At 41.2% G+C, this 129536-nt stretch overlaps 2 protein-coding genes and 1 long non-coding RNA gene across 6 annotated transcripts; 2 read left to right on the top strand and 1 right to left on the bottom strand.

The window, feature by feature from the left end:
* The first annotated feature begins 10737 nt into the window (after window positions 1-10737).
* On the top strand, window positions 10738-27670 carry CELF3 (CUGBP Elav-like family member 3). Of its 4 annotated transcripts, none has more exons than XM_031967539.1 (13): window positions 10738-10785; window positions 11599-11704; window positions 18568-18616; window positions 19017-19142; window positions 19318-19397; window positions 20485-20628; window positions 20878-21019; window positions 21378-21527; window positions 21615-21680; window positions 22017-22133; window positions 22820-22963; window positions 24837-24974; window positions 26683-27670. In XM_031967539.1, exons 3-12 carry the CDS (start codon window positions 18568-18570, stop codon window positions 24962-24964), a joined length of 1146 nt encoding a protein of 381 aa, XP_031823399.1. In that variant the 5' UTR covers window positions 10738-10785; window positions 11599-11704; the 3' UTR covers window positions 24965-24974; window positions 26683-27670. The 4 variants fall into 4 exon arrangements, with proteins under 4 accessions (XP_031823399.1, XP_012405139.1, XP_012405138.1 ...); XM_012549685.2 differs by lacking the exon at window positions 10738-10785 and adding an exon at window positions 12993-13075 and having other exon boundaries at window positions 10881-11704; window positions 26683-27669; XM_012549684.2 differs by lacking the exon at window positions 10738-10785 and adding an exon at window positions 12993-13075 and having other exon boundaries at window positions 10881-11704; window positions 19014-19142; window positions 22020-22133; window positions 26683-27669.
* A 10385-nt stretch (window positions 27671-38055) lies between these two features.
* On the bottom strand, window positions 38056-108246 carry SNX27 (sorting nexin 27). Its single transcript, XM_031967538.1, has 12 exons — window positions 107933-108246; window positions 83738-83969; window positions 60907-61099; window positions 59273-59337; window positions 55424-55528; window positions 54329-54407; window positions 50589-50752; window positions 45562-45651; window positions 42572-42721; window positions 42145-42273; window positions 41983-42042; window positions 38056-41380 (listed from the first exon to the last, which is right to left on the bottom strand). The coding sequence occupies exons 1-12, from the start codon at window positions 108229-108231 to the stop codon at window positions 41333-41335; spliced, it is 1614 nt and encodes a 537-aa protein (XP_031823398.1). The 5' UTR covers window positions 108232-108246; the 3' UTR covers window positions 38056-41332.
* Window positions 107062-108982, top strand: LOC116423433. The gene is made up of 2 exons (XR_004234047.1): window positions 107062-107149; window positions 108638-108982. It is a non-coding gene; the product is annotated as an uncharacterized LOC116423433 (long non-coding RNA).
* Window positions 108983-129536: the final 20554 nt, after the last annotated feature.

Here is a 129536-nt window from a genome sequence, read left to right as displayed (position 1 = left end):
GAGAGGTTTATAGCCAGACTGTGAAGGACTTTAAAAACTAAGCAGAAGCATTTCTGTGGGATATCCTAGAGGCAACTAGAAAGTGGTGATGGTGGCTTTTAGGGATAGGGACAGTGACCTTTATGACTTGGTCAGATTTGCATTTAAGGAAAACCACTTTGGCAGCCGAATCATAGGGATGGAGTAGTGAATTAAAGCAGAAAAACCAATCCAAAAGCCAATCTAAGCAAGCAGTGATGTGGGAGCCTGAGCTAACAGGCGGGAGAAGGTCAGAAGCAAGAGATAATAGAGATTGAAAAGACAAGATTTGGAGGTTGACTGGCTGTGTTTCATTTTGCTGTAAGATTGAAGTGGCCTAGACTACTGGGCCATGGACCTCTGAGCCTCTGTTAAAAGAGGGGGCTAACAATTCCAATAGGCTTGTGATGGAAAGAGCCATTTGCCTCCAGAGAGAGAACTTGAGATATTTGCATCCAGAAAGAGGACTATGGGAACTGAATGTATAATCACAACATGGCATTTTCAACCTTTTTTGTTGTTTGCTTGCTTTTTGTTTTCTTTCTCACTTTTTCCCTTTTTGATCTGATTTTTCTTGGCAGCATGATAAATGTGGAAATAGGTTTAGAAGAATTGCACATGTTTAACCTCTATTAGATTGCTTGCTGTCTAGGGAAGGAGGAAGAGAGGGAGAAAAATTTGGAACACTGAGTTTTGCAAGGGTGAATGTTGAAAGCAATCTTTGCATATATTTTGAAAATAAAAAAGTTATTTAAAAAAGAAAGAGGGGGCTAAGCACTGCCCCATTTCCTACCAGCTACACTCTTCAGTTTCTTTTGTATATTATCTTTCCCCATTCGATTGCAAGCTTCTCTAGAGCGTGAACTTCCCTTGTTTTTATTTATATTTGTATCCCCAGTGCCTAATATACAGTAGATGCCTAATAAATGTTTATCTAACTGACTAATATGTGGAGTAAGGGAGAATGAAGAGTTAATGCTGTGGTTATAAAACCGAGAAAGTAGAAAGATGGTGGTTTTTTGACAGAAATAAGTGAAGTTTGAAAGGTTTGCCAATTCCCTTTTTGGGGTCTGGTGAGAACTGTTGTCCATTGGAATCTTTGAGGGCTTAGAATTGGTCAGCTACTTGATACAAAAGCCTCAGGACATGAATGAGTTTCTTCAGTCAATCCAAAAACATCTCCTGTGTATCATAATTCATTTTATCCAGTGACTTTCCAAGGACTTCAACTTCTTCCAAATTATTTGTGTGAACAAAATTAACTTCAGCATATAAATCAGAACAATTCTTCCAGCCTTTCCAAATCCTTATTAGGATTTTCTCATTCATGTTTCTCCTTATGTGGTCATACTGTTCAAATCATTATTCTCATTCTCTCTTTTTTTTTGTTTTTGCATTCTTTCATAAAGATCTTTCCACACTTATTTGTATCTTCCTTCCTTATTATTCCTAATTTTATTATAGCATTTCATTATGTAAATATATCACAACTTATTTTACCATCCCCCTATTCTTGGACATCTAGGTTCTTTCCAGTTTTTGTAGTGTATAATGATGTCATGAAAATCTTTGAATATATAGTTTTTTCATGTTTTTGATAAGACTTTCATAGCATAGCATCAGTAATGAAATGATTGGGTTAAAGTGTTGGTTAGGGAAGAGGCGGTGTGTAATTTTTACTGTGTGTTACTCGATTTCTCTCCAGAAAAATTCTGTAAGTTTGCCATTCAGCCTCCAGATTGCCACAAGCCCAGGACTCTCCCATCTCCCATTCCTGTGCCCCATACCTGGAATGCATCTCAATTCTGCCTATAAAAGTTTAATTTTTAACTTCCACTCCTTTCTACATGAAGCCTTTCTTGAACCCTCCCTCCCAAACCTTTTTGTTATTTTGGTTTTTCAGTGGTGTCCCATATCCCCATTTGTGTTTGTGTTTTGTTTTGTTTTGTTTTGGGTTGAGATACTGCAGTAGTTTGCCATTTCCTTCTTCCATTCATTTTATAGATGAAGAACTAAGACATACAGGGTTTAGTGACTTGCCCAGGGTGACACAGCTATGGAGTCTTCCTGATTCCAGGCCAGATGCTCTATCTGCTGTATATACCTAACTGCCCTCTTCCAAAACTACCTTGTATTTTTGTGTATGTCTTCTGTATATCCTTCTATAAGGACATCTCTGATAGAATGTAAATTCCTTGAATGCTTTGATTTTTTTTTCCTTTTTAAAAGGGTGAGTGTAGATTAAGTCAATCAAATCATTTCATTCCACTTAAAGTACCATATACTATTCCCTGATACCTTACGGTATTGAGAACATTAAATCAATCAATCCTAGCCTTAAAATAAGTTCAATAAAATCCTTGATTAATTTAGAAGTCCTTAAAAGCTATTTGATAAACTGGCTGAGGAGTGCTTAAAATGCCAAACTAGAGACTTTATATTTGATCCTAAAAGCAATAAGGAAACACTGTAGTTTATTGCTCAGACCTGTGCTTTAGGAAATACTTTGTCAGCTTGTGAAGAATGAATTGGAGTGGGATGAATTTCAGAGCAAAAAAAAAAAAAAAAACTGTTGTAATTGTCTAGGAAAGAGAGGATAAGGACCTAAACTAAGTTGGTAACTGTGTGAGTAAAGAGAAGGGGATGTTTGTAAAAGATGTTGTGGAAGGAGAATGTCCTGGTTTATCAACTGAATGAAAAAGGGGACAAGGGAGAATGAAGAACCGAGGATAATAAATACCATGGGTGACTGGAAAGATGTATCACCCTTAATGGGGATAAGGAAGTTTGTTGGAAATGGGGAGAAAGCAAATCAGTTCTGTTTGAAATGTTGACTTTGAGCTGCCAATGGCACATTCAGCTTGAATAGTCCACTGGGTAGTTGGAGTACATAAATTGAGTAAAGCAGAGAGTCTAGAATGGGTATCTAGATCTAAGAGTCATATGCATAGAGATGATCATTGAAGCTTGATGAAGATCATGGGAGCTTATAAGGTCTTAGAGCATTATAAGGTCGAATGAGAGTGTAGAGAGAGAAGAGAAAGTGACCCATGGGCAGAGCTTTGGGGATACCCATGTTTAGGGGAGAGGAGATAGGTAATGAAGCCATAAAACAGACACCGATTGGAAGGTAGCCATCTGTGAGCAGTATCAGAAAGTGGAAGCAACAAGCATAGAGACAACAGAGGGTATAAGCAGGATCAAGTTAATGTTCTTTAAGGAGAGCGAGAAATGGAAGACTAGAAGGAAAAAGATAATCGTAGGGGCAATACACTTGAAAAGAGGATGAGATAGAATTAAGAGGACATAGAGAAGGTATGAGAAGCAACATCTTTTCATCAGAGAATGAGGAAAAGGAGAAAATGGAGAATGATGTCAAAGATTTTGAGATGTAGAAAGGAAGAGAAGAAGAACTCACAGTAAAATTGTTTCTATTTTCTCAGCTTAGATAGTGGGGGAGGCTTGAATGGAAGACTTAAAGAGAAGGTTTGGAACAGCATCTGGAGGAAGTGGACTAGAGAATCACTTTTAAGGAGGAACAAGGGATGAGATTAGCTAACAAATTAGTAATGGACCACTCTGCTTGGTTGCATGATTTCCTCCAGTTCTGTTTAACAGCACAAGTAAGCAAAGGAGACATGATTAGAGTAATCCTGGATTTTTGTTCTTGTTATTCAGTCTAAGCCTTTGTTACCCCATGGACCATAAGACGCCAGCCTCCCTTCTATCCTTTATTCTCTCTCAAAATCTGTTCATGTTCATTATTTCTATGACACTATCCATTTCATCATCTACTGTCCTCCTTGCCTTCAAATTCTTTCACAACATCAGGTTCTTTTTTCCAATGAGTCCCACCTTCTTATTATATAGCCAAATTATTTGAGCTTCCAGTGAATAGCCTGAATTAATTTCTTTAAGTACCAGCTGACTTGATCTCCTTGCTATCCAAGGAACTCTCAAGTCTTCTCCAGCACCACAATTCAAAATTGACAGTTCTGTGGCACTCAGCTTTCCTTATAGTCCAACTTTCACAACCATACATTGTTATTGGAAAAACCATAATTTTGATTACATGGACTTTTTCAGCAAGGTAATATCTCTGCTTTTTGGTATGCTCTTCAGTTTTGACATGGCTTTCCTTCCAAGGGAAAAAAATGTCTTCTAATTTCATAGATGCAGTTTCCATATGCAGTAATTTTTGAGCCCAAGAATATAAAATCTGAAACTGTTTCCATTTCTTCTCACTCTGTTTGCTAGGAAGTGATGGAATCAATTGCCAAGATCTTGGGTTTGGTTTTTTGGTTTTTTTTTTTTTTTTTTTTATGTTAAGCTTCAAGCAGCTTTTACACTCTCCTCTTTCACTCTTATCAAAAGGCTTCTTAATTCCTTTTCACTTTTTGCCATCAGAGTAGTATCATCTACATATCTGAAAATGTTGATATTTTTCCTGGCAATCTTTAATTCCACCTTTTGATTCATCCAATCTGGCTTTTTGCACAATGTACTTTGAAAATAAGTTAAATAAATAAGGTGACAGAATACAGCCTTGTTGTGCTCCTTTTCCAATCTTCAACCAATAATACATTGTTCCATTTTTTATTCTAACTTGCTTTTTGAGCTACATTCAGGTTCTTCAGGAGACAAGTAAGATGGTCTGGTACTCCCTTCTCTTTGAGGACTCGACACATTTTATTGTGATCCACACAATTAATGGCTTTAGTGCAGTCAGTGAAGCAGAAATAAATGTTTTTCTGGAACTCCCTTGTTTTCTCCATAATCCATCAAATAATGGCAATTTGGTCTCTAGTTCCTCTGCCTCTTCAAAAACCAGTCTGCTATTCTGGTAGTTTTCAGTTCACATATTGCTGAAAGGTAGCTTGCAGAAGATAGTAATGTAAAGATCTTTCTTATATAGTTCTTCTGTGTATTTTTGCCACCCCTTCTTAATTTCACTCTCCTTTTTTGAAAAGCAATTGGAGTTAAGTTGACTTGTTCAGGGTCATACTAGTAAATGTTAAATGTGTGAGTTCAGATTTGAACTCAGATCTTCCTGACTCCTAGGCTGGGGCTCTATTCACTGCACCCATCTAGCTGCCCCAACCTATTCTTAATCTCTGAGAAAATGTGATCCACTGGGGAAGGAAGAGACAAACCAGTCCAATATCTTCCATGGAAACCCCATGGCGATACTAAAATGATAAAAGAAACAACATCAGAAGATGAGTCCCTCAGGTCAGAACAAGTCGAGTACACTACTGGGGGAAAATAAGGACAAATACTAGTAGCTCTAGTACTAATTGAAACAGCTGTGACAAAACTGAAAGGAAGCTTAGTTGAGGATATATCTCATGATGAAAGGGAAGTGCAATCAGTATTGCATAGGAAAGATCTGTGAACCAAAGTAAGCTGGATATGGTCAAACAGAAGATGGAAATATGAAACATTGACATCCCCAGTGTCAGTGAACTTAAGTGGATGAATTTAATTCAGGTGATCACTACATATACCACTATAGGCAAGGATCCTTTAGAAGAAATAGAGCAGCTTTCATAGTCACTAAACAAATAAGAAAAGCAGTACTAGTATCATCTGAAAAAAAAAAGACAGAATGATAATCTGTTTTAATCCAAGATTGGAGTTTGGTAAAAACAGAAGAGAACAATTCGAAAAGAGAATTGAATTCATTAACCATAGGATAGAGATTAGGAAGGTGATAGCTCAGAAAAATCTTAAAGAATGAAGGAATTGGAAGTCCAAGGAAAAATGAATAAGTTTAGAAGTTTTAAGGCATAAAAAGAGGTAGAATTATAGGAACTTATGACTTGATAAAGGAATTTTAGAGTTTGGGGATCGTGAAAGTGAAACACTTATAGTTGTTTATGGCACAAAGACGTGACTATCCCTATACTTGGCTGAAGTTGTGGAGGAATAGGTCATGAGTGTTAAGTAGTAGAATTAGGTTAGAATATTTAAACACATTAGTGTGTGTAAGTCCTTAGTATAAGGGCAAAAGTTGGTATGGAGAGGAAAAAGGTGAAGCAGGAGCCAGAACTTTATGAGAAAAGAGAGATAATGACCTAGAGGCTGGTAAGACAGTTAACACTAGGATCTGACCAAAGTCAGCTGGGATAGCTAACATAGTAGATAATAAGGATCCACAAAGATTTTCACTGACTTGAGCATTGACATGAGTTTAATGAGATGAAATTCTCAAGTGGACAAATGTAAAATCTTTGGGGTTCAAAAAATCAGCTTTACCATCCTAGGTTGAGAGCACTTTGCTTGAAAAAAGATAATGGAAGTTTACTTAATGTACTGAAAGCTCAATATAATGTATCTGGCCACCAGAAAAGCTAATTGCATTAAGAGAGATATCCGGAGCTGATAGTTCTATGCTCTGCCATGGTCAAAAGATACCCAGAGCATTGTAGTCTATTCTGGGAACTATAAGAGATTACTGAAAAGCTGGAAAGTGTCCAGAGAAGATTTGGTGAAGGTTCTTGAGGACTTCTCACATGAAGAGCATTTAAAGGAATTAGGCAGGTTGGGTCTGGAGAAAAGAACACTCCAGGGGAACATGATCTCCAGTATAGAGGCATTGCACATTTTCTGTCTGAACCCAGAAGGCAGAGGAATAGGAGTTAAAGAGAAAATGGAAAATGTAGGCTTGGTGCCAGGAACAACTCCTCTCTTAGCTACAAAAGTTGAACAGACTTCTTCCTCTCAGGCGTCTTCCAGTAGAGACTGAATGAATGGACTGGTTGACTGATTCAATTCTAAATTTCAGTGAGTCTGTGAATCTGTGCTTCCTGACAATCTTCTAGGTTCCTTAGAGGAAAGACTCCTTAACCTGAGGGGCCATGAACAGATATCACTGGGGCCATGAACTTGGATGAGAAAGTTTACATATTTATTCTACCTAATTTCTAGCTAGAATCTTAGCATTCCTTCAGTTATTAATTTTAAAAAAATTATTCTGAGGTATCCAAAGGCTTCACCAGCCTGTTGCCAAGGTGCCTATGAAACAAAAAAGATTAAGAACTCCAAGGAGTACTTCCTGTTCAAGTCCCTCCCTCCAAGGCCTAATATATATGTCAGCTATCTCTTCCTGGAATCTTTCCCTGATTTCCTAACCATACCTAGCACTGCCCCCCCCCCAGTCTCCCCATAAAAATTATCTTTCCTTCCTCAGATTTCCCATAGTATTTTGTTTGGTAGATGTAGCCCACGTGAAAATCCAAAAGTGTGAGATTTGTCTGGAGCTTTTCCCTAGTCTGCCTTGCAAAGAAACCTTTCACGGAATAGTTTGGAAATGGCATGGATGTTTTAGTCAAGAGTTCACAAAAGAGGGAGAAGGAGAAGAGCCGGGGAATTCCTCAAACCTTATCCAGTAAATAAGGACAATCCTGAATTAAATCCAAGCTACCTTGGGCTCCTAACTTTTCTCTCCTAAAACCTTCCCCACAGAGTGAAACATCTAGTGATTCTTTGATTCTTTGGTTAATTTCAGGACTAGAGATTAGGGGCATTTGCTGTCTAGAGCTGCTTTCCCTATCCTGACAAATAGAGCAGGGTTCATCATCATTCATTTTTTGGTGAAATATTAAATGTTTTATTTAAGATAATCAGCACAAGACCTGAGTAAGAAGCAGGACAGCAGTTTTGCTGACAAGACATGGAATAATGGGCTCAGTAGAGTTATGGGGTCTTCCCTGGCCCTGTCCGCAGGGATGTGTGTGTGTGTGTGTGTGTGTGTGTGTGTGTCTATGCCAGATCTTTTTGCTGCCTCCATAAATAAGGAGGTCAGATTAGAAGGCCAGAGGTAGCAGTAGGGGTAGGGGTGAGAAAAGGAAAGTTCCCTTACCCTATTTGCACTTTCCATCTGCCTCTTCCTGTCTTTGTGCCCCTCGCCCTCTGTCTAGTCATGGTGCCTTGAGTCACCAGCTCTGGCACAGAGGGCTTGGCAGAGACATCTCTCTGGTGATGAATCTTAGCAGAACGAAGCAATTAGATTATAACACTTCCCCATATACACACCCATTCCAAATACCAAGTTGTGATTCCAGTCCACAGAACACATGTTCCTAGGAGTGGATGTCAGAAAAAATGGAAAGAGCACGGTTTCTCATTCTGCAGCATGGGTGAAGGTTCCTGAGGGGCCCCATGAGCCTTGTTTGAAATGGCATGTCAGTGAAAGCTGAGGCTACTAGAATTAAAGAGTGGGGTGGGCAGTCAAAGAGAAAGGGAAAGAGAAAGGCATCACTTCTCTTAGAGTAGAAAGAAGGGGGCAGGATGGAGATGTAGAACAAAAGCCAAGAGGGTCGACAAGACTCTTGATAGAAGCCACTACTGAGGAGGACTCCTGATCGTGGGGTAATCCTGGGGAGGAGAAGCTAGGAACTCTTTCAGGAAAGGACAAGGGACCCCTGTGCCAATCACCCTCCTCCTGCAGATGGTGATATCACCTATGTCTGATCCCTCTGCAGAAGGCAGAGACTTGGTCTTCTCTAAACTGCCTCTCACATCATGTGACACAATGTTCTTGAAATGCATTGTCTGCTTAATTAAGGTTTCATGTAATTGAATAATTCACAGAAGGAGAGGTAGGATGCCCTAAGAGCTAGAAAACTAGCCTGACAGACCCAAGTGCCAATCCTCTCTGTGCCCAAAAGAAGCCATGGGGCTCTGGATAAGGTGCTCTCTTCAGAGAAGTTATTGGCTTGCAATGGCAGAAGAAACTTCCTCACCTGGAAGTTTCCTAAACCAGTGAAACCAGGGATCCAGCACCCTATCCTGACTCACATATGCTTAGTATTTTCCTCATAATTCTGTGATATAAATAGTGCAAATATTCTCCCTATTTTATAAAGAAACTGGGCTTAAAAGAATTAAATGATTTATTCAAGGTTATAGTGACAGGAAGTATTAGAAAATAGGTCTTTCCACTCTAGGTCTTTGAAGGCCAAGGACCATTTTTTGCCTTTTTTTTTTTTAATTTCCAGCTCTCAGCACAATGCCTGGCACTTAGTAGGTGCTTTTTGTTTGGTCCAACTCTTTGTGACCCATGGACTTGTTCATGGGATTTTCTTGGCAAAGATACTGGAGTCGTTTGCCATTTCCTTCTCTATGGTATCCCCATTTTAAAGATGAGAAACTGAGGTGAATTAAGGCAAACTAAGGTAAGTTAAGTGCTATGGTCATACACCCAGTATATATGAGGCTCAATTTGAACTCATCTTCCCAAATCTAGGCCCAGTCCTCTATCCACTACACCACATAATTTAATAAATTAACTACTTCATAAATGCTTCTTAAATGCGGACTTTTCTGCTACAGCTAAGCTACCTCTCAGAATGAAGTCTTGAAATATTGCAAGTGATATAAATCAGAGTGTTTGTTGGAGAGGCGAGTAATCCAATATCTGCCTCCCACATACACTTTTGTATCTGGAAGAGAAGAGCACATTCAAAGAGGCTTAGCTTGAGTCAAGAGAGCTGGATTCTGTTTCTGGCTCTGATATCCAGTAGCTGTGTGACCTCAGGGAAATCATAATCCCCATGAACCTTAGTTTTCTTATCTGTATGGAAAATTCATTTTTGCACCATCTATTTCATAATTTTGTTGTGAGGAAAGTACTTTAAAAGCTTAGAATGTGAACTATTATTATTTCATTCAATGTAGGAGTCTTACTAGAAACTTTTAAAAGGATTATCAATCAATCAATAAACTTGTATTTAAGCACCACCTCTGTGCCAGACACTATGCTAAGTGCTGGGGATACAAAGAAAGGTTAAAAAAACAAAACAAAACAAAAACAAAAACAAAAACAAAAACAAAAAAAAAACAAAGGGAAGAATGGAGCCAGCCGATCAGCAGCCTCCTGAAGGCATTCAGAATTATCATTCCCCTACCATCCCAGGAACCCTTTACCCAGTTGCTTCTCCCCCGATCATTCAATCAGTCCACAGATGGAGGAGAGTATATTAGGCACTGTGCTAGGCCCTATGGGAAATACAAAGATGAATGAAATAAGCCGTCCTTTAAGGAGCTTACAAGAATGACAGTTATATCCCAAACAACTTTGGTTCTTCTGTCTCTTTTGCTAGTACAATGCAATGCTCTTCCAGCTTTCTCTGATCTCCGCCTGATTGTTCCTTCTCCTTTTTCCCTAGATTTTCCTTTAACCTGATTTTCTTCCCATTTTTCTTCCCTAGTCCTTCTACTCCACGCTCTTGTCCCCTCCCCCCTTACTCCCCTTTGGCTTTCAGCCTACTCTACTGCTTCCCGGACCTTTTTCCTCGCCCAGATTTCCCTTCCTGGCCATCTCTCTGCTTCCTTTCTCTCCTGTTCCCTAGACTCCATGCTCCCCACTGCCCCTCTCCCCAGCTCCCCTCTCCAGGGCCTTCCCTTCCAGCACCAGGGACAGCTCCAGCCCCGGAACAATGGACCCTATGTTAGGGTTCCTCTGCAAACTCTCTTTCTTAGTTACACATATTACTACTGCTGGGGGGGGGGGGGGAAGGAGGGGGTAATTGTCGATAGGGCCAGCTGCTCTGCTGGGGGTAGTTGGAAATGAGAGAGACTTGAGATGGAGGGAGGGTGTGGCTCATGCCTGATTATTCGTTCCTCTCCAGGGTAGAGAGTTTGTAGTCTACCCCTGAGGCTGACATCACTGATGTCAGGGGAAGGGAGGTGGGAGTGGGGGGTGTGGAGGGGGAGGTTTTTGTTGAGGAGAGAGCAGCCGGGGAGCAGAGCTCCAGGACCCAGGTGACTGGGAAAGCGGGCAACCCCAGCGGCTGGAGCAGCCGGGAGCCCGCCTAGGCCCGGGGACCGGGGGTGGGGGTGGGTGGGGGGTAGGGGCAGGACTGGGGGGAGGGACAGGGCAAAGTGACGCCCTGGAGTCTTGCCGCCATCAAAGATCAAGAATTGGGCTTCAGGAATCATCGGACCCACCAGAAGGATCAGCCCACAGGGGAGCTGTCCGCCAGGGGGGAAGCTAAGGAAGGACCTGCCTATCCCAAATCAGGAATCTGGGGGTCTCCCCCACTGACACTCCAGGCAACCCAACAAGGCCTCCAGCTCTTTGAGCCCGAGGTCCCCCCTCCCCTCAGGCCCTCCTCCCCACGGCCAGCTCTTAGTCTCAGTCTCCAATTTCTAGCCCTCAAGCCCAAGCACTCAGTCTCAGCATTCTGCTGTCCAGTCTCAGTTCCCAGGTTCTGATCCACAAACACCACTACAACTACCAATCCTGGGACATTTGCCAAAATCTCTAGGAGGGAGAGCAATCCCTTGGGCTATGCCCCCGGGCACAGGAGTGTGAGCCCAGACCCCTGACCCCTGGGCTCACCGGATTCCCAGCCCCTTCAACCTCCTTTGTGTGAAGAGCACCCCCCCTCCCAGGCAGTGTGGTTGGGGGCCAAAGGGGAAGCCAGCCCCGGCTGTGCCCCCGGCCCCCACCACCTCCCTCCTCACCGGGAAGCACCCCTGGCCTTTGGGCCTCTCTCCCTGGCCCCCCTCGGCCCCTCCTCCTGGGCCGCCCCGATGAAGGAGCCAGATGCCATCAAGCTGTTTGTGGGGCAGATCCCAAGGCACCTGGAGGAGAAGGACCTGAAGCCAATTTTCGAGCAGTTTGGCCGCATCTTCGAGTTGACCGTCATCAAGGACAAGTACACCGGGCTGCACAAGGGTGAGGGGCTAAGGGTCAAGCCTCGAGGGGAGGCATTAGCTAGGGAGTATGTGGGGGATGATCTGGAACCGCTCTGGGGGATGGGTCAAGGAAGAAGGAAGGTGGGAGAGCAGCGCCAAGCTGAGAATATTGAAGGACCAAAAAGGTGGGGATGGGGATGGGGGGCCTGAGGGCTCGAGACTGTAGACAGTAGTACTGAATAGCCCAGAAAAGCTCAGCTCTGGTCAGGGGTCCAGAGAGAGAGGCTGGAGGGTTCCAGAGAATTAGGATCAGAGCTAGGGAGGGGGTAGAGTACAAGAGCCATGATGCTAGGGAAGAGGATAAAGAGCAACAGGGATGAGACTGGTCTGGGGGAGGGAGAAAGAGTAAAGGAGAAAGAGAGAACAGAAGCAGTGTGAGAGTCTAGGAAACCCCAGAGAAGTGGGGAGCAGGGACATAAGAGTCAGAGCTAAAGAACTGAGGTAAAGAGAAGGAGCTAGAACGGGGGCCAGAAAGTAAGAATTGGGTGTGTATCCAGGAAGTGTGGGGGGTCTTAGAGAGTTAGGGGAGTGGGGTGAGAGCAGAATGGTCTCCAGAACCAGAAAAAGAATCAGGAGCTGAGGGAAAGTTTGGAGGGCCAGGGATAGAAGCTTGGGGTCAGACCATGGTGAGCATCCGGGACCAGGGCCCCCAGGTCTGCCCTAAGAAGGGGGTCATCCAGGCAACGGCTTTTACTCTTTCCTGCTCCTCTGGCCTACTCTCCATCCACTGTATATTTTTTTTTTTTTTTTTTGCATGGGAGAGACAAAGAGGGAGCTGGAGTTGGAAAGTAATTAGGAAATGAGGCAAATCCGAAGACAGTAGGATAGTGGTGATGAGAGAAACAGAAGAGAGCTGGAGGAGACGAAGAAGAAAGGGAAAGCTAAGGGAGGGGGAAAGTGCCATTCACTTGTCTGGAAACTCCTTGCCCCTTCTCCCAGATCCAGGGCCTCATCTCCCCCTTCTTACAATTTTCCTTCCATCCCCACCTCCTTCCCTTCAGGGTCTCAGCTCTCTTCTCCACCTAGATCTACAACATCCATCTCTCACGACTCCCTGGAAACTGAATGTCCCCCTCAGTCACTTCCCATCCTACCACCCCACCCCCCAGCTAGCTAAAAGATGCCAAGAAGCAAAGGGAGAGACTTGCCCGGCTGAGAGAAGGCCTCCTGCCCTCAGGCCCCCACACTGAGAAGCACTTGGGGAGGGGAGGGAGGAGAGGTCGGCTGACTCACCCCCCCCAATATCTTTTTGCCAACACCCCCCCCAGGATGTGCCTTCCTGACATATTGTGCCCGCGATTCAGCCCTGAAGGCGCAGAGCGCCCTGCACGAGCAGAAGACGCTTCCAGGGGTGAGTCCCAGCCTTGGCAGGGTCAGTAGTACTTGGTAGTCGGGGACCTCCCATCTCCTTTGCCAGCACTCAGGAGCCAGCCTGGGTACCCAATATCAGTCTTGGCCATCCCAGTTATCAGGAAGTCCTTCCCCTATCAGGCTTCCATCCTTCCTAACATTCCCTCTCCTGCTCAGCTTAGTTTTAGGGAAACAGGTTCATCCTTTGGTAAAGAGTGCACCTACCCTCCATTTCCTATTTCCCAATTTACTCAAAGGTTACCTTCCCCCAGAGGCTTAGGTGACTCCAGACTGGAGGAAGGGACCGGTCAATTTGCTGGGATTTGCTCTCTTGGTTTGGGCAGCAGGCCCCCACGGGCACAGTATCCATGGCAGAGAAAGAAGCAGGAGCTAGAGTGGTGTGAGGAGAGGGGTGGGCGATCTCTATGGTGGCCAGAGAAATAGGGAGTGTCTGGCAGAGTGTCATCTTGGGGACCATTTTGGAATTCAGACTGGCCCCATTTGTGCCCCATAACAGGCCGAGGGAGATGGGTCAGGATATGGAAAGAGATGAACTGGGGAGGAACCTTAGGTGGGAGGGGCAGACTGGTCACACACTAGTTCCTCTGCTGTTCTGGGGAACTGGGCCCAGTTTGAGCAGCAAAGACAGTTCACAAAGGTGAAATCCTGCTCCCCACTAAAGGACAATTCTTTGTTCCTGCTCTCAATCAGTCTGGTGGGTGGTTGGCAACTGAGGCTCAAAGGCCAGAAGCCTGGGTTCATTAGGCCAGCCAAGTCCCACCCAGCCCTAGTCATCCCATCTCCCCCATTGCCCCTTCACTCCTGCCACCCAGACAAGTGATCTCTACCAAAGGAAGGAGATGCTCCAGTCCCTCTTGCTTTATATACAATCCCCTTGTCTTCAACCTAGGGCTGCCAGACCGACTTTCTTGAGACTTCACTTCTCTTCCATCTGCTTGAACCTCTGCCCCTTCTCTTTCTGGAGATGGAAAGTGGATCTTAATCTTTTTCCTAGAGAGAGTGACACCCAGTGATGGTAGGGAAAGAGAGCCAAGAAGGTAGAGTTGGGGGAACAAGGCCATTCTAGCAGCTCCCAACAAGGGCCCCTTCACAAATGCTTAACTTGCTACTGCTACATCCTTTTAATCTCATTAGCTCTGCCAAAAAGAGAGGAGGAGCTCAGGAAGGAAGCAACCCCTCCTACTTTCCTCATACTCCCATCCCCACCTCACAGAGCCTTAGAAGGGTTATGACTCCATGAAGTTAATGGACACGGGTACACGGGGGATCTGGGCTTGAGGGTCTATATGCATGTATAACCATATATAGTATATGCATCTGCATGTGTAAACACCCCTTTGTAGTAGTGTGTTTTAGAGAGTCCATGGATATGGAGAACTTCCCTTCTGTTCCTTCCATTCTTCCTTTCGTTCTTTTCTCTGTGGCTCGAAGGTCTGGTCTATATATGAGCAGCCTCCATTACTGTTCCTGCCTCTCTGTGTTTTCTGTGTATCTCTTTTGTCTCTATTTCAGAAGTCAGAGTTTTTGGGGGGAGAGGAGAGGAAACTGAGGGAGGGAGTAAATCCAGAGTAGGCACAAGAGTCTGGGTTCGGTGCAGACCAGCTTAGGGGGAATGGTGGCCATCTGTCCTGGATCTCTTCCTGAGTCTCAGACTGCTCAGGCAAGAAGGAAAGATTGGGAAAGGAGAGACATTATCCCTCTTTCTTGAGCAAATAAAGTGGGGGATGGTTGTCCTGGGGGACAAGTTAATGATTACCCAGTGGAGGCCCTAAAGCACCTAGCTGAAGTGCAATTCTCCACATTAGCCTTCGTGCTGGGGAACATAGTCCAGGGCTTCCAAAGACTTGGGGGGCAGGGAATGAGTAGGCACCTCCTGGCCTTAGCCTGGAAAAGAAATCCCCCCCCCGGCCAGGGCATTTGGGGGAGTAGGACAAGGTACTGACGGGTTGGGGGAGCAGATGTCTGCGCCCAAGGCCCCGCCTGGCCCTTTGTGCCTCTCCTCTCCCCCTCCCTCAGGTCTTTTCTCCCACCACCTGCCTTCCTTCCGAGCTTCATTGTTTCCCTACAGACAGCCTTTGTGTGTGTGTATGTGTGTGTGTGTGTGTGTGTGTGTGTGTGTGTGTGCTCACACACAAGGAATTCTGCTGGAAAGTTCTTCCTAATGTCTCCCCACTCTTCCCTCCTCTGACAGGCCTCCTTTTAGGGTGCCTTTGGTCCTCTTTCTCTCCTTTCCTTGTCTCCTCATCCGAGAATCTGACAGGAACCAACCTGAGGGGAAGGGGTCGCTCCCCAGGGGTGGCCTTGGCCTGCCCCCGGGGCCTCTGGATGTGTCCTGGGCAGTGGGATGTGGTGAGGATGGGGCATCCTCACCCCCTTTTTGGTCTAACCTGAGACTGGACAGCTGGAAAGCAGTTGCAGCCACTTAGTTCACAGGGGATTTACCCATGACCGTTGTGTATTCACCACAAGGGCCTGGGTTTTGGCTAGCACCCTTAGGCAGCGCTGGGCAAGCTTTTCACCTTCTGATGAGGAGTCTTAGGAACATCTTGGTGGAGGGGAGCCCTAAGTACAGCCTAAGCACAGGGAGGATTAAAAGCTTATGTTTTCATGCAGAGACCTAAGCTGGACCTGCCTGAGGTATAAATAAATAGCCCCTTCTTCTTTTGGAAGCCCTGTAGAAGGCCTGTCACCTGGCTGGGGTAGCTAGGGAACGGGCCCCAGTGGGTGCCTGGTTGCCAGGTAAACAGGGCACATCTGGACTCCGGGGAGGGGGGCAGGTGTGCCCAAGCTGAGCTAACAAAGCCAGAGCCTCCCACAGGAAGGATTGGGGCAAAGGAGGGGAGAGGCTGGAAATGGGGGATTTAGGGGCACGGAAGGGAGTTGTTTGTGGGGAGAATGAGAACAGCCTTTCAAATGTCGATACTTTGGATCAGGGTGTCTGGAAGCCCGTATTTGTACACTTGTGTGTGCGGACTTCTTTGTACTATGCATTTATCGTCACCAGTAGGTATTCACTGTGTCTGCAAGGCATGTGTGTATTTATGTTTTGTCTACCCTGTGAGGAGAGGGAAAAGTATCCTCATTTCCCATTTTCAGGGGTCCTCTGGATGCCTGGAGTTCCCTTCTCATTCCCTCCTGCTCTGGCCTCTTCCTGAAGGCCTCAGTTTCCCTATCAACCATAAGAAGAGTCTGCAGTACCTCCAGTGATGGGGGCTTCAAGCCAGGAACAGGAATTCCCCCGACTCCTCTTTTTAATCCTATATCTCTCTTGGGGATGAATGGAAAGCCTGCAGACTGGCAGGTCAGGAGGGGATCTCCTGCTTGTTGTTACTTAAGTTCAAGTGAAAAGGAGGGGAGAATAGTGGAGAAACTCTGTCTGCTACCCATGGAGAACCCTCTCCAGCCATTCCACACCCAGTAAAGTCCACGCATAGACACACACACTCCACCCTCACCTCCCTAAGCCGCTTTACATTGGATGGGATAATCCTGGATTGGCAGAGGCCAGAGATTGCTTGGGAGGGAACAGGGAGAAAGGATTTGGATGGTTTTTTTCCTCTCCCCCTCCACCTCCACCAGCTGCCCTCTGATCTGATGATCCCTGAGGGGGCTGGCTCCCCAGGCCTCTAGTTTAGGGATAAAACCACGGCAAGATTTGGGTATTATTAGGAGACCTTAGTGATGTGTGAGAGAATGGGGAAGAGACCCAAGTGGAGGCTGACTAACCAGGTGGGGTTTCCCCCCAGCCTAAACCTGATCAAACAGTAGGAACCCTGAGGAAATACCACCAAAGAAAGGGCCAGAGGAGGGGTAGGAGGCATGAGCAGGTACAGCTCGCCCCTCCCTAGCAAGTTAACGCTTGAGAATCCAGGACGATGGGGCCAGGGAGATCTCAGAGGCCGTCTACCCCTCCCTCCCCATTTTACCAGTGAAGAAACAGGCCCAGAGAGGCAATGACCTCAGTGACCCAGCATCCCCCTGGCTGGTTTGTGACAAAGCCGAGACTGGAACCCGGGGCATCCTCCTGGGGCACTTCTCACCTTCCCATGCTGTCTTCTCCTTCTGTGTCTATCTCCTCCACCCCTTCTCCCTTCACTCCATCCTGAAGGAGCTCCCAGGAGATGTGAAATGACATGCAACTGAATGTCGTTTCTCTTTGAGTCAACTCTTGAGGCATTATTTATAACAAAATAGCCACGGTGCTAAGGGAATGGCAGAGGGGAGAGGGGGGCTCCGAGGGGGAGGCGGGGAGGCAGCCAGGACTGCAGGGGGGCAGTCCCTAGGGAGCAGAGCCCTCTCCAGGGACAGCCATTTCAGCTCCTCAGTTCTCTGCCTCCCCACTGGCCACCGAGGGGCTCACTCCCTGTTTCGGAAAGTGTCCTGCGAAGCGCAGAGAGAAGGGACTCAGGTGAGAGAGGAGAGAGGGGTGAGGGGGCTTCCATTTCCACTGAGGATTGAACAAAGAGAGAGGCCACCACGTGAGGTTGGGAGGTTAGCGATCAGGAGGACTTACTAATAGGTGGGAGTCGCGGGGAGGGCTGCCAGGGAGGCTGGGCGATCTTCAAAGATCGCTCCATTTGGAAGAGAGAACTGGGTGTTTGGACTGGAGGAGGGGAGGCAGAAGAATGGGTGGATTGACCCCCAAAAAGGACCTTTGCTTCTCTTTTCCCTCTGGAAAAAGGAAGATTTCCTGGCCCCCTCCCCTGTGCCCACTGCCCAGCCCCCACTAAATTTTTCGCCCCCAGCATCCCCCATTCTCCCCACCCCTTCTCTGGGTGTGCTGAGCGCCAGAAGTGATGACGTCACTGGTCGCCGGGGCGACAGGGACGGATAAATCAGGCTGAGTGGGCGGTTGCCATGGCGTGCATTCTCCCGTTGCCACGGTGACTGGGCATCTGCTCCCTTTGTGCTGCCCAAGATCCTTCCCCCTGGGGTCAAGGGGTGTAGGGGGATGGAGAGGAGGCAAAGAGACCCCCAGGGGCAAGGAGGAAGCCAAGGCATCTGGGGGGGGTTCCCTTGCTCTGGAGCCCTCTAGAGGGTCTCATCAGTCCAAGACTTCAGTGTAGGATCCTCTCTGGGATTTCTCAGTCTGGATAATTTATGGGATGCCTCTGTAGCCCCTGCATTTTCAAATTGGCCATGGTTGAAAACCATTTGGTTGGCTCTGTCCTCCTATACCGGCATCACCCCTGCTTCTGCTTTCCAAATCTTGATGCCGTGCCCCCCAGAAGAATCTCTTCTTCCCATATCCTTTCCCTCTGTGGCTCTCTAATCTCCCCAGGTCCTAATCTCAAGGGAAGAATACAATTCATTCCTCCTTTCTCCCTGGCCCCAGGCCAACTTCCTGAGATTTGTGGAGGTGGGAGAATGCCCTGGACTGAGGGGTCTGCATCTTTTCCCCCTCTCCAAAGGCCCAGCCTCCGGCCGACTGGAGAAGGGTCTCCGGCAGCTCCATTATTTTCTCTCCTTCAGATGAACCGGCCTATCCAGGTGAAACCAGCAGACAGCGAGAACAGAGGAGGTAGGCTCTCTCCTTAACTATGACCTCTCCCTCACTCCTCACCCCCCCCCCCCCCCCCCGTTGTCCCGGTTATCAGGTCACCCAGAACCTAAAGGAGTGGCTTGTAAGGAGTCCCTTAGGAAGGAAAACTGGGATTTCCAAAAGGTTCCTGGACCGAGATGGAAGGGTGGTGGTTGTCCCATTGTGCGATTGGGGAAACTGAGGTCCTTGCCGAGTTGAGATGAGCATCTTGTAGCCCAGTTTTCTTCTACTTTACGTCCCTGTGAAATGGGAGTTGGGGGCGCACAGGATGGGTTGGAAATAGCGTGCCTCCCTCCCCTTGCTTCTGATCTGGGGGAGGGCAAGGAAGGAACCTCTGAAGGCATTTTTTCTCTCCCCCACCCCGCCCTACTCCCAGAAGACAGGAAGCTCTTTGTGGGGATGCTAGGGAAGCAACAGACGGATGAAGACGTCAGGAAGATGTTTGAGCCATTTGGGACTATTGATGAGTGCACCGTGCTCCGGGGACCGGATGGGACCAGCAAAGGTAACCTGCTTTTGTTCTCTCGGGCCCCAGACGCAGAGGTGCAGGCTGGCCCCCTCTGTGTGTCCCAGCTAGCCCTTGTGGTCTCCAGCAAGGCGAGGGGGGATGCAGGGGAGTCAGTGGGAGGGGAAAGGGAGGCAGTCACCCTTCAGGGTCTCCTTTTCTTCCCCTCTCTCAGGCTGCGCCTTTGTCAAGTTTCAGACCCATGCAGAGGCCCAGGCTGCCATCAACACCCTGCACAGCAGCCGGACCCTCCCGGTGAGAACCTCCCGCTTGCGTGGGACCCCCTTTCTGAGATCCCTGCCTAAGGCCGGCCTCTCCCTGGCCATCTGTGCCGCCACCTCCACAGCCGCGGGTCCCCCCTTAGTCTCCACAGCCGCAGGTCCCCCCTTAGTCGCCTGGCTGATGGGAGGCCCCTGGGCCCCCGGGTCTGCCCCAGCCTGCAGCGTGGGGGCAGGGCTGGCATAACAAACCTGTGCCCAGATGCCCCACAAATCAGATCATCTGGATGATGGGTGAACTTCAATGACACTTTTACTTTTCTAGTGATTTCAGGTTGGTTCCTTCCTTTATCTTCCTTTGGACAGAAGGAAGGAGGGAGGGCGGGGAAGGAAAGCTGGTGCCTCGGGAGACAGGTGAACTGGCAGGCTTGTGTCAGGGCCAGTTTTGGAAGATGAAATCTAATAGGGACAGAGGTCAGGTTTTCCCATTGGGTTCCACTTTACAAGTACGAGATGGGGGAGGCCCAGTCAGCCGGCACATCACCTGCCGAGGGTCTGAGGGTCAGGGGACGGTGCCCTCCAGGTGAACTAGCAGGACGGTATTCCCGAAACCGTGAGGGGCCAGAAGTCCGGTGCTCGGGTCGGCACCCGGCGGGAGGGCAGGGCTCAGCCTAACCAGGGCTGTAATGAGTGGACCAGGCAGCAAGGGAGCCCAGGCAGAGAAAGGACAGGTGCAGTGGGCAAAAGCGGGGGAAGGACGTGGTGGGCCAAGGGCTTGAAAAGAGACCCCCGAGGCAGGCCTGAGCAGCTTCCAACAGAGGAGCGTTCCCCCTGCTCTGGAAGTGTGGGTGGGCTGCCCGCCCTGAGGGATGGCAGCTGAGGTCTCCTCCAGCTCTGGGATTCTGGGGTTCAGAGACAGTCTCCCCTGTTTGGGGCCTCTCAGGGTCGTGAAGAATTTGCTTGTTGGTTGGTTGGTTCCAAGAGCCGTGGAACAAATTGCTAGTGGAACGTCGCCTGAGCCTGGGGCGTCCTTACTGCCGAGTAAGGGGGTCAGGATGCGGGTCCGGCGGGAGGCCCGCCTGGCAGGGGAGGAAGGCCCTGACCCCTGACCTCTGGCCCCCCAGGGTGCCTCATCCAGCCTTGTGGTGAAGTTTGCTGACACAGAGAAGGAACGAGGCCTTAGACGCATGCAGCAGGTGGCCACCCAACTGGGCATGTTCAGCCCCATTGCCCTCCAGTTCGGAGCCTACAGCGCCTACACCCAAGCTGTGAGCACCAGCCTCTGCCCCCCTCCTCCCTACTCCTCCTTCTGACCCCCCTCATCTGCAGCCTCCTCTCCGCCCCGGCCCTTCCCGCCACCCCGCCCCTCCTCCACTCTTTTCCCCCCCCCCCCCCCCCCAACCCCCCCCCCCCCCCCAGAGAAGACCAAATGCAGCCTGGCGAGGGCTGGGGGCACAAAGGGTGCCAGGGGCCACAGAGGAACTCGGCCCCACTCACGCCCTCTCCCCACCCCCCAGCTGATGCAGCAGCAGGCGGCCCTGGTAGCAGCTCACAGTGCCTACCTCAACCCCATGGCCACCATGGCGGCTGTGCAGATGCAGCACATGGCTGCCATCAATGCCAACGGGCTGATCGCCACTCCCATCACCCCTTCCTCAGGTAGGGACGGGCTGGGGGGCGGGAGAGCCTCAGGGAGTCAAGGAGGACCGGGAATGGTGAGGGGGCTGCGCTGGGCCTGAGCAGGGGGTGGCCGGGTAGCCGGCAGCAGAACCGGGGAGTGGGCTGTGGCCAGACCCTCCAGGAGCCGGGGTGGATGGGGAGATTGTGGCCTTCCGAATGCTGGAAAGGACCAGGGGTCCCCTGGCTCCGTGAACAGAGGGAGGGGCATTTGCCTCCTCACCTTGGTGACCCCACCAGATTCCTCCTAAGATTCTCCATCTGTCTCTCCTTGTGTGCGTGTGCTTCTGCCTCTACTTCTCTGTCTCTGTCTCTGTGTCTGTCCCTTTCTCCTCCTTAGGAACCAGCACCCCTCCTGCCATCGCTGCCACGCCTGTCTCTGCCATCCCCGCCGCCCTGGGTGTCAACGGCTACAGCCCTGTGCCCCCCCAGCCCGCCGGGCAGCCGGCCCCCGACACCCTTTATCCCAATGGTGTCCACCCCTATCCAGGTGGGCTTCAGAGAGATGCCTGGTTGGGCTCTGCCTCTGGGTCTCCCAAGTCCAGGCCCTAATGGCCCCTTCTGCTGCTCTCCCCAGCCCAGAGCCCGGCTGCTCCCGTGGACCCCCTCCAGCAGGCCTATGCAGGAATGCAGCACTACACAGGTGAGCCCCCCACGGGGCCTTGGCTCCCTGGGGGAAAGGGAACTGGTAAAAGCGGCTTCTCGTGTGCTGGGAGTGGGGGACCTTATTATCCATTTCCATTGCAAAGCTGAGATCCCAGCAGGAGGAAATGAGACTGGATGGGGATCCATGAGACTGCAGGGGGGGAGCTGAAGCAGGGGGACTGAAGGCTGGCCTCTCACTACAAGCACTTCTGGAGAGACCTCTAATGGGCTGGGCTGGAGGTGGGGGGGATACAAAAGGGGGAGCAAGGCTGGCCATGGGTCAGGGAGAGCCCTATTGGCTCTCTCTCCCCTTCCCTTCCCCCTCTCCCCCTAGCAGCCTACCCAGCAGCCTACAGCCTGGTTACGCCCGCCTTCCCTCAGCCTCCAGCCCTGGTCACCCAGCAGCCCCCTCCGCCCCCCCAGCAGCAGCAGCAACAGCAGCAGCGAGAAGGTATCTTTGGGTGTGGGTATTTGGGAGACAGGAATGTTTCCTGGGGGGCAAAGGGGGCTGGACAGTGAGGGCTTCAGGTGTAGGCTCTGACTGCTGGGAGTGTGGGGCCCGGATTCTGGAAAGGAAGCAGGAGTGGGAAGAAGTGGTTCGGAGACCCTGTCCTGCTTAAGGCGGGAGGGGTTACTTCTAGACTCTGGCCTGCTTCAGCCATCTCTGTCATTTTTCTCTGCCTCTCATTTCTCTGTTTCTCTCCCTTTCCCCCTCTTTCTCTATCTCTGTCTCTGTTTCTATCTCTCTGTCTCTCTTTGCCTATCTCTCTGTCTTTGTCTCTGTCTCTCTCTCTCTCTCTCTCTCTCTCTCTCTCTTCTCTCTCTCTCTCTCTCTCTCTCTCTCTCTCTCTCTCTCTCTCTCTCTCTCTCCCTCTCTTTCCTCTCTCCTCTCTCTCTCTCTCTCTCTCTCTCTCTCCTTTCTTTCTGTCTGTCTCTCTCTCTCTCTCTCTCCTCTCTCTCTCTGTTTCTCTCTCTCTCTCTGTTTCTCTCTCTCTCTCTGTCTCTGTCTGTCTCTATTTCTCTGTGTCTCTCTCTGTCTCTCTCTGTCTCTATCTCTGTTTCTCTGTCTCTGTCTCTGTCGCTGTCACTGTCCCTCTCCATTGCTCTGTCACTGTCTCCCTCTCTCCAACTCCCCAGGCCCTGATGGCTGCAACATCTTCATCTATCACCTGCCCCAGGAATTCACTGACTCTGAGATCCTACAGATGTTTGTTCCCTTTGGCCATGTCATATCTGCCAAGGTCTTTGTCGACCGGGCCACTAATCAGAGTAAATGTTTTGGTAAGGACCACTCTCCCTCAAGCCCGCCCACCCCAGAGACCCTCCTGGCTCCGTGTCCTCCCTCCCACATTGGCCCTAGGGCCTAAGCAGTCCTGTGCAGTCGGGGCACAGAAATTGTGTTCTAGGAGGAAGACTTGAAAGAGCTGCCTGTGTTGAGCCTGAAGGAAAGACAAGGAGGGGCGGGAGAGCTGTTTTCAAATACTCAGTACACCTCCCACAATCCACTGCACTGTTGGGTGCAATGAATTGAGTGCAAGGGCTGCCCCCAGAGAAAGGTTCTTTCTTTCTGGGTCTTGTGGAGGAAGGCACAGTTTGGGTATAGAATGAGAAACCCATTTCTAATAGCAGCAGAGTAGGGTAGAAACGGTGGTGGATTGGGAGCCGGGAGAGCTCGGTTCCAACGCCGGCTCTGACGTTCTGTGCGGGCGCAGATCCCGTCTCCCTGGGCACACTAGGAAGAATAACGGGATGTGGTCACCGCATCCCTCACCAGGTGGTCATGTGGAAAGTACTCGGCAGATCTTGGAAAGCGTCCGATCAGTGGAATTTGGTTTTACAAATTATAGAAAACAGTGGAACAGGCCACTTGGAGACTGTGCACTCTGTCATCGCAGGTGTTGGCCCAGGCTGAATGATCTGATGGGGTTACCGGAGAGGGGACTGACCCATATCGTGTCTGTGTAAGACACATAAGTGGGTCTAGAGCAAGTCCATGCTCCCTTTCAGATGGGGGAGCAGGGTTGATGGTCTTTTTCTTCCCTCTGAAATCTAAGAGGACTCCCTGGAGGAGACAGCAGCATGGCCTCCTTCCCTTTGGGCTCCAGCCTCTTCCTTTCTCAGATTTTCTCAGAGCACTTAGGTTTCTCTTCTGTTGTTATATTCTTTCTCCTCCGGCGCCTCCTCGTGCTTGTGGCCATAGGGTCCCACCAGTTAGGACAGGCTTCCAAGAGGCCTCAGGTCTGAGGTCACTAGCCAAGTGCTGGTCATTCAGTCAGTCAGCGGGTGTGTATTAAGTGACCACAAGGGGATGCTCACTGTGCAGGGGCACCGGGATCTCTTCCCTGCCCTGGGTCTACATCCTATCAGAAGAGGCAACATGTAGACAAGGGAGTACGCACCACATTGTGATTCAGAGGAAACCCAGAATGAACGAGGGAGGGTCTGGCGAGAGTAATGAGGAGGTGGGGAGAGAGCCGGGCGGGAAGGCAGCTGGGAGTCCCAGGCCAGCATGCGTGGGGCACCAGGCCCGAGGGGATGCAGCAAAGACAAATGGGAGAGGCCCATGGGAAGCCGCCTGAGAGGGCTCGGGTGCCAAACGCGGAGTCCATATTTCATCCTGGTGATAACCGGCAGCCGTGGGAGTAAGTCGAGGAGGCAGGCTGGGCCGCCCGGGCTCTGGGAACATCCCTCTGGCCGGGATGTGAGGAGGATGGAGTGGGGAGGGCAGCGACTGCCCGGAGGACGAGTTAGGAAGCTGTGGGGGCGCCCGGCCTGGCAGGACGGCAGGCTCACACTCAGCCGGGCCCCTGCTTAGCCCCTTCCGTGACCAGGAGCCGCTGCCTTTGTTTCCCCGGGTTGACCCAGTCTTTTGGTCCAAGCCTGTGACTTCCTTGGAGGGAAATTTCTGACCAGGAAACTCTGTGGACCAAGAAATGAACAATGGCTGTGACAGCTCTAGGCTTGGCAAGGTGCCTGGGAAGGACACAGCCAGGATGGTCAGAAGCCAGACTTGTAACCAAGTCTTCAATAACCGAGGCCGTCTTTCTGTCCGCAGCTCTTTCCACATGCACGTAGTAGGTGCTTAATAAGCATTTGTTGAGGTGGATTGTTGGCCAGGCTCTAAACAGCCTCAATCGTCCCATCCTCCCTTCAGGCTTTGTGAGTTTCGACAATCCAGCCAGCGCGCAGGCGGCCATTCAAGCCATGAATGGTTTCCAGATCGGCATGAAGCGCCTCAAAGTCCAGCTCAAGCGGCCCAAGGACGCCAACCGACCCTACTGAGGGGCAGCAGGTGGGTGCTCCTCCCTCCTCCATCCTTCAGGTGGGTGCTCCTCCCTCCTCCATCATCCTCCTCTTCATTCCGCCCTCCCGCTCCAGGACCACTCCCCACCGTGGCCCATCCGCCATTTGTCCCCTTCCCCATTTATTCTCTGCACCCCCCACCCCAGACTCCTAGGAGGGCAGCTCCCCCTCATCTCCTTGTCTTCCTCCCATCCCACCTGGCCCAGTGTGGCCCGGCACACACCCTTCTTCCCCCCCACACAAATAAACATGCGGCGGGGGCCTCGGCCTCCCCAGCTCGATCTGTCCTTGTCTGTGTCCTCCCTTGGCCCACCTGGTGTCTGGTGTCTGTGTGTCGGTCTGTGCGTCTGTGTCTGTGGGTTGCCTCTCTCCTGGGGCTCCTTTGGACTGAGGAGGAGGAGGGGCGTCGGGGTTAGATGGGATGAGGGCCCTCCCTGGCTCCATGAATCCCCCAAAGCCCTCCCACAGCCTTCTGCAGGAGCCTTAGGGGTAAAGGGGTCCGGGGAGAGGGCAGGAGAGGCCCCCCGAATGGCTTCCCGGGAGCAGTTCTGTTCCCAGCGAGGAGGCTTGTGGTCCAGACCACCTCTCCCAGAGCCCCCCTCGTCCCCCACCTCGGGCTCCCAGGGACGTTGGTTCATCTCCCTTGGACAAAGTTCCCTGAAACCAAACAAGCCAATCCCACACTTTCTGTTTTCCCCCCACTCCCGGCGGCTTAACCTCCCCCCACCCCGGGGGCCCCCAGCCCAGGGCCCGTGGCCAAAGCGACGCCCCCATCCCGGACCCCTGTAAGTTGCATGGAACGAGCGTGTTGTCTTTGGAGCAGAATGTTTGTTCTTTTGGGGCGGGGCCACGGAAGGGGGGGAGGAAGTCCCCCAACCCCGTGCAAGGGCTGGGGGGCAGCACGCGGGCCGTGCTCGTGCTCTGTGTTCTGTCCCTTTCTCTCGCTCTGTGACTCACTTTGGAAAACCGAGGAAACGGGCCGGGGAGCTGCCCCCTCCCGGGGCTCAGGAACCCCGGCCCGGTCGCCTCCAGCAGGACCCGCTCCCCCCTCCCCAGGCTTCCTGGGTGCTTCCAGCCCCAACCCCAGGCGTGGTCCAGGCCCTCCTGCCTCTCTGTGTCGGTCCAGCTTCCCCCCCGTCCCGACTCTGTTTCTGTCCATCCCGGCTCTGGACTCTCAGCACCCCCGTTTGCTGTGGAATGTTCTCCTTAAGTCTGGTGCTTTCTGGAAGCTTCTTTTCCTTCATCTGCCCTCCCCTCCCCCTAAGTTTAGACCCCTTTAGACTGAGACTTGCTTTTTCCCTTCACTACCATGTGCTTATGTCCTCCTCCTCCTCCTCTCCCTCTCTCCTTCCCTCTCCCCCTTCCCTTTTCCCTTCTCTTCGCTTCCTCCCCTTCCCCTTTGGCCCCCTCCCTTTCACTTTCTCCTCTTCCTTCTCTCCCTCTTCCCTCCTTTCCCTTCTCCCCCTCCCCTTCCCCTTACTTTTCCTCTCCCCCTCCGCTCCTTTTTCCTGTCTCTCTCTCCCCTCCTCCTTTCCCTCCTCTTTCCTTCCCCCTCTCACCTTCCCTTCCCCTTCTTACTTCCTCCCTCCCCACTTCTTCCTCCCCATCCCCTCTCCCCCTCTTTTTCCCTCTCCCTCCCCTCTTCCCCCTCCTCCTTCCTTCTCCCCACCCCTCATGGCTGTTTCCTTCATTCACAGGTCTGGAGATGCCAGAGAAGGGGGGGTCCCCTCCCTTCCCCCCACACTGACCGCCCCCCAGCCCTCTCTGCACATCTGCTGTGGCCTTGGCGGGGCCCCCCGGGGACAGCTGCTGCCTGAGTCCTGGGGAAGCAGGACAGACCCCTCCACTTATCCTCGCCCTCCTCCCAAAATAACTCTCTCATCCCCCCGGCGTTCACCAGAGTCTGGAGGGGGAAGGTCCAGAGCCCCTGGGGTTCACGTGGTCCCCCCATCTCCCCGGGCAGAGGCTGCAGAGTGGGAATGGGGGCACAGCCCCTATTGTCCCAGGGCATCTTCTCCCCCGCTTCTCCCCACTGGAGGACAACTTCTCTCTCTCGAACTGTGCAGACCCTGGAAGGGAACGAGGGGCTCTGATCCCCCCATTCCCAGCCTCTCCTCCCCTCGAGGGGTTTCCCAGCAGCCCCCTGCCCCCAGCCCCTGGAACCCTACTAGAGCTAGGACATTCCCGTACTCGGGCCACCAGGCCCACAGCTCACTGCCTCCCCAGTCCCCTCTGGGGCTGCCCATCTCTTCGGTCCCAGAGACCCTTCCCAAGCGACAAGAGCTCCCCTCCCCCAAATAATGTTTACAGTCTCTGCTGATCCCTTTCCTGTAAATACCACACTGGTGCGGTAGCCAGCCAGGCCCGGACGCTGCCATCTCTCTTTCTGGGAGTTTAGACAATGTTCCCCATGGAGTTTTTTGTTTCTTAATTTTTTCTCTTTGGTTTAAAGCTTAGGGGTGGGAAGGGGTACGGGTGGGGAAAGAGGGAGGGCTGGAGGGGTTTATTACCTGGTCATTTTCTTTAGGTAGGGGAGGGGAGGGAGGTGGGGAGGGAATGGGAGGGGAGCCTGGGGAGTCTAAATTTCAAACAGTTCTCGATGCTTAACTTATTTATTTATTGCGTTTTACTTTTAATAAGTTGATTTTTTTTCTGTCTAAATAAAGAAAAACGTTCAAAGTGTCCCAGAAGAACAGTGCTTGGCAGGTCAGCTGCGGGGGATACAAGGGAGGAGAGGGCGGTCAGGGACCCCCACCTCCAGGAGCTGTTAGGCCCACTCCGGCTCCCTCTCGGCAGGGCTTGAGGCCGGAGCGCTCCTGTTAGCCGTGGGATCTCGGGCAACCTCCTTTAGCCGTGAGCCTGAGTTTTCCCGGGACTGGCAGACCCTGGGGTGCTTCGGGCAGAATCTCGGGCCTGGGCCCCTCCGGCCCTGCGCCTGCCGCTGCCGGCTTGGGTCATTCTGAGGGTGCTGCCGGAGAGGCGGCAGCCGTTCCCCGCTCTCCAGGGGCCCGGGGGGCGGCCGAGGCCGCGCTCGGGAGGACTAGGCCCTAGGGCCCACCCTCCTGCCCTCCCCCCGTGGTCTCCTCCGCGGGGCCGTTTCTCCCGCGTGGCCTCCGCATGACCTCGCCCTGCATATTGGATCCTTTGGATTTGGATTTTTTTAAAGTATTTCTCTCCCTTACGTCTCCGCTCACCACGCTGACAGAATCCTTCCCCCCCAGACTCCAAAATGAGGGAAGGGCTTTTGTTTTTGGGAGGATCAGCGTCCGGCCGGGATGAGGAGGGGAAAATGGAGACCCCCAAAGCGCTGCCGCCCTTGGAGTCTCGGAACCCCCGATGGGTGCCAGACCCCCTGGATTTGTGCGGTGGGTGACGTGGGCAAGTACCCGAAGGGCTGCAGTGCCGGCAGCGTGGTCCGGGAGCCGGTGCCCATGGACAGGGGCTAGGGCCCTAGAGAGGGACCGGGAATTAACACGGGCCGTCATTACATTAGACTTGAACTGAAAGTGGGAATGAGAAACATGGAGACGTAATTGCCGTAGCTATGGACTTCATCACTTGCCGGAGTCAGCATTGAAGTGTCCGTAAGAAGTTTCGGAGACAGCAGCCTCAGTACCACCAGCAGACAGGTTCCATGGGTGGACAGCATAGCTAGGAAACGCAGATATTTTCTTTTTCCCTTTAAATAGTATTTTATTTTTCCAATTGAACATAAAGCTATTTTTCAACATTCATTTTTCTAAGATTTGGGGTTCCAAATTTTTTCTTCCCCCTCTCTTCCCTCCCCCCTCCAAGACAGCAAACAATATAATACAATCATTTTATTAGTGTACAATCATTAGTCATGCTGTCAAAAAAAAATGACAAAAGGGAAAACTCAGAAAAAGCAAATTAAAAAAAAAAAAAGTTAAAATACTAGGCTTTTGATCAGTCTCCATAGTTCCCTCTCTGGATGTGGATGGCTCTTCCCATCACAAGTCCACTGGAATTGTCTTGGATCGCTGTATTGCTGGGAACTAGTCCATCCCAGTTGATCATCACACAATCTTGCAGTTACTGTGTACAATGTTCACCTGGTTCTGTTCATTTTCCTTAGCATTAGTTCCCAGCAGGCTTTTCTGAAATTAGCCTGTTCATCATTTCTTCCACAATCTTTCATCACATTCACATTCTATAGCTTATTCCACCATTCCCCAACTGATGGGCATCCACTCACTTCCCAATTCCTCACCACCATAAAAAGAGCTGCTACATTTTTGCACACATGGATCCTCTTCTGTCTTTTATGATCTCTTAGGGATACACTGTATTCACAAGACACTGTGGAGCAAAGGCTATACACAGTTTCATAACCCGCTGGGCATAGTTCCAAATCGCTCTCCAGAATGGTTGGATTTGTACATAGTTCCACTAACAATATATCAATGTCCCAATTTTTCCAGTTCCCTCCAACATCTTATCTTTTCCTGTCATCTTATCCAATCTGACAGGTACTCAGAGTTGTCCTCGTATTTCTCTGATCAACAGTGATTTAGAACACCTTTTCATATGATATAGTAAGAATTATAAGGGAAAAAGAAACTTTGGTGATACCAGAATGAGGAAGTCAGTCATTATCACAGAAACCAGAGCAGAAATAACAAGAGCTAACATTTATGTAGAACTTACTCCATGCCTGGTACTGTGCCAAGTGCTTTACAATTATTATCTCATTTGATCCTTCCAACCACCCTGGGAGGTGCTATTACTACCCTCGTTTTACAGATGAGGAATCTGAGGCAGAGTTTAAGTGACTGTTGCAAAATTACACTACAAAGTCAGATTTGGACTTAGGTGTTCCTAACTCCAGCTGGGGCTCTAGTCACTGGACTAGAGAGAGAGAGAAATGAAGCACAGAGTGGAGCAGGTTCAGAACCTAAGGGGTTGTGCTGGAAGAGGAGGGGGACTTGAAGATGGAGAAGACTCAGGACCTTGAATTGGAGTTTGCAGATCAGGAAAGCATCCCTGAGCAACATGAAGCCTTGACTGGAGAGCTCTGAGGCTCTTAAGGCAACCACAGTGTTTAGAGGGCCGGACTTCAAGACCCGAGTTCAAATGTGACCCTCCTCTCTTGCTGCTTGGATAAGAAGCAGACACTCCTTTCCAACATTTGGTCCTCACTACCAGATAAACTGAAATTACTATTGTCTCCAAACCAGTGGATCTTGTGGCCAAAGGGAGAATTTACCCAAGGAAAGAATGGCTTAGAGGAGAGACTCATTATTTATTCAACAAATTTGTGTAAAGTGGGATCATCCCTCTAAATATCTGCCTCACACTTTTGGGCATCAAATAGAGGAAGACTTCAAAGAGCTGTATCAAAATATCACCGTTGTTGCTTTTTAATGAGTTATTTTTGGAGCACTTACTTTGGAGCACTCCCTGCTAGGCTCAAAGGATGCCGAGATACAGTTCTTATTCCGAGTGGGCGATAGCATGGTAGAGGAATGGGGCAATTTGCCAGGGGAAAAAACCTGGCCTTGGAGTCAGTCGATCCCTAAACAAGCATTAAGCACCAGCTATGGGTCAGAAAATGCCAAGCACTAGAGAGTCAAAGAGAAAGATCAATTCAGTCCCCGCCCACATTCTAAGAGTGGAGACAACACGTAAAGAAACTTGTACAAATAAGCCACAAGCAGATAAACTGGACATAACCCACAGAAGAAAGGTCCTCGAATTATGGAGGATTGGGACAGATTGCCCATGAAAAGTGGAATTTTAGCTAAAAACTTGAAGAAAATCAGAGCAGCAGGAGACCAAGAGGAGAAGGGGGAACGTTTTAGGTACAGGAGAGAGCCGGACAATAGTTCTGGAGCTGGCATATAGACTGGCCAGACCACCAGTGTCACAAATAAAAGATGCAAGAAAAAATGCAGGGGTCCAGGCAGGAGGGGATGAGGGGATGCACGAAAGGGATGGCAGTGTCGGAGGAGAGGAGGGGACATCCAGAGAGGTGATCCCCCTTTAGTCTCCTCAGGTCCTATGATTTATGATCCTGCTGGGCCTGGCTGGAGAAGGGAAGCTCAATAGGAAGGGATTAAAGCATCTTTCTACTCCATTTACTAAAAAAAAATAACTAGCATTTACACGGCACTTACATAGTCCAGTGACTACAGCCCCAGCTGGAGTCAGGAACACCCAAGTCCAAATCTGTCTGTAAAGTCAGTATATATATAGCACTTTTTGTCTCGATTCATCCTCACAACAACTTCTTTAGAAAACTGAGGCAGAAAGAAATTATTAATCTTCCTGATTCCAGGTCCAGTACTCTGTGCATTATGGTGCCACCTAGCGGCCATTACCTTACTTTAAACATTTTGGGGTGGGTCTGGAGTCAGGAAAATAACCTGCCTTAAAAATTTTTTTTTTTTATTTTTTAAAAAACATTTTTAAAAATTGAGTTCTAAATTCTGACCCTCCCTCTTCCCACCTATTAAGAAGGAAAGCATCATGATATCAATTATATATGTGAAGTTATACAAAACATTTCCATATTAGCCATGTTGCCAAAAAATAAAAACAAAACAAGAAACAAAGTGAAAAAAACTGCTTCAATCTGTACTCGGAGTCAATCATTTCTCTCTCTGAAAGTGGGCAGCATTTTTCCATCATGCTAACCTAAATTTAGAAAAAAGTATTCATTTTGAACTTGAATACAAAAAGACAAAGAACAAGATATTTCCATGCACACAGCGCAACATAAAAGGATTCATTATAAAAACATGAATTTCCATTTCATTGTTTACTTTTTGAAAAAAAAAATACTATGTAATAAATGCAACATATTTTCAAAGCAACCCGAAAAAATCTCGACAGCTTTAGGCACTCAGCTGAATCCAGGAAATATAATAGGAATAAATGTAAAATCTTACTCTTGGGTTCAAAAGAAAAAAGTTCTTTTTGTTTGCTATGCACTTTTTTTCCTCCTCTCTCCCTCCCGTGCCCTAGAATAGGCTACGATTAAACTCAAATGTGTGTGTGTGTGTATACATATATATATATATATATATGTATATATGTAAAACCATACTATACATTCTCAATGTATAATTGAACATTACTGAGTATAATTGATAATTACTTCAGTTTTCTCTCTGAAAGTTTATAGTATCTTTCTTTATAGATCCTTAATAGTTGATGTGAGTATTCATTCTTCAATTTGTTTTAATAGCATTTTATTTTTCCAAATACATGCAAAGATAGTTTTCAACCCTTTGCAAAACCTTGTATTCCAGATTTGTCTCTTTCTCTCTCTCCTTTCCAAGGCAGCAAACAATTCAATATAGGTTAAGTATGTACAATTCTTCTAAACATATTTCCATATTCATCATGCTATGAAAAGAAAAATCAGATCAAAAGGGAAAAAAATAAGAAAAAGAACAAGCAAACATGATTTGAGTATTTAAAATACTCAAAATGATTTAGTTGCTCAAAGTTGTTCTTAGAATAATATTGCTGTTATTAGCCTAAATTTCTCTTTTAGTAGCTTTTGATGTTTTCAAAATACATACAAAAAGGTGAATGTTGAAAACCGTCTTTGCATGTGTTCTGAAAATAAAAAAGCTACTTTTAATACATGCAAAGATAGTTTTCAACATTCACCCTTGTAAAATCTTGTGTTCCATATTTTTCTCCCTCCTTCCCCATCTCTCTCCTGCTGTAGACAGCAAGTAATCCAATACAGATTAAATATATGCAATTCTAAACATATTTCCATATTTATCATGCTGCACAAGAAAAATTAGATAAAAAAATGAGGAAAAAAGCAAGAAAATAACAAAGGTGAAAATATTAAGTTGCGATCCACATTTGATCCCCATAATCCTTTCTCTGGATACAGATGGCTCTCTCCATCACAAATCTATTGGAATCCTAGCTTAAATTTCTTAATAATTGTACTGGAGCAACTAGGTGGCGCAGTGGATAAAGCACCCTGAAATCAGGAAGACCCGAGTTCAAATTTGACCACACACACTTAACACCGCCTAGCTGTGTGACCCTGGGCAAGTCACTTAACCCCAACTGCCTCAGTAAAATAAATAAATAAAAGAATTATACTGCCTACCTTCTGGGATTTTTAGTGGAGAGTACTTTGCCCAATTTAAATGGCTACATAAATTGATAATCAAACATTTGTGTAATTTGAGATAATATAATATGAATATTATATTTATGTATCTGTATTTGTGTGGAGGGGGAGGAGACAGAGACAGAGAGACAAAGACAGATGTTAGATATCACAATGGACAGAGAGCACTGGGCCTGGAGTCGGGAAGACTCCTCTTCCTGTGTTCAAATCTGGCCTCAGACACTAACTGCGAGATTCTGGGCAAGTCACTTAATCCTGTTTGCCTCAGTTTCCTCATCTGTAAAATGAGCTGAAGAAGGAAATGGCAAACCACTGCAGTATCTCTGCCAAGAAACCCCAAAGAAGGTCACAGAGTCAGACATAACTGAAAACAACTAAACAGCAACAATTATATACACATACATATATGTACATATCTACCCATACATACATATACATGTGACCAATACTGCAAATGGATCATTATAAAGGAGGAAAGAGGTAGATTATTTTGAGAAACTGTAAAGTTCCTTTGATGACCCCAAACTTCTCACAGAAATAAAATCCCATAGTTTTAATATCAATAATCCACCCGTGTTGCTGTGTGTCTGACAGTAGGCACTGAAAAGGTACATGATGGAAAGATTAAAATAAATAATAAAGAAATATTATTTGAAAAGATGAGATGGCAAGAACAAGGGATCCCCCGTGGACAGCCTATGTGCTATACCGGTATCTGTAATATTTGAAGAAATTGAGGAAAATCACCAAGTTTTTACTGCAATTACTGAGAAGGGTAAGGCAGTATGGATGGATCCTAAGTAGATTTGTAATTCGATAAATTAATGGTATAAACATTTTTATTTCATTGCTACAGCCTAGCCATGGTCTCTGAATATGTCTCCAATTATTTAAGCTGCTCTTTGCAGATGTATCTTGAGTGTCTCTCAGTAAAGTAATTCCTAAGTGTTTATGCATTTTGTAGTTATTTTGCTTGGGGCTTTCTATTTCCTTCTGATTATGTTATTGATTCATAAATATTCGATTGCGTTTTATAAGTTTATTTTGTATATGGCTTCTTTATGAAGCGATTTTCTTAGTTTCTTTGCTAATTTCTAAGCCAATCATCACATCGCTGGCAAATAGGAATAGTTTTGTCTCCTTTACTTCTATGTCTTTGATATTTTTCTGTTTTATCAGCATTTGTAGAACACCATTGGATAACTACAAGGGAAGGAAATATATTCTTGCTTTACTCTGAATTTATTAGGAAAGCTTCTAGTGTTTAGCACTGAATATAATACTAGTTTTTTATTCTAGATATACATTTTTGTCATATTAAAAACAGTTCCTCTAGTCTTATTCTTTGTACATTTTTGGTACAAATGAGTGTTATGCTTTGTCAAAGGCTTTTTTGGGCATCTGTTGATAAAATTATGTGGTTTCAGATGTTTTTTATATGATCATGTGTATTTGTTTTCCTAATGAATTAAAAAGGAGGTGGTACCGAATAAAACAAAGGGATGGTAGGAGAAGCTTAGTCATTTTTGATTAAGTTCAAGTCAATGTGCCTACATGAACTATATATCTTTAGGTAGCTGGAGAAAGTTGCTGCTAGGTCTCAGTGTCTGATATTTGAAAAGATTTCAGAGAATGGGAGAAGTATTTCAGATCTGGAAAAAGGAAAATGTTTCCCAGTTTAAAAAGAAATAAAGAGAACAGAGTCTGTACCTTATAGATCAATGAGCTTAGCTTTGATTCCTGGCAAGATTCTACAACAGATTATTAAACAGATTGCTAGTAAAAATCAAGAAAAGAAAGCGATGATGGCAGAGCAAGAATGACTTCTTCAAGAATAGGTCATGTAAGAGGCAGCTAGGTGGGGCAGTGGATAGAGCACTGGCTCTGGAGGTAGGAGGACCTGAGTTTAAATACTGACTTTTCAGGTACTAGCTGTGTGACTTTGGGCAAATCACCTAACCCTGCATCAAAGAAGCAGGGCGAGGGGGAACAGGTCGTGCTGGACAGACCTTATTTCCTTCCTATATCTTGCAGATATAGTTTTCCTAGATTTTAGCAAACTGCACGATAAATGTTTTACTCTTACAAGAGGAGCACTATGGACTAGCCGCAAATGGATGATTTGGAACTGGTTGAATGGTTGGACTCAGAAAATATTAATGATTTGATGTCAGTCTGGAATGAGGTCCCCATCTGTGCGTGGCTCTCTGCTGAATTATTTTTATCAGGCTTGGATAAAGACAAAAATGACATATTGATCAAATACTTGCAAAGCTGGGAGAGAGAGCTCACACACTGGGATAAATCAGGATCCGAAAAAATCTCGACAGCTTTAGGCACTCAGCTGAATCCAGGAAATATAATAGGAATAAATGTAAAATCTTACTCTTGGGTTCAAAAAATTGATTTCAGAAGTGTCCCATGGAAAAGACCTAACTTGAATAGACAAGTTAACTATGAGCCAACAATGTGGCAACAAAAGGTGTGATGGGAGGCTCAGCCTCCAGGAAGAAGCTGACAGTGCCGACATACACCGAACCTTCCTCAGATTGAGTCCTGGGGCCACAGCAAAGGCACTCTAAGCTGGACAGCCTCCAGGGGCAGAGGGAACCTGCCTGTTCCATGCCAATTCAGGCACCTGGTAGCAGAGCTGGGCACAATCAGAAGGAACTGGGGATGTTGAATCAGATGGAGAAAAGGCTCAGGGGACAGGAGAGGCAAGTACCTGAAGGGCCTTTGTGGAGGAGAAGGATTGTTCTTGCCGGGCCCTGGAGGGAGTAAACAAGAGCAAAGACTTGACGTGGGGAGTAATTCCCAAAACGTGAAGCCGCGGGTCCCTCCTTGCGGGGCATTCTCAGGTACCCGAGGGAGCCCCAAACCTGGGTCCCAGCCCTAAAATCCAGTGAGGTTTTTTTCCCCGATTTTTGTGGTTATTGAGGCAGTCAGGTTGAGATCCGCTTGGGATCAGTGTCTGAGGTGAGATTTGTACTCGGGTTGCCTTGAGCCCAAGGCCCATTGTTCTATTCACTGTGCCATCTAGCCAGAGTCTTTCCCTAGACCTCTGGGACTCCCATCACTTGCTTCTTAGACCAAGGGGCTTCCCCTGGCCTTAACAGCTCGTGGCTCTCGCTGTTATTTGCCTTGACATACCCCCCTTGTCCGTGGTCATCTTCTGACTGAAACCATCTCTGAAAGAAACCTCCTCCCTCCACTTCTCCCGAAGGACAGCGCTGCTTCCATCTCAGATAGACAACCCTGATGTCCGAGTGAATCTCTCTTCTATACAGAGCATTGGTCCTCTAAAGGCAGAAACAAAAAACCAAACCAGTATATTCCTTTTGCCATTAAATTAAGTGTCAAAAAGGAGCAGCTAGGTGGTGCAGTAGATAGAGCCCCAGCCCGAGTCAGGAGGACCCGAGTTCAAATCTGGTCTCAGACACTTAACACTGTCTAGCTGTGTGACCCTGACCTGTATGTGCCAAAATGTTTATGGCAGCCCTGTTTATAGTGGCCAGAAGCTGGAAAATGAATGGATGCCCATCAGTTGGAGAATGGTTGGGTAAATTGTGGTATATGAATGTTATGGAATATTATTGTTCTGTAAGAAATGACCAGCAGGACGATTTTAAAGAGGCTTGGAGAGACTTACATGAACTGATGCTGAATGAAATGAGCAGAACCAGGAGATCATTATATACCTCAACAACGATACTGTATGGGAATGTATTCTGACAAAAGTGGATTTCTTCAACAAAGAGAAAATCTAACTCAGTTCCAATTGATCAAGGATGGACAGAAGCAGCTACACCCAAAGAAAGAACACTGGGAAATGAGTGTAAATTGCATTCTTGTTTTTCCTCCCAGGTTATTTCTACCTTCTGAATCCAATTCTCCCTGTGCAACAAGAGAACTGTTCAGTTCTGCACACATATATTGTATCTAGGATATACTGTAACCTCTTTAACATGTATAGGACTGCTTGCCATCTGGGGGAGGGGGTGGAGGGAGGGAGGGGAAAAGTTGGAACAGAAGTGAGTACAAGGGATAATGTTGTAAAAAATTACCCTGGCATGGGTTCTGTCAATAAAAAGTTATTAAAAAAAAAAAAAAAAAAAAGCTGTGTGACCCGGGGCAAGTCACTTCACCCCAATTACCTCAGGGGAAAATTTCTTTTAAAAAATTAAGGGACAAAAGCAAGTGGAAGGGATTGGGGGAGCCCCTAGAAGACTCTTTTACTCCAGCCGCTTGGTCCAGGGATGAACTTGAGCTATCACCAAGGCTGAGCTCTGGGGCCCCTCAGAGAAAGGCTGATCAGGGTCCCCAAGGGGTTGGGAACTAGGCCACAGGGGCAGAGCCCTGGAGAACAGACATGAAATGCTAAGGAACAAATGTCCTCTGAAAGCTGTGACATAGTTAAAGATACCAGACCTCCTTTCTACTTGGATCCCCAAGGGAACCCTGCCCCCCCACGCCACTCCTAATGTTGTCTGAACAACTCAAAGGGGAGGCAGAGGGAGATGGGGATATCTGTGTCTGTGGGTGTTCAGGGAACGACAATGGGGCCACCATTGCTTCTCTGGGGACCACTCCTAGGTCCAAACTGTGTGGGACTGAAGCTAACCCTGACATTTCCCCCCACTTCATGCTCCTTCCTTCTGCCTACATCTTCGGTTATCTCAAACTAAATGTCTGGCATGATTTCCATGTAGATCCAGCCTAGAGGCAGGAACTGAGGATGGAAAAGTCCCTGGATTAGTGCTAGAAAATTCCAGTGAGGGAAACATGAATTCTCAAAAGGGAACTGCACTGGAGACGGGTCTGGGACACCCTGGCTGGTCCCGATAAAGGCACCTGAGAATCACAAAAGGTCTCCACCCGTTCCTTGAGCTCTGAGGTGGTTCTTGTCCCATATCCCAACTCAAAGAAGCAGCGGAAGGCTGAGTACTTCATCAATAAATCAATTTATTTAAAAGAATATGTTACAATTAATTACACTAAGTGACATTACCAAACAATTTTAGAGTGGTTAGCTCTAGAACAAGGAATGAAAGAAACACTGTTTGCCATTGTGTTTTCTTTTCACATTTCTTAAATCACAAATAAAAAATACAAGATACTGCAGTGAAAATACAATTAGAGTTTCTCTCAAATAAATTAAAAGAGTGCATGGCCTGGGGAGAGCTGACACCAGATCCTAAGTTCAAAAGGGGACATGATACAACGTTGGTTTCCTGGCCTTCACCGTCCCCCTCTCTCCTTTTTCCCTTTCCATAGTCCTAACCGTCTGTGTGTTCCAAAGTGTGGCTGTGGAGAACAAGCCAAAGGATCCTGCAAAGGACACGCTTGGATCCAGGGAAGGACAGTGTGCCGAGGCAGAGGAAGTGTTCAGGAAGACTGGGGTGGAGGGAAGGGGAGTTCAGTCTGTCCCCAACATCCACCACAAGGTCACAAATGTCTCCTGCCTTCATGCACCCCGTCCTGTTTTCCTCCTTCCCCAAGATAAAGTGCCACCAAACATGGAAAGCAATACCAGGAGGGCACCCCAAGGCCCTGCTCTAGGTCCTCCAAGGCTAATGATTGGGCTCCCCCACAGCCTTGGGGTGCCGGAACAGCCACAGCACAAAAGTTCCACAGTGTTGACACATCGGCCAGGACAGGGGACTCTGGGGGAAACGCCACCCGGGAAGCAGGTTCCAAAGCCGGAGGATTCGGGGTACGGGGCACAAAGAGAAAGCCTGGCCTTATGCTCCAGATGGAATTGGGCCTACAGGGGACAAGATGAGCCATGAGGGGCCTTCCAAGGACCACTGAGGTGGGCCAGGGCTGGGCTTCAGAACTCCAATTCCAAGCTCTCCATGAGCCCCCGGGTCTGTACCGTAGTTGAGCCGATTTCTTCTTGACTGAGGAATGCCGACAAGAACAGCATCAAAACGTTACAAAGTCACCGAATGCTTAGGCAATATAGAAAGTCAGAGAGGTGGGGCTTGGATCCAGTCAGAGAATGGAAGCCAAGTGGAGCCAAAGGCAGAGGGAGAAAGGGGAAGGGGCCAGGAAGATCCTGCTGGCTCTGCTGGGGGTCATTGCCAACCCCGTCATGGAAAGGAGGAGGGGCAGAAGCTGTCACCCCTGACACTGGCTCATTTCCCTGACCTCTGAGACCCTGGGACCACGCTGACCTTTGCCACCAGAATCCTGAGGTACAGTGGGATGGAGGGGAGGGTCCCCTCCTCTCAGCTGCAGATGGGATGCTTTGGTCACACTGCAGTTGCCAGCAGACCGTCATGGCCGGTCTTCCCAGCGTCTTCCCAGAGGGCTCCATTCCCTGAATGTCCAAGGGATAAATGTACAGGGCCAGCAAGGGCCCGGCAGCTGCAGGAGACTGGAGGGGAAGGGGCTAAAAAGCAAATCACAGACATGATCCGGAAGGCTCCCCGCCGCGCCGAGGGTGGACAAACCGAGTGGCCCTCTGCCAGGTTGTCCCGGCCCATCACAGGGAAGGGCAGGTTTCCATGACTTTGAAATGTGAACAAGACTGTGGCCAAAAGCTCCCAGGAGCTCGGAGGACACCGCCTTCTCTTTCCAGAGCCTTTGGCTCAGTCCTCTCCTGGTTCAAAACCCAAATGTGTGAAAGCCTTCAAGGTGGATCCCTTCCAGCACCAGAACCCTTCAGCACCTTCCTGAGTCTGCAAAGTCCGGGGCCAAGTGAGCGGGAGACGCCATTCTGGTGAATGCCAGGAGAAAAGCTCCCACAATTTTCCGCAGGGACTCCTCCTGGCCTAGAAGGCCCCTCCTGCCAATGAATATCAAACCCCTCCCAGGCTGCCCCAGGAGCAATAGTAGCCCTCTTACAAGCAGCTCCTCTGCCTCCAAGGTCTAATGAAGCAGGATGGGCTCCCTGGGGGGGAGGCTCCCTAGGTCTCTCAATGTCAGTCATCCACCATTTATGGAGCTCCCGCTTCAGATGGGAGGGAAGGCAGAGCAGACCCTCCCTGACACTGCCACTGAGGAAGTTGTTTGGGAACGACCACCCATGATGGGGCGACGGTGTCCAGCTGGGTGAAGGGCTTATATACATAGGGGCTCACTCCCCTTCTCTTCCTCCAAAACTCAGTTTTACATCCGAGACGTGGGTCTAGAGCATTCCTTATCACTGTTCCTGGCAAAAATGATTCAGAGGGGGGACAGAGGAACACATCCACCACAAGGAAAGGCTGGGTTTTCTGGAGGAAGCAGAGTACACGAGACCGTCCCCGTGACCACCCCCATCTGCGCGGTCGCTGAAGCCCAGGAAAGCTCCTCAGAGAAGCGAAGTGAAACGTGGCTGGGGAAAGGCGAGGAGCAAGAAAGTTAGGGAAGCTGGGGTGTCTTCTCCAAGCCAGGCAGCTGCCTCCATCGGGGTTCTGCCTTCAGCCCACTCTCCCTGCCAGCAACAGTTCTCTGTTGGTGTGGCTCTCCCTTTTCCTCTCCCCAGCATCCTCTTTGCCTTTGAGGCTCCAGGTCAAACCTCTAGCCAGACTCCGCACCCAACACAAATAAAGGAAGAGAAAAAAATCCAAGCAGGTTGTAAACTTTTCAAGTCCTTCATGAGGAGAGGTATTTTCCCTGTAATTTTTTTCTTTTTTTTTTTAAGTTTGTTTCAAAGGAAAAAAGAACGAGAGAGAGAGAGAGAGAGAGACAGACAAGAGTAATGAAACCCGGTGAAAGGTGTGTAAAAATGCAAGCTAAAAAAGGTACTGCCGTCAATATGAAATTTAAAAAGAAATATATATGTATATACGTGCAGCTAATTTGTGTATATATATATATATAATTTTTTTTTACATACATACATATATACGTTTGAACAGTGCAAATGGATGGAGTTCGTAGTTCCAGTTTTAAAAATATAGTCCAAGGAGAGTCTGTTGGTGTGAGGCCTGGGCGAAAGACAAAAATACCTTTGGCGGCGCGGGTGGGTGTATTTGCTTTCCGTATGACCACATGGTTGGCTTCTGGTGCTGACCGTCCTATGTTTTCTACCAGCTCAATTCCATAGACATGAAATTCACAAAGGGGATTATTAATATTCAGTTTAGGGCTTTTTAATACAATGACTTTTCTTTTCTTTTTTTTTTCCTTTTTCTCCTCTTTTGTAAGTGTTAATGGTTACTCTGACATAGGGAGTGGGGCGGGGGAGAATGTATCAAGGGAAAGGGGAGGGAAAGGTGAAGGAGGGGGTGCTAGGTGGCCATATCCCTCTGCTGTGACCTGGCCATCTGGAAAATGTTCTGAAAGGAAAAAAAAAACAAACGTCTGATTACAAGGGAGTCTTGGGAGCCCCACACATTTCTGGGAGGGAGTGTTCAGAGCATGTCTCCTCCCTATGTCACCCACATAAATGTCCGGACCCAGGGCAGGCCTGACATCACCAGATGACCTCTTGTGTTACATCACAATGCCTCCTTTCATTCCATAGGCTAAGTTGTCTTTCCTAAATCCTTTAAGTAGTTTCTGGAGAGTAAATGGCCAGGAAACCAGAGTGCTATAAAAGCAGCTTCCCAGGAGACCACCCCCAGCCTGGCCAGCCAAACTCCCGCATAGCCATCTGCTCCTGATCACTCCCCTGGCCAGAACCATCTCCCTGCAGGGCAGCCCTTCTGGGCCTGGGGTCCTCACTCAAGCCTGCCATACTGGGAAGAGACAAATCAGAAAAAGACAAGACAGTGCACTCGCTTAGCCTGACTGCTGCCCAGCACATACCAATGTCTCTTTCAGGATGCTGCCCTGGGCCGTGCGTTGTCTGCATGTGAACTCATAGGGGGCAGCGGGAAAGAAAGGAGGGAGCAAGAACAGGGAGCCAGGCCCCGGCCCCAAAGATTCTCTCAGTTACCTCTTTCCTCCACTTGAGTTCGCAGAACACCCTTTCGAAGCACTCGTGCATGTAATTGAACTGAAAAAGAAGCAGCAGCGTTCAGTCTCTGCCGGGAGCCCTCACCCTCTGGCCACCCCCCGGCCAGCTTGTCCAAAGCAGGCAGCCTGTCCGAGCACTCACATAGGGGGTGAAGATTTTCACCCATCGAGGCTTCTTCTCTCCTCGTGCATATTCAAAGCAGAAAGCCATTCCCTCTTCGTCCGTGTCCCACCGCTGCATCTCGTCCCACTCAAAAGCGATCACCTGGTTCTGAACGTCAGAGAGCAAAACCATCACAGGACGGCCAGCCGCTGCCGCCACACTGAACGTGGTCCAACAAAGAAGTCAGGGCCAGGCAGTCGGGGCAGGGCCAGGGCAGAGCAGAGAGGCAGCTGGACAAGGGTGCCAGTGGACACTGGGCCTAGCGGCGGCTCTGCAGCCCAGCCAACTCCCTGCTGCGACTCCTTTCTCTCCCAAGGAGCAGCCCTGACAGCATGGCTGGCAATCCTGGCCCTCACCAGTGAGGTGGCCCCGGGCCTGCACCCCCAGCCTTCTGCATGGCTCTCACCTCAAGCTGCCCCTCCTCCGTGCAGGCATGGAGTTTAAAGTGCGTGATGCTGATGGCCGTGATGACATGCCCCTTCCGCCTAGAGTCACAGGAACAGTGGGGGAAGATAATCTCATTGTAGCCCTCACAGGTCCTAAGCATGTTGAGGTACTGGGGAGAGGAAGGGGTAAAGCTGTATCACTAGCAAGTCCACTTCTTGTGGAGAAAAGTCCAAGAGACAAGAGAGGGCTCTGGGGGGACAGGATGCCACCGCGGCCCAGCACCCGGAATGCCCATCTCCTAAGGGAGGAGAGAGATGATCCCCCTCTTGTCAGGCCGCCAGGGAGGACAGCAGATACACTGCTGGCGACAAATCTCGGGACTCAAAGGGAATGCATCAGTCACTGATTTGTTCCTTCCTTTCACAGTGCCCAGACCAATAATGTCCCATCATTAAGGACATCCAGGAGAGAAAGTTTCACTTCTCCCCCTTTTTATTTCAGTTAGCAATCTCAATTATGTTAATGGTTGCATCTTAAGGATGCTGGTGATTAAGATCTTCCTGACAAGAATTCCTTAAAAATTCTCGAAATAGAGTTTAATGGACGTCTACAGACAGCCATGATCACTGGCATGTAGACGTCACACAGGACAAAGTCTTCTCATTTAAGCCTCATTGAGGCAAAAAGACCTGACCACGGTCACACAGCTCTCTGCCTACCACAGATTGGTCTGGGGAGGGCTCCTCAAAGCCCATGGCCCAGGACCCTGAGCACACGTGTTTTCCCCCACCAAGACCATCTCCATTTGCAGAGCAAAGTAAGAAGCACTGTATGAAAGCCCTGAAGAGAAGCCTCCAATAAACAATTCAACAGCGCCTTAATCATATCATCAAGGTGATGAGGAAAATTGGCGCTGTTGACAGAGCATCAGAGAGAAGCCCCCTGCCAACACACACCCCCACCTTGGAAAAGATCCTGTGCTTTTGTGTATTGTTTGGAAAGATCTTTCACTAGGCCAGCACCAAGGCTGGAATGCTTTGGGCAGCTGATGGTTAGAGGGAAAGGGGCAAACAGCAATGACAAAAGGTTACAACTCTTTGGAAGGGGTGGAAGAAACACAGATGCCCCCAGGAAGCAGAGCTCCCTTCCTCACTTATCATTTCCATGCAGATTTTTAAAAATGCAAGCAAGGAGGAATCCTAAAAGCAGCCTTTGAGAGCAAAAGGCTCTGGGAGGATCCCCCAGCAGGGGCTCCGGCTGCCACTGCCTTCCTTGCCTCCATCTCTCCTCTGCCTGGAATCTGGGGAGAAAGATCCAGTCTCTCAAGCACGTTCATCCAAAGTTCTCCAAGGGCTGAATAAAAAGCAGATTCAGTTGGAAAAATGTTTTGTTAAGACTCCTACACTTCTCAGAGCATTTCTGGAACCCTAATGCTGGTCCCTCTGTTCAGTAGTTACCAGAAAATAACACCATACAACAGAAACAGGGATGGCCTGAGAGGCAGGAAAGACCTGAGGCCCAAGTCCTTCTGTTCTGGCCTAGTTGTGTGGCCACAGGAGGGCCCATAACCTCTCTCAACTTCTATTTCCTCATCTGCAAAAGGGAGAAGTTCAGAGATCCTTTTACTCCCTTCCACCAGGGCTGTGATAAGGAAAATGCAGAAAGCCGAGTTATGACCAGCAACATCGCTCTGGGAAGTGACAGGGGTTGGGAGGACATCAGGCTTTGGGGAGGAGGAAGGGCAAGTCTCCGAGGCTCAGCTTAAAGCCAGTGAGCCGGCTGGCCATATGGGGGAGGCTCTATTTTAGGGGAGGAGAGGGAATGACCTGAAATGGTGCATTGTAGTTGTTCATAAAAGTTAGAGGGAAGGGAAGTGGGTTTGGTCAAAGGATAAGAGGCCATGGTTTCCATAGGACAAAAGGGGAACTTAGTTTACAGCCATATGTATGGGAGGGGCTTGGATGTACATTTATAACATAGGGCTTTCCTCTTTGCTTTGGCCTAAGGCACTAAGCCTAATATTCTTTTCATTAAGTACTATTTAACTAGCTGCCCACATCAAACCAAACAATAACAGCAACTCACAAAAGATATGTCACTTTTACAGCTTACAAAGCACTTTCCTCAAGGTGAAAAGTATCCTAAGGTCCTTTTTACAAGTGTTCAATATTCATCAAGGAAGGCAAATACAGAATTAGAGGAATTATTAAAGCAGGGACTCTGGGTTTAACAGAGCAGAACGCTCCTGGTGAGCAGGTCAAGGTCCACTTGGGAGGAATTTAGATTCCCAGAACAACCTGCCTAGGGTCAAACCAGGTATTAAAAGTGTCCACTAAGCACATTCCCCCCACCTAACTCCCAGACTTACATGGAAATCCCTTGTCTGTCAACTCAGAAAAAGAACATTGGGTTGTGGAGGACCCCAGCATACGAAGACATTAATTTAGACCTAATTTCAAACTCTAAATGCAAGTCAGGAATAAAAGTGCTAGCCTTCATTCTACCTTCAGCAGAAACAAATTCAGTTCAACTCAGTTTGACAACTGGAAGGTTAAAGGATTTAATGAATAATATAGAATGAATAAACATGGATTTAATGAAAAGGAGATGTAAAACTTAGCAAGGATGTGAGCAGTCCTGTTTATGTTTTTGGCTATTCCTTTAATGCATTAAGTTTTAGGGAAATGTCATAGAATTACACCCATGACTGGAGAGCCCCTTTTATCTGCCTAAGAAGAGGTTTTTGGAACATGAAGAATTACTTACACAAAACTGATTTTTTCTGGCAGTCTGAATATCTTTACTGGTGCAAATGGACATACCAAATACACCTAGTGACTCTTCCCCAAATCTTATAATGAATCAGCAGTAGGGCCAAGGCAAAATCCAGCTCCCAACTCCCTTTTCTGAGCTGTCTCACCAAGACTGTACTGCTTGCCTATAAGGACACTGGTGGTGGAGGACACTTGCCATTAGAGAAGTTCAATGCCAAAATTAATATAAACCTACCATAACCATCTTCCTCTGTTCACATAGCTTCTGTAACTGGTATGATTTTTCCTCTGCTTTGATGTAACCTTTTTTCACATCATCAACAGCCTAATACCCAAACATAAAACAGGAAGAGAAGAAAAAAATGATTATATTAAGTATTTAGAAAAATGGAAGAATAGATTAATTTCCAGAGTTATTTTCTATTCATTCTGACCAATGACTGTTAGGTACACTGATTCAACAATCATCAACTTTTAGATAAAAAACTCTTAACTTCTTAGCCTCATATTCAAGACCATCCCTAACCTGGCCTCAGTTCACTCCTCCAGCTCCATCTCCCGTGAGCCTCTATTACGTGGTTTAAGTTTCACATGCCCTCCTTCCTTTCCAGCCTCTTCTCCATCATCTGCATCATTCTCCAAGGCCCACTCAGATGTTTGACCTTCCCTGATCTCACCTGGAAGTGATCTCTTCATTATATGATGACCTAGAACTCTATACTGATATATTATGTGCTAATTTGCATCTTATTTATCTGTGTGTAGGAAATAATTAAATTCAGCAAACATATGTTATTAAGCACCTATTAAAATACAAGTTACTATGTTTAGTTGATGGGAATGCCAAGACACAAATGAAACACTTCCTACCTTAAAGGAATTTGTAATCTACTGATAGTAAACAACATGCCTTCAGATAACCACATATAAAATATACACAATTCTACTGTACTTTTAAAACTTTACCAAATTCCTTTTCCCAAACCTGAAAAGTAGGTGATATGTGTAGAAAGTAGGTGATACGAATTTTATTACTTTTACTTTACAAATAGAAGAAACTGCAGCTCACAGATTGTACAACTTGTCTTTGGTTTTACTATTACTAATTATTCAAGCCAGGATGCAAAGTCAGGTCTTATGATTAAGTCAAGTGCTTTGTCCGTGACACCACAGCAAACTTGTAATATATAAAGTCATTCCTATGACCATTTAAAAAAAAAAAGTTTTACCTGTCCTCTTAAATATCAACATAGGCACTTCCTCTCCAAGGCAGATCAACATCTTCCAGGTACCCTCCAGTCATAGAAAGCTGCTTGGGCACTGAGAAGTGAAGGGACTTGCCCAACTTCACAGAGCCAGGATGGCACAAAGGCCAAACCCAAATCCAGATCTCCTGACTAAGAATCTCACTGTCAACTCTGTCATGTTGCCTTTTGAAACTGCAAACTTGTTAAGTGCAGGAACTGGGGATTGCATCTCTCTCCTCACCAGTTCCCAGCTGCAAAAGACTTTGTTCTACTTCAGGAGATGGACGAGCCAGGCCTATGGTCCTGATACAAATGGCACCTCATCAAAACCAGTCTCTTCCACTTTGAGGATTTGTTACCATCATGTTTATAGTTAGAAATTTTCCACAGAGGATCAAACGCCTAAGTCTTTAATATTCTGTGGGTACAAATGGATGAGGATACTATCATTCAGAATTAGCCACATTGTTCTCTCTTACTGGCTTTTCCAGTTACATTCTGCACATAACCGTTAGGGTGGAGTGCTATAACCTTCTTACAACTATGACATCTTTTTCTCTTGCCCCTTAATCCCTTTAGATTCTTTTAGAATCATGCACAGTGTTGCATGATTCACAACCATGCAGTATCACTGAGTAAATACTGATGCTGATATGGGCTTCTACACCAGAGAAGAGCCAGGGAGTGCTGAAATGGCAAGGTTGTAGATTTCATTGAAAAAACCTGTAGTACTCTATACCCGGTCATTCATAAACAGGAGCATCTGCAATATCTCATTGTTGAGAAGGAATTCCTCTTCCTATTAAACACTGTGCAAGATAGCCCCAATAAGAGTGAAAAACACTGTGTCTCCCCGATTTAATATTGATAATTAAATGACCTTTAAATTGCATCTTATATTGTCTTAATATAATATGAAAGGCATCTTGTTGGAGAATAACCTTTAATGCTGTTATTTTAGATTTAATGAATCAAATACTTCAATTGTGAGACTGGAAACTGATCGACTGTAGAAAATTGGCTATGAAGTCCTGCTTATTCTCTTTCATATTTTCATCAAGGATATGCTCAACATGTGGAGAGACCATACTCACAAAGTTTATATGGATAAGAAAGTAGTCATATGGGTCAACAGCTGTAAATGTCTTCTCATTTAACTTTATTTTGCTATTAATATCATCTTTTCTATTATTTTCATAAATATCTTGGAAGTTGATCCCCAAGTGTCTTTAGTTCATTGACCTATTTATTATTCATTTAATCCACCTTCCCTATTCTCATTTTACTCACCAATACATTGAGAGTCTTCACCCCATGCTTTGCCTTTTGTTTTCGTAGCTAATTACCTTATCCTCACTGACCTTCCATGGGAAACGCCAACCTTATGATTTTTCTGCTAAGTCTCCAGAGCTTAGCAGGAAAAAGTTACAAAATTAAACTGATTTCACACACTGAAAAGCAATGGTGTATAAGATAGATATTTGCTGATGCACAATACTTTTATTCTTTCCTATCAACTCATCTCATTTCCCAGAGTGAAGGTCTTAGATCTTTTTTCTCTCTTGTTACAAGTAATTGCATTCCTATTTCATTGAAAAGACCCAGACAAAAATTCTCTTAGCTCTCTTCTCTCATTTCTTAAAGGTTCTTAGTATCAAAACTCATTTTCTTCTTTTCCTTCAGTCAAAAATGAAAAGCTATTTTATTGCTAGGCCTGCATATGTGAATCTGTTATCATCATCCTTCTCCAAGAATCTATTTTCAATCTCTCACATACAGGTTCAGAATGTCTTTTCTCCAACTCTTTTTTTCAATTGTCTTCACACATACTAAGGTCTCCCAAATATTTTTAAAGCCTTCTTGTGACAACCCATACAGTCTATTCTATTCCACTGCCATCGCATTTCTCCTCCCTTTCATTGCTAAACTTCTTGGAAAAGTTTCCTTTACTTTTTCTCTATCCACTTTCTCAACTCCAAGAAATCTGGTCACCACTCCTCCTCCTCCTCCTCCTCCTCCTCCTCAAATTAATGCTAGCCTCACAATCAACCAAATCAAAAACCCCTCATCAGCCTTCATTCTTCTAGACCTCTCTGTGGCTTTCAACACTGCTGACTATACCACCCTCCCTATTGGTTAATCTATACTTTTTGAGAACCAGTCATAAGATCACAGATTAACAGACCATAGGTAGGGACCATTTTAACTTATCCCCCTCATCTTACATTTGAGGCAACTGAGTCACCAGTCATCTAACTTTCACCTTTCCCTCTGAACTGTTCCTTTTTTATCTCCTCCCCCGAGTCTTCATTTCTTCTTCCCAAATATTTAACTCAGGGGCTTTCCGAGAATCTGTCGTAGCCTGCCTTCTCTTTTCATCAATAATCTTGTTTATATATATAAAATCACAACTTCATCTGTATATTGTTGAATCTTGTTCAATATACAGATAACTCAACCCTACGTATTTACCTCTAATCTCTCTTTTGTGCTCCAGATCAATTCCAGAAGGCACCTAAATGCTGACCTGCTCACTGACATCTTGAGTAAAATTCAACATGTCCAAACAGGAGCTTTATTAACCTCCCCTCACAAATCTAACTTCAACATAACTTCATTTGATGACATGTCAACAGCACTACATCTAATTTAGTCCCCATATTTGAAAACTCTTTCCTCTCCCTCATTTATGATAAACTATCATTTCACTACGTGCTACCTACTCTCTGCTTCCACTGGGACTACCTTAGTACAGGCTTTCACTGTCACTTATCTGCACTACTAGAATAGCCTTGTGACGTCTTTGAGCAGAAGACTTGTTTCCCCACCCAAATCTACCTTCTTACTGATGCCAAAATAATCTTCCTTATGAACAAATTTGGTGAAAGCCCTCCAACTCCAAGTAGACCTCAAACATTTCTGCCTGGCATTCAAGTTTAGCCCTGAACTCCTTAACACTTTTATCAAAGATTTTAATAAAGGCAAGTTTCAGTTCTTTATTACCAAATGACTATTGGATACCGCAGGCCAGACTTTCTGGACACACCCTTAAATGAGGCTTCCAAAATAAAGGTGATTGGTGGAATCTCTGCATCTGCTGTCCTGCCTGATGGAAGTGGTCTCAACTCTGCAAACAAGACCCTTCCAGAATAAGCTCTTCATCTCTAATCTCATCATTATACTGCTAACTCAAGTCTGATCAACCCTCCCTCAGCTTCTTCTCTAGTTAAAGGGCTCAAAAGGCAGAATACCAAACTCTTTCCAATGCCTTCTTTTAGAGAATTTTCGGTTCTCACTCTGTCCCTGTTGGGACTGATCTCAACTTCACAGAACAAGATGTCCTGGTCCCTCTAGTACATGCCCTTTCTTGCCTTTTGTGTACTCTCTCTCCCCATTAGATTTTAAGCTCTGTAATGGCAGGGACTACCTTACAATTTACTAAATTGTATCCCAGTGCTTAGCACAGCCCTTGGCACATAATAGTTACTTAATGTTTATTGGATTGGATTATAGACACTAAATGTCTATCAATAATCGAAAATCAGGTGGGTTTTGGAGGGTTGTTTGTTTTTTTGCAACATCACACTGCTGAGTCAATCAACTTGTAGTCAACTAAGCCTAAAGGTCTTTTTCCACATGACCTGCCATCTAGTGATGTTCCTATCCATTCTTTTCCCATACAATTGATGCTAATATTCTAACCTGCTGAGACTGACCTGAAATTTATTGTGATATGCAAAGTGTTACTCAATTAATTCACTCATCCCACGACATTTAGTAAAAACCTAAGGTGTGCAGCTATGAAAAGCACTGTTAGTCGATGGAGAAGACTTGAAATTTAAGAAGGACTTGGCTCTGACCCTCTAAGTTTAGAATCTAGTATTAGCTCTGCTCTTCAGCTTTGTCATTTGCAATTGCGATAAACAAGCTGTCACCCATATAAGAAGACTAGAATTATTATCTATCATTTGTAAATGAACAAGTCAGAGCCAGGCAAGAAGACCGTGGTACCCACCTGATGGAAGAAGTAGGTAACTGCGAGGTCGTTGTCATTCAGAAGGACCTCCTCTTCTGTAGTAAAGAGCCACTTACGGATAGTAAGACAGGTGCCTGGTACGGCCGATGTGTAGTTCTGGACATAGAGCTTGTGGGGGAATTCATTGGGAGCCAGCTTCCGTACTACAAGTTAGAGAAAAAACACAAAGCTTGCAGATCCAGGGGGGACACACATTTTCCTGATTCAGACTGCACAGGCCAAACCAGGAGTGGCAAGCTATTACCCAGATGATTAGGATGCCAGCTCAGATTCATCAAGAGGTACTTCGGGAGCACAAAGAAGTATCTGCCTCAACAAATCTGCTTCTCCTGCCCTTTCAAGTCCTCACAAACTGACTAGCATTCCTTTATCACCTGAGCAATAGGACTTAAGAACTAACATGCCAATGAAGTTCTCTCTGTTAAAATGTCTGGCTAATTAAAATGTCTTTGGTAAATTATATCCAGCTGCTGTCCACAAAACATATTTAAAGCAAGTGTCTCCCTCTTACAGCTAAGGCATTTTCAGAGTCTCAGGTTTCAATTCTCAAGTTATTTTCACTATTAATGAGTGAGAGGTTCTTTCATCAAAGTGGATCCCAAAAGGCACTTTTAAAAATTATGTTCTGAGGAACACTACTTTCCATGTCTACTAGCATATAAACAGAAACTACAAAAACTACTTTTAATTTCTACAGTTTCTAAACAAACAAACAAAAAACATAAAAACCCCTTCTCTTTATTTGCCTTCATCAAAAGATGAATAATGAAAGTAATCCATTCCATCTGACAAAATAAAAAAATGAAATTCGGAAGAGTAATATGCCTATACAACAGAGGCAAGATTGGGATTAGAATCCAAGTATCCTGTGCCCTCTTTGGGAGTCTTTTTTCCTCCCTTTCAATTCAATTTATTTTATTTTCAGTTCCAAATTCTCTCTTTCTTTCTCCTTTTCTGACTCACATTGAGAACATAACAAAAAAACAAAACCTGTTACAAATACATATTGCCATGCACAACAAATTCCCACATTAGCCATGTCCAAAAAAAAAAAAAAAAAAAACCCCAGGAGAAAAAAAGAAAAGATACTTTAATATGCACTTGGAGTCCATTAATTATCTAGAGAAAAGCATAACATTTCGAGTCCTCTGGCATTGTGTTGATCAGTTACTAAGTTTTAAAAGCCGATTATCTTTACGGCATTGTTGTTACTGTTCTGGTTCAGCTCACTTAACTTTGCATCAATTTGTAGGAGTCTTTGCAGGTTTCTTTGAGCCCATCCCTTTCATTATCTCTTACAGTACAGCAGTATTCCATCACATTCATTTATCATAACTTGTTCAGTCATTCCCCAATTGATAGACATCCCTTCAATTTTCAAATCTTTGCCAACACAAAGAGCTACTGTGTTTCTTGTATATATGGGTCCTCTTCCTCTGGTCTTTTTAGGGTCCCTCTCAGGACTTCTTCTTGCCCTGGTCCCCTGCCTTGGGCCTCTTTCAGGCCTGGGAAGCTGGAACGCTCCCCATTGCTGCTAATGCCATCAAAGCCACCGTGCCTTCCTGGCAAAACCCTTCCCCAGTGGTCAGGAACCCTTTTGTTCACCCTCAAAGCTGAACAGGCTAGATTACTGATTCTTCTAATCCAAATGCAATCTAACATATTTTTTAGATCTTTGTCAAAGAGGTGTACTTGGAGAGCTAAGAAGAAATGCTTCATCCCTGCCACTCTCCTGATGCCGCCTCTTGTGAGCCTTCCCCAAATTTCTGCCTTCCTTCCTAACAGTCAAATTACTAATCCAAGAGCTTCTGGGTTCACTGTAATCGTAGTCACACTTGTCTCCATAAGAAGTTCCATAGGTCAAACTGACCTAGGCAGAAAATAAGTTTGTTCCCTCAAGCTCTGAGACCAGACTGTGGGCCTACGAATGACCTGACGAACAGACACCATCCCTCTTCTTCCTAGCCTCATTCCTGCAACTTCAGTACTGACACAGAGCAAGACCACAGTGAGTAAGAGATTAGTGTCCCCTGACTTCTTGCCCACTGAGTTACTGATGACCCCCACTCCTACACCATCGTGCCTCATTACCCACGGAAAGAATGTTTTTGAAAACTTGAACTTCTTATGCCCCCGTGCAGAGTTCCTTAGCAGGGAGCTTAGGAATACGGACAAATGCAATAAATCAAGAGTGTTTTAAGTCAACTTTCCTCTCCACTGCTGAAAACAAAAAATTTCCCTCTTCCCAATTAAATTTTGTGGGAAACACATTTTCCTAAAAAGCCTACTACTTCTTCCTAGGACTATTCCTCTAGAGCAAAGCTTCTTACACTGAGGTTGGTGACACTATATGGGATCATGTAATAATGTGCGGATCATGAAATTATGATTTATAATCATTAAATGTTTGATTTGTGTACTTATTTTATAAACCTATATACCTAGGGGTTCCTAAAATTTTCTCAGGCAAAAAGGGATCACTAGTAGAAAAAATTTAAGAAGCCCTGCTTATCACACTGAATATAGATCAAAGCACACCGTTTTCACCTTTTGTTGCTTTGTTCTTTTCTAGTGGTTTTCCCTCTTCTATTTTTTTTTTCAACATGACTCATGGAAATATGTTAAAAATTGATTGTATATGTATCTATAACCTATATCAGTTTGCTTAACTGTCTTAGGGAGGGGAGAGGGAAGGACAAAAAATTGGAACTCAAAATTTTACAAGAATAAATGCTGAACAGTGTTACTACTGGGCTTATATCCCAAAGAGATTATAAAGAAGGGAAAAGGACCTGTATATGTGCACAAATGTTTGTGGCAGCCCTTTTTGTAGTGGCTAGAAACTGGAAACTAAATGGATGTCCATCAGTTGGAGAATGGCTGAATAAATTGTGGTATATTAATATTATGGAATATTACTGTTCTGTAAGAAATGACCAACAGGATGATTTCAGAAAGGCCTGGAGAGACTTACACGAACTGATGCTGAGTGAAATGAGCAGGACCAGGAGATCATTATATACTTCAACAACAATATTAGATGATGACCAGTTCTGATGGATCAGGGCCATCCTCAGCAACGAGACCAACCAAATCATTTCCAATGGAGCAGTAATGAACTGAATCAGCTACGCCCAGAGAAAGAACTCTGGGAGATGACTAAAAACCATTACATCGAATTCCCAATCCCTATATTTATGCACACCTGCATTTTTGATTTCCTTCACAAGCTAATTGTACAATATTTCAAAGTCTGATTCTTTTTGTACAGCAAAATAACGTTTTGGTCATGTATACTTATTGTGTATCTAATTTATATTTTAATGTATTTAACATCTACTGGTCACCCTGCCATCTAGGGGAGGGAGTGGGGGGGTAAGAGGTGAAAAATTGGAACAAGAGGTTTGGCAATTGTTAATGCTGTAAAGTTACCCATGCATATAACCTGTAAATAAAAGGCTATTAAATAAAAAAAATAAAAGAATAAATGCTGAAACTCATCTTTACTTGTAATTGGAAAAATAATATACCATTAATTTTTTTTTTAATTTAAAAAAGAAAAAATAAATCAGGCATTTGCTCTGAGATGTTGCAGAATAGAATAATCTGTATTTTGAAAGAGGAAGATAGTACCCCTTGGGTGGTTTATTTAAACCTGATATTCACTAAAAGTTTTGAATTCCTAAGTAAAATCCTTCAAACCAGTTGCTGATACTTACCAAAGGAGTGATTAATCACCTCAAACAAGGCAAAGTAATTCACGGTGGTGCTGTCCATGCCAACCTTTGCTGCAATAGCCTAAAGCACAAGTGGAAGGACAGATCAACACAAGGGAAACTCAACTTGGCAATGCTTAGAGTGGGGGTGGGGATGGGGAAAGGGGAAAGCTCCCCAGCTTCAGTACAAAGATTCCCAGCTGGAAAAAATTAATTCCTAAACACTGAGGTCGCACAGTTCAGCTCTGTGTGAATACAAGCACAAACTTTTAGCCATTTAATACAAAGGGCCTTTTGGCAACTGTAACTGTGCTACTTAAGCTGCTTTTCCAATTTTCCAGATGTCACGCAGTCCCCCAGCTCCCTCACCCCACCTGGTCTGGACAAAGTCACTGGACAGTAAGTTTCCTAAGAAATCATTTTCATCATCCTCCCCTTGTGAAAACAGTGCCATGCTACTTCTCAGCCAAAGGGGAGGCTGCTGCCTGTCACTGAGAGCCACACACCCTTCCCCATCCACTCGAACCTTCATCCACACTCTAGGGGGGGAGAAGTCTGTAACAACACTGAGCTGACACACCAGACACGTCTAGGACGCAAGTACAAATGGCAGGAGCGCTGCAGTGCCCAAGTCTAAATCTGGCTCCAGACTCTTCCCAGTTGTGTGGCCCCAAGCAAGCAAGTCCCTTCCCCTCTGTTTAGCTCTGCTTTCTCAACAGTAAAAGGGGGATAAAAACAGCACCTCCTTCCCAGGGTTGTTGTGAAGATCAAATCAGGTAAAATTTGTATAGTGCTCAGCACTAGAATTGGAACAAACTAGGTGCCTGATAAATGCATATTCCTTCCCCCACATCTCCAAGGCTGGCTCTGAGTGGGGGGGCTCCTCGCTTGAGAAACAGTGGCAGAAAGCCAAAGACAGTCTGTAAAACTGCACGTCTGTAGCCACTTCCCATCCAGGGTGGGCACAGAACCGGCGCAGTGCCCCGGACAGCCAAGGAGCTAACGCCCGGCCATCACGGAGCAGCCCCATCCTGACTTCCCCAGTTCAGAGGCTGGTGCCTGGGCACTGACCATGGCAGCGGTGCCAGCTGCACTTACCTGGTACACCTGGTCCGTGGTGCTGTTCTTTTTCACTCGAACCGTGACTGTGGTGGCGTCCGGCAAAGCCACTCTCAGCTCAACATCGGACACACCATTGTAGTTCTGGGGGAAAACAGACAAGAGAACGTGGGGCAGCAGAACTCCCTCCCAGCCCAGAGCACATCAGTTCCATAACAGCCTGAACATGAGAGAGACAGTAAATCACTGTCGTCTAACCAGAAATAAGGGAAGTTGTAAAGAGAGGAAATAAAGCCCTGCTCCACATCAGAGACCTCACAAGCCAAGAAGGCTCCTCTCAGGCAGGACGGACGCGTGCTAGGACCTCACAACCATCCTGCCCGGAGATTGTGTTTCCTTTTTTCAATCAGTTCAGAACCCAATCCTAAAGCAAGAAAGCCTCCAGAGAGTTACTTCCATCAATATTATGAAAATGCCTGGGGAAGCCAGATAGATGAGAACCTATTCATGTGACCCTGCCTGAACACTGAAAGTAAGTGGCAGTCCTTCTGAGGGACCAAGAACTGCTATTTTACATGGCAAAAAGAACAGTCACCTGGATCTCACAGACATTCTCAAAATGCTTTTGTATACCTTATCCTATTCAAGCCTCCCAACGAGCCCGTGAAGTGGACAGGCACAACAAATATTTTTATCTCACTTTGAAGAAACTAAAAAGATTAAGTGCCTCGCCATAGATATATGCAGGTCATCCTAAGTCCAAGCTGAACATTCTATCCCCTCTTTTACAATGCCTCAAAAAGAGGAATGAACACTCAGAGACCCGAGCCCTTGTCCATTTGTTCTGACCAAGTGTCCTATTTTACTCTCTAAATTAAAAATTGCTCTCTGATATCTTTTTTATGACCATCAACAAATTATTCTGCAACTGATCTTTAGTTTTTTGGTTTTTGAAAAAAAGGTATGAGTTCCTCAGTGCTTTCTGTAGCATAAATTAATGTCCCTAGGCTTGGCCAACAAGACTCACTAACCACTAACTCCTATTTGTCTACTACCATAATACCAGAGGCAGATCAGACAGAATCCCTACTGTCTCACTCTTCCCCTAAAGAAGTAACATGGGGAAGATGATACATAGCTAATGGGAGGGTAGGAAGGAGAAGGAAGTAGTGAATAAGATGGAAGATCCCTGAAAGCTGGGAGAAGGCAGGATAGAGTGGGCAGGAAATCCAAGTCTCTTCTCAAAGTATCAATAGATAACTCCTGCTCTGGGTCTCTTCCTCTAACAAAAGCAATGGGGTTGTCAGTAGAGCCAATTCTTTGAGTAGGCTCGGAAAAGCAAAAGTAGAATATGCTAAGGGCCACAAGCAAGTGGTGGAGAGCACCAGTCCTTTGGAGGAAAAAGAGAAGCCCATCTTTGAACAGCCAACAATATCTCCCAGTCCAAAGACACTAGTCAGCCCAGTAAAATGATCAGTCAATCCTTGGAAGTTGAAGGTTCACAAGACTGTAAATAAATCTGGTACATGAGGATGTCACGGCTACAATAGTGGACAGCTGGATTCGAGCAGAGGGAACAACCTGATTTACCTGCACCGTGCTACTTTTTGCTGGATCTATCCACTGGCACTTTGAACCCCATGCACCGATACTCCTTACCCTGTCCTCCCTGTGTGAATAGTATATATCAACAAGGGTTGTCCCAAATCACTATAAAAGGAAAAGGAGGTGGGGCAGAAGTGCATTAAGGAATCCACAGAGTACTTAGAATAAAAAGCAAGATGGTGTCACCTGGGGGTGAAGCTAGTGACACATCAATAACAACTCACTATGCTCATTCATTTGGAATTTCAAAATACTAACGGTAAAGATCTTCTAAACCTGCATATCTACATCACTGAAATAGCAAATTATATTTGGAAAATAACAATGATATAGGAATTGGAAAGGAACATTAGAATTTTCAGATAAGGAAAGGAAATATTAGGAAAAAGGCCAGAAAGCTCTTAAAGCTATTCCAACAAAACTAATCTATGGATAAGATTAAACTAAAACCTTTAAATTCAAAAGTTTTACTTCTGCCTTCCTTTTTTTCTTTAAAATCCCAGTTTTGTATCAGCTGAACTAAGGAAAGGACTCCTGCAAGAATGAGGAGGGTCCAGTCTTCCTAAGGTTACTACATGGCAGTGAGGAGACAAGGAGGGAAAGATGTGCGGTCCCCACACCCACTTCAGGCCACATTGTGACCCAGGACCCAAACAAGGGAAAGCTACAGAATGGCTAGCCATGCTTTCTTCTTCTTCCTTGTGTATTCCCTTTAGGGATTACTCCCAGTTAGGGGAAACCTACCTTGGTGTTCTATAACAGAGGCCCAAGTTCACACTGGTTAAGCGAGCCAGGTCACTTACTAAGGATGTGGCCCTTCAGCATGCTGGGCTTTGGTTTGTAATAAAATGATGAAAGAAAGGACCTAATCTCTCTAACACACTACTGTGAGAATCAAATGGCACAAAGCATCTTGCAACCTTACAACCGTGACACTGCTACATGAAAGGTATCGTGACCATGGGCTGCTAGCAGAAAGCACCCTGGTCTTGGAAGTGACCAAGGTTTGGATTCCAAGCCCACCCACCAGGGCACTGGACAAGCCCCTCACGCCGCAGGGTCTCTGTTCCCTCCACAGATGCCCGCCTCCCACGGGAGTGGTGAGAAGAATGCTTCAGCACCTTGAAGCACTGTATCAAATACAATCATCAAAAAGTCTGCAACATGACCAGAGCTGGAGGTCACCCCGCCCTCACCAACAAGAGCTAAGAAGATACTGCTGTAGAAATACCCAACTGGACTTTTGGGGGGCTGAGGGAGAGAGCAGCAGTGGGTGTGTGACTGTGAGGAGCCCCCTCTACCTGTGCAGATCTGCAGAGATGTGCCTGCCAGACACTGAGCGGTGACTTTCCAGGGCCTCACAGCCACAGTCAGAGACTGAACTTGAAGGCCAGATCCTCCAAGACCAGCCAGAGCTGCCTCAATAAAGTAATCAGCCAATAGAAATGGAGCATATATTCTCCACTAAAATTCTACTCTGAGGCCTCATTAAGACAAAGAGATGCTACTGGTTTCAGTGTCTTGGGGTAATGCCTATAGAGCACAAGCTTCCACAGCTTTTTCCCAGGTGCAGGCCAGGTAAGGGGCTGTGCTTTTGACATTCAAGACCAGCCCAGCAAAGTGCAGAAGAGCAGGTCACCAGAAGACTGGCCACCTGACAACTGATTTCGGGGGGGGTAGAAGGGGAGGCAACAAAAAGTCATGAAGACTGTCTATTAAGAATTCCACAGGTGAATACCCATATCAATAATATTATGTCTGCTGAAGTACCAAGATGCATGCAAGCATGGTTGATGCTAATATACAAAAGTCCTAAGCATATGGTGAAGAGCAGCTCAATATAAATGAGCTGTCTGTCCTTGAGTCTGTATTCTCCTCAAGTCTCCCAATCCCCTTCACTTCTATAGCTCCACTTCAATTATCACCTCTGTGCACATGACCTTCTAAATCTCTATTTCCAACTTTTCATCTGCCATGGAAATCGACTCCCACATTTCCAGCTCTGATTGTTCCATTTCAATTACTTCCTTCTCCTCCTATTCCCCTACTAATATAAATGAGGTCCTAAACATGTGATACAGACACAGAGAGTCATCAAGGAGATCTTCATGGGTACAAGGCTTGAGGGGAGCCTTGAAGAACAAGCAGGAGATTGATGGAAAGGAGGGAGGAGGCTGGAGTAGTTTAGGGTATTTTTATAGCAATTATTATATTCCAAAACTGTTATCATGAATATTTTTTTAAAAAAAGAACAGAGAGTCACTGTGGAGGTTGTCAACCTACCTCGTCTGACTCCGAGAGGAATTCTTGCATGATGTCACTCTCACCAATGACTCGTATCGAACACACTATAGAACACAAAGACAGACCTTGGCATGAGACCCTAAATTCAAAGGGTAAAGAAACTAAGCAGGAGCTTCAGTTTGCTTAAGATGCAGCTGAGAGGGGGGAACCCCAAACCTGGGCTGGAATGGAGCTTCCACAGGGCAGAATGTGGCCTATCCATATGACTCAGGGCTGTTCTGAACACAGAGGAATCAAAATGTAGCTAATTCTAACTTTTCTATCCTTTGCTATCAATTAGCGAGCTAAAAGAAGAGGGCTCAGAGAATGGGAAAAACTAATCCAAGACAAAATAGAAAAAAGAAGAGTGAAATTCAATTTCAGCCCTGAACAGGCTGCAGTCAGAGAACCACAAGCATTTAGAGCTGTTTTGCACAAGCTCATTGGCCAATTAAGTGTGTTGTTGAGCATATCCTTTCACCTGACTTTCTCTTCAAAGAGGAAGGAAAATCACTCCTTGATCTAAGGAAGGTAATTTCCCGACTCATTCTCATGTGGCTGGTAAATTACCCTGATGATTTTACTCCGATTCTATTAGGAAACTGAATTTGTGAGGCTTTTCTATCAATTATAAGGGAGCTCTATGCCTCATTTTAACCCTTCCATGTTTCCCTTGAGCCCAGTTTAGAAGCTTTTCCATTTCAGAAAAATAATGGTGATAGAAGAGATTCACTACCTTTTCCACAGATATTTTTTTTTTCCCCTAGGATAATAATTCAGTGTATAAGTACAAAAAGAACAAACCCAACCAGGTCAGTTAGTTCTGCAGGAATAGAAAACCCAATATTTACTAAGACTATCACTCTAACAACTCTTAACTAAAGCTTCAAAAAAAAATCCAGCCCATTGCCCAAAACTCTGCAATTCTATCTATCACAGTAGGGTGGATGGGGGGAAGCATCGAGGAACAGCAGCAGACTAGGACACAGCAGGACAGGGTGCAGGTGAGGAATAAAGGGAGAGACATGTTAAAAAAACAAACTGCTTCATAAAGAATGTTGACTGAGGGCTACTCTAACAGAAACCAACAGTGTCTCAAAGATAACCACTTTTCCCTTGTAGAATCAAACTGCGAATCTGATTGCGTGCATATGTATGTGTTTGTTGGCAAATGATATAACAAAGGCCCTTCATGCATTAAAAACAAATCATGCATTTGTGTGTTGATGTTAAGTATTTGGCAAGCTAATAAAAGCACACCATTAATCACAACACTGAGCAGACATGTCAGTCATACTTCAAAGCTCCCATCATTAAATCCAGTTGTGCTACAGCATATATAAACATTGTCAAATTTCTTACCATTTTAAAAGAAGGGAAAAAGGGGGGAGGGGGGAGAAGAGAAATTTAGAGCTCAAAATTTTGTAAAAACAAATGCTAACAATTGTTTTTACAAATTAATTGGGAGGAAAATACTATTTTTAAAAAATGTGCTACAGGTTCACTTTCACTGGAGGCCACTGACAACAGACTAAGGAGCCAGTTCTAGGAAGCTCAGCTGGGGTGTGTGAGGGCACTAAGATGACCTCAAGCTATATGGAAGTTCTGGACATTTGTCTTGAGAACCAGCTTACCTTTCTCCAGATACTCTTCCAACCCACGACGTCGAGCATCCAACTGTTGTTCTGATAATGAGAATGGCCACTTCCCTGGCAGGCGAGGAAAAGTAAAGTTGGCAAACTCTCGTTTAAGGTTCTGGTGCAGGATTGCAAATTCCCGGTACCGCTTAGAGCACAGCTGCCTTCCTGCCATGTAAACATTGTATACCTGATAAGACAGAAAAACAAATTAAAGTGCATTTATTATAAAAGCAAAACTAACCATGTCAGGGTTGGATTGTTATTGGCTACATCCAGCCTACCTACTGCTAGGATGCTAACAATCCTTCTCCTTTACATGTGGAATCAATCCCAATCACCAGAGTAAAACCTACATCAGTGGTCTTTTCTCTATCCCCATTTTCCAACATTTAACACAGATTACCTTCTTGTGGTTTTATTCTTTTTCATCTCTTGGTGACACAGAATCTTAGGGGATTGAGTCAGAATCTTCTTCAAAGATCATCTATTCCAACCTTACTTGTACTTTCTCATGGTTCTTTTCCCAGCTCTGATTGTTCCATTTCAATCACTTCCTTCTCCTCCCATTCCCTTAATAAATATGGGCAACCCACAAAGGTCTGTCCTTGGGTCTGTGTTCTCCTCAAGTCTCCTAATCCCCTTCACTTTCATATCTTTAATTATCACCTCTTTGCAAACGACCTTTTAAATCTCTATCTCCAAGATATTAAAGGAATAAGAATAGGCAACGAGGAAACCAAATTATCACTCTTTGCTGATGATATGATGGTATACTTAGAGAACCCCAGAGATTCTATTAAAAAGTTATCAGAAATAATCCACAATTTTAGCAAAGTTGCTGGTTATAAAATAAACCCACATAAGTCATCAGCATTCTTATATATCACTAACAAAATCCAACAGTCAGAGTTACAAAGAGAAATCCCATTTAAAGTAACTACTGATAATATAAAATATTTAGGAATCTATCTGCCAAGGGAAAATCAGAAACTTGATGAGCAAAACTGCAAAACACTTTCCACACAAATTAAGTCTGATCTAACTAACTGGAAAAATATTAAATGCTCTTGGATTGGGCGAACAAATATAATAAAGATGACAATACTACCTAAACTAATCTATTTATTTAGCACTATACCAATCAGATATCCCAAAAACTATTTTGATGACCTAGAAAAAATAACAACAAAGTTCATATGGAAAAACAAAAGGTCAAGAATTTCAAAGGAATTAATGAAAAAAAATCAAATGAAGGCGGCCTAGCTTTACCAGATCTAAAATTATATTATAAGGCAGTGGTTACTAAAACTATCTGGTATTGGCTAAGAAATATTCTAGTTGATCAATGGAATAGGTTAGGTTCAAAGGACAAAACAGCCAATAACTTTAATTATCTAGTGTTTGACAAACCCAAAGACCCCAGTTTTTGGGATAAGAATGCATTATTTGACAAAAATTGCTGGGAAAATTGAAAATTAGTATGGCAGAAACTCGGCATTGACCCACACTTAACACCGTACACCAAGATAAGGTCAAAAATGGGTTCATGATCTAGGCATAAAGAATGAGATCATAAATAAATTGGAAGAGCATAGGATAGTTTACCTCTCAGACCTGTGGAAGAGGAAGGAATTTATGACCAAAGAAGAAATAGAGATCACTATTGACTACAAAATTGAAAATTTTGATTATATCAAATTGAAAAGTTTTTGTACAAACAAAACTAATGCAGGCAAGATTAGAAGGGAAACAATAAACTGGGAAAACATTTTTACAGTCAAAGGTTCTGATAAAGGACTCATTTCCAAAATATATAGAGAATTTACTCTAATTTAATGTGGCCTATCACATCCTCATGTGATGAGGCTTCTTTTAGCTCCTTTGTAGACTTTGTAGAATTAAACCACTATTCTCCAGGTTACCTCCTGCCTCATTCCTTAGGACCATTAAGTTGCCATGTTCAATTAATTCTAATCCTGAAATTACTCTGACCCCTTCTTTCCAGGGGCTACCTCCTTAATCCAAACTTTTATCCTCTCTTGTCCAAGGCCTCCTACCTGGTTACCTCTACCTTCAGGCTTCTCCCCTTCACACTTCATTCTATCAGCAGTGGAATCTCCCTAAGACCCAGGTCCAGTCCAGTCCTGTCCCTTCAGTGGCTGCCCAAGAAAACATGCAAAAGCTTTGAGGCACTTAAGGCTCCCCACAATCCCACTCTGCTCTATCTTCCAGACACCTTTCACACTATGTCCTGCAGAGAATCTATACGACTACTAGCCATTTTCTAATCTAATCCTGTCCTCTCCAAATTCTCTGCATTTGTGAAGGCCAATCATTCCTTGTGCTTGGTATGGACTTATTTCCCTGGTGGAATCCTTTTTTCCCTTAAGTTTAAGTGCCAAATAAAAGGCTATTAAATTAAAAAAAAAAAAAAAAAGTTTAAGTGCCAAGTCTGAAAGTTCACTGATGTCTGCAAAAAAGAGGTGATCATTTCTTCTAATTTTTCATCCCTCTTGAACACTCTTACATGATAATAATAGATAGCAGTTGTATGGAACTTTAAGGTTTATCAAAGCATTTACAAATACTATCTCATTAATCCTCAAAACAACCCTGAGAGGTGCCATTATTATCCCCATTTTACAGATGAGGAAACTGAGGCAATAGTTAGCCAACTTGCTCAAGGTTACAGATTAGGAAGTTTTCTAAAGCAGGATTTGCTGACATCATTATCACTGCTCTACCCACTGTATCACTCAACCACCTAAGCCATATCAGAGTTATCTGTCTTTTGTATATCTCTTATCCCTCCACCATACTCTATGCAATCTGAAGGCAGGGGTTATGACATTTTTAAAACTTTGTATTCCCAAGGTCTAGCACAGTGACCTGAATATAGTAGATACTTAACAAATGTTTATTTTGTTGAATTATATAATAAAGATGGCAAATTATTTTAGGGGGCAGGAGGGATCAAGTTTGGAAGTGGTTGTTGTTGAGACTGTGTTTATCTCACTGGAAGAGCAGCAGTCTCTCACAGGTCCATTTCCCTTAGTGACAGGCATGGAAGCTTTGATCTTCTCCAGACTAAAGTGACAGTGCACTATATGGGTGCCAAACTTAGTACAGACTACTGTCTGTGGCTTAGGCCACTGCAACTCAGAACTCCCAAGCTCAAACAATCCACAAGCTTTGATCTCCACAGCAGCAAAGATTGGATGTACCACTATGTCCAGCATGCATGATTTTTTAAAAAGCAAATATATCAGAATGTATACAATCAAATGCATTTTATCTATGCACCTAGTATGCTATATAGTTATTCTAATTATTACGGTTCAAATGATGCTGTGACCTTTTTTTAATACTACTTTTTTTTTGAAACTGCCAATTGTGGAGTACCTGGAATATCTTAAGCAATAGCAAATATTCATTCTTTGGAAGTAAACCTGTTTTTCAGAAACAATCAAATTACATAAATAATGATAGGTTGCTTAAGTTTGATCATTTTGTTTTGAGTAGACTATAGTCTGATTGAAGGCATTGTTTTGTTTTTTTTCCTCAGTATCCCTAGCAGCTATCAGTCACTTCAGAGATGCATGAATGGAAATGACATAGTAAGAATTATTTTCTTGTGTGGCTTGTAAACTAGCTCTGGAGATAATTCCAAAAGTTTAAAAAGTTTTGAGTAATGGTAACATGGTTAAGTTCCCAAATGACTTACTTTGAAAGACAGAGCTCATGTGGACATTAAAATTCTGGTACATTCCTTAAAAAATGAGACCCACTACTTGATGGTCACAATTCATGTAAGGTTTTGGTTGTAGCCTTGAAGTAGTTTTCTCTTTAAAGAATCAAAATATCAATCATATAGGAATATATAGTTCTATCACTTAATTCAACTATCTAGTCAATTCTTGAAAATCTCAAAAGATTATACAAACTCCTTTGGAGAAGATTATTCCAGAATTCTATAATTCCAACTCTTCTTCTTCTCTCTCTCTCTCTTTTTTTTTCTGCTATGGCAATTGGGGTTAAGTGACTTGCCCAGAGTCACAGAGCCAGGAAGTATTGAGGCCACATTTGAATTCCTGACTTCATGACTGGTACACTACACCAATTAGCTGCTCCTAATTCCAACTCTTAACTATAAACTATTCCAATGCTGACAGATTAGTCTACAACTAATTTTGTTTGATAATCAAATCCTTATATGTGTAGTAAAATGTCATTGTTCTACAGGTGTTAATAAATGATAAAGATGGTGGTTGTTCAGTTACTGATATTCAAGAAGGCTTACATCCTAAAGTCCTCCATTCCTCAAGAGACTATTGACATATTCTGGCCAATTTCAAAGAAGCAAAGCAAGCCTACAAGTTTTGTCTGAAAGCTAAAAGGTATGTACTCAAAATCCTGGCAAAAGATTTTCGGACTAGCATCCTTCTCAGTTTAAGGATTACCAACCAAGTTACCAAAAGATGACATGATTCGTCCTCCACAAAATGGAGCACAATCTGACAGAGCTGAGGACGTATATTAGTTTTCTTCACAGTCTATTCCTTGATACAACATACACTTCATAGCCCAACTTACAAGAGTTGGTCAGGATCATCCTGACCAAAATTACCTGCTGCTTTGTATATACCTATACATGGGAAGGTTGGCTTTTCTGTAAGATCCTAGAGGAAAAGAATGTTTCACTTTTGTTTGGATCCTCAACACCTAACCCAGTACTCAGCACACAAAAAGCATTTAATAAATGCTTGTTAACTAGCATGAACCAGAAATCTCTGACTCCAAATCTAGTGCACTCTCTACTGCACGTTTTTTTTCCTTGTCTTTACTTATTTACAAAAAACAAAGATGTAAAATTGAGGCCTTTCTGTTATTAAGCAAACCATTTTTCAAAAAGGATTCTTTTGACTCATTTCTTAACTATATAGAGAACTGAGTAAAATTTATAAGACTACAAATCATTCTCCAATGGATAAATGGTTAAAGGATATGAACAGGTAATTTTCAGATGAAGAAATTAAAGCCATTTCCAGTCATATGAAAAAATGCTCTAAATCACTATTGATTAGAGAAATGCAAATTAAGACATCTCTGAAGTACCACTTCATACCAATCAGATTAGCTCAGATGACAGGAAAAGATAAAAGTGGGAATGTGAGAAAACTGGGACACTAATATATTGTTGGTGGAGTTGTGAACTGATCCAATCATTCTGGAGAACAATATGAATTATGCCCAAAAGGCTATAAAATTAGGCACACACTTTGACTCAGCAGTGTCACTACTGGGTCTGTATTCTAAAGAGATCATAAAAGATGGAAAAGGACCTACATGTGCAAAAATGTTTTTAGCATTTTTTTTTTGGTAGTGGGGCAACTTGGATTAAATGGATGTCTTATCAACTGGGAAATGACTGAATATGTTATGGTAGATGAATGTAATGGAATATTATTGTTCTATAAGAAATGATGAGCAGGCTGATTTCAGAAAAACCTGAGAAGACTTATATGAAGTGATACAAGTGAAGTGAGCAGAACCAGGAGAAAATTGTACATAGTAACAGCAAGATTAGGTGATAATTAACTGTGATGGACTTGGCTCTTTTCAACAATGAGGCGATTCAAGGCAATTTCAATTGTGATGGAAAGTGCCATCCACATCTAAAAAGAGAACTATGGAGACAGAATGTGGAGTGAAACAGTATTCTTACCTTTTTTATTGTTGTTGTTTGTTTGCTTGTTTTTTTTCCTTGTATTTTTCCCCCCTTTTGATCTGATTTTTCTTACACAGCATAACAAATGTGGAAATATATTTAAAAGAATTGCACATGTTTAACCTATATTGAATTACTTGCTGTGGGGAGAGGGTTGGGGGAATGGAGGGAGAAAAATTTGGAACACAAGGTTTCTGCAAAGTCAAATGTTGAAAACTATCTTTGCACCTATTTTTATTTATTTATTTTTTTTAAATTAAAGCTTTTTATTTACAAAACATGTGCATGGGTTATTTTTCAACAAAGACCCTTGCAAAACTTTCTGTTCCAAATTTTTCCCTCCTTCCTCCCACCCCCTCCCCTAGATGGCAGATTATACATGTTAAATATGTTAAAATATATGTTAAAAATATGTTATACATATTTATACAGTTATTTTGCTGCACAAGAAAAATCAGATTTAGGGGAAAAAAAATCCCGAGAAAAAAAAATGCAAGCAAACATCAACAGAAAGCATTTGCACGTATTTTGAAAAATAAAAAGCTATCACTATTATTTAAAAAAAAAATTATGTGATGATCAACTATGACAGAATTAATAATTCCAATAGATTTGGAATAGAAAATACCATCTGCATCCAGAGAAAAAACTATGGAGATGAATGTGAATCAAAGCATAGTATTTTCACATTTTTGTTCATTTGTTTTTTCTTTCTCGTGGTTTCTTTCCTTTTGATCTGATTTTTTTGCAAAAATAATAAATGTGGAAATATGTTTTGAAGAATTGACATGTTTAGCCTATATTAGATTATCTTGAGGAGAAGGGAGGGAACAAAGAATGGCTCAGCAGGCTATAAAACACACATACCTTTGATTTCCAGCATACCACTGAACTCCAAAGAGATCAAAGAAAAAGGAAAAGGCATGTATGTACAAAAATACTTTTACCACTTCTTTTTGTGGTGTCAAAGAATTGGAAATGTAGGAGATACCCATCACTTGGAGAATGGCTGAACAAGTCGTGGTATATGATTGTATTGAAATACTCTTGTACTATTGAGAAATGATGAGCAGAATGGTTTCAGAAAAATCTAGAAAGACTTTTATGAACCAATGCAAAGTAAAATGAGCAGAACTAGAAGAACACTGTACACAATAATAGCAACATTAGGAGGATAATCAACTATGAAAGATCTGGCTGCTCTAATCAAGAGAATAATCTATGACAATTCTTTTGTGCTACTTTTAGATTTGCTTGTTTGTTAGTTTTCTAATTTTTAAAAATCCTATTCAGTTCATTAATTCTCTCCTTTTCTACTCCATTAATATGTTTGCAGGAATATGATTGTTCCCCTGAGGGTTGCATGTATCCCAGAAATTTTGGTATGTAGTTTCATCATTATCATTTTCTGTACATAGTTATTGTTCCTATGATTTGTAATATGGCCCACTCATTACTTAAACATTTGTCTCGCTTTTTATTATTTACCTTTTCCATATTTTCTAGATAGAAATATTATTCTGATTTATAACTCCTATAATTTAGTCTCTGATTATGGAAGTCCACCAATGACCTATATTCTTTCCTGCTATCTCTTTCCCCCCATTTATCTCAAAATCTTCTACTTTGGTGAATGTCCTTCCACTCTTCCATCAGTTGCCCCCCAAAATTATCATTCTCCTCTCAAGGTAGGTAGAATGGACTTTTCAAGCACTGAATGACACTAATCACATGTAGCACAAGATTCCAATCTCCCTTCATGAATCATCTCTCTTCACCCATAGGAACATTCATCAATGAACTCCCTCCCACTAACAAAGTAGGGCCTTGCTTACCCCCACCCCTTTTCTGTACTTCTGCCTTCCTCCTCAATCTCCGCTGCAAACTCTTACTGAGCCCAAAGGGTTCAACTTCCCTAAGCTGTTATCATTTGATTTGACCTCAATACATTACACATCCCTCTCTTATCTGTTCCCCTCTCATGTTGTAACAGTCCCACACACACAAAAAAATCAATTTACCTGTGGGCAGAATGTCACCATGTTTTGTTCTTAATGCCCCAAGCCTAGTTCTTTATTGTTATCTCCACCAGACTTCTGCCCTTACCTCTCTTCCTGTGTACATTTAGAAAGAAATCTCGACTGGTCATTCTGTGGTTGTTGCTAAGTTGCATTTATTTACTCTTGCATTTCTGTTGGCTCAAGTGCTCAAGAGGCAAATAACCTCTTCTGTTCTTTGAATGTCCCTCTTTTTTTCATATATGGTAAAATTTAGGTTTGTAAGGTAGGAAACTTTCAGCTCATCCTGAGCTCTATTGCTCTTCAGATCACATTATTAATTAATACGGTTTCCAGGAGAAGCAGGATAGACTTGAATTATCTATATTTCCTTGCCTTTGTATTTGAAGGTCATTCTCTGATCACTTGCTGAACTTGTTTTTTAATTGATTTGTTAAAATTAATTACTATGTGTCAGAGTTTGCAGCTTGGGTTTTTCCCTGGAGATGATCTATTTTGGCATTTCATTTTTATGTTATCTGGGCAATTCTTCTCTAATTATTTCCCACAATGTAGTGTTAAGGCTTTTTGTCCTATTGTGTTCTTCTGAGAGACCTATGATCATTAAGCTATCTCTGTGTATCTTGTCTTCAAGATTAATATGATTTGTGGGAGGGAGGGGGAAAAAATCTGGTTTTGCAAGGGTGAATGTTGAAAACTATTTTTGCACATATTTTGAAAAATAAAAGTTATTATTGGAAAAAATTTTTTAAAATTAATATGCTTTGCTTACATAGTAAGCATAATTTCTTTTGATGGTATTCTTCTAGATTGTCCTTCATTTCTGTATTTTGCTTTCCAAATATATTGTTTTCTCTTTTCTTTGGTGACACTTGCCATCACAAATTTCAGTTTTTCTCTTCTGCCTATTATTTTTGCTACCAGCCATAAATTCTATTTCATAATAATTCTCATTCTCTTTTGAACCACTTCTCCCACCACCACTATTGCCACACAAACAATGACCACTCTAAGTTTATGGGTAAATCTATACCCTAACTTGCAAGGTCAGAACAGCAGGATCCCATTTTATGCAACTGCAAAAAAACTAGAAACAATCTAAATGCTCTAATTTATGATATAATAATGTGCCAGAAAATCATAATGTGATTAATACAAGAAAATATAAGAAATATAAAGAATTTTATGAAATAATGTAAAATAAAAAAAAAAATTAAAAGCATACAACTACAGTTACAGAAGAGGAAAAATTAATGAGAAAGAAGAAACGAGGAAAAATACAATAAGGAATTAGAAATGTCTGAAAATATTATGTTAAATGTGTGCAGTTACTAAGCAAGTATAGTTGGGTTGTTCTGATGTTCATGGGTTGTATGATTAAAAAAGAAGATGGGCTACTGATGTGGTGAGAGAAAGGAATCATCACTGGGTAGCCTGAGTCCTTCCTCAAACTACCAGGAAAACTGGAAGATCCCTGGCAAATTGGGAGGAGTTCTTATGATGAATTTATGGAAGAGTATGGACAAAAGCAATAAAAGATTGCAAATCATGAGTGTATTTGTGATCTACATCAATAGAGAAATACCATACATAAATAAAATCACACATAAATTGAAATACATGAGTACTGATATTCAGTGTTATTATTTGGGGTCCAGATCTGTGATTTCATCATTGTATCGAACTTAGTATGATATGATAACTGTCTCCTAGGACAGGATCATGTCACTTTCTCACTGGAACCAATAAACTCTAAAAGCTCCTTATCCTCTCTAGGATCAAATACAAAATCCTCTCTGTCATGCAAAGTCTTTCATAACCTACCCCCCCTTCAATAGTTCCAGGTTTCTTCCCTCTTATACCACCAAATCTGAGATCCAACCATATTGGTCTCCTCCTTGTTCCTCCACAAGTCTCCATCCCCAGCTTGGACTTCTCTCCCTCCTGGCTTCCTTACAGTTCCAGCTACAATCCCTCTTCTACAAGCTGTCTTTCCTGATACCTCTTCATTCTTAAGTGCCTTTCCTCTATTGGTGAGTTCCCATTTCTCCTAAACACATCTTGCTTTAACTTAGTGGTCTACACGTTGTCTCCCTCACAAGACTGTGAGCTCTTTGAGAGCAGGGACTTTTGTGTACCTGGCATTTAACAGAATGACTGTCCCAGAGTAGGCACTAAAATGCTAACTGACTGACAATGTGAACTACTCATGAGCCAACAGGAACTATGTGTCAAAGGGCAAGCCTCAAAACATAAATCTTGGAATCAGGAAGAATTAAATCAAGGATTGTAATTGATGAATTCAAAGCCAAAAATCTAGTTAGCTCTGGATTTGGGTCATTCCTCCTCTGGTGGGCAAATATTATTGGATAAATTACACCAGAGAGGCAAGTGAAGGGAATAGCAGAGTAGTTAGATGTGAATGAGACCAGATGAAGTTTTCTCAAAAAGTCTATGAGATGTAATGGGTCAGACCTTAGGCCTCGGCCCCTATCCCCAAAGGTCTGCAGGGCAGGAAGATCGGTTCTTGGGCCGAGGTTGGGGGTTGGCCCCAGGTTGCAGCAAGTCACATGAATTCTAGGCCTAGTGTTCTCTAGGGCAAGAAAGGTCAGAACCTAGATCTATACTTCAGGAAGTGACTGGACCCACAGGAGGCAGACAACATTGGTGACCATTGGTCAACAATGGTTACTTCCTTTTAGTCTATCCAATGAAAAGACTTTGGTCTTTTGCTATTTAACCAGCTTTACTATTCCTGACTTGTTGGGAGCTGGGATGATTCTCAGGTGTGTTTGGGCGTCTCCCTGCAGGGACGGAATAAATGCTTTCTCTTTGTACCTGAAGATGTCTCTGATTAGTTAATTTGGGGAAGGAGGTCTAGCACCGTCCCACAAAAATGCCACTAGCAGGAAATTATAAAAATTGGAAGGACATTTATTTGGTTTGCACAGTTATGAAAATCAAACTAGAGAAATGAAACAAATTTAAAAAACTGAAACCTACAAGGACATCAAAGAATAATCAAGGGTGAAGTTTATCTCCCCCAAAAGAATGTAAGCTTCTTAGGGGCAGGGACTGTACTTGTAATCAGGGGTGGTAGCCTGAGATTTGAAAAGAAACTTTTGCTCTTTGCCCTTAGCCCTCCTCTGTTACCTAGAATGGAAGCTCCTTTGGGGCAGGGACTGGCTATGTAAAGAGGGCTGGAGATTCATGTCCTTTAACTTCTGTAAGTTACGATTAATGGGGAATCAAGGAAAAGATGTATGCAGCAGGATAGGAAATAAAATGCTGCCTTTGGAGTTTTAAACCTATGTCTACCCACCTAGGCACCCATTATTGCAAGAATGTAACATAAATCTTTCTTGCATTCAAAACCAAAAACCAAGTCTTCCTTATTCTCCAAGGCCAGACTTCTGCAAGCAACACCGTTTCCCAAGATTTTTTTTTTTTTTTTGGTGAGGGGCCATCATTTAAAAAATTTGATGAAAAAAAAAAAAAAAAAAAAAAAAGAAAAAAAAAAAATTTGATGGAGAAAGCCATGGGCATCCAGAGAAAGGACTGTTGAGGACTAAAGGTAGATTACAATAAAGAATTTTCATCTTTTTTGTTGTGGTTTGCTTGCTTTTTCTTTTCTTTTTCTTTTTTTTCCTTTTAAATCTGATTTTTCTTGTGCAGCGTGATAATTGTGAAAAAATATATAGAACTGCACATGTTTAACATATACTGGATTACTTACTGTCTAGTGGCGAGGGTGGGGGGAAGAAAAATTTGAAACACAAGGTTTTGTAAGGATTAATGTTGAACACTATATGATGACCAATTCTGATGGACTTGGCCATCCTCAGCAATGAGATCAACCAAATTATTTCCAATGGAGCAGTTATGAACTGAACCAGCTACGCCCAGCAAAAGAACTCTGGGAGATGACTAAAAAACATTACATTGAATTCCCAATCCCTGTATTTTTGCCCACCTGCATTTTGGATTTCCTTCACAGGCTAATTGTACAATATTTCAGAGTCCAATTCTTTTTGTACAGCAAAATAACGGTTTGATCATGTATACTTATTGTGTATCTAATTTATATTTTAATATATTTAACATCTACTGGTCATCCTGTCATCTAGGGGAGGGGGTGGGGGGAAGGAGGGGAGAAATTGGAACAAGAGGTTTGGCAATTGTCAATGCTGTAAAGTTACCCATACATATAACCTGTAAATAAAAGGCTATTAAAAAAAAAAAAAAAGAAAGAAAGAAATGCAGTTATCAATCAACAAATTTATGGAAAAAAAAAAGGATTAATGTTGAAAACTATGTTTGCATATATTTTGAAAATAAAAATCAATTATTTTAATAAATTCCAAAATTTTTTAAAATTTTTTGAAAATTAAAAAAAAAAAAGATAAAAGAATTCCAGTTGGTTAAATTTAGGGGGTTAGGTATGGGAGGGATGAAAAGCACAGGCCAGGCACAGAATATTTCCTGGCTCTTGGCTATGATGTATTTCATTAGATATTAAATTGGATATGTTTTCACTTACTCTCTACTTTTGTCTCTTGAAATAAAGTTCTTTGGAGATGGGCAAAAAACAAAAAACAAAAACCTGCCTATGCATATCCTTTGACCGTTTATCAATTGAGGAATGAATGATTCACATTCTTAAAAACTTGACAAAGTTCTTTACACACTTGAGATACAAGACCTTTATCTTAGAAACACTCTTAAAAATTTTTTGTCTTCCTTCTAATCTTGGCTACATTGCTTTTGTTTCTCTACAAAATAGTTTTAATTTAATGTAATCAAAATTATCCATTTTACACTTCACAATGTTGTATCTTATTTATTCATAAATTGTTCTCCTATCCATATATCTGATAGGGAATATGCTCCATGTTCTAATTTTCTTACAATTATCTTCCTCTTTCTATTTAGGTCATATATCTATTTTGACACTGTAGTAGTAAATTAAGATAATGGTCTATGCCCAATTTCTGCCAGACTGCTTTCCCAACAATTTTTTACCAAATAATGTGTTTTTATCCCAAAAGCTTAAATCTTTACATTTGTCAAATACAAGATTACTATGATCACTTGCTACTGTCTATGTGACACACATACTGAGTGTATGTGCACTCAGTTCTACTGATTTAACTTTCTATTTCTTAGCCAAAACAAGTTTTGATAATTACTGCTTTATAATATAATTTAAGATCTGGTACTGGTAAACCTCCTTTAAGTTGTTTTTTTTTCCCCCCATTAATTCCCTTGATATTCTTGACTTTCTGTTCTTCCAAATGATGACGATGATGATGATGATGATAATAATTTGTTATTTTTTCAAGCTCAATAAAATAATTTTTTAGCAATTTAACTGGGATGACACTGAATAAGTAGATTGGTTTAGGAGGAATTGTCTTTATTATATTATCTCAGTCTAGTCATGAACAATTAATATTTTCCAATTATTTGGATCTGATTTAATTTGTATAAAAATGTTTTAAAATTCTATTCATATAGTGCCTGGGTTTGCTTTGGTAGGTATATTCTCAGGTATTTTATACTGTCTACAATTATTTTAAATAAGGTTTCTCTTACTATGTCTTCTTGCACGGTTTTATTGGCGATATATAGAAATGATGATGATTTGTGTGGGTTTATTTCATATCTGCTAAAATCTGCACTCAAAATTCATCAGTTTTTTCTCTGGAGATGGATGGCATTTTTTATTATGGGTCATTTGGAAGTGTCATGGATTATCTTAATCAAAGCAACCAAGTCTTTCACAGCTGATTATCCTTACAATAGTGCTATTACTGTGTACAATGTTCTTCTAGTTCTGCTCATTTCACTTTGCATTAATTCATATAAGTTTTGCTAGATTATTCTGAAACCATTCTGCTTATCATTTCTCATAGCACAAGAGTACTCAAATAAATCACATACCGCAACTTCTAATTGATAGGTATCCCCATCCATTTTCAATTCTTTGATACCACAAAAAAAAAAAAAAAAAAAAAAAATAGCTGCTAAAAGTATTTTTGCATATACAATTTTTTTCCCTTTTTTCTTTGATCTCTTTGGGATACAGACCTAGTAGTGGTATGCTGGGTATCAAAGGATATGTACAATTTTATAGCCCTTTGGGTACAGTTCCAAATTACTCTCCAGAATGATAGCATAGTCAGCAAGTTTGGTAAACACTTGTTGACTGGTGGAGTATGAAGTGCTTTAAAGCAAGGATTTCTTCACCTTGATTTATGAATTCCTAGTATGACATGCAGCAGATGGAGATGCTTAATAAATGCTTGGTCATCACCTGAATCTGAGCTTTGTATATTTATTTTTATACTGGCTTTCAGAAATTTCAGAAGTTCAATGGAACTTTCAACCAGACATATTCACTCTCTCTTATGGCCTAACACTATGTTTGTGCCCCATGTTTTTCAACCAATCCCCAGTAATGGGGAGTTACTTCATTCCCAATTCTTTACTGTCACCTGACAACACCTTAGGAGGTAGGTCCTATTTTACAGTTGAGAAAACAAAGGGCAACAGAAGTTAACTGATTTGTCTGAAGTCACACTGCTAACCAGCATCTGCAACTAGATAAGACTCCTACCCCAGCATTCTGCTCCTACACATTAGTAAATATTGGACCTTTGTTTCTCTTGTTCATCTCCTGTTGGGTTTTTTTTTTTTTTTTTTTTTTTTTTTTTGCAGTATAAACTTAGAATTAGAATTGTTAAGTCAAAAGCAACAGCTTAACCACATTTCCTACATAATTTGAATTGAAATATAGAACAGCTGAAACAATTCAGAGATCCTCTACAGGGAATTGGTAAACCTGTCTTCCCATAGGCTCTCTAACATGTGCTATTCCATGTTTTTGTAGTCATCTCTATCAATTTGTATGATATGAGATTATTGTATTTATTTTATTTTTATCTTTTGTTTTTACATCACTTAAATGTCTACTATTCTCTCTTCCTCTCCTCTTCCTCTCCTGGATCTCACAGAAAGCTGTCTCATAGAACAAAGAATATTTTTTAAAGAGGGGGAAAAAAAGAGGAAGAAAAAAAAAACAATTATCAAAACTGATCAGTACTTTGAAATAGTCTGAAAAATATATGAAATGTTCTATAGCTGCAGAACTCTCATTTACAAAGGAATGAGAAGCAGGTGTCTCCTGACTTATTTTAGTATGTATTAATATTAATGATTAGAAGCACGTTATCATATAATCATTTATAGTTTGAAAATTTTCATTTGAAAACTTTTCAGATCTTTTTACTACTTATCTATTGGTTAATGGCTCAAATGATATTTATGTGATAAATTCCTTATCTGGCTATCAAATTTTTCTCAGTGAGACTTGATAAAAAAATACTTCCCCTCCTCTTAGTTTTTCTTCTTATTCTACCTTCATTGATATTATTAGCACAAAAACTTTTTAAGTTTTATGTAGTTAGAACTTTTCATTGTGTCTTTTATGATCTTTCACATTGTAACCATAATTGTGAAAAAGATTCCTGATCTGATTCTTCTAATTTTTTACCCTATAACTTTCCTCTCAAGTGTTTAAATAAAGCATTTTTTTAAAAGTTAAGGCTAAATAGAATGATGGTTTACAGCTGCTTCTTGAAGGACCAAAAAATGAGGCAACAAAGTTGATTTCCCCAAGTGTCTAAAATAACAAGAAGCATCTTTCACAGGACTCTTGGTCATCTCACTGAAAAGTGCTAAAAATTACAATAAGCAAACAGAGCCCCAGGATGACAGTTGCAGTTTATACACCAACACATAATAAATAGATTAAAAATGGACTTTAAAAATTGAGAAATTATTAATGAACTGGTAATTTCAATGTCAATATGAATATAAAGAAATATGGCAAAAATTAATATAGTTCTGGATCATGAAATCAAAGAAGACAGAATGTACATGCTACTCAGAAGTCCCATGCCTAGTAGACTTTCATAAAGTATCTTCCTTATGCCACAGCACTGTGATGGGGGTAGGTGCCAAGAGGAAGACTGGGGGGGGGGGGGGGGGGGGGGGGGGAAGAGGGAGTTCTTCCCATCAATAAGTTTAAACTTTATAGGGGCAATATGATATATAAATAGACAGGGATAATGTAAGTCGAGTATAATAGTAGGAAAGGGGAAATAAAGATAAAATGTTTTAGGATAATTTGAAGAGGGAAAAAAGTTTAGGGCAGAATGGATAGAGGATTTGATCCAGAGATTCAAGAAGAAATGACAACAAAATTGAGCCTTAAAGATATAAATTGTAAAACTGGCAGAAATGAGAATGTATTATTTTCTAGAAATGGAGGATAGCAGAGATGGGAGAAGGCATTGAGGTAAAGTAAGTAATCTAGTCTGGCTAAAACATATTATTGGTAAAAGGAAGCAATGTAAAGGTAGGTTGTAGTCAAATTGTGGAAAGCTTTAAATGTCAGGCTAAGGAATATGATGATTATCAAGGCAGAATAGATAATTTTGATTACATGAAATTGAAAAGCTTTTGCAAAAACAAAATTAATGCAAGTAGGATTAAAAGGGGAGTAGTCAACTAGGGAAAAATCTTTATCTCAAGTGTCTCCAATAAGAAGTCTGATTTCAAAATATATATCCAACTAACAAAAATGTAGGATCAAAAGCCATTTCCCAAAAGATAAATGATCAAAGGATAGAAATATTTCTCAAATTATTAACTGCTGTATGAAAGAATGTTTCAAATCCTCAGTAAGAGAAACACAAATCAAAGCAACCTTGAGGTCTCATTTCACATGTAGTAATTAGCAAAAATGAGGGGAAAAAAAAGGAAAAGTCAATAATAGAGAGACTGTGGAAAGATGGACACAGTAATGATTTGTTGATGGAACTATAAATTATTTCACCTGTTCTGGAAAACATTGTTTACCATTATGCAAAGAAAGTGACTAAAATATCCATACCCTTTAACTCAGAAATACCACTGTTAGGCCTATTACTACCACCACCCCATCTCAAGAAGATCAATGACTCCCAAAAAGGTCCCATATGCATCAAAATATTTATAGCAATTCTTTCTGTAACAACAAAAAACTAGAAACAAAGCATATGCTCAATGAATGGGCTACAGTTAAACAAATTGCAATGCAATGGAATATTACTGTGCTGTAACAAATTACAGGCATGATGAATTGAGATTCATGGAAAGACAAGCAAAATTGGGAAAACAATATATACTGCTATAATACAAAAAATAGAAGGAATAAAAATAACAATTGAAACTGAATGCTATGAAATTATATGGACTAAGCTTGGCCTCAAGGAAAAAATAGAGAAGAAACCTATCCCTGCACCTTTAAAGAAATGGAGGGACATGGACATAGGGTGCCACATAGAATGTCAAACTTTTTTGATATGTTTAATTTTTCTTCCTTCCTATTTTCATATATCATTATAAAGAATGGCTCTCTTTACACAGGGATAAGGAGAAAAACACTGCAGAAAATATTGTTGACGAAAAAACAAAGATAGTGATAAACTTAATTTTTTAAAAAGAAATTTAAAAAGAATTCTTTAAGCAACTGTGTAATGGACTAGTTAGAGAAGAGGAGAGCCTGGTAACAGAAGAACAAGCTGGTAGTATAATCAAAGAGGAGAATACAAAGGAAAGAGATGTTATGGAGGTAGAATTGGTCTAATAAATGCTTTTTCCCAAGAGTCAGAAAGTACTAGATGTAATAAGCAACAAGATAATAAAAAATGAAAATGAGTCTATCTCAGAACACAGACACAGAAGCCATTTCAATATCAGTTGTCTATGTGCAATCTGTTCAATAACTGGCTAGAACAAAGAGCAAAGTATGCTCAAGTTGGAAGAATGAATAAATGAAGAAAAAACACCTAACATCTTTGGTTTCATTGAGATGTTGATTATAAAAATGTTTTAAATGGGAAATGGACAGAAGACAGTGACTTTCCCTGTAATTTTTCTTATTAAACTGTCACCACAATGAGGAGACAAAGAGCCTGGAAACATATTCAGCCAACAAATACGCCATGTCCTTGCCGACCAGAAATACTCGACAGCCAAGGCCATAGCAATTTAGAGTGAAAACTCTACAGTATAAGTGCAAGCTCTGCTTTGATTTGCAAAACATTTTTGAAGATTTCAAGCAATATTGCCTTTCAAAATAACCCAAACAAAGCCCTTAATACATAGATATGATTCCATCATACACCCCTCACTAATAATAGGGAGTTACGGTTTATAAAGCACTTTCCATATGTCAACTCATCTAATCCTTACAACAACTCTGTGGGGCAGAAGCTATTATTATCCTCTTTTTATAGAGGAAGAAAGTAAAACACAGAGATATGTCCAGGATCACATAGTTAATAAGTACTCTAGGCAGTATTTGAACCAGTCTTGGGATTTCAATTACTATATTCTATACCAATTAGAGACTCTCATAGCTTAGGTGGCTCAGTGAACAGAATGCAGGACCTGGAGTTAGGAAGACCAGATCCTGTTATGTAGATATATGGATTATCTAGCATAATGGCTATGTTATCCTGGAGAAAGTAATTTATACTCTATTTAGCTCAGTTTCTTTATTTGTAAAATGGGGATAATAATAATAGCACCTATCTCCCAAGCTTTCTTGTAAAGATCAAATAAAATATCTGTTAAGTGTTTAGTATAAGCACCTGGCACATAATAGATACTTAATAAATACTTATTTCATCCATCTATCCATCCATCCACTTCCCTCTAAAAAGAAAAGTGACACTCTCCGAAGATTACTAAGGGTAACTGTGAGCACTACCAATATAAAAGTTTCCTTTTATTTTTGTTCTAAATTGTAGTTCAAAGTAAAGTGTTCCATATTTTTCGGTTACATATCTGGGGGTATTATCCACTTTCATCCCTGACAAGTATTTTTTAGTGCCTTCCAAGAATGATCATGGAAAGAGTGGTGGGGTGGGGTAAGGAAACGAAATACTCTTTCATTAGGTTATTAGTCCCTCTCCTCTTTACAGGGACTCCAATCAAATCTATATCATTAGCCAGAAGAATCCTCTTTCCAAATTGTCAACCTAAGGCTACATTTTGAACATTGTTAGTAATTCAATTCTTTATCTGCTTTAAAAACCTACCATAAAAACTAACTTAACACTGTTGACAGTTTCTCATGAGAGAAAGAAAGGGAGAAATAAACTAGCTGGTAATATTCTTACTCAAAGACATATATTTAGCTTTTCAATGACCTTCAAGTAGGAAGTTTTTGATAAAACCTATTGAGTTAGAGCTTCCTCTATACTCTTCAGTTCTCCCAATTGAGGCCTCCTTGAAGTTAGATGCACAAGGATAGGATATAAGAGCACTACCTGGAGGGTAACCTAGACATCTCTCAGTGCCAACAAAACATTTCCTAAAAGAAGTAAGACCTGCAACACTGGAGACTCATAAAGCAATGTGATATACAGAAGATCCCAAATGTAAGAAGTTTGAGATAAAATAATCTCTTCATCACATTCTCATCCCTTTAGAAAATGAAATTAAGAGCAAAAGACCCAGCAGAAGTAGGGACAACTGACATCAATGTTTTATGGCAAGTGGGTTGGGCTCCCTTAAGAACCAAACAGTTTTTTAAAAATACCTAATGAGTGGCAGCTACATGGTGCAGTAGATAGAGCACTAACCCTAAAGTTAAGAAAACCTGAGTTCAAATCTGGTCTCAGACACTTAACACTCCCTAGCTGTGGGACCCTGGACAAGTCACTTAATAATCCCCACTGTCTCAGCCAAAAAAAAAAACAAAAAAAAAAACCCTAATGCTCCTTAAAATGAACTGTTCAACTTCAACAACAATACTGTATGAGGATGTATTCTGATGGAATGTAAACATCTTCAACAAAGAGAAGATCCAATTCAGTTCCAATTAAACAATGATGGACAGAATCATCTATACCTAGAGAAGAAAATGAATGTGGACTACTTGCATTTTTGTTTTTCTTCCCAGGGTTTTTTTACCTTCAGAATACAATTTTTCTTGTGCAAGAAGAGAAGTGTACGAATCTGCACACACAGATTGTATCTAAGGTATACTTTAACATATTTAACATGTATAAGATTGCCTGCCATCTAGGGGAAGGGGTAGAGGAAGGGAGGAGAAAAGTTTAAACAGAAGTGAGTGCAAGGGACAATGTTGTCAAAATTACCCATGCATATGTTCTGTCAATAAAAAGCTATAAAATAAAAAAATTTAAAAATGAACTGTTCAGTAAGAGAAGAACATATATGCATCATTGCAATGCTTATTTTCTTCTCTAGTCTTTAAAATTAATAAAGAATCAGCTAGAATTATTCCCTTAATGTTAACACACTCATCTACAAAAATGACTAAATTCACTAAGTCTCCGCTTAGAGATACTAACAACAGGCTTATGTGTCATAGTCTCCACAGGAAAATACTTCCCAGCTCTGGACAGGAAGGATGAAAATGATTTAATATGAGCTAATTCATCACTGCATACTAAGAGATCAAGAAAGGCAGGCAATACTTCTGGGACCTTCCCAGTTCAGTTCAGCCTTTGGCCTGGGAGGCTTACTAACAGAGCCAGTCAATGATCACTGCTCATCTTCCCTTTATTTGGTAAGACCATCTACCCTTTCCTACAAGAACTATCATGTTGATACAGGCTACTGCGTCAAATGTCTGAGGCTGAAAATTTTCAGCATGCTTGGTTCCCTTGGTAAGGAATACCAAGAAGAGAGATGGGTGGAGGAAAGGAAAAACTGATCTGGTCAGTAAGTCTATTTTTAAATCTTTCTTCCTGTAGTTTATAAGGCAAGAGTTTCAGTTTTCAGCTTCAAAATGATTTGTGAATTTCTCAATGTCTAAATACTGAAGGTTCATGCTGTGCCATTTCCCTTCCCCACCCCCATGACATAGTTCTAGGGGATGAAAGCCAGGAGATGGTGACTGATAACTGCTTAGAAGGCGTGCAAATCGCTGGCAGGAACAAGATCCCAGAACTATCTGTTGGGTTTCTGCATCCAATCCCAAACCTTGTCTTAAAACTTGTCTTAAAAGCTTCTATGTGGGGGACTTTTAAAATGTTTTACTCTCCCCAAAGGTCTGTAATACCCCTGGACACATTGCAGAAGACAAGCCCTTCTCAAGTCTAAGCAATCCACAAAAGGTAAAGAAATTGCTAGAAACTGGAGTTCTGTCATGGTAACAGCCTCCAAGCTTCATCTAGCACCCAAAAGAAAAAGCTGGTATGAATGATGGTTGGATGAGCTTGATGACCAGCAAACCCATTCCCAATGCCATGTGAATATAAATGCCACAAAATCGACTAAAAAGCTAAAAACTGGCCTTTCTGTTGATGCTTCTACTTCTCCAGGGTGCAACTCACAAAATGCTTGTAAGGACAACACAAGATGAGGTTATCAATTGCTTTGGGAGAAAACTCCATGAAATTAGTGCTTATCATATCTTGCTAAAAAGCTCCTTGAGAACTTAAAAGGATAAGAGAATAAGGACAAGAACATGTTCTCGAGCAACCTTAACTTAAAATGGGGAATGAATGAAACCATATTACTTCTTCTTTCTATAGGACAATGAGTCAGAATTAAGTATTACTGATTGCTCAGGCACCACTAATCAAAAATAAGTTATTTTTAGATATCAAATCCACTATCTTTTCTGGGGAGAGATTCCCCCAAATTCCAGGCATATCCTCAAAAGTTTGTTTGTCCCAGTCTCTCTGACTTAGAAACTGATTTCTTGTACTTGTCATATCACCATAAAACAAGTATGTAACAAATATCCTGATTGAACCAACTGAAATACTTGTAAAGAACAAAACTCTGGGCTTTGAACATGTGGTTCCCCCAAAGCACAGAAATATGACACTGAATCCATTGGCTAATAATATATTTCACTGAACAACAAAATTCTGTCAAGAATGAAGCAATTTTTTTGCAATTTCTCTAACTGTATTTTGAACTACTACTCCTGTCACCAGAATGAATTCACTACAAGTCTCTAGTTCACTCCCCCAAAATGGCTGACTCACAGGCTGAGATACAAATACAGCCTTCAGGCCTTCTTAAACATAGATGGCCTGATTGCCAGAAAATAATATAACCCATTGCATTTCCCACAAAGAATAATGAATATTTCTCATCAACACTACCCCTTCATTTGATCATGGGTAAATAAAGTATAATTGTAGTCAAGAGAAAAATCAAGAAGATTAGGCTATCACTGACAATGAGATTTTTAAGAGCAAACAAAGGTACCAGGAAATGCGCTGGAATACATCACCCAGGATTTGGGATGAGTTTTCTACATCTCTGGAAGAACAGCAACAGATTGGAAATGTGTAAAATAATTCATGTGTGTTACATTTACAGTGCAATCAGGACCCTGCAAAAACCCAGTGCTAAATACTAGCAGCACCATATTGCCAAAAGGAAGACAATGAAAACTTAAGATTTTTCAAACTAGAAGGATGTGAAGTAAAATGGTTAGGGCTATGGATAATCTAGGGATACCACTTTTTTTCAACTGATCATGCTTTATCCCCTTATAAACAAGAGGAAGGAAAAGACTACTTGAAGTAAACAGAAACAACAATTTTTAAATCCTATAAATATTTACAAAATACCAGAACACAAGCCAGGTAAGAGCTTTTGGGGAGGAAATAAATTAGAAGTATATTGAGAGACAGAGACAGAGACAGAGACAGAGACAGAGACAGAGACAGAGACAGAGAGAGAGAGAGAGAGAGAGAGAGAGAGAGACAGAGAAAGAGAGAGCGAGAGAGAGCGAGAGAGAGAGAGATCAAGAAAGATAGGGAGAAGTACTGAAATATTCCCAACTAGAGCAAACCTGACTACCCAAAATCTATTACTTCTGTAGGTACCGCTTTCTTAGCAGGAACAAAAGGAAACCACTATGTGTCAAAGACAGACGTTTCATATTGTTGTTCTAAGAACATTAACAACAACAAAATGGAGGGAAATGAAGTATATAGATGCTTGAAGATGAAGTCAGGCTGACACTTACCACAAACTTCTCGCCATTCTGCTCCACATGTTTATATGTGGGGACTGATATGGGCACCGCTTGCTTTTCCGTATAGTCGTAAAAGGACTGTCCCAATGAGTCATCACTGGGATCAAGGTTATCTGCCTCATGAGGAGGTACAGATAACACTGTCAAGATCAATTCCTTTTCACCAGCTCGGATCAGATCCACCACCTGCTTGTGTGTTGCCCCTTCCACATTCACGCCATTCCTGGGGGGGGTGGAAAGAGGAAAAAACAAACCCATGAGGCATAAGAGTCTATGACTCCTTCCCAGATCCCTCCCAAATCAAGGCAACAGAAAGAGAGGGAGACTCTAGACACATCTGTGTGTTCCACTATGGGCAAAATCTCTTACTCTCTATTATAATACAACCTTATTCTAGTTACTTGGAACAGATTTAAATAACTAATCCATGAAAGACTTGGGGGGGAAAAAAAAACAACTGGTTTGTGCGCAAAAAAAAAAAAAAAAAAAAAAAAAATGTCTTTACAAATCTTGATATGAAAACATATCAACGAAAAATCTACAAGAAACAGGCGAGAGGTCTGCAATCCTATATATAACAGCTATACAGTGTATGAGAAACAGAGAAAGTCAAGAGGGAAGCAAAGCTTTTTAGGCTAAAGAGTCCAATTTCCTCATCTGAACTATTTATGTACAAAGCCCAGTACAAGTGTCTCCTGCTATGTGAACAGAACGATTGTCCTTTGTAACCCCAGGGGAATTCTGTTAAATGGAATTTTTTACAAATTCATCTCTTTAGTTTTCAGAGTACAATTTAATGGATGTACTTTTTATTACTCTCTGATATGTACACATATCCTACAAACAGCCTACCCTTCTCACTGCAGTATTTAATTTCTTCTAGAGGAAATCATTTCCTTAAAAATTAAATGGAATTTCTCTTCATACCAAATCATGTTTTTCTCTGCATCGTCTATCTGATACTGAGATTGAAAAAAACTTTCTACCCATTTGCTTCATTTTCCCCATCTATTGCAATTCACCTTATCTCTTTCCTGTATGATTTCCACTCAAAGCCTGGTCTATTCAATCTGAACTGGAATATATATATATATATACACACACACCATTTTTCACTTGGATTCTACAGAAGTCTGTGTCTTTATTCTTTCCCCAATGTCAGTGTGTACACAAAACAGGCAAAAATTAAATCACAACATCCAGAAATCGAACCAAGTTCTACAAAATTTACCCAATAATCTACCTTAACAAGAGGAGGATCCAGGTAGCAAAAACTACTGGGCAAATGGCCCAAGGGGAACCTCCTATGGATATCCCACAAAACACACACATCTGTCCTCTAACCAATTTGACATCTGAGTCTATCTACCACATAAAACTGACCTCTCTTTCTGTTCTGACCAAACTATCAATTCTTCTTTCTTGAAAAGGGTGCTCAAGTTTAGTTACAAACCTTCCATACAGAAACTGTCTCTATTGGACTCTAGTAACTTAAATGCCATGTATAAACAGGGAAGGTGATCATTCAAACTGCCTACTTCATCAGTCTGAAAGCAATGAACTAGAAGTCACACTACTCTTGACACTTTATAACCAGAAATCTACTTTAGATATACAAAATCCCAAAGAGAGCCAGCAATTACATAAAGATGAAATAATTCTTGAAGAAATTAGAATAGTCCTCACAGTTCCGATTAGTTGGATGTAAATTCAGATTGGGTCAGTAATCAAAACTATAGTAAATTCTACACTCAATGATTTCTAATCTCATTTTTGTATTATCAAGGATTTCTTCTCTCACTTTATAAAATCACAGATTTAGCGCTGAAAAAATCCCAAGGTCATCTATTCAAATTCTTCCAGCTTATAGATGTTAACATTGAGGCCCATAGAGATTAAGTATTTTGTTCCTCATCACACAAATAATAAGTGCTGAAGAACAAGAATTCAAATCCAGACTCTTATGGCTCCAAAATTTGACTTTTTTTTTTTTAATTTTGAACTTCCAACCAATACCAAGTAGATATCATTCTTTCCAATATAACACATGGCTTCCACTATTCTTGCTGCCTGTGACTTTATCATATCAACACCTTCATCTGAAGGTAGAATGGTGTACTAGTTAATACCCCTAAGGAAAGATAAGACAGGAAGAAAAAGAGATAATAAATAAAAGTGAAGCAGACAAGGAATGGATTTTATACATAAAGTGTGCTCTTGGTCCCCATCAACTCAGATATTTGAAAAGCTGACTGGAAATTTGAGGAGTTTTTTGTTTTGTTTAAAGAGCTGGAAAGGAGAAAAAAATGAAGCTATTCTGTGCAATAATGAAAATTTAAATAATAATATTTCTGAACTAATACCAATAGATTTTATTAGTCATTTAAGGGAAAATTACTTTGTCTGAAATTTTTAGGAATAGACACCACGTAAATCTGTTCAACTGCCATTTTTCATTTGATTTTTCAGATTTTTTTCTTAATTAAAAAAAAAAAAAAACCCTACATCTTTTATAAATTAAAGTCTAGAGTGATTTAAGATAATGACCCCTACATATGGTCAGAGAAACCCAGGAAAACCCTGTAATCAGATAAGTGAGACCCTTTAACTTAGGCTGCAGTCTTCATGTTTGCTTTTCACATGAAGAGGACAAGTTGACCACTTGTCAATATGTCAAACAATGACAGGAAAGAGTTATCAGGGTTACATTCTAAACATATTTGCTACCATTTACTTGGTTCAACTGTGAAAGGAATGTTGTATATTTTACAGGTTAATGCAAAACTGGACATTCCTTCAGTTACAAAAGAATAAAAAACACTCCTCTCATCTAAAGAATTAAGAGGTCTCTATGGTTACAGGAATTCACACATCACCTTCATCTCTCTTAAAATGCTACAGTTAAGAGTGATATTATAAGAGGCCCTATTCCTGAGGACATTTGGGAGACAAAAGAATACTAAACAAATTCAATAATAAATGGGGCAGAAGAATGGAACTGGGCAGTATTCTGATTTCCCTGCTAGCATAACAGATTCCCTTGTTCAAAAACTGTCAATGCTTCCCTAATGAACAAAAGTCCTCAGCATGATATTCAAGGATCTCAGCAACCTGCTCCAAACTACTTTTCCAGTTTTATTTCCTTTCATACACCCCACAATCTAACCAAGTTAGATAATTCACTGTTTCCCAAACTCCATCTCCATGACTTTGCTTACAATAAGTCTCTCAATTTTACTCATTCTTCTGATTTAAATACTATCTTCTCTATCAAATTTTCCTTTCTCTACTTCCAAGTGAGAAGTGACATCTCCCTCCTTTAAGCTTGACAACACAGTTTATTTTCTAATGCAATTAATATCATGTTCTACCTTGTATCATATTTATTAATGTTCAAGGTGTTTTTGCTCTCTCCCCATTAGATCTGTCCACTCCTTGAAGATAAGAGATGCTATCTTGTTCATCTTGGTATTCATTCATCCAATAAACATTTAGTAAATACCTACTGCATATCAATAGTCTGATCATTATATGAATGGAGGGGGGAGAGACAAGTAACTAATGAAACAACGTACTAAGGGGATTCTACTGTGAACTGCAGAGTTATGAGGAATTCGCAGATCTTTAGAAGTACTTAAAGAATAATAAACAACAATTAAAAATTATGGCTACAAATATCCCATAGTATTTAACACAGTACCTTACTTACTACACTGGTAAGATACTTTGAGGAACCATATTCATTCTAAAGGGTATTATCTGATTTTCATAGAGTCCCTTCTTAGCACCAATTTCTCTCATTTTTCCTACTATCCCCTCACTTCCAGAAGTTAAAATTGAACTCATAGAAGGCAAGTGCTCACATGTTGATCAGATAAAGTGATACAAGGACACTCTCAAAGTCTCAAGAACTTTAGAACTGATTGCACAACATGGGAGACACTGACACAGGACCTCCCAGCATAAATCAGAGAAGATGTTGTGCTCTATGAGCAAAGCAGAATTGAATCAGCCTAGAAGAAATGTGAAATGCGTAATTAGGGAATGGCAGAGCGTTCTGAGCTCATATCGATCTGCTCAGCCAGTCAGATACACCTCATCTTGACTCTTAACATGGCAATGTCATTTTGGTCCTTCTTGAAAACAAAAGACAACAATCAAATCGACTTTAATATGGCCCAATTTCTCTCATTTTTCCTATTATCCTATCACTCCCATAAGTCAAAACTGGAATCCTATAAGGTCATCCATCTACAGGCAATAACCACTAATCACATGCAATGAATTCCTTCATTTAAAAGCTTTGGAGATCAAAAGATGGATGCTTGATATAATAGCTTTTTTACAATCAGCAAAGAAACAAACACCTAAATCAAAACAGAAAGAAAATACAATAAAAGACAATCTACTACATCATCTGTGCTTACTCAAAGAGGAAGATAATTCCCTAAATCTTCTTTACACACCCTTCCTTCACTTCCAAAAACCTAAAATATCATCCCCTGAGACAAGAGGCTATTGCCAAATTTACTTTGTGTATTCAGCCTCACCAGCACATTTTACATTTTAATGAAATTCTCATTCTTCCATCATACCCAATCTTCTCCCAGGAAAAGTAAGGGGAAAATCTGGGGCCAGGAAAATTAAGAAATGAACTTAAGACACCAGTTGTGTGACATTGGGCAATTTACATTTAACTTCTGTGTGTCTCAGTTCTCTCAGTGTAAAATGGGGATAAAAACAGTAACCACCTCACACAGATATTGTGAGGTTCATCTGAGATAAAAGTTGTAAAGCATTTTGCATGGTTCCTGGAACACAACAGGTGCTATACAAATGTTTGTTTGTTTGTTTGTTTTTGCTCTTTCCATGAGATGGTTCTTAGACTAGTTAATAGGAATGGCTTCAAGTAAAATCCTAACTGAAATTAGTGTAGCCACTTGGGCAAATAGTTAAGCTGATTTACAGCCTATCAAAGAGATGAAGAAAGAGTTTGCATTCAACAGATTAGGGGGCAGAGAGTAATAGGGACCATTATTCTGAATGAAAAAGCAGTAACACAACCACCCAGTCCTAAGTCCTGCAGCAAGGAGGTCCTACACAGTCTATGGCATAGACCTATAGCATAGGTCTATGTGTCATCAAGATTACATTAAAGGTTACCTAATTGCCAGAAGACAGAAAAGGCAGGAAATCCCTATACCTTCTAATAAAGAAAAGACTTTAATTTAAGTGCTGTCATTAAGACTCAAAGACTAAATAAAGCATACCTGAAATACAAAGCAGTCATTTTAAGGTCCCAGAAGGAGGTCTCTGGCTAATCAAAACCTTTTTCAAATCCTTCCAAACTCAATTTAGAGTAGGATTCAGCCCCAAGCTACTTTTTATTCTACATCCTGAGACCTATGGCACACCTACCCTAGGTAGCTTTTTCAGTGCCAGGAAGGTGAGGGGGCCCAGAAATGTGGTACATAATATGAACTTACAACCCTCCTCCCTATATAGACAAACTTCTGTCTCCAGCACCCAAATTTTCATGGGAAGCCATGAATCCAATCTGTGAACCTTTCCCAAGCCCTCTACCATTTTCCATAGAATGTAACTGGGCTAAGAATGAGTGTCTCTGACTTCTGCTTGGCCTTATGTCTCAAACCCCAACTCCTTTTAAAAAAAAAAAAAAAGTAATCCAGGCCTTCTAGTGATTAAGAAGATAACAAAGTTGACTATAGTTAGTCCAGCATCCACCTCCCCCAAGAAGAGACAGAGGAAAGAAAAAAATCCCAAAGCTGGAGTCAGGAGACATGGGTCCTGGGTCTGGCTCTGCCCCTCACTTCCTGGTGGGTATGACCTTAACCACTGGGAGCTGAGTCAGTTCCTTGTCTGTAAATGGTCTATCTCAGAATGCTGTTGTAAAGATCAAATTGCAAAACACATAGGAGACTGTAAAATTCTATACAAATAGATGTGATATTAATGGTACCGAACAGCAAATGTGATTCAAACTGTTTTCAGGTCTAGATCCTAATTTTGGATATAAAACATTCTACTAGAATGGTCTATCTTAAAAAGTGTTTTGTAACTGGCTCTCCACCCTACCCCACCCCCACCCAATTTTCCCTACAAACTAGGTGAAAAGATCTCACAATTTAGGGAAAAACAGACCCCTGGCAGCACATTAGGAAGCATTTCCTCTGCCTGTTTACTGGCCTGATGACAGGTTGGAAGAGGCTAGCTAAGAATAAAGATTAGACTATTAAAATAAGGAACTGCTTCATCACTTTAACACAGAGCTGTCTTTTTAAATCTGCAATTAAACATCTGACCCACAAAGGGTGGTCTCTCCCTTTCATTCATCAAACTGTCTCCCTATTAATGACACTGTATTTAAGCAAACACCTAATACAGATAACAATACAAAGTCACAGATTTAAAGTAGGAAAAGACTTGGGAGCTCATCTTGGCTTGTTCAGTCCAATATCATCTCCTCATTTTACAGATGAGGAAACCAAGGTCCAGAGCAGTTGTGACTTGTCTGTGATCATCCAAGAAGCTAGAAAGAGGTAGGATTTGAACCCAAGGCTTCAGACTGCAAATCCAGTATTATTTCCCTTCCATTCAGTGAGTACTTCTCTCGGAATTCTGCTGCACTTTGCCCTCGACTATTATTCTCCTGTGTCATGAGACATAAGTACAAGCGATAAACATGGTCAAAGAAGGAGAAGTACAAACTTGTTAGTAAAACTTCTTCTGCGTCCTACCACATTAGCTTTCAAGGGCTGTGCTTTGACTGTTGGTCAGATATTCTGCACTTCTCTTCTCTCAGGACACTTAACAAATACTAAATAGTTCTCAATCCTTTCCCAAACCATCCTCTTTATAGCCAGTTTACATGTCACAGAAATGCGGCCAGACTTGCTGATTAACACCCACCTAATATGCCTGGTCTGCCTCTCTGGTCCCTACTGAAATCTTATGTGTCACTCTAGAATGAAAAAAAGGGCTCAGTAAAAATATAAGGTTAGGACCAATCCACACTAAAAACAAGAAAACTCTCCAAGTCAAAGATTAGGTAGCAATCAAGAAGCCTATCAAAATTCAATAGGAAAATACAATGAATTACTACAGCTGCTGCTGCTATGAAGGAAAAAAAATACCAACAGAAATCTTGTCAGAAAAATGTCACTTTCTCCTATAACATAATTCTCCTATTTAACCAGTTACTACCCAAGGAAAACTTTGAAAATTTCAACATTTACCCTGCCTCTCTTTCCACTCACCCACATAAATTTGGGGCACTGTTCAGTCAGAAACAAAGAACAAAGTACAAGATACAAACAAAAAGTATTTACAAGATAACAACACCCAAATTGCAATCAAATGCTCATTGAATTTGTAGAAAGTAATTTTGTCCTTCCCCCTTCTTGCCTTCTTATGACTAGGCTTTTTAGCCTGAACTCTATGAACTTGTATTGTTTCGTAAACATTTTGATAATTGCATTCCAATATATTTGACTCCTTTTGTAATCCTATGTATTTTATGTTAAAAGCATGATTCTAATAAGGGGTCCACAGGGCTCTGCCAGATGGCCAAAGGGGTCCATAGCACACAAAATGGTAAAGATCTCTTGCCCTATTAAATATTTTAGATAGCTCACACACTGTTCATTCTGCAACATTCTTTTATCATCACACTTTTAACAAGTTTCTACCTGTTGTAGACAAGAAGACTGAGAAGTACTATATCTTGAAAAACAAATCACAATTCTAGGTCTGTTTCTTGATTTACTCATACACAAAAACTGACATCAAAAGGGTCAAATTGTACAGATTTTCATCACTCTATCAAAATCTACTTAACATCAAAAATAACTAGTGACCCAAAGGTTAAGATTCCTTTTTACTCTCTAAGAGAATAATTCACTTAAAAGAAAGAGTAGCAAATAAAAGAAAGTTACAACTCATCCAGTAGAGCCAAATCTTAAGCTCTTAGCTATGGTTAAGAAACTGACAAGTGTTTATGGATTGCTGGTCAGCTCTTAAACAGGGAGGGAAAAGACCAAAATATCCAAAGAGCTGTTCCCTGCTTAAGATGGCCTTTTTCCAGAGTTAGTAGCAGAGCTAGAACTCCTGATTGTAGGCCAGTGTCCTTTTCATTATGCAATGCTACTTCCCTAGTGAACCCATCTGACTGAAATAAGTTCTTAACATTTAAAGACAGCAGCCAAATATGAAGAAGAAAATGATTCAAAGAGCCCCATCTATTGTGGTAAGCTACTATGTTCAATGTCCACACATCGGGCTTTTGATTATGACTTATATGCAAACTTTGCCAGAAAGTGGTTGGTTTGGGTTTTTTTTAATTATTATCATGTGACCCAACCTAATAAAATAGCATTAATATCCTTAAAAAAAAAAAAAAGGATTTTTTTTTTTAACCATGACTCCCCATCCTCACTAATTAGGAAACAAAGGCACAGTGAGATAAACATAAATCAGACTAATCTGTCTTTTACAATTTATCATTTCACAGAAGAGGAACACCAGAATGGGGAAAAAATCCCCAAACCTCAAAACCTTATAATACAAAGGCAGGATGTTCTACAATCCTACAAAGACAAAAAATTTCAGTTAGATTTATTTTAGTTTATTTTAAAATATGCCTAAACGTTTCAGGACATGCATAACAGCACACATACATGCATACTACTAGGCAATTAGAGAATGAGAAAGTTCATCTATTTCTCTTTTAATACAAAATAATACAAAAGGTAGAATCCTGATTCTCTGAATATTAAGGGTCATTTAAAGAGACAATCACAGTAAATTTTATTGTACAACAGAATAATTGGGTTTGGAGTTTAAAAACCTTAGTTCAAATCTGAACTTTACTATTTACTTAATCTAGGTGACTTTGATTGGGTCAACTATGTGGGCTTCAATTTTCATCTATAAAATGAGGAGTTTAGACGACATGACTTCTAACATCTTCACAGTGAATAAAGGTACCAGGCCTAAAACCAGGAAGACTCCTCTTATTTGAGTTCAGATCTGGCTTTAGACACTTACTAGCTGGTCAAGTCATTTAATCCTGTTTTTGCCTCAGTTTCCTTATCTGGAAGATGGCAGCTCTTAGCTGGAGAAGAAAATGGCAAACCAAGAATTGTTAATAAGACCCTGGGATCAGGAAAAATTCTACTACTTGAAAAATGTACTAATATGCTGTGCTCTAAGTTGTTCGAGTACAGTTATTGTACAGTATTATGTGGAGACTATTTTACTTTCTATTATGAGCTACAAAATTACATGTTTAAAATGAGAATATGGTATTCAATATGGGCACAATTAAAAATAGTTTTCTTCCATTCAAAGGACTTAAAATTAAAATTAAAAAATAAACTAAATTTGTTTTTAAAGGATAAACATGTGTCCCAAGCATTTCAAATTTATGCCAAAATAGTGTAGGAAGGAAAAGAATAAGAAATAACCATTTTGATATTAAAAAAAAAAAAAAAAAAAAAAAAAAAAAAAAAAAAGGTCTTATTTTGGGTGAATTCTAAGAATAATCACTTGCCTTTTTGCAAAGATAAAGACAACAACCAAGCCCTTATCACTTCTGATAACATAAACCACATAGTACAACAGGAATTTCAGAGGTTTTCAGAGTGAAACTGACAAATATCTGCCACTGGGTGATTTTTTTTTTGGTCTTCAAAGACTTCCTAAAAAACCAACTCTACAACAACTGTTCAAGAAGCAAGACTGGACATTTTTTCAAAAAATTAGGGGAATGTTGTAAGACAGTCATACAGTTAGGGGTAATATGGTCAGAAATCACCACAGTAGATTTCTCAACTTTATTTCCTTCTTACTTTCTTTACATGTTTCACTAACAATTACAGGAGACTGATCATGCAAGATCAAAAAAGCCACTTTAAAATATAACTAAGTACTAAATCTTCTACAAAATAAGCTACAGATTTAGCTTTTATGGATTTAAAAAAAAAAATTTCTGTCCCACTAAATTTTGTGGCTAATGAAGCCAAAATCATGGACTCTATTCCTACGAACCACTTAATTTTCTCTATTCAATCTATAGCCACAGTCCTTTAATCCCCAGCAGCCATCTCCAAAATTATGGATCAGGGCAAATCTATCCACAAGACTAAAAATAAGTAACAGCAGCACTGACTTTGTGTGTGAAAAGCAGCACAGCATGAAAAAAAGAATCTGTCCAAAAGATATCAAGGAAAGAGGAAAAGTATCCACATTTGTACAAAAATATAGCAGTTCTTGTTGTGGTGGCAAAGAACTGGACATTGAGATAATATTCACAAGTTAAGAACAGCTGAAAAAGTTATGGTATGTACATATGATGGAATACAACTGCACTATAAGAAATGATAAAGAGGGAACACTTCAGAAAAGTTTGGGAAGACTTATACTAACTGGTACAAAATGAAGTAAGCACAACCAGGAAAATAACACAATAACGCCAATACTGTGAAAATAATCAACTCTGAAAAACTTAGTAACTGATCATCACTATGACTAACTACAATTCCAAAGGATTCATGATTAAACAAAATGAAAAAGAAAAAATTTTTGGACATGGCTAACACCTTTCACACTTCTATACATATCTGAGAGTGGTTTTGCTTTTCTTGCCTTCTCAATAGGTGATAGAGAAAAAGGAAATGAGAAAGAATTTGGAATTAAAAACTAAATTAAATTAAAAGATATAAAAGAATGCTATTTTTAGATGCTGTTGTTTAAAATCAACTCTTTCAGCACAAACTTATTTTAAGTAGTTAGAGTATATAAAGAGTATATAATAATTGAATAATTAGAGGTGATAACCACACTCTGAGGGACTGAAGCACACACCTAATATGTCTAAAGTATAGAACATGAGGGACTGAAACATATAAGATTTTTTTTTTTAATCACAGGCATATAGAAATACTAATTAGAACATAAAGAGCTACATTAAAGTAACCCACAAATCAAGTGATCCCACAAAGGAAATTCAGTTTTATATTTTCACTAAGATCAACAAGTAAAAAAAAAAAAAAAATAAATAACACAATTCACATAATACAACAAAAAAGTGGTAGTTTCTTTCTAAACATGGAAAAACTAAAGTGATCAAAATGTACTTATCTATAAGATTCACTGTCCTAACCATTCATAGATTACTAAATATTCCATTGCTACTCATTCAAACATTTATTAAGCACCTATTATGTGCAGAGTATCACACAAGTTTTTCCCTTTTAGGGAGTTTACAATCTACATCAAGGAAACAAAATGCAAACACAGATAACCTTAATATACAATATTACAGGCATATATTAAAGGTTTACAAAACAGGATGTGAACTGAGGTCCTAGAGGAAATGTAATGATCAATAGGGTACAAGGAAAATTTTATGGAGAAGACAGCATTTGAGTTGGGTTTCAAAGGGCAGAGGAATCCATCAGGTGAAAATTGAGGCAAGGGGGAAAAAAACATGCACAAAGTTAGAGGAGGAGGAAAGCAAATAGTTCAGTTTAAGTGACACTAAGAATATGTACTAAGAAAATTCCTTTCACAACATGACTAATATGGAAATATATTTAAATTAACTGTACATATATAACTGGATTTCTTACTGTCTTGGGAAAGGGGTGATAGGGGAGGATGAAGAAAAGAAAATATGGAATTCTTGAAAGATAAAGCAGCACTCAAATGTGGAACAATTAAGTCTGAAATTCACACATAGGCAATAAGAAGCTATTAAAGAGTTTTGAAAAAAGGAACTACATAATCAAAGCTCTTTATAAAGAAGACATGTAAAAAGACCTATAGCAGTATGAAGGACAAATTAAGAAGAGAATGGCAAAGTAGAAGTAAGAAGAATTATTATAATGATTCAGAAGAAGAGAGGAGAAAAAAGATATTCAGCCTTTCTTACCAGAGGTGGGGAACAATAGGCATGGTATATTGAAGATATTTTTAGATTTGGCTAATCTGTTGGTTAGTTTTACTAAACTTCTTTTTCCCTGTATCATTTTTATTTTTTGTATTCTCTGAGTTGGTACAGAAAAGGGGAGTATATTTGTAAATAAAAGTGGTAAGCAAGATTTCTAATAAAAAGCTTAAAAAACAAAAAAGGAGACTATTACAATAATTAAGACAAATATTTATGAGATCCTGCTTTCAGCTGGCAGCAGTGGAAAAGAAATTGGGGATAAAAAGGTAGAAATATGGAATTAACAGGAATTGGCAATTGATTGGTTATGGACTGAGGGAGAGAGAAATATCAAAAATAATCTCAAAGTTTTGAAAATGGAAGATTAGATTAATAGTGATACTATTAGCACTGGCAAAATGTAAGGTCAGAAGGTGAACAGGCTTCAAAGGAATTGATAATAAAGCTCTGGTTTGGACAAGTTGAACTCAACATTGTTGTCAATAGACATCCAAATGGAGATGTTCTGTAGGCAACTGGAGATGTAAGTCCAAAACTGACCACATTAAGTAGATGGGAAGTGGATACACGTGTAATTGGAGGCAGAAGGAGAACCAAGAGGGATGCTGTGTCTCTGAACTCAAAGGAAAGATGACTCTTAAATAGAAAGAAGTGAAGATCAATATCAAGTTTGGAAAGAGCAATTTCAGTCGAATGATAGGAACAGAAATTAGAGTATAGGGAACTGAAGGGAAAAAAGATGGTGAGGAAATGGAAGCATCTGTCTGGAGGCACCCAAGGCTCTCAACTAGGTTCCCTTTTCTCTCTCAATACTACCCCCTCAGTAAGTTCATCACTTCCATAGGTTTAATTATCTTCTCTAATCCTTTTCCTTATATCCAGTCTGACATCACCAATTACCATTTGATAATGTTGTGATATCACCATACAGATTTTTCATAAGAATCTCAAACTCATCTTGTCTAAAACATAATAAATCATCTAAACTCATCTTCTTTTTAACTTCCCCATTTCTTTTACAAGTATCATCATTCAGTTATTCAGCTTTGTAACCTCAGAGTCACATTAACTCCCCTCCACTCACAACACCCTTTCATATTCAGTTCGCTACAAAGTTTGAATGAATTCTACAAGTTTGTCTCTCAAATCCAGCCTCCTCTCCATTAACACAGCTACTACCACTCCAATTCAGGCCTCACTCTCATTTGAACTATTAAAAAGACCTCTCAAATGAAACTCCAACCTTCTGGTCTTTCCTTGTCCAATCTATTCTCAACACAGTTGCCAAAATAATCTTTCTAATGCATAAATCTGATCGTGTCACTGCCCAGCTCAAGAAACTTCAATGATTCTCTATTGATTTTGGAAATACAACACAAATTACTCAGCCTGTGTTTAAAACTCTTTAGAATCCTCAATTGAAAAATGATTAAAGAATATGAATTGGCAATTTTCAGATGAAGAAATTGAAGCCATTTCTAATCATATAAAAATGCTCTAAATCACTATATCAGAGAAATGCAAATTAAGACAACTCTGAGGTATCACTTCATACCAACTTCTGATTGGTTAAGATGACTGGAAAAGATAACAATGAATGTTGAAGGACATATGGAAAAGCTGGAACACTAATTCATTGTTGGTGGAGTGGTGAAGTTATGAACTGATCCAGCCATTTTGCAAAGTAATTTGGAATTATGCCCAAGGAGCTATAAAACTATATATCTATATATATCTTTTGATTCCACAGTGTCACTACTGGATCTGTATCCCAAAGAGATCATAAAAGAGGGAAAAGGACCCACATGCGCAAAAATGTTTATGGCAGCTCTATTTGTAATGGCAAAGAATTAGAAACTGAGAAGATGCCCATTCACAGGGCAATGACTGAATAAGTTAGGATATATAAATGTAATGTAAATTTTCTATAAGAAATGATGAGCAGACTGATTTCACAAAAGCCTGGAAAGACTTACATGAATTGAATTGATGCCAAGTCAAGCCAGCAGAACCAGAAGAAAGAACATTGTACACAGCAACACCAAGACTGTGTGATGATCAATTAAGACAGACCTAGATCTTTTCAGCAGTACAGTGATCTAAGAGAATCTAATAGACTTAGGATAGAAAATGCCTTCTACATCCAGATAAAGAACTATGGAGACTGAATGTGGATTGAAGCATACTATTTTCAACTTTTCTTTTGTTTGACTTTTTTTTGTAGTTTTTCCTTTTTGTTCTGATTTTCCTTTCACAACATGACTAATATGGAAATATATTTAAAATAATTGTACATATATAACTGGGTTACTTACTGTCTTGAGAAAGGGATGGTGGGGAGGAGAAAGAAAAAAAATTTGCAACCCAAAATGATATAAAAATGAATGTTGAAAGCTATCTTCACATATAATTGGAAAAATAAAATGTTATCGAGTAAAAAAAAAAAAAAAAAAAAACCCTTTAGAATCTGGCTCCATTCTACTATGTCTCTCTTTCTCTGTCTCTCATATATACAGAGACAGACAGACACACACACACACACACACACAAGTTCACCGGCTCATGATCATTTTCAGACATTCATAACCTAGTGGCCCCTCTACTTTTCTAGGATCCTTAGACCTTACATTCCTCCATATACTCTGATTTCAAATGACACTGGCTTCCTTATGTTCCTTGAACAAAACACCCTCACCCTTCAACTTGAAAAATTTTCATTGGCTGATCCTCCTATTACCTGTAACACTCTACTCACAACTATCTCCTGGCTTTCCTATATTCCTTCAAGACCTGGCTAAAATTCCATCTTCTACAGGAAGTCTTTGTCTTAAATTCATGTACCTTACCATTATGATTTCCAACTTAATCTGTAAATATCTTGCTTGTACAGAGTTGTGTGCATGTTGTCTCCATCATTAGATTGTGAGCTCCATGAGTGCAAGGACTGTTATGTCTTTCTCTATGTCCCCTGTGCTTAGTACAATGCCTGGCACATAGCTGATACTTATTAAGAGTTTACTGACTAACCAACTTCTCAGGCTTATTCCACAGTCTATGATCTACTCGATCTTTCCCTAACTCAGCACTCAATCTCTTGCTTCAGTCCCTTATACACAGTGTTTCTGGTACCTAGAACGTACTCAAGATTCAGACTATATGGCATTTCCTATGCAAAACCTTTGGTAACATTAATAGTGATTGCTCCTTCCTCAAAAAATCATCATATATATTGTTTACATTTCTTTGACAGACAGAGAATATTTTTGATTCTGTCTTTATATCCTCAAAAGGCCTTGGGTACTTTAGAAGATACTTAATATATGCTTACTGGCCTGAGCTTGGATAATTTTGTCAATAAAATTAACAACAAACAATAAGAAAAATGCAAATTTAAAAAACCATGAGGAATTACTGCACACCCATCAAACTGGCAAGATGGTAAAAGGAAAAATTCAGTGTTGGTAAAGCTGTGGAAAAACTGGCATACTAATTCACTGGCTGCTCCAGCTGTCCCTTGGTACAGTTATGATGGAAAATAAACTAAAAAACACGCAAAAAAAAGTCACAGAATTATTTACTATCTTTGACCCAAAGCTTTGACTAAGCTTATATCAGAAAGAATTGATTGAAAGCAAGAAAAGACTTATTTGTACAAATATAATGCTAGGAGCACTGAGCTAAATGTTGAAAATAAATAGTATGCCCAACGACTAGAGAATAGTTAAGTTGTAGTCAATGAATATATATAATATTTTGTGCCATAAGGAACTCAATAAATAGGAAGAATTTGAGGCAGCTCCATGGCTAAGGAGATAGAGCAGATGGAGTCTGCAGCACCTGAGTTCAAATCTGACTTTAGCCACTTAACACTTACTAGCTGTGGCCCTGGATGAGTCACTTAACCTCAATTGCCCCCCCCCCCCCAAAAAAAAATTTAATAATATAAATAAATAGGAAAAATTCAAAGAAATTTGGAAAGATTTGTATAAAGTAATAGATAACTCTGAAAAAAGCAGAATCCATAGGCCAACTCACACAATAATCACAACTTATAAATAAAGACAATTTCAGATGGATGTTGTGGCACAGTGAATGAGATGGACTTGGAGTCAGGAAGACCAGAGTTTGACTCCTACTCAGACAGGAGCTGTGAGACTCTTCTTCACTTGTAAAATAGGGATAATAGCACTTACCTCCCAAGGCTATTGTGAAGATTATGGAAGAGGATATGTGTAAAGCACTTTGTAAACCTTAAGGAGCCTAAATGTGAATTATTTTTATTAACATTTTTTTAAAAGCTGTGGACACTGATATTAAAGTTAAATTACACATCCTTCCTCTCTTAATGAACAGTCAAGTACTCAAGAGTTAAGACTTCATGTAATATTGATTGCAATCACTCTTCTAGGCTCTCTTGTTTCCAGGATTCTACATTGAGAGAGACTGACCTGTGTATCTATCAGGGTTTATGTGATGCACTGAAACACATTCTAGCAATGAAGAACAGAAAGACTGGGTTATAGATGATATGGCAGAAGGGCCAAAGACAGATGTTTTTAAAGTGTAGAGTGAACTTGGTAGATGTGTAGAGAGGTAGGAATGAATTAGTGGAGAAAGAAACTGAAGAAACATGGGAGTGGGGCAGGGAAAGAGAAAAGCAAGGAGAATAAAGGATGGAGTAAAGAAAAAGAGGAAGGAAAGCAGAGGAGAGAGAGGGGTGAGGGAGAAAGAGAAGGTGGAAGAGAGAGACAGAGGAGGAGGATGATAAAAAGAACAAAAGAGGAAGAAGAGAAGAAAAAAGAGGAGGAAGAGGGAAGGAGGGAGACAGAGAGAGATAGAGACAGACAGACAGAGATAGAGAGAAGGAGAGAGAGGGAGGGAGAAGAAAGAGAGAATGTTTACCACAACAACATCCTGGAGAAAATGGAAAGAATGGAAGCAAGGGACAAATTCAGTATGTAGTAGGGATGATTCTATGAGAAAGGGAGGGGAAAAAAAAAGAGAAGAGAAGATAATGATATTAGGAAGCTTAAGGGAACAGAGATGGGAAGATGAGGAACCACACACCTCAAATAGCTTATCTGCAGGAGAAGCTGGGAGCCAAATGTTTTCAAAACTTCCATTCTCAAAATCAGACAGTGAACAAAATGTTTTTATTTAATAAATCTCTCTGCTTAAATATATCAAACAACAGAACTCAATGCAGAATACATAGCACCTTCCAAAAATACCAACACTATTTTTTTTCAAAGTCCATCTAGTTAAGCTGCTGCCCATTTCTGTAAGGTGACTTTTTGGCAGGCAGCCTTCCTTGCAACCAGCTGAGAGAACAAACTGCATAAGCAAACGCCACCATGCTCCTGCAGATCACCCTGTACTTTTCCAAAGTGGAATAAGCTCATAACTTATATCTCAAGTTCATGATGGATTCAGCCCTCTTTTTGAAAACTTACTATAAAGTCTGACAATCATGGCTGAAGAGTGTCAGATAGCTTAAAGGACAAATCACTCCAAAGGAGACTTCTCTAACAATGAAAGTTCATAGGTGAAAATAAAACAGCCATACTCTTGCAGAATTCCTTATTTCTTGCTCAGGTCCTTAAATATTCTGCTGATTAAGTCTATTTCCTCAACTAATATAAGAATATTATTTAGTTGGCAGGGGCCAAAAGAATTAGTAATTACCAATGAATCCCAGGTGTACATATATTACCTAATACTTGACTCATTTCACACTAGAACACTTAACCTTCTTAGTGTCCTGAATGACATTTCCAGCAAAGAAAATTAACTTGCTTGTCATCATTAATCCTTGTATTTGTTTGAAATGTTTTTCTTTGACTTTCATTTTGAAATTAAACATGGGAGAGGAAAGTGACCCTTGGTATTTAAATAGATTGTTTTTGGTCTTTAATTCCTTTAACTCCCACCAATATACAACATGCTAAAAGGAAAAAGATTAAAGGTAACACTTGTGAGTTAAAGAAATAGATCCACAGGGCAATGAGCAGAAAAGTGACAGAGCCAGGAGAGATGCCAGACCCTACATCTACAGATTAAAGATGAAACTGACAGCTTATTTCTATTCCTAAGGAATTCAAAAATCAAATTACAATAATTTGGGGCTTGAAACATATTGGAAGATTCCAGTTGCTCTCTATTAGCTGCCCTCTTACATCAAAGAGTTAGAATGTGAAATTTTTCCTCCACCTAAAAAAAAAAAAAAAAAAGCCAAAAAATAAAACCTGACACAATACAAGAAATAGATACTGAAACTCTTAAATCTGGTTCAGTCTTTGAGAAAGCTCAGACTCCTTATGCCACAATTTTCCCTTCTGGCAAAAAAAGAGACCAATCTCTTAACCAGATATCATAGATTTTATGCACACAGAACCATGCTCTGCCATTCACATACAAAATAAGATACCACTGATTCCTTTACACAAATTTCTACTAAGTGTCCCATGGAAAACAGGTGCTGAAGAAGATACAAAGTTTATATTAAGACATATTTCCTGTCCTTATGAGGCTTACAGTCAAGTGGAGGAATAAGACAAATCCAGATGAGTAAAATACACATTATTACCCAACTGCATTAGAGTTACAAAATCATGTGTTATGTAAAGGTCCAAGGGGGAAGGTCATCACCGGATGCAACTGAGAGAAGGGTTTTATGGAAGAATGGCATCTGAATTGGGACTTAAAAGGACCGATAGTAATCCAATAGGCAGATCATGGCGAGGAGAGAGGAAATAAGTGGGGGAAGGAAGAAAGACATTCCAGGCACAGGGAATAACATGAAAAAAACCCCAAAAGCAAGGCATTACAGGTTATATTCTGGGTACAAAATAATCCAGTTTGAGATAAATAACAAGTACAAAGAAGAGAATTAGAAGGCTGGAAAAGGGGATGGCAAACCACACCATTAAAGGAGCCATGATGAGCCAGCTGTCCACATCCTGACCAAGAGGTACTGGGCTCAAAGGGAGGCATATTTTTAAAATATGGCCACAGTGGGAGAGAGTTTTGCTTGACTAAGCTTATCTATTACAAGAGTTTTGTTTTTCATTATTCTCCCTCAATGGGGAGGGAGGAAAAATAAAATTTTTGTTTACTGAAATCATCTAAAAACAATAAGGGCAGGATGGCACCAAATGGTGAAGTGCCCTGAATGCCAAAGAGCCTAAACTTTACCTAGTATTCCATAGAGAATCCCTAAAGATCTGAAGCCAAAGACATTGGAGAGATTTGAAATGTTCTATCACACTAGTGAAATCTAAATGGCTTGGGTCACTAAGTAGATAGGAAAACAAGAGAAAACAATACAAGAAAACCCCAAGGTTTCAAACATGAAACTACATGAGTAATAAAATTCAAGTCAGAAATTAGGAAAACAATTAGGTATAGGGAAAAATGGTACAAGCTTAGATTAGGAATTGAGCTTGAGATGCTAGAGGACATCTGGGTGCAAATATCCTATAAAACAGAGGTATGTGTCTGAAACTAGATGTAAGTTCCAGACAGAAAACAGGTGTGAGAGTTAACTGCTATGAAAGAGTAGTTATAAGTCATGGGAGTGAATTAGAATGCTAAGGGAGATAATATGGTGAGAAAACAGGACCACTGGCTAGATCCCAAGGGAATGCTCACACTCTGGAGTTGGTAGAGCATCTCCCTTGAGCTATTCTTCTGGTTGTAAAGATATAGGAATATATATATCTAAGGTATTTCATCTGTTTGCTTCACAGTATTCATTTTTAGGAAATTTAGCCAAGATTAGGGGTAAAGTGAATCTAATTGACTCAGATCAAAACCTTAGATTCATTAAAACTTAAGTTCTAACCAAATGAGCTTTAACAGGCACAGGCAGAACCAGTACAGTTAAATAGGGATGATGTACACAGGTTTTAAGCATCACAATGAATTCACTGTGTCAATTAAGTCACTTTGCTTCTTTGTCAGATCATAGGATTTCCCAATGAGACTCATTTCATTAGTAATTTGTTGCCTTAGGGGACATATTAACAAGTCCACATCAGAAACAAAGTGTAGACATCATCTGAATGCAAGGTATCCCAAGCCAATATGAGTGGAAAGAGCTGGTCCCAGCAACCTTCCTAATCCATACAAAGAGGCAAATATGCAGGTACTCACAAAGGCCTCCCTCCTTGTCTTCGTACTGCTATGGGAACTATTTCTGAAAGGAAGTACTATTTCTGGATTTATTTTTATTGTTTTCCACGATCTCTACAAAACTAAGTTATTTCCTGGGTTTATAATTATGATGGATATAGTTGCTTCACTAGCAGTCAATTGAGTAAAGATAACAAGGACACAAATTACTTATTTAAGTCATCTGTCTCACAACTTAGAAAATAATTAAGAGGATGAAGTCAAATACAAAGCTATTAAATGATCTGACACTATCTGAGTGCTCACCAAATTTCTCCTCCCACCTGAGTTTACAAAGACACAGCTGAACTGCAAAGAGGTCAAAATGACAAGTCGTTGGAAAGAACAGGAGGAGAATCAAATATACCTACTAAATTCTATGCCACAATTTTTTCTAGAAAAATCAAGGAACTCTGTTCAGAGTAAAATAAATAAGTTGATAGTGCAGCATCTTAGATCAAGGAAGTAATTGATATGAGTGGAGCTACAAAAGTAAAGTTAATCTTGATATTACAGTCACTCTACTTTACTATTCTATGTAATATTTCACTGCTTTTCCACACAGATTAGGACATAAAAAGATTAACAATTAAATCAATTTTCTAAGTACAGCTTTGGTTCCTTCTGGCATATCCCACAGTAAACATAACAATAAAGATTTAATAAAGAATTCTAGTAATAAAATACACAAATATTTCACTGTCAAAACTAACTGAGAGCGAATCATGCCACATTAGAGAAAGCAGTTCTTTTAAGAGGTTTTAACCAATTAAAGTTAAGGTTTTATTCTTAAACTTAACTTGTAATGGCCACTACTCCAGACATTCTTATGGAGTGAAGCCAAAAAATTTTATGACCAGGTAATTCTCTTTAAAAAGTTGTAAAAAATTAACTGACTTTCAGCAGGCATTTCCTAATGCTTAATTTCATGGGCAAAAGATCTGAGATAAAAGGTATATTTTCTCCACCATAAACACTATGATGACTGGCAATTGCCCATCAATGGGATTCCAATCAAGTAATCCAAAATGACAAAGCATTAGCATGACCTTCACTTACTCTATTAACAGACTTAACTGACTGAAGGCTGCAAATTCTATTTCCAACAAAACATATACCCAAGAGACTAAGACAAGCACACCAAGTAACAAAGATAAGCTCTCAAAAATATGGAGGGAAAATACAAATTCCATATCCAAACCACAAATTCCATATCCAAAGCCTTCCTCAGGGCAACAAGAAATCAGTCATGAGCCTTCAGAAATAAATTAATCCAAAGAAAATTAACCTGCAGTCAACAATTCTTTCCCGACTAAGTGCAGACATATTTATTTTGGTTCTATTTTTTGGACAAACTCTTCACTCTTTAGCCTGAGGGTACATTTAGATCAAAGAAAGTTACACTCAATGTATGTTACATTGGGAAAGATTACTAGGTGGAAACTAAACAGGAAGGCTTTGAGTATGCAGTAAGATTGAGAGCCCAGAAATCCTATGCCCACTGCAAAACTAAGCCTTATGATAAAACAAATTCCTAAATCCGATACTGTTTTGTAGAGGACGAAGTGAACAATGCTAAACTCAACCCAAACACGATGCCATATCCCCAGTGTAAAAAATGCCTTTGTGAATAGATGTTTTTAAAAAGTAAACAATTTCACTTATATACAAACTCCCATACCTTTTAGTCCTAAATTATAAGTTCCTCTGCCTACTCATAACACTATAAACTGTCCAAACAACTGTATAAAATGGAAAAACACAACTAATTCTTTTGAAGGAAAAAACAAAATACAAATGACATTTAAAAAAAAAACTATGTGGAAACTTACAGGATCAAGATCACAGGCAATTTAAGCCACAGCTATACAATGATTACCTTTACCTATCCCTGACACCTATCTGAAAAATAGAGAAGCTCTCTTAAAACATTTTACAGGGAAGAACTGGAATATTTCTGAGAATAAGCATACACATTTCTATAGGAAAATAAGCACGGTCACCAACCATGATCAAAACTAGGAAATGAAATCCTTGCTGTGCCCTTCTTCCTCTAGCAACCAAACATTCCCCTTAAGTTAAATCTACCCATACCCACCAAAATGTTCATAGCTACACTTTCTGTGGTAGCAAAAAAGTGGAAACAAGGTGGACTCCCATGAACTAGTAAGAAAAGAGCTGAACCAATTAACGGCTCGGGAATGTAATGGAATATTATTGTACCATGAGGAAATTATGAGCATGAAGAATTCTAAGAAGTTTGGGAAGATTTATATGAACTGATATTGAGTCTAAAGGAAGCAGAATCAGAAAAACAATATACATGATTAATATAATGTAACTGAAAAGAACAAAGACAAAAAAAGCCATAACTGAATTTAAGTGATTATGATGATTAAGCCCAGACCCAAAGGAGAGATGAGAAAATTACCTCTTTGCCTTTCTGAAAATTGGGACTGTGGATGTGAAAAAGTATATAGATGGTCAAACTCAGTTGAAGTGCTAGTTAATCTTGCTTATTTTCCCTTTGTAAAAAATCTGTGTTTAGAAGGAATTACTAGGGAATATTCAGAAATGAAGGAGATATAAAAACAAAAATATTAATTTTTTCAAAAAGTATTAGGGTCTACTTAATTGACTTTTTTTTTTTATTATTCATACTCAGCATGACCAAACAAGATACAACAAAGGACAAGATTTGAATTTGGAACAGCAGAAGGAAGTTGTACAGATGAGTTTTCAAGGTTTCCCAATTAGTTCAGTTCTGTGATGCAATTGCCACTTTTTTCCATTATATGGTGCCCAGGGAAGCTTTGTGGACTTTGAAAATCAAAAATAAATGCAAATAAACCTAACATGAACTTCCACAGGGAAAGGAAACTGACTCCCAAGAGCTGCTAACGGGAGAGGATAAGAGGCATTTTCTGTAATCTGGAAAGAACAGAATTCTAGGCTCAGGTAATGGAAAAAGAAGGATCACCAGTGCAATACAGGTCTTAGTGCCCGGATCTCCTTGAGATTAATATCCTGGCACACCAGGCTGAGAAACAGCAGAACTCTTTGAAAGTGGAGAAAAAAAGAAGAAAACATTCACCTGGCCAAGGAGCCTTGTCACTGAGATAGGAAGGATGAGGAACGCCAAGGGGAAAGTGCCACAGGAGGAGGCCAATGCTGAAGAAGAAGGGGCCGCTTCATTCCCCAGACACACCTTCAGGATACTGCCGCCTCTTAAACCCTGGCCTACCCAACGGTTCTACTAGGTGAGGGCCTGAAGGGAGGGAGGGACTGCTGGGGTGGAAAGGGAATTTGGGGAAAACACGGAGCCCAGACGGAATATTCTGCTAAGGAGGAGGACGCAAGTCAGTCAGAGAAAGAGGTGCGAGAGGAAAGCGGTGGGAATACAGGCAGTACAGAAATAGCGGAGTGAAGGACACGGTGGGGGGGGGGCCTCCCGCACGGACACACGCGCGCCCACACACACACACACACTTTTTAAACCTTCAAGTGCAAATCCCGGACTGACGATGCCACAGCCCCCCAGACGGCCGGAGGGGCGGGGGAGGGCCGGGGCCACGATGGGCAGAAAGGCAGAGGCGTAAAACTTACAAGACGGGGGGTGAGGGGAACCAAGAACAGGATGTAGGGCAAGGGAATGGAAAATGCCACCAGGCGCGAGAGGGACTCGAGGCTGCCCGAAGCGGGGCCGCATCCGAGACAAAAGGAAGCCCAGGGACGGCGGCGGGGCACAAGGGCACGGGAGGGGATGCCCAGGCAGAGAAGGGCTTCGAGGAGAAGGGAGAGGGCGGCCCGGAGCACACGCGGCGGGCGCGACAGACGAGCGGCTGTCACGGCACCGGCGCCGGCAGGAGCCGAGGGGCGCGGGCGGAGAGCGAGGGGGCGCGGGCTCCCGCCGGGCCGGCCCCGGGGCAGAGGGATGGGCCCCGCCGGGGCTCCGGGGGTGTCTCCGGCCGCCGCGGGGAGCGCCGCAGCGCCCGAGCCCCGGGGGGCGGGGGCGGGGGATGGGCCGGGGCCCCGATACTCACACCTCCAGAATGCGGTCCCCCTTGCGCACCCCGGCTCGGTCGGCGGCCCCCCCGGGCAGCACGGCGCTCACATGCTGCAGCGGCGCGTACAGCTCCCCGTTGATGCTCCGCAGCTGCCCGCCCTCGCTCACTTGGCCCCGCACGTTGAAGCCATAGCCGGACTCGGACTTGACAATGCGCACCACCCGCGGGCCGCCCCCGCCGCCGTTCCCGGCGCCCAGGAGCCCGGACCCGCCGCCGCCGCCGCCGTTCCGCTGAGGGGCTGAAGGGTGAATCCCTTCCCCGTCCTCGTCCGCCATCTTGCGAGCGAGCGAGCGAGCGAGCGAGCCGTACCCCCGCCCCCTCCCCAGAGCGGTCCTCCCCCTCCTTTACACGCTCCCTCCCCTCGGGAGGCCGAGCCAGCGAGCGCGCGCGCGCGCCCAGCGGCGTTGTCCGAGAGGAACAAGGGGAGGAGGGTTGTTAGGCGGCGCGAGGCCTCTCGGGAAATGTAGTTTATGCCGGAGTGTTCCTTGCGGGGGAGACGGGGGACAGGAGGCGAGGCCGGGCGGTGATGTCACCTTCAGGAGCGGAGCCTGTCGGGAGTTGTAGTTGATTTCCCTTTCCCGCCTTTTCGACTGGCTTCGGGAGCTCTTCTAATTCAGGGAGGTCTGCGAGGATGGTTCTTTTGGCAGCAGTTGGTAGTTGTCCGTTTTCTTCGTCTTTTAGGCAGCTATTACGGGGAGTCTCAACGTCTGGTCTTACATAGTCACGAAAAGGGGAAGACCTCTACAAATGAGTAAAAAAAAGAAAAATACAAAAAATTGGGCGGTCGAGGAAATTAAGCTAGACTAGATCCTACTTAAAAGTAAAGACTTGAGGTCTCTGGACTTCCACATGGTTCTTACCTACAAATATGGGGGAGAAGTTGACTCCTAGTTCAACGTGGTCATGATGAAGAGGAAAAATTGTCTACAAATGAGTAAAAAAAAGTCACAGGAAATTGCATCCTCCAGGATATTAAGGAGACTAGATGCTCTAGATGTGCCATAATGATCCTACGTGAGCAACAAATGAAGTCTAAATGTTCACATCTCTTCATCCTACTCTTAATTCCCTTAGGACTTCCAGTTTCAGTTTATGCTATGATCATAGCAACCATCACCTTGGGTTTTTTAGGACACTCAATTTCAAGAACAACAATTGCATTTTAAAGATTTGTGCAAAAAGTGATCTTGTTTACCAGACCATCTGTCCCAATTTTTGGCATGGAAAATAGGGTTACCCTCAAATTATAACATTCTCTTTATTTTTAATTTTTTAAAACATTTTTATTTAAACTTTTGAGTTTCAAATTCTCTCTTCCCTCCCGCCTCCATGAGGCAGTAAGCAATAAGATACAAGTTATGTGATTAAGTAAAACATTTCCATATTAGTCATTTTGTACAAGAAGGCTCAAATTAAAATAAAAATGAAAGTGGAACATAGCATGCTTCAGTTTGTATTCAATCAACATCAGTTCTTTCTCTGGAGACAGCATGCTTCATCATTAGTCCTTTGGAATTTTCTTGGATCATTGTGTTGCTGAGAACAGCTGTCATTCACAGTTCATGGAACAACATTGCTGTTACTATGTACAATGTTCTTTTGGTTCTGTTCTTTTCACTATGTATCAATTCATCTAAGTTTTTCCAGGTTATTCCAAAATCATTCTGCTTTTTTTTTTTTTTTTTTTTTTTTTTTTTACTGCACAATATTTCATTACAATCATATACCACAGCTTGTCTAACCATTTCCCAATTGATAGGCATCGCTATGGTTTCCAGTTTTTAGCCACCAAAAAAAAATGAGTTGCTATAAATAGTAAATACAAAAAATAGAGGCAGGAGCCTGTATTCTAAGCTGCTTCCTTTTTCTCTCTTTAACTAAGCAATCAGCAGACATTCACAGAATGTGGGCTACTACTGTGCTAAAGTCCAGGGACCACCCATAGTTAGGGGTGTGAACTGCAGCAACCATTCTAGCAAAGAGATTGAGAAGGTGTGATCAAAGAAATAAGAGGAGAGCCAATGCTATAAAAAAAGGAGAAGAGAAAATGCAGACATGGGTGACAGTTTCAAAGATTGCAGAAAGATCCAGGACTATGAGAATTGAGAGGAGGACATTAGATTTGTCGATTAAGAAACCATCAGTGTCTTTGGAGAGCAATTTCAGTTGAATGATGAGTTCAGAAGCCACATTGCAGTGGCTTTAGAAGAAAGGAAAGAAAGCACAGGTCTGACCATGTCACCCCCTACTACTCAAGAAACTTCAATGGCTCCCTATCACCAGCAGGATACAAAACCCTCGGATTGGCACTTAAAACTTTTTATAACCTAACTCTCTTTTATTTTTTCAGTTTTCTTTTACTTTACTCCCAACTATGTATTCTTTCATCCACTGATACTGACCTCCTGGATGTTCCCCTAACAAGACACTCCATGGTTAATTTGTTTTTTTGTCTGTTTGCTCCCCACCACCTTTTGCGTTTTTTCCCATACTGCATATATGAAAATTGAACTTTCAGTTAGCTGAATAAGATCAGTTCTTCAGAGAGTAGAAAGCCACAGAAGTCTAGATGATTAGATGAAGTGAATATTAATGTATAAGAAAATGTTTCCTACCCTACATGGATAGCTATCCCTTGGAAGAGATCTCACACAGAGAGACCTTTGTCGGGTGTGTGATACAGTGTGGGAGCAATACATCTCAGGTGCTCGAGGACAAAAATACCAAAACCCCACTCCTTAAGGCCTGTTTATTTGATTATTGCCTTTTAATTCTCTCTCACTACATTTAAAAGCAGTATAATAGGTCTGAATAGGAATTAAACAAAAATGTAAAATCTGTCACTAATTATCCAAGTTGGCACCCTATTTTATAAGAACAACAGAGGAAACCTCTTTCCACATAAGCTTTTTCTCCTTTCTCAATCTCAAACTTTGATCTTATGGGCTTAGACAAGCATCAATATTACTATATCTATTAATAGTAAAATATAATTTGAATACATAAATTAATCTTTCAGAAATGTTTCAGCTGTGAGAGAGGTCATAGCTAGAGTAGCTTTTTTTTTTTTTTACTAATGGCTGTAACCTCTGACCTTCAAAACACTGGAATCTCAGTTCAACAATTAAATTCCCTGAAGACAGCAGTTAAAATCTCTCAAGAGATTCTTGGGACAGCTTCTCCACGGATAAGAAGTAAACTCAGTTATCTCAAAAATGTCTCTTCAAACCCCCTCAAAGATGACAGTTAACTCCTTGAGTCCTCCCTTAGAGACACAAGCTCTCTTGGCAGTTAACTGTAGTCTTTCAGAATCTTTTACCATGCCGTTAACTTGACAGTAACATTGAATGTGTACAATAAATAACAAAATTGATTTTTGACTCAACAATTTCATGACTAGACTTTATCCTAAAAATTTAATAGGAGGCTAGAGACCAGACCCATTATTATATTGACACAGCAAGTTCCCTTTCGAAGAAGCTCTATTAATGAAGACTTATTAATAAAAAGAGACATATCTAGGTCATGCAACAGTTAACAAAAAAAGATTAATTTATCCATAGCAGGAGAAGGATATGGAACAAGGACAAAAATGGAAGATGCCTCAAGATGATTTAGCTAAGGGAAATACCTTCACTAGAGTTGCTTATCATCATCCACCAGCCAAGCATTCAAGAATTTCTTGTAGGTTCTTTATACTCAGACTAAGAAGCAATGTTAATAGCCTGAACCTTTCGTACACTGAGCCAATCAATATATATATTTTTGCTAAGGCAATTGAGGTTAAATGACTTGCTCAGGGTAACACGGCTAAGAAGTGTTAAGTATCTGAGGTCAAATTTGAACTCGGGTCCTCCTGAGTTCCGGGCTGGTGTTCTATCCACTATACCACCTAGCTGCCCCAATCAATACTTTTTAAAGGAAAAATTTGCCTAACCTGCATGAAGGAGGAGGTTAAGAAGATGGGCAGATCATGTAATAGTAACAAAGGATGACAAAATAACAAAGAAGGTGAAAAAAATCTAGAGGTAAATACCCAACATGTTAGGTGATTCTTTTAGAGAGGCTTTATAGAAGGACATGGATAAGAAGGTATGGATGCTTTGTTATATGCACTATTAAAGAGAGTATCCATATTGCCAAAATCACAGATTCATAGCCATATATTTATGTAATATAATGTAGTGTTATTAAAATTACAACAAAGCACACTAGGAAATACAGAAATAAAACAGAAAAAGTGAAAGGCAAAATTATTAGAATCAGAACTATACACACACTAACTAAAACTATATTTGAGGAAAAAATAAAAATGAAGATAGTAAAACTTTAGCTGGACTTGAAAAGAAATACAAAGCAAACATTTGTGCTTATTTTCTGTTAACTCATTTGGTTTTCTTTTATTAAGTACTGAAGATCTTAGATAAGAGTTAATCCTCATTCTATTTCATTTCCTTGATTTTTTTTGTCTTTGTCAATGGCTATCAACTTTATAATAAAAAATCATTTGTGTATTTGTTTTGTCTCCATACTACACTGTAAGCTTTATAAGGGACTCTTTTCTCATTTAAACTTCCCATTACTGATAGTGCCTAACACAAACATAGTATAGGTGCTTAATAAATGTATCTGGAATTTAAATAAAGATATATAAGGAATAAATACAAATGTATAAGAACAAGAGCTATTTGCCTAAAGATATATGGTGAGAGGAAATTAACAAGAATTTCCAATATTCCATCAACCTGTCCAAAATGTTTTTTTGTTTTTAAACACAACAATCACTTCTTAAGATCCACAAGAAGATATTTATATATGCCTAAACAGATATTCTTTCTCAAATATTCCCTTTATCTTCATTCTTTTTCTCAATAATCTTCACTTATTTCCCATCACATTAACTGTAGAAATGTGAAGGAAGAGAGAGATTAAAAAAAAAAAAAAAAAAGCTTTTCCACCCACTAAAGACTATTGTACCTTTTTAGCAGGAAAAACAACATATAAAAAAAATTAAATTCAGAAATAAATCCCTTTCTTCTCTAAACTCTTTCTGCTTAGCTTTCAAAGACTTATATATAATCTGATTTCATCATATACCTACATATACTGATTAGGCTAAGTCCTCTCATTGCAGTATAGCACAATGGAAAGAGCACCGGATTTAACCATGTGCTGGATTTAAGAAACCTGAATTTAAGACCCAGTTCTAGAACTGACTGTATAATTTTTGATAAGCTACTTTACCACCTAAGGACTCAATTGGTTCATCATGAAAGTTTTTTCATCAATAAATTAGCAGTGTTATTTACAACCCTACACCACAGGGTTGATATGAATAGTATCTTGTTAACATTAAAGCACTATATAAATGTAGGCCACCATCTTTACTCCTGTAGGGAGTAGGGACTGGACCTATTATTTCATTGATATAAAAAACTCCTAAGTGAAGAAAATTTATCAATACAAGTTAGCACCTTCTTTGTAATTTGTAGCCTTATGCTGCTGACTAGAATACAGAGAGGATTAAATAATTTATGCAAGGTCACCTGTTGATCCCAAGTATATCATATACTAATTGCCTGAGACAAGCACTTACATAGATTGTGTGCATTGTATGCTGGTCACACATGCATCATATCACATAAAAATCGGTGTTAGTGACATGTTCATTGCTTGTCGATCACATGTGTCACATGAATGACAAGTGAGTATCATCTGATCCTGATCCTCTGTGTTGTGTACATTACAAGTACCTTTGTGCGTATCATATGTTGATCACATATCACAAGTCATAGGTACACATATCACGTGCATTTCACCTCTTGGTCATGTGTGTGTCAACTGTTGATCACTTGTACATAGCAATGTCTAGCTCAGTCTATCCTCTCTTTCTGGAAATAGGAGAGTCTAAAGTTGAAAGAGAACTGGCAGTTCCCTTGATAGAGAAAAATGCTGCAAAAAGCCAGAAATTTTAGTAACCCAATCATTGCCATTGTCACATATATCCAAACCAGTGAGTTCACAGGAGGACAAGAGGTCCTTTCCCACTTAACACACAAGCAGAAAAGCCACACAGGGAATTAACTGTCTTAGAGAAGGGTGGTTCCTCCACAAAAATTATCTGCAATGCACTCATCTTGTGATTTGAAACCTCAGTCTTGTAGTCCACTTTAGAATTAAAAAGCACTTGGCTTTGTTATCTGGCTCAGTGCACAGCGCTGGCTCACAAATGCACTTGGTCCAATCTGTAATGCAATCTACTTTGAGATGTGCACTACCATCCTGTTTCTGGAACCACTTAACACAGTGCCCTGGCTCCAAATCCCCAACAAAAGCCCAAACATCAAGTACTCCTTTTTCTCCCAACTCTGGGTCTGGAGTGGGTCCATTCTAGACTCTCTACTATTCTCAGTTAAAACTTTTCTGAAAATTAATCTGAGTTCCCTGCTTCCCCCTCCTTCTGCCTTCCTGTTTCCTGAGTGATCTAAAAAGGACTATCCATAATGTTCAGGTGGGTCCAGGACCCAGTCAACAGCTTCAGCCCCACTCCATGGTGGTGACAATACCCATGTTAGTGGGTTTTTTGGATGGCTCAGTGATAATGTACAGCAAGGGCCACAGCGGGGCCCAAGTCATTTGAACCAGTTATGCAGTGACCACAATAATGCAGGGGACTTCAGAAAGATGGTGAAAGAAGTATCTATTCATGATTTCAGAGTTTCTTGGTAAAGAAGTAATAAAAAAAAGAAGTGCAGAAAGAGAGGTGAAATTTTTTAAAAGGCCAAGGGATCGATTTGTTTTGCTTGATTCTACATATTTGTTACAAGAGTAGATTTTTATTTAGGGGAGAGTGAATTAATAGTGACAAAAATGTTTTTTTTTTTTAAAGTGGGTTTTTTTAATTGCACAGAAAAAAATAAAATAAGATACAGAAAGGGACCCAAAGAAACAGAGCAATGTTATTTAAACTATATATAACAAGTTCACAATTTGTTAATCAGTCTTCTTTCTTCTTTGTATGTTGAAATGTTTGTGTTTGTAAGATTAGAAGGGAAGCAATGAACTGGGAAAACATTTTTACATTTGAGGGCTCTGATAAAAGTCTCATTTCTAAAGTATATAGAGAATTGACTCAAATTTATAAGAATTCAAGCCATCCACTAATTGATAAATGGTCAAAGGATATGAACAGACAATTTTCAAATGAAGAAATTGAAACCATTTCTAAGTCATATGAAAAGATGTTCCAAATCACTATTGATCAGAGGAATGCAAATTAAGGCAACTCTGAGATAGTACTACATATCTCTCAGATTGGCTAAGATGTGCTAGGAAAAGAAAATGACGAATGTTGGAGGGGATGTGGGAAAACTGGGACAAGTAATATATTATTGGTGGAGTTGTGAACAGATGCAACCATTCTGGAGAGCAATTTGGAACAAGGCTCAAAAAGTTATCAAACTGTGCATACCCTTTGATCCAGCAGTGTCTCTACTGGCCCTGTATCCCAAAGAGATCTTAAAGGAGGGAAAGGGACCCACATGTGCAAAAATGTTTCTGGCAGCCCTTTTAGTAGTGGCAAGAAACTGGAAATTGAGTGGATGCCCATCAGCTGGAGAATGGTTGGGTAAATTGTGGTATATGAATGTTATGGAATATTATTGTTCTATAAGAAACAATCAGCAGGATGATTTCAGAGAGGCCTGGAGAGACTTACATGATCTGATGCTAAGTGAAATGAGCAGAACCAGGAGATCATTATACATGGCAACAACAAGATTATATGATGATCAATTCTGATGGACGTGGTTCTCTTCAACAATGAGATGATTCAGACCAGTTCCAATGATCTTGTGATGAAGAGAGCCATCTCCACCCAGAGAGAGGACTGTGGGAACCGAGTATGGTTAACAACGTGGCATTTTCACTCTTTTTGTTGTTGTTTGCTTGAATTTTATTTTCTTTCTTATTATTTTCCTCTTTGATTTGATTTTTCTTGTACAGCAAGATAATTGAATAAATATGTATGCATATATTGGATTTAACATATATTTCTACCATGTTTAACATATTTTGGATTATTTATCATCTGGGGAAGCAATGGGAAAAGTGGGGAGGGGAATTGGAACACAAGGTTTTACTAGAGTTAATGTTGAAAAATTATCCATTATCCATGCATATGTTTTAAAAATAAAAAGCTTTAATTAAAAAGAGAGAGAATAATGTTCATGTTTGTTAAGAGTATTAAGTCATAATAAGGAAAAATTTTATTTTTAAATAACCAATAGAATGAAGGAAAATTTGAATAGTTGAATCAAAATGACAGGATCTTATAACTATTTATTGCTATTGTATGAACAATATCAACAACAATAATAAATCCTTTCCCATGGATTGCTGATATTACCTTGAGGGGAGACAGTACCAGGATAGCAGGACTCAGATCTTAGTGCTGCACCTTGCTGCCATTTATTTACCAACTGGAATTACCTGCTATTTTGTAATTTTAGCTCCCATGACCAACTGTCATTTACACTATTAAAGAACCCTATGCACTTGTGATTCTCAATATCTCCCCAAGTCTCTTGGCAAAGGTAATGCTGCAGTTATTGTTCCTAACTTTTCTACACTGTTATTTTATCCAATGAAGAGAGAGGAAATGTCCCAGGGCTCTCTCTTGGGTTACCCACATTATCACTAAAATGTCAGGAAATGGATAATAATCCAGCAAGATAGAGAAGAAATAAATAAATGGTCTGGGAGATGTGGGTAGGGATCAGGAGAGAACACACAAGCAAAAATATTGAAAAAAGATCCAGGAGGAGGGCAAGAAAATAATATCAAGAGCAACAGAGAGATCAGGGAAGATAGAGATTTTTAAAAAGCCATTGGATTTAGAAATTAAGAAATCATTTATAACTTTCTAGAGACTAGTTTCAGTCTAGCTGTGAAATCAGAAGCCCAACCAAGAGAAGTTGAGGAATAGGAGGTAAAGAAATAAAGATGTCCAGTATAGAAAATTATTTCTAAGAATTTGATGGTGAAAAGAAAGAGAAATACTAAATAAAAGATTGATGTTAGAATTCTTTCAAGACGCTAAGTCAGTGGAATTGATAGAGACAATGGTTGTTTAGCAGGCTGCTTAACAGTTCTCTAGATGTACTTAGTACTTACTACAGTTCCACAAGATTCACACCTTTAAGAGAGCATATATAAGCTAGGAGCCTCAACCAGGATTGACTCCAGGAGATTCACAAGCCAGAAACGGCAGTTGGGTAGAACAAAGGAAGACAGAGAAGTGGTGGCAGGCTATCCTGTGGAGAATACCAAAACCAAGATCCAGAAGGCCTCCAGAAAACTAGCCAAGCCCCAAGTGAAGGAGATAAGATTTTAGAAGAGATAATGAAGGATTTGGACTTTAACAGCTGGCTGCATTTGAGGTGATTATTATACTGAACAGAAAGGAAGGCTGCCTCCAGAAGCCCCCAAGAAATCTGCTGCCAGAGAACTAGAGAATAATATTACATTTTGGCACCCAAACGTGGGACAGACACAATCCTGATCCAGTGGAAGTCTCCTCAACCCAGAAATTAGGGTGAGTACCACAAGGAAACTTTATTAAAGAGCTAAAGTAGAATTTCAGCTAAAATGGGACAGATGTTTAGAAAACAGCCTTTTCCAATTCAAGGAAAATGTGTAGAGAGCATTGTCAGACTTATGAAAAGCCAAGGTTTGATTATAATTTGGGAGCAGATCACTGAACTTTTAGAAACTATACAGTACATATTTCCTAGGTTCTCTAAGGAAAAAGAATTGAATCCAGATGAGTGGAAATTAGTAGGAGAGCAACTAGGTGAATACTGCAATTCCAATCCAAACTCAGTTTCCAAAAATACACTTTATACATACAATTTAATACAACTAGCTTTAAGAAATTATATAAGTGTTAGAATAAGGAAGAAGATGAAAGAGCAGGAGGGGGAGGAGCCAATTAAACTAGGTGAAAAGGGTGAAGAATCAGATAAGAATGGAATTAAGTACATTTCTGAGTATGACACTTCATAACAGGAGCATTTCCCATCCCCTGACCTATTTCCCTCAATTAACCCTTCATGGGTGGAGGGAGGAGGAGGGGAAAAGGCAGTGATATAAACAGAACTACCTATTAAGCAGCCTATGACAAGATTACAAAAAGCATTGGTTAAGGCAAAAAATGAAGGACAGGATGTATCTGATTTAAAAATAAATGCATACCCTGTGATTGAAGAGATTGACTCTTCAGGTCAAAAAAGGAGAAGATACACTCCTTTTGATTTGGAAAGGAGTGGGGGGGGGGGGGGAGAGAGGCAGGATCAACACTTTTAATCCCTAACACAAATAGCTCCTCCCACCACTGACCCTCATCCTTATTGGCTGAGGATCTTACATTCTAAACTTGGGAACTACCCAAGAAATTGAACTTGACCAATAAGTATATAGTTGCCCATATTTGACCAAAACAGGGAAACACTGATGTCATAGGAGGATAGCAGGAAGGGGACTTAAATATGCCCTTGACTCAATGCTTAAAGATCTTCAGGACTACTCAAATTCTGAAACAGATGAAGCCTTACTCAGTTTTCACAATTGTCTTGAAAGATCTCACCTCATCTTGTTCAATGGGAAGACAGGACCCCTCTTGGCAAGGGACTTCTAGAGAAACTCATAGATGTTTTCAGTGTGGAAAAATAGGACATCTGAGAGCCCATCGTAGACATGGAGATAGAGTGAGAAGACAGGCTGAGAGAATAAAACCCAAAACCCCATGTCCAAAATGTCACAAGGGCTTCCACTGGGCCTCAGAATGTAGATTGACCCAGGGAAATGAGAGGCAGGGCCCAGCTTCAAGATATCATACAAAAGACAGGTGGGGCATGATGGCAGCTGAGTTTACACTCAGAGGTCAAGACTCTAATGTGATCAATCAGCAAAAAAAAATATCAGATGGCAGAAAGGGATTATATGATCTACCAGAAGAAAAACAATCAGATAGCAGAATGGGATTACAATTGGGGAGAATACAGGCTTTTTAAACCAACAGTGTCCAGTGCAAACAGCTCCAATATAATTGCCAGATGATGAGGAGAGATTTAGAAAGTGGTAAATAGAAGGGACTAGATAGGTTGACTGCCTGGGAGAGAGGGTTTGCTTGTATTCCTACAGATGGAGAAGGAAACAGATGGGTGGCAATGAGCACCTAGAGAGAAACAGAAAAGGAGAAAAACCTCTAAACAAAGGAGAAGATTTAAGAAACATCTGACACTGAAAGAGCATGGCTGATAATGAGACTCAAATTGCAGGACTTGAAAACCAGCAGGACTCACTGGATTCCCCAATACAAGATAAGACTATTGCAGGACTTCAACGCTTGCAGGAATTATTGGATTCCTGGCACATGAACTAATGGACAATAGGTTGGTTTTGAACTATTTCTAGGACTTAGGACATATATAATTCCTCATGTTGATTCATGTTATTTGTTACATCACTTCTAGCCTGTGTTACTATGTGTTTATGTAATTTATGTGTAATGCCTCCCATATTGATAGATTTATGTATACCTGTTTTAAGAGTAAGCCCCTTCAGAAACCTGATAATCTGATTTGATTTCCCATTTCCTTTGGTGTTTTCATCTCCCTTCCTGAGATGTCAGGGAGGGTGTGCTCACCTCTTTTTATGGTGTTTTCACTCCTTTTTTGAGCAGTCAGGGAAGGCATAATCACCTTCTTTTTGGGGTTCTCACCTCCTTGAGAAGTCAGGGAGATCATGACCACTTTATGTTCTAAATCAAAAGAAAGCAGGAGATGTTAGAATTCTTACAAGGTGCTAAGTCAGTGGAATTGATAGAAACAATGGTTGTTTAGCAGGCTGCTTAACTGTTCTGTATGTACTTAGTACTTACTGCAGTTTCACAAGATTCACACTTTTAAGAGAGCATATATAAGCTAGGAGCCTCAACCAGGATTGACTCCAGGAGATTCACAAGTCAGAGACGGCAGTTAGGCAGAACAAAGTAAACAAGATGAGGCAAGATCTTTCAAGACAGTTGTGAAAATCGAGTAAGGCTTCATCTACTTCAGAGTTTGAGTAGACTTGAAGGACTTTAAGCATTGAGTCAAGGGGATACTTAAATCCCCTTCCTACTATCCTCCCATGACATCAGTGTCTCCCTATTTCAGTGAAATATGGGCAACTATGTACTTATTGGTCAAGTTCAATTTCTTGGGTAGTTCCCAAGTTTAGAATGTAAGATCTTCAGCCAATAAGGATGAGGGTCAGTGGTGGGAGGGAGTATTTGTGTTAGGGATTAAAAGTGTTGACCCTGTCCCAATGGGCTTCCTTCATTCGATTGTCTGCTCGATGGGTGGGACACCCTTCTTGCAAGAATGTATAATAAACTTTGCTTTGCTTCTAGAGATCTCTCCAGCTTTTTTTATTAAAATGGTGACCCCTCACCATTTCTGAACCACACAAAAGGAAGACAGAGAAGTGGTGGCAGGTTGTCCTGTGAACACTGAAACCAAGATCCAGAAGGCCCCCAAAAAACTAGCCAAGCCCCAAGTGAAGGAGATAAGATTTTGGAAGAGACAATAAAGGATTTGGCCTTTAATCCCTGGCTGCATTTGAGGTGATTATTATACTGAACAGAAAGGAAGGCTGCCTCCAGAAGCCCCCCCAAGAAATTTGCTTCCAGAGAACATTATATTTTAGAGAAGAATATTATAGATTGACCATTTGGGAGGGCCGAGTGAAGGATTTTTTTCCCCCAAGAATGTAGTAAATGTGGGTAAGCTTGTGGACATTAGGGAAAAAACCAGAAGGGAGAAACTGAAGATGAGATAAGGGAAATGATTAATAGGGCAAACAGAATAAAATGGAACTGCGTACATAAGTAAAAATTTTCCTTGGCAAGGAAAATTGCTAGAGTAAAGGAAGAGAGGATGGGTAAAGGTAGAGAAGGTTTTGAAGTGTGGAATAGGGGAAATAAAGGAACAGAGAATGGATAGTTTTATTTAACCCATAAAGATGGGGCAATGGACATCTGAGAGAGACAGCAATAGGGGAAGCATTAGCAGTTTGAGGAAAGAAGAGAAAATTTGGAATAATTCCTGAGAGAATTAGGATAGAGAAGTCAAAGCAGAATAAATGTTTTTTGTTATGTAGTAGTGAAGATCCTACAAAGATTAATTTCCTTGAATTTATAATGGACCCAGTTAACCAAATGGTTTGACTTCCCCTTACAGCAGTTCCCTTCCCTTTAAAGATAAGGGTCTACGGACTTTGGTAGATTAAAATCTATTCAATAAACATTAAGCGCCTATTATATACATGCCCTGCATTGTACAAAGTAGATAGGAATAAGAAGAAAAAAAGATAGCCTCTAACCTCAAGAATTTACAATCTAATGGAGGGAGATTATACACAAAAGGAAATTGAAAACCAGAAAATTTGGGATGGGGTTTAAATTCATGCATTAAAAAAAAAAAACCCTACAAATTCCAATCTTCACCTCTTCCACCATATCATGCAACGTTCAAGTTGAATTTGGTCAACTAGTCAAGATTATTAAAGGAGAAAAATGACTCTGACTTCACTGATTATTCACCGGGACAACAGAGTAGGAGAACAGAGAAGGATGGAGGTTTTAAAGGTCAAACTGAGGACAAAAAAAGGAGAAGTTAAGAGACAGGAAATGATCATCAAAAGGGGGGAATTTCAGAGTTCAGAATCATGGGAGAGGCTTATGGTTATCATGAAATCTGAAGCAGGACCATTTCTTTGAATGGTCGGGGTAGAGTAAAACATACTAACTTTGGGTATATTTCTAAGTTAATGTAAAACATTTATTACTTTGTAAATATCACACATCACTCAAATACAGAAGCCACATTGCAGATATATAATATCAAGCATCATATAACAAAGTTGCATAGGTATCCAAACACGGTGAGGTGATATTCAGTATATCACACAACGTGTTGGTGTTACATACGTAGTATATATATATATATATATATATATATATATATATATATACTTGACTAGTGGTCAAGTTACATATGTTAATATGTAACTGTTATACAGCATGGCAGCTAGGAGGCTCAGTGGATACTGCACTGATCCTGGAGTCAGGAATACTTTCTGGAGTTCAAACCCCATCCCAGATAAAAATAAATAAATACATGCATACATTTAAAAAATAATAAGAAGAAATATAGTCACTTTACAATACTCCTCAACTCCACAGAATCTTGCCTTTTAACAAAGAAATGCAAAATGATAAAAAATAAATAAATAAATAAATAAATAACATTGAATCTGAAAGTATATTCCTGTTTCTCACATGTAGATTCCTACCTCTCAAGAGAGGAGAGATAATGTTTCATCATCAGTCCTCTGGAGTCAAGATTAACCATTACCTTGATCTGAGCTCTGATATCTTTTAATATTACTTTCCTTTTGTTGTCCTTGTGCAAATTGTTTGTGGCGGATTTTTGACGCAATGTAAGGGAGTATAATAAACAAGACAAGTTAAAGAGCTTAATATAAAAGAAGTTAAATAAGACTACATAACTACCACGGATACCTCATGTTATGTGGCAGAACTCAAAACAGGCTGTTTCTAAATCAAGGCTGATCAAAGACATTTTATCCTCCCACCATTGACTCTCTATTATTCCTGTTTTGTTTTGCTTTTTGATAATCAGGAAATCTAATTCCTGCTCCAGAGTCCATAGTGTAGCATAAAACCCCTCCAGTATTTTTATTATTATAGGCTGAAATTATTATTGCAATTCTTTCTTCCCCTCCCAACTCCAATGAAATGTCCTCATCCATCTCCTCCTCCTCCTGCTTCCTACAATGCCAAAGGTAGCCATCTCTCTTCTAGGCCAAATAGCTTCCAAAGTTTATGTGATAATAATAATAATAATAATTGTCATCTACATAACATGTAAAAACTAGCAAAGGAATTTATATAGAACTAAGCTCAAGATAAAATAACCTTAGATTTCCTTACATACCTAAATAAAAGGTTTTCTATTAGGTCTATGTGAAAAGGAGGATGTGGGAAAGACAAAGAAAAGAACCTCCTAAGAGGAGATATTAACAAGAATTGCCCCTCATCCCCATACCATACTCCTTTAGCCATCATCCTGAAAACTTGAATTCTGTCCCTGAGATGGCAGTGTCTGATAAATGAGTTGTATCATATCTCATCACTTCTCTGTGTGTATAACAGCCCCTGCCCTTGCCAGCCTCACTTTATGTGTTTTGTTTTCCCATTGAAATTTAAGTTCTTTGAGGGTAATAAAAAAGAAAAAAGAAAAGAAAAGAACCTTTTTAACCTGACAGGGAAACAGGAAGGTAAAGAAAAGAAAGGTTAACTCTGAATTGAACAGCCAAGAGATCCTGCTGGAGTTTCTGTCTTAAACTATGGGAGATGCCCAACACCCGGGGTTTGGAGATAAGGAAATTCCATTCTTGCTTCTGAAAAGTGAGAGGGGTAAGGGAAAGTCCTACTATAGGGACATGAGCTTAATGGAAAACTTCCAGGCAATTTGCAAGTCTCTGGTTCCAGCTGTTAGGGGATGATGGAAATTGAAAGGAATTTTCTCACCCCAGGCTAATGTAAGGGAGCAATTCAAGGACCCCCTTCTCTGCTCTAACTGGAGCATATCCCCTTTTGGGGGAACATGCCTGGAGTTGAGTACCTTCCAGAACTATTTGTCTTCTCCCTGAGGCTGGCCCCTTTTTGATGACACATTTACCTTGACCCTTCTGGTGAACCCATTAATAAAAGATGACTAAAAGTGACCAAAGTCACCATGCAGCCCCTTCCTTTGCTTCTCCCTGCCTCTACTTACGTCATGGGGTGCATGTGTGCGTGCATGTGTGTATGTGTATACAATCTTAAGGTCTCTCTTCAGGACTTTAGAATGGATTGTATGACACAGGAGACACTGGGACAGGATCACCCAGCATGGCGTGCCCTCATCAGAGAAGGTGCTGTGCTCTAGCAGCAATGCAGAATGGAATTAGCCCAAAGAAATGTGAGATACATAAAATTAGAGAAGCTAGTCCAAATGTTCATAGGGACTATTTGTGTCCGACCTGTGGCAGAGCGTTCTGAGCTCATATTGGTCTGATTAACCACAGTTGGACATATTGTAACTCGACTCTAACATAGTGATAAAAAGTTTTATCCTTTTCAAGTATGAAGGACAATGCCCAAATGTGTGTGTGTGTGTGTGTGTGTGTGTATGTATACAGACAGATGAGAGAGAGAGAGAGAAAGAGAATGAGATCTGTGCAGCAAGAACCTCTCACAGTCAATTTCCACACATTTCCTCTTTTCTTCTGAACATACAGTTTGGAAATAGGATAGTTTTAAAGTTTAAGGTGTGGAGGAAGTACTTCACTCCAGTAATGGCAGCTGGTTTTTTCCACATAGCAGGAGACTGTGAGCTCTTCTAAGTGAGCTTTCAGCATGATATTCCTTTCTCTGAGCACAAATGGAAGGAGAGCAATCTTGAGAAGGACAGTTCTAGCCTTGAGGACTCAAGGGGTCCTCAATCAGTCAGACTCTATAGTCACCTACTATTATAGTGCCAAGGACTATTCTAAGTGCTGAAGATACAAAAAAAGGCAAAAGGCTCTTAAGGAACTCACAGTCTAATGGAAAGAACATGCAAACAACTGTATGCAAACAATTTACATATAGGGTAAATGAAGATAATTAACAGTGGAAAGGCACTAAAATTAAGAGTGATTGAGAAAAGCTTCTTGTAGAAGATAGGACTTCAACTGGGATTTGAAGGAAGTCAGGGAGGATGGGAGATGGAGATGAGGAGGGAGAACATTCCAGACATAGGGTTTAGTTAGTGAAGATACTTGAAATCAAGAGATGGGATATCTTGTCAGAGGAACAGTCAAGAGACTTGGAGTAACTGAGAGATCCAGGTGACTGGTAGCAGGAGTTGCTTCCTGCAGGTATAATGATGGTTCTCAGAAAAAATGACCACCCACCAAGGGGACGAGCCCAAACCATGTCCTAATTTTCCAGAAGATATGAACCTTGAGGGAGTTGTTCATTCTGGTCAGAGCCAAGGTGAAGGTGAAATGGGTATTCAATGGTCCCATAAAATGATGTTTTAAGTATCAATCTCCTGGAAGAGAACCTAAAGATTATTATTTCATGTTATAAGTCCTTATCAATGTGTGTTTATGAGTCTTTAAGTATGACATGTAGCTGTCCCCATGTAATATTGGGAGGTATCACCCAAAGAGAGGCAGAATAGACATCTCTAGCATTTTCTCCTTCTATTCTTCTCCAAGGGAATCTAGTTCTTCCCAGAAGGGTAGGCCAAAAGCTTGTCCACCCTACACTTCTCAGAGAGAGTGGGTTGGGAACAACAATTATATTTACATATTCCTTTAAATCATTAATCTAAGGAATGTAGTTCACCCTAACTTCTAAAAACTATCTCATTAATAGGGGAAACAGGATCCTAAGCCTTATATCCAATGCTTTACTCTTTTTCTCTAAGAAAAGAATAAAGTTCTACAATGAACACACACATTATTTATCCAAGTCAATAGCAAAACAATTACACTATCAACATCAAAACAACTTAGAAATCAAAGAAAGTATATTTAGGAGAATACTAGAGAGTAAAGGAGCTCTCCCATTGGAAGTCAACCAAAATCTCATCCAAGAGGTAGTTCCCTGAAGTCTCTAGTGTAGCAAGCTGGAGGTAGGAACATGATGGAGGTCAACTCTTCTCAAGTCAGCTTCTTTCCAGAGTGTTTTCCTTGAGAAACTTGAATTGAGGTTAGCATTGTCCATTTTTCCTTTTAAAGCTGAAGTCAGAAGCACTGGAAGCAACTGTAGAGACTCAAAAGACTCAATATTCAATGAAAACTGAAGAGTTCTCTTCTCTCCTCAGCTCCAACCTGATCCTCACACAGGTGCAGAGCATTGATCTCCAAGGAGAAGTCCTGTACCAATGTACTTTGGGCCTTTGATTACATAAGCATTTCTTTTGTGGTGGAAGAATAAATCTACTTTATGCACTAAGTACTTTTCTAGAGGGCACATTGTTGACAATTCATTTTATGAGTGTGAACCACTACATAGCATTTCCAATCCCTCTGTTTTTGTCCGTTTGCATTTTTTATTTCCTTCTCAGGTTAATTTTACCTTATTTCAAAGTCCGATTTTTCTTGTGCAGCAAAATAACTGTATGGATATGTGTATATATATTGTATTTAACATATACTTTAACATATTTAACATGTATTGGTCAACCTGCCATCTGGGGAAGGGGGTGGGGGAAAGATGGGGAAAAGTTGGAACAGAAGATTTTGCAAGGGTCAATGCTGAAAAATTACCTATGCATATATCTTATAAATAAAAAGCTATAATAATAAAAGAAAGAAAGAAAGAAAAAATAGAAAAGGGGGAAAAAAAGAAAAAAATCATTTTAGGGGAATCCTAGACATGAGTTATATCTAATCTGTAAGTGATTTTCCCCTCAGAGCTCTTGGATAGGGGTATAAAAGAGACAAAGACATATGACCTAATTCCTCTCTAAAGGTCAGGCTCTATCAGCCTTGAATCTATTTCACAGGAGTTTAGAATTCCATCCCTGAATGGGAGAATCCCAGCCCTGTGAACTAGAAGATCCTTTTGCATTTGAAGGGTTATTTGGGATCTGAGGAACTAATTCCTATCAAACCTAAGTATTAAATCTTTACCTATTTTTAAAATACCTCCACATGCTTGGGCTTTACCTGCATTTGTTTGCTTTCTTCTTCTTTTTTAATCTAAACCCTCCTAGTCTTACCATCAGGGGAGTTCAAATTTCCATCTTAGAGTTTTCCTTAAAAAAAAAAATTGTCAGGTCCCTTCTAGAAAACTATATAGTATGACAACATAGACCAAATATAGGACAGCTATTTATTTAAACATAAAGCCACATGTTCAGAAGAGAGAAAATTGTGAATGTTCTCTTACCTTTTTTTTTATGAATTTGACTTATGACTTATTAACTATATCCATAAACAGGAACACTTCCATATACAAACAAGAAATGAAAAAAAAAAAAAAGATAGTACTTGAAATCATGAATCTATTATTTAGGCCTTGTTTTTAAATACATATAATTTAACATTATTAAATTTTAATTGATATTATTAACACTATCCTGTTTGATTCTCCCTTTAAAGTCTATTGAGGAGAATCATCTGGCTTAGTGACCAATCTCTTAAATAGGGGCTCCATATGATATGAAGGGGAGGCTAAAATCTGTTAGGGGCTGATCAGAAGCCTCTAGACAAGCAAATCTTTTTTTCAGGGGCCCATCAGAAAGGGCCAGAACAAAGATATCACTGACAGGAGTCTAGCTCCAGAGACAACACATGTGATCCTTGAAAGTATCCATGGCTAGTCATGGTCCCAAGAAGAAGAATGCCCTAACCAAAGCAGAAGGGGGGTGGGGAGTGTCATTACATTTATGTAATTACTGCCCTCGTTACACAAACATCAAAGGACTGTATTCCTGCTTGTGAGACTTTGGGAGCAATTTTTTTGTGGGACACATTGTATTTGTAAGGATTCGTTCTCAATGGGTAAATAATTTTTTTTAATGTTATGACTCAAACTATGACTACCTACATTAGCCTTGCAATTATTAGTATGAGATGTGGGTAGTAGGTGTGTAGGTAGTAGGTAGTAGGGGTGGGGTAGGTGTCTTTGAGAAGTTTGTAATTTGGCAACAGCTTGATTTTTTCCAAGCTTTATTACCAATCCAGACACTTGATTCAAGAAAACAGTATAAAACTGCTTAATGTGACAATGGGCACCTTGCTGAATTGACATTGCTACCCCATAACTGAATAACTAAGACTCATTAATGAGCCGGGGTCCTCATCAAGGAGTCTTAATTTGGAAGGGAGGGATACTCGGAGAATATGATGACAAAGATGTTAAATGGATTTTAAGCCAAACTGTAGGTGTCTTGCCATGTAATGAATCAGATTTCATGGCAACTAGGAGACCAGAAGCAGTTTATACCCATCCAACTGTTATTACATGTGCAAACATGTAAGTACTACCCACTTCTAGTTATTCAAATAAGCACAAATAATACTTCCAGAAAGAAACTGGAAAGTGTTCCTAAAGATTACAAAATTTGGGGCAAGAAACTGAGGACTATAGGGACACAGGCAGTGTTTTTTTCCCTGTTGTACACTGAAAGCAGTGGATATAGCAAGAAAAATATTATTTCAAGAAATTAATAGTTGTGTGTATAGGGATGACAGACTCCTAGGCAGGGATGGAGTATACCTAACAAATATAAAAATGTATTAACCCACAGTATGAGAAAGAGAAAACTACTTAGAGAGATGTTATATACATATGTACATACACACACACACATATATATATATACATATGTATGTGTTTGTGTGTATGCATATTTATGCATAGAAAACTATTTAGAGATATGTGTATGCATATACATATACACATATATTTGTGTATAGAAAAAAAATAGAGATGCCTTTTTTTTTTTTTTTTTTTTTTTTTTTTTTACTTAATTTGTATCATTAAAACCCCACTTAGATGTGTTTATTTTAAGCTTAGGGAGAAGAATGGTAAAAGATATATGATGTAAATCAGGCCCATGGGAATGCTATTTGTTTTCTCCAAGCAAAAGAAATCCTAACGATGAAAGTTAAGAAGACCTGAGTTCAAATCCAACCTCACTTATCACTTACTAAATAAGTCACCCTGGACAAGTCACTTACCCAATTGTCTGGAAAAAAAAAATTAAATGCTAAAAGGCTTTCCAAGAGGCACAACTGAAAACTTAAACAAGCAGTAAATAATGACTATATAATCTCTAGAGAAGTTGAAACTTGAACATTAGAACATAAAGCAATTTTGAGACTTGCTGCTTAAGCATGGTCATACTTCACCTCACTTTGCAATGTCCCACTGAAGATAAGTGTCTTCTGACAAGTCAGATGTGGTATTAGATTCATCTAAAATCTGTCGATCATCATTTCCAAGATAAGAAACTTTCCTCGTCACCAATCAGCTCTGATCAGGGGATCCAAAATCTCCAACCTTTCAGTCTCACAAGGTGGCTTCTGAGGCAAGATGTTTTCATCCAGGGATCATTGTTTGTTTGCCTCTAGCCAGAAAAGGAAAAGGTACCCAGAGCTCCAAGGTCCAAACATAGTCAAATGTCTGCTCCAGCTATCAGCTATTTTATGCCAGAAGGAAGAGTTGCTCAACATTAATGACCCAAGATAAGTAAAGAGCTTGTAAAACAACACCTGATTGCCCATGAAGCATTTTTCAGGATTGTTAAATAGGCACAGAATTCAAATCACCCGGTTCAGATGAACTGCATCCTCAGACAGTGAGAGAGAAATGGGACCTGTGATTTCTGAGGCATTGTCCCAAATCACAGGAAATGGGAGAAGTACCACAGGACTGGAGAAGGGAAAATGTCCTGATTTTCCAGGA

This window comes from Sarcophilus harrisii, chromosome 4 (assembly GCF_902635505.1).
Source record: "Sarcophilus harrisii chromosome 4, mSarHar1.11, whole genome shotgun sequence".
NCBI classification, from domain to species: Eukaryota; Metazoa; Chordata; class Mammalia; order Dasyuromorphia; family Dasyuridae; genus Sarcophilus; species Sarcophilus harrisii.
This window is presented reverse-complemented; position numbering and strand designations above follow the sequence as displayed.

What these genes read in the sequence shown, in the direction of transcription:
- CELF3 (XM_003769936.2), top strand. Translation starts at nt 11,560, where the DNA reads ATGAAGGAGCCAGATGCCATCAAGCTGTTTGTGGGGCAGATCCCAAGG. An exon ending in TGGTGTCCACCCCTATCCAG is followed by an intron (nt 21,528 to 21,614) that starts GTGGGCTTCAGA and finishes TGCTCTCCCCAG; the next exon opens with CCCAGAGCCCGGCTGCTCCC. An exon ending in TAATCAGAGTAAATGTTTTG is followed by an intron (nt 22,964 to 24,836) that starts GTAAGGACCACT and finishes TCCTCCCTTCAG; the next exon opens with GCTTTGTGAGTTTCGACAAT.
- SNX27 (XM_031967538.1), bottom strand. Translation starts at nt 108,231, where the DNA reads ATGGCGGACGAGGACGGGGAAGGGATTCACCCTTCAGCCCCTCAGCGG. An exon ending in GGGGACCGCATTCTGGAGGT is followed by an intron (nt 83,970 to 107,932) that starts GTGAGTATCGGG and finishes CACCCCCCCCAG; the next exon opens with GAATGGCGTGAATGTGGAAG. An exon ending in GGAAGAGTATCTGGAGAAAG is followed by an intron (nt 59,338 to 60,906) that starts GTAAGCTGGTTC and finishes TGTGTTCTATAG; the next exon opens with TGTGTTCGATACGAGTCATT.